General features: G+C 40.5%; 3 protein-coding genes, 2 long non-coding RNA genes, 1 other non-coding gene and 1 pseudogene across 12 annotated transcripts; 3 read left to right on the forward strand and 4 right to left on the reverse strand.

The window, feature by feature from the left end:
* The first annotated feature begins 7,327 nt into the window (after positions 1-7,327).
* LOC131019203 (small nucleolar RNA R71) lies at positions 7,328-7,433 on the forward strand. Its single transcript, XR_009100125.1, has one exon. It is a non-coding gene; the product is annotated as a small nucleolar RNA R71 (small nucleolar RNA).
* An 18,372-nt stretch (positions 7,434-25,805) lies between these two features.
* LOC131014068 (pheophytinase, chloroplastic) lies at positions 25,806-32,161 on the forward strand. Its single transcript, XM_057941990.1, has 6 exons — positions 25,806-26,095; positions 26,637-27,399; positions 28,293-28,519; positions 28,650-28,841; positions 28,933-29,089; positions 31,772-32,161. Exons 2-6 carry the CDS (start codon positions 26,653-26,655, stop codon positions 31,988-31,990), a joined length of 1,542 nt encoding a protein of 513 aa, XP_057797973.1. The 5' UTR covers positions 25,806-26,095; positions 26,637-26,652; the 3' UTR covers positions 31,991-32,161.
* Positions 32,162-35,697: 3,536 nt separating this feature from the next.
* On the reverse strand, positions 35,698-36,824 carry LOC131014079 (uncharacterized). Its single transcript, XM_057942001.1, has one exon. The coding sequence runs from the start codon at positions 36,734-36,736 to the stop codon at positions 35,876-35,878; it is 861 nt and encodes a 286-aa protein (XP_057797984.1). The 5' UTR covers positions 36,737-36,824; the 3' UTR covers positions 35,698-35,875.
* A 415-nt stretch (positions 36,825-37,239) lies between these two features.
* LOC131014072 (uncharacterized) lies at positions 37,240-38,622 on the reverse strand (annotated as a pseudogene).
* A 29,904-nt stretch (positions 38,623-68,526) lies between these two features.
* On the reverse strand, positions 68,527-72,116 carry LOC131018672 (uncharacterized). Its single transcript, XM_057947386.1, has 3 exons — positions 71,989-72,116; positions 69,061-70,009; positions 68,527-68,964 (listed from the first exon to the last, which is right to left on the reverse strand). Exons 1-3 carry the CDS (start codon positions 72,114-72,116, stop codon positions 68,527-68,529), a joined length of 1,515 nt encoding a protein of 504 aa, XP_057803369.1.
* Positions 72,117-132,155: 60,039 nt separating this feature from the next.
* On the forward strand, positions 132,156-133,100 carry LOC131014098 (uncharacterized). Its single transcript, XR_009098042.1, has 2 exons — positions 132,156-132,292; positions 132,370-133,100. It is a non-coding gene; the product is annotated as an uncharacterized LOC131014098 (long non-coding RNA).
* Positions 133,101-139,867: 6,767 nt separating this feature from the next.
* On the reverse strand, positions 139,868-142,844 carry LOC131014089 (uncharacterized). Of its 7 annotated transcripts, none has more exons than XR_009098016.1 (7): positions 142,375-142,844; positions 142,041-142,102; positions 141,816-141,921; positions 141,662-141,745; positions 141,472-141,578; positions 140,269-140,789; positions 139,868-140,185 (listed from the first exon to the last, which is right to left on the reverse strand). It is a non-coding gene; the product is annotated as an uncharacterized LOC131014089 (long non-coding RNA). The 7 variants fall into 7 exon arrangements; XR_009098018.1 differs by lacking the exon at positions 142,041-142,102 and having other exon boundaries at positions 140,269-140,358; positions 140,630-140,789; positions 141,816-141,893; positions 142,375-142,841; XR_009098013.1 differs by lacking the exon at positions 142,041-142,102 and having other exon boundaries at positions 141,816-141,893; positions 142,375-142,515; positions 142,714-142,814.
* Between the last annotated feature and the right edge of the window lie 1,335 nt (positions 142,845-144,179).

Consider the following 144,179-nt stretch of genomic DNA (forward strand, 5'->3'; position numbering starts at 1 on the left):
GGGGTCTTTGAAAACCCATACCCCCAAGAAGAAGAAAGTGAAATTCCGGATTTTTCGGAACAAGAATGAGAAGGAGGCAATGCTTGTGGAGGATGTCCGAGCCAAGAGAAGTGTTTTGGTGGAGAGGACACCCAAGAGTAGAAAAGCTTTCCAATGGTTAGAGTGTTGTTTCCGACCTCCATGAGTTTTTGAGGTATCGTCGAGCTCTAGACGTTAAATTAAGCACTTGTTGGGAGGTAACCCAACCGTTTTTGTTTTGTTTCTCTTTCTTTTAGTTTCGTTTTGTTTATTTTTGTTTTGTTGTTTTGTTTGGAGTTTTTAGTGCAGTGTTGAGCTTGGAAGATGAGGGAACTCGCGCTTTGTTCATACCACCACCATGGAGCATGTTTTTCTGTGAGTAGTGACACACATATCATCATCCCTCCAAACTTATTTTCGAACTTATGTTCTGTAATAAGTTTGGGGGAGGGGGGTGAGAGTAGATATGTGTATCACTTTTATCTTTTTGTTAGCTTTATTGTTTTATCCTGCTTGGTTGGTGGTGTGTGATTTTTTTTTAGTTAATTGTTGCTCCATGAGATTTCTGGTAAGATGCCAATGATGATTTCTGTGGAAAAAAAAAATTAGAATTTGATTTTCTTTGATGATTTGAGCATAATTAGAACTAATTTGCATAATTCTAGAGTGATTTTGACCTTGACTTTTAGACGTTGAATAAACCTGTGAGATTTTGAGCTATAACTGTTTATCATACACAGTTTATTCTTTGTTGTGAGTTTTGTCATGCATGTGGTGATCTTCTAGAACTTGCCATGGTTTCTGTGTCGAGGTTGCTGTTGTGCCCAGGATTATGAGATGATTTTAGGCCATCTTTTGTTAGCCACAATTTTTCCCAAACACTGTCCTTGAAAAAAATTATCCTTTGTTATCCACTTTGAGCCTATTTAGCTTTTATTTTTTAGCCGGATGATAGGGGGTGATGAAGTCTATGGGGATCTTTGTGTGGTGAATATCATAGTAGGTTGTGAAAAAGAAGAGATGATATTGTATTACTATTTACTCTTATAAGCTCTAGAAAGTTGTTGAGAAAAGAAAAAAAAAAGAAAAGAAAAAGAAAGAAAAAAAAAGTATAAAGTCAAGTGTATATTGAGATATTTGTTTGAAAATCGACTTTGTGTGTTGGAAATAAATGGAGAGCATAAAAGAGTATTTAGTTCTGTTTTGTGATGATTAAATCCCTTGAGTTGTGTTGATTATGGTGATATAGTTGGGTGGAAGATGGAATTTATTCCATGCTTGATTAGTGAAGCTATAAGGTTGGTGTTCTTGATCTATTTGAGTCACTTAGCCTATATTTCCCTACCTTAACCAATGTCCCTACATTATAACCCGAATAAAAAGACCTTTTTGATCTTAGTCCTGGCACACTATTAGCGATGGAGATTGTAGACGATTGGCAAGCCTATGGTAAGAGATCTGCATTGTATTGAATTCGATGAGAGCATACACGTCCTATATATTCCATCAAATTTGAGAGTTGAGTGATACACATACCTTGTGAGATTCAATTGTTTGGAATGTCAAGGTTGATTTTGCTATAAGTTGTGTTTATTGGTGATTTTTGTGCTTAATTATTGAGGATTTGAGAATTCTATCATTCTTATTCTTTCGGAGGCATCGATGAGCTAGATTTCTTACCCATTCGTGATATTGATTGTGTTCTTCTCATTATTCGAGGACGAACAATGGCTTAAGTTTGGGGGAGTTGATAACACTCATGTTTCCATGGTTTTTAGTGTTCATATGATGTCAATTTTATAGGAAACTGAGTGTTGGATGATTGTTTTATGCTTAATTTGCTTTATCTTTTGAAACATGTTTCTTACTCAAACTTTGAAGGAAATTTCAGGTTTATTGAGTTCGCATTTGGAAAACTTACCTGAAATAGAAGTTGTAGATATATTTCCTATAAAATTAACATCATAAGAACACTAAAAACCATGGAAACATGAGTGTTATCACGCAGGCTTTTAGCTCTGAACACCAGTTTGCGCCTAAAAACGCCATTCTAACCCAAAATCTCCAAAATAACACTCTTCCATCTATCAAATCAGAATCTCCTGCAAAGCATAAAACAAACCCATAAACGCACCAATTTCCAGGATATTTAACTTAAAATAAACACATGCAAACCCCCAAATTAAGAACAATTAAGCATAAATCAACCCCCACACTTAGCCTTTTGCTTGTCCTCAAGCAAAATCAATATGAATCCTAGGAAGAGAGTGTTTCAACGATATTTCCATTCAAACATGCAACAGTCGATTCAAAATTTCTAATCAATACACATCTCTCGATCATGCAAGTAAGTTAAAGTTTATGAAGCAACACTTAGGTAATGCAAATAATTCGATCAGACCCAATTCTTCGCTAGAAGTGAATTCCCTAATGTGATCGCCTTTATAATCAATATCTCCATTTTTCACACTTTGTGTGCTTAATTCTTTAATTTTTCGACAGTTGAGCCATAATTCATGAAATAAAACCATTTGGATGTTATCCAAAGTCTTTTCACGTGGTTTCCTATGCTCATATTTAAACTAGAGGAGCAGAGACTCAACGCTGTCACTTTCAGAGCTGGCCAAAATCAAAGAAACACAAAAACGGAAAGCAAAGAACAAGAAAAACATAAACTAAAACCAAACCAATAGTGGGTTGCCTCCCACCAAGCGCTAGTTTTAAAGTCGCCAGCCCGACTTCAGCTCTGATCCTTAGCCTGGATTGTGTAGAGCTTGAGACTCAACCACCATCGGCGGGCTCTGGTGCTCATAGTACGGCTTCACTTGATGGCCGTTTACTCTGAAACTCTCATTAGTACTTTCGTTCGCTAATGATAGCTCTGGAAAATCCGAATCTACAAAGAATGTTCTCTGGCACAAACTTAAGCACAACATTAGAATCACATGTCCGCGTGGGAATAGCTTCAACCCATTTGGACACATAATCTACAGCAAGCAAAATATATTGAAACCCATGCGAAGCAGGAAACGGCCCCATGAAATCGATGCCCCATACATAAAAAATTTCGACAATTAGTATGCTCTGGATGGGCATCTCATTCCTTCGACCGAGATTTCCTACTCTCTGGCACATATCGCACGCAAGAGTAAAAATATGAGCATCTTTAAAAATGGAGGGCCAGAACAAACCTGATTGGAGAACTTTGTGCGATTTCTTCTGCCCCCCAAAATGTCCACCGCAATGATCTTCGTGGCACATTTTCAGAACTTGCTGCAGCTCCTCTGTCGGCACACACCGTTGAATGACTTCATCCTTCCCAAGCTTGAAAAGGTGAGGAACCTACCAGTAATAGTGCCTGCACAGAGCTAAAAACCTCTTCCTCTCCTGCGATGTCAGCTCTGGTCTCAATACTCCACATACTAAATAATTAACAATATCCGCATACTAGGGCACAACGCTCGCAGGGCTGGCAGTGCTGGCAACTGACTCAACCCAAAACACCTAAGGGATTGACTCGCAATCGTACGAGGTCGTCCTAGTGTAATAAGCTAACCCAAGTCGTCTCTCAAGGAAGGCTAAACAGGGCTCTGATCATGCTACGCACAGAAAACAGGAAATAAACCTAAACACTCTAATCGGGTAGTTGGGTCTGACACTCTCTCTCCGATTAACTAATGCGTAATTAAAATAAAACATATAAATCTATCTAGACGAAAGATAGGAAGCAGATTAAGAATGCAGGAAAACCAATAAACCTAGGGTTCTAAACTAGCAATCTAGAAAGCAATAGTTAATTCAATCAATCATGAACAACGATTATCTAGGCGAGATAAAAGAACGAACAATTCATCAAATAAACTCGAAGCAACAATAATCTACGCAAAGGAAATAGACTAGCATGCAATCCTATAGAAAACATAAACTGAGTTCTTATAGCGAGTACGATCTAAATCTTCAATCCAATGTAATGAAACTAACGTAATCTTCAATCCACCAAGCCAAAACATGTTTGTTGATATTTTAACTACTCTAAAACTAGGAAAACAAAGGTAAAATCGCCTGGAGGCTGCTGGGGTCGAAAAGTGGGGTGAAAAACCCTAAAAATGGGCTTTTAAAAGGAAAAAATGTAACTGCCGAACTTCTAGGGACGGCGGCCGCCGTGAGTGGCCTTCGCTGAATCTTCCACGGACTTGCACGGCGCGCGCCGTGGGGCGGCGGCGCCGTGGACGGCGGCCGCCGTGAGCTCCACTTCCAAAAGTGCTCCCAAACGATGCCAAACAGCTCGACCACTCCCGATTCCTGCACACAACAGTAACACCACCAAATAACATCGAGCAAGTGAAGGATGGAGCAAAAAGACACGAAGCATGCTCGAATGCACAACAAAAAGGCCCATAAAAACATCACAAAATAGGGCTAAACAACCCCCCCCACACTTAAATCCTTGCTTGTCCTCAACCAACAATCACAACATCGAAGGAAAATCCACAAGCGATTCTTCTCACCAAGCAAAACACCAACCAATCCATGTCTTCCAAGATATCAATGTCCCCAATCAAGTGTTCAAAGTTAAGGTTTAAAAATGCAACAACAAGATGAAACCACTCAATCCGATCAAACCCAATTCTCCGCTAGGGGTGAATTTCCTAATGCAATTTCCTTTACAATCATATCTCGTTCCTTTTTCACATTCTTTCATTTTTTCACATCTCACTTCTCTGTTTTTTTTTTTTGGGTCAAGTTATTTTCGCTCTTAATAGATAGGCCGTAATTCACGAGATTGAACTTTTGGAGGTGATCCAAAATATTCTCCTGTGGTTTCCCATGCTCATAATGATGCCATCAGAGGAGCAGAGACCCAGAGCTATCAAAAACTCAACAACCAACCATACATTTCAACACAGAGAAAGATATTAGGATATTGCAATGAAAACACTCCCCCTAGCCTCTATCGGACAAATCACATCAAGAGTTGCTCATCAGGGTGTTGCATCCAAACATTAAACTACTTACACCACATTGGGAACAAATCAATCACAAAGGACAAGGACAACAAACCACTCGAAACACAAACCAGAATCGCTAGTGAACCACCATCAACATGCGAGGTGCACTTAAAAACAAACAAGAAATCTAGACAAGGGGACCATTCGCCCCAACACAAGAAAGCCCAAGAACACAACAAGAAGACGCCCACAGGATTTACAAATACCAACAAACACCCCCCCCCCCCCCACACTTAAAATCTGGCACTGTCCTCAGTGGAAACAAAAAGAGGGGTGAAAGAGGAAACTTCCCTAAATACCGATCCAGTGGTGAGTCTGTAGTGTCCCACGATGTCTGCCTCTCTCTCATCCATTGAACAAGAAGTCTCCAACGCAACAACCTGCACCAAACAACAGAAGCAACAAAACACAACACAAACAAAACGAAAGAAAAACGAAACAAGAAAAAGCAAGAAAACATGTGTTGCCTCCCATGCAGCGCTAGTTTTTAAGTCGCCAGCCCGACTAAGAGAACCCCTTAACCAAAATCCGATTGAAGCTCCAGCTGCCTTAGCGCCCTTGTAAACACATCTTCTTGAATTGCAGCTGCGGGTCCTCCAAATGAGTCCTCCATGCTCGTATCCTGGGATGGCCCTCTATCCACACATCCAACGAAATTGAGTGACCCAACCTCATCAAGCTTCTCTTCCAATAGCAAAGCACACAGAAGGCCTTGCTCTTTATCATCTTCCTCTTGCAGCTTATCTAGGAATTCTTGCTCAATCTCACTTTCATCTTGCAGGTTAGCATGAAATTCTTCCACGATCTCGTCCTCCTCCTGCAGCTTATTAAGGAATTCCTGCACAATATAGTTCTCATCCAAAGCATCAAATGTTTCAACATAAGAGCAGATTTGAATTAAGGGAGTGGGGGTAGTAGGTTTTTTATCAAAAACTGAGAATGTTACCGCTCTACCTGCCCCTACCATACTTACAGTTCTCGTACCCACATCGATGCGAGTATGGGTGGTAGCCATAAAGGGTCGGCCAAGTAGCACGAGATGCCCATTCTCGCCTCTAATCCCTTTTCCCACATCAAGGACAACAAAATCAGCCAAAACACTAATCCCCCTCACAACCACCTCAACATCCTCAACAAGGCCTCGTGGGCTGCTAATGGAGCCGTCAGCTAGCTCTATCTTAATATTCGTGCATTTTAGCTCTTTATTTCCCAATTTCTCAATAATATCAAGCGGCATCAAATTGACTGCCGCGCCCAAATCAAGCATTCCTAAAGCCTTTTCAACCCCACCTAAGCTAATATCAAAAATAAAGCTACCTGGATCTCCTTGCTTGGGTGGTGGTTGTTCTGGTGCAACAGTGACAGGTGGCAGTGGCTCACTGGGGCATTGGGTAGCCTTGATTGCTTGCACGGTTTTGCTTCTCCATTTCCCCGTGGTTATTGGGGCATTCTCCTTGATTACCGCCACAGCATGAGCTTGATGCGGCTGTTGGTCCTGGTTTGGGAACTTCCCAGTTGGCTGTTCTTGCTGCAGCTGAATCAAGGCTCCTGTTAGTTGCCCAACTGTAGTCTCGAAGCGCTTGATGGTAGCACTCTGAGCCTCCATCGCCTGTTTGCTAGCTTGCATGAAAGCTTGCATCTGATCTTCAAATAAGGGGCCTGGAGGTTGGTGCTGCGGAGGGAATGAAGATTGTGGTTGAGATGGGTAGAACTGCTGCTGGTTCTGATACCCCAGTTGCTGTGGAGGTCGGGGGAACTGATTGCCTTGGTTTGATCCCGACCCTTGGCCCGGAGGTTGGTTCCTCCATCCCAAATTCTGCTCATTTCTCCAACCCGAGTTGGAGCTTTGTTGCCCTTGATTAAAGATGGGCCTCTGTTCAAATTGAGGCCTCCCCGGGTAGCCCTGAGCAGCATAGACCTCTGCTTCTCCTTCAGGTGCGAATTCCCCCATTCGATGGCACGCATTGATTCCATGACCAAATTCGCCACATATGCCACAACCTTCCGCTGATGGTGCGCGAACGGGTGGAGCCTCCACCTGGTTCATCATGAGGTGTTGTACTTGCCTCATCAAGTCCGCTACCTGCTTCTGAAGCTCATTGTTAGGAGCTACTGCATTCGCTTCAACCCTCCTTCCTCTTACCGACTTTTGTTGAGAACTCGCGGCAAGTGTGTCGAAGATCTCCTTGAGCTCATTGGTTGTCTTTCGGGCAATGTTGCCCCCTGCTGTACTGTCCACCATAAACTGTGCCGTCTGTATCAATCCGTCATAGAAGAACTGCATCAACATCACGGGTGCTAATTGGTGTTGTGGGCACTGGCGGAGGAGCTCTTGGAATCTCTCCCAAGCCTCGTGGAGAGGCTCATCAGCTTCTTGCATGAAGTTCATTATCTGGCTCCTAATCTTATGTGTCTTGTGATTAGGGTAGTACTTGAGCATGAACTTCTCACATGCCTCTCCCCATGTAGTGATGGAGTTCGGCGGCAAGGACAATAACCACGTTCTCGCCCGGTCCTTGAGTGCATAAGGTAAGCACTTGAGTCTCAACTGATCCTCGGTGAGTTCCAGCAGTGGAAAGGTCTGCACTTGAGTGCAGAAGTCACAGATGAACTGTAAGGCATCCTCGCTCGGCATCCCATGAAAGAGCGGCAGCAGGTTTGAATCGTTGGGCTTCAGATTGTAATTCCGGACTGCTGTGGGAAGCACTATCGCTGAAGTGCTAGTGTTCCCAATAACCGGCCTGGAGAAATCTCCCATGTATTGTACATTCTGCTCCGCCATGGCTTCTTGGTCAGGATTGGGCCGAGCTTCTTCTTCTCCTTCAGAATGCATTGAATGTGTATCCTCAACGGCTTCCAGAATGGGGTTGGAAGCGATTATCTCTTCACAGTCTTCCTGCCGAGACTGTGATCCCACAAGGTTTCTCGAACTGGACTCGGACCCTGATTTATGCCTAATTGTTCTAATTTTAGGGGCTTTCATGTGCTTTATTTTAAGATAATCTTCAGGAAATTGGTGCATTTTATGGTGTATTTTATGTTTTGCAGGAGATTTAGGATTTCGAGATAAAGAGTGCAAATGTTGGAGAAATTTGGGCTAAGAATTACGTTTTTGTGCATACTCTGGCGCGTCAGAGAAGCGAAGCCCCGCGCTGCAGAGAAATCCAATCGCCAGAGGAATCAATAGTCAGTGCAGAGGAATGAAAGTCTCGCCAGAGGAATCACTTCGCTGTTGAAATCACTCGCCAGAGGAATCGAAAGCGCCAGAGGAATCGAAAATGCCAGAGGAATCGAAAACGCCAGAGGAATCGAAAGTGCTAGAGGAATCGAAAAGACAGAGAAATCGAAGCCAGAGCGGAAGCCGTTTCTCTGGCGAGAGCCGCGATTTCCGCCATAGTGGAGATTATTTCCAGAGCGCGCGTCACAGCTGGACTTACCTTCCTTTGCACGATTCTATTCCTCTTAGAGTCTGGCTTTGCATGGAAACTTCCATGATGATCTAGAGGGATTTGAAGTCTATAAATAGGGCCATACTTTTCATTGTAAAAGAATCATACTTTGCCCTAGTTTTAGACGCCATCTTGGAGATCTGTTGGCATCCGAAGCTTAGGATTTACTTGCTTTCTTAGTGCTTTCATAGTTTCGAGTTTTCATTGTTCTAGTTAGTTTCAATTTAGTTTTGTTTAGTTTTAATTCTTGGATTGTGATTGCGTGACACAATTACACGTTCAAGACGTTTACGGTATTTCGTATTTCAATTTAATTTATTTTGTTTAATCATGTTTACGTTTTTCATTCATGTTTATGCTTTCTTTTTAATTATGCAATTTAAATTATGCACTTTAGTTTCACGCCTAGATTAGTTGGTTTTTAATTTACAAGTATTTAATTTCTTAAGTTAGGTTTAATTTAAGTTCTTTAAAATCTTGCCTAGGGTTTAATAGTTTAATTCGCCTAGTTTAATTTTAAGTTCGGTTTTTACTTAAGTTTTTAATTCTAAGTTTTAGTTTATTAATCAATCTCTTTACTGCTTTCTTTACTGTTTTTCCTGCGATACTACTAAACGCCCTTAAAGACTTTCCTTGAGAGATGACACTGGGTCAACTTACCATCACTAGGATGTCCTTGTTCTATTGCAAGTCAACTTAGAGGTGTTTCTAGTTGAGTCAGACCCCTCCTCCAGGCTTAAAAGGACCTCACGAGGTCGGTAAATGTTGTTGTAGTAAGGTGCAAGCTTTCTCTTCAAGCTTCTGCGTCCTTGCATACATAACACGAACAAACAAATCAAACGCATCGGAGGGAGAAAAATAACCGAGTTAAAAGAAAGAAACAAAATAAACACTGAAAACAAATGCAACACAATCAAATGCCTAAAGCCTTCCCCGGCAACGGCGCCAAAATTTGACTCAACCCAAAACACCTAAGGGATTGACTCGCAATCGTACGAGGTCGTCCTAGTGTAATAAGCTAACCCAAGTCGTCTCTCAAGGAAGGCTAAACAGGGCTCTGATCATGCTACGCACAGAAAACAGGAAATAAACCTAAACACTCTAATCGGGTAGTTGGGTCTGACACTCTCTTTCCGATTAACTAATGCGTAATTAAAATAAAACATATAAATCTATCTAGACGAAAGATAGGAAGCAGATTAAGAACGCAGGAAAACCAATAAACCTAGGGTTCTGAACTAGCAATCTAGAAAGCAATAGTTAATTCAATCAATCATGAACAACGATTATCTAGGCGAGATAAAAGAACAAACAATTCATCAAATAAACTCGAAGCAACAATAATCTACGCAAAGGAAATAGACTAGCATTCAATCCTATAGAAAACATAAACTGAGTTCTTACAGCGAGTACGATCTAAATCTTCAATCCAATGTAATGAAACTAACTTAATCTTCAATCCACCAAGCCAAAAGATGCTTGTTGATATTTTAACTACTCTAAAACTAGGAAAACAAAGGTAAAATCGCCTGGAGGCTGCTGGGGTCGAAAAGTGGGGTGAAAAACCCTAAAAATGGGCTTTTAAAAGGAAAAAACGTAACTGCCGAACTTCCAGGGACGGCGGCGCCGTGGACGGCGGCGCCGTGGACGGCGGCCGCCATGGAACGGCGCCGCCGTGAGTGGCCTTCGCTGAATCTTCCACGGACTTGCACGGCGCGCGCCGTGGGGCGGCGGCACCGTGGACGGCGGCCGCCGTGAGACGGCGGCAGCCGTGAGCTCCACTTCCAAAAGTGCTCCCAAACGATGCCAAACAGCTCGACCACTCCCGATTCCTGCACACAACAGTAACACCACCAAATAACATCGAGCAAGTGAAGGATGGAGCAAAAAGACACGAAGCATGCTCGAATGCACAACAAAAAGGCCCATAAAAACATCACAAAATAGGGCTAAACAGCAATGCTCGCAGAGCTGGCAGGGCTGGGTTCGGCAGCGCTGAACTCGGCAGAGGTCAATTCATATGCTTACTCAAAATGAAAAGACTCAGGGATGAATTTATGACCAGATTCAATCAAATTATTATCCATGCGTGAAAGATGGTCTGCCACATGATTCTCACTCATTTTCTATCCTTTATCTCAACATCGAACTCTTGCAATAGTAACACCCAATGGATTAAACGATGTTTAGCCTGAGTTTTAGTCATCAAGTATCTCAACGCAGCATGGTCACTATGAACAATTACCTTAGACCCAATGATGTAAGCACGAAATTTATCTAAGGCAAAGACCACGGCAAGCATCTCTTTTTCAGTTGTGGTGTAATTTACTTGTGCACTGTTAAGAGTTAAACTAGCATAATAAATCACACGCAACATTTTATCAACACGCTGACCTAACACGGCTCCTACGGCATAATTAGAAGCATCACACATGATTTGAAAGGGCAGCGTCCAATCAAGCGCAATCACAACCAGGGCAGAGCTCAACTACAGTTTCAACATCTCAAAGGCATTCATGCAAGAATCATCAAACTTAAAGGGTACGTCCTGAGCTAGCAGTTTACATAGTGGTTGACTTATTTTAGAAAAATCTTTTATCAAACGCCGGTAAAAACCGGCATGACCTAAAAAACTCCTAATTTCTTTGACATCAATAGGTGGCGGCAACTTTTGAATTACCTCAACCTTAGCTCTGTCGACCTCTAATCCATGCTTAGACACCACATGACCCAAGACAATACCACGTGTAACCATAAAATGACTATTTTCCCAACTCAAGGTTAGGCCACTTTCAATACACCTTTGTAAAACTAAGTCAATCTTAGTTAAACAATCACTGAAGGACTGCCCAAACACCGAAAAATCATCCATAAATACCTCCACGAATTTACCAATCATTTCCAAGAAGATGGACGTCATGCATCGTTGAAACGTCCCGGGTGTATTGCACAACCCAAACGGCATCCTCTTCCATGCAAACGTCCCAAAAGGAGTGGTGAAGGCGGTTTTGATTTGATCTTCTGGCACGATCGCGATTTGGTAGTATCCTGACAAGCCATCAAGAAAATAATAAAATTCATGCCCCACTAAACGATCTAACATTTGATCAACAAAAGGGAGAGGAAAGTGATCTTTTTTTGTGACGGCGTTTAATTTTCGATAGTCAATGCACATCCGCCAACCCGTGACGGGACGAGTCGGCACCAGCTCCCTTTTGTCATTGCGAATGACAGTGATACCTCCTTTCTTTGGCACCACATGCACCGGGCTCACCCACTCGCTATCGGCGACGGGATAGATGATCCCCTCCGCCAATAACTTAAGAAGCTCCTTGCGCACCACCTCCATGAGGACAGGATTCAATCTTCGTTGGCCACCTCACTTTGGCTTAGCTCCATCCTCGAGGTTGATTCTGTGCATGCACATGGCTGGGCTAATACCGCTAATATCCGCCAGACTCCATCCGAACGCTGCCTTATTTCTCTTCAGCACTGCTAGCAGCGCTGCTTCTTGCTCCTGAGACAGCGTTGCCGATATGATCACCGGCTTCTCCTTTCCTTCTTCGAGAAACACATACTTAAGATTGGCTGGGAGTTCCTTCAGTTCCAGCTCTGGCTTCCTGGACTCCATCGGTTCATCCAGAGGCAGCGCTGCCTTTTCCATCTCTTCGGCTTCTCGCGCTAACTCTTCCATATCTGCTGATCCTGCAAAGACTTCTACACACTCCTGCTATTGCACAAATACCTTCTCAACCAAGCCATTAATAACATCTATATATAAGCATTCATTAGTAAAACTTTCCGAAGGCATTGCACGACTTTCATGCACCGAGAAAGACACCGATTCCCCTAACAACGTCATTTTAATAGTTCTATTTTTAACATCAATCAACGTGTTATTGGTTGCCATAAAGGGTCTTCCTAACAACAGAGTGTGATCTCTACCATTCTTGTGAACCTCCCCAATCTCCAACACTACAAAATCAACGGGGACAATCAATCCCCCGACTCTGACCAGAATATCCTCTACTATCCCACGAGGATACCTAACGGACCTATCAGCGAGTTGTAAACACATGCGAGTAGATTTCAAATTACCTAACTCTAATTGTTGAAAAATAGAGTAAGGCATCAAGTTAATTCCCGCACCTAGATCTAACATACCCGTAGCTTCCTTACCATTCCCCAAAGAAATATTAATAACAAAACTACCTGGATCTCGCTGCTTCGGTGGTAATGACTGCTGCATGATCGAGTTCGCCACTTCCAAGACCAGCACTTTCTCATTATCTCTGAACTTTCTTTTGTTGGATGCCAACTCCTTGAAGAACTTCACATAAACAGGGACATTTCTGATCACGTCAAGAAGATGCAAATTCACATTGACCTTAGCAAGCATGTTGTAGAAGTCGGCAAACTGTTTATCCAGCTTTTCATTCCTCAATCTGCTCGGAAAAGGGATCGGTGGTCGATAAGGTGTAGTAGACTTGTGAAGTTTAACCTCCTTTTTCTTTCTCCGTCTCTCCGTCTTTTGGTTGCCTCTGTTGTTCTACCTTCTCTTCTTCGCAAGAACTCGTCAGAGCTGAGCTCGGCAGTGCTGAACTTTGCAGGGCTGAACTTTTCAGGACTGAACTCTACAGAGCTGGATTCTGCAGGGCTGAATTCTGCAGAGCTGAATTCGGCAGAGCTGGCAATCTTGACAGCTCTAGCATTCTTGTCTGCTCTAGTACCCTGGTCTGCTCTGGTGTCCATGTCTGCTCTGGTACCCTGGTCTGCTCTGGCGTCCATGTCTGCTGATTTATGCTTAATTGTTCTAATTTTAGGGGTTTGCATGTGCATATTTTAAGTTAAATCTTTTGGAAATTGGTGCGTTTTATGGTTTGTTTTATGCTTTGCACGAGATTTGGGTTTTATAGATGGAAGAGTGCAATTTTGGAGATTTTGGGTTAAGAATGGCGTTTGTAGGATAGCTCTGTCGCCAGAGCTGAGCTGTGAGGATAGCTCTGTCGCAGAGCTGAGCTGCGAGGATAGCCTTGTAGCATAGCAGAGCTTACTTGCAAAGTTAGAGCCGAAATTTCTAGAGCTGAACTTCCCTATGCATAGCTAAAATCTTCAGAGCAGAGCTGAATTCGCCAGAGCTGACTTCCAGCTCTGACTACCTTTCCAGAGCTGACACACCAGAGTTCGCTTAAGTTCAAGAGCAGAGTTACTCTCTCCAGAGCTAAATTTCCAGAGCTGACTTCCAGCTCTGCCATGACCGCCAGAGCTGACTTCCAGCTCTGTCATGACCGCCAGAGCTGACTTCCAGCTCTGCCATGATCGCCAAAGTAAATTTGACAGAGCAGAGCTAAAGATCGATAGAGTCAACTTATGCAGAGCTGACTTTTTGGCTCTGTACTTTTTCAAAGCTCGCTAATGCAGAGCTGACTTTCAGCTCTGCACTTCCCTTTTAGAACTGAACGTGCAGAGTAGCCAATTTCTCGCCAGAGTTGAAGATAACTTGCAGAGCACGATTTTGTTGGAGTTACCTTTGAAGGCACAATTCTATTTCCTTAAGAGTCTAGCTTTGCAAGGCAAGTTTGAGGATAATTAGGGTTTGAATTGAAGTCTATAAATAGGGCAGCGTGTTTTACTTGTAAAAATTAATCCTTGCGTGCCCTAATCTTTGTGCTGCCTTGCGAGAGTTATTCCAGCGCTGCACCAAGACTTAGGCGTTTATTTGCTTTCTTAGTTTCTTCATAGTTTTCGAATTTCATTGCTTTAAGTTAGGTTACAATTTAATTGTTTTTAGTTTATTCTTGGATTGTGGTTGAGTGACACAATTACACATTCAAGACGTTTACGGTATTTCGTATTTAAATTCAATTTATTTCTGTTTAATCATGTTTATGCTTTTCGTTTATGTTTATGCTTTCTTTTCAATTATGTTATTTAAATTATGCACTTTAGTTTCACGCCTAGACTAGAAAATCTTTAATTTCTTAAGTTAGATTTAATTTAAGTTGTTTAATTATTGCCTAGGGTTTTTATAGTTTTGTGCCTAGATTAATTTTAAGATTAATTTATAAGTTCAAGTTTAAATTCACGTCTAAGTTTAAATTCAAGTTTACTGTTTTTAAATCAATTCTTTATTGTTTTTCCTACGATACAATTAGAAGCCCTTAAATATCTTCCTTGAGAGATGACACTGGGTCAACTTACCATCACTAGGATGTCCTTGTTCTATTGCAAGTCAAACTAGAGGTGTCTAGGTTGAGTCACCTGCTCTGGTACCCTGGTCTACTCTGGTGTCCATGTCTGCTCTGGTACTGTAATCTGCTCTGGTACATTCACTTTATTATCTACCATCTTACCACTACGGAGAACAGTGATAGCTTGAGCCTGGTGAGTCTGCAAGGGCTGGCCATGAAATTTTTCGGGCTGCTGCTGCTACTGCAATTGGTTCAAAGTGCCCGACAGCTGCCCTATGGTAGTCTCAAGTCTTTTGATGGTTGCGGACTGAGATTCCATATTCTGCTTGGTCATCTCCATGTTCTGCTCGCTAATCTCCATTCTGTGGCACTCATTCACTCCATGGCTGAAATCTCCACATATTCCACATGGCTTTACATTTTGCATAGGGACAGGGGGCGGTTCCATCTTGCTCATCTTGAGTTGTTGTACTTCTCTCATAAGTGAGGCCATCTGCTTTTGCCAATCTCCATTCGGTGATACCGCGCTAGCCTCAACCCTTTTTCCGCGGATCAACTTCTGTTGAGAGCTCTCGGCTAAAGTTTGGAAAATTTGGTTGAGCTCCTCCGCTGTCTTTCGGGCTATGTTCCCTCCGGCAGTGCTGTCCACCATGAATTGGGCAGTTTGCACTAGCCCGTCGTAGAAAAATTGCATCACCATCATCTTGGAAAGTTGATGATGCGGGCACTGCCGTAGAAGCTCCTAAAATCTGTCCCAAGCCTCATGAAAAGGCTCATCAGCTCCTTGTATAAAATCCATAATCTTAGCACGAAGTTCCTGCGTCTTATGATTTGGATAAAATTTGAGCATAAACTTCTCGCAAGCTTCATTCCAATTAGTGATCGAATTTGGCTGCAGAGACAACAACCAACTTCGTGCTCTATCCTTTAGCGCATATTGGAAGCACTTCAACTTTAATTGATCCTCTGTGATGTTGAGAAGCGGGAACGTCTGCACTTGGGTACAGAAATCTCTAACAAAGCTCAACGCTTCTTCATGCGGCAGCCCATAGTACAACGGCAGAAGGTTGGCGTCATGGGGCTTCAAAATGTAATTGCGGACTGCAGTGGATAGAACTATGGCAGAGCTGGAGGCTTCAATTATAGGTCGTGAAAAGTCGCCCATGTACTGTAGGTTATTTTGGGCCATCTCCATCTCCTCGTGTACTGGATTCAGCTCTGGACGGTTGGGGTCAGAGTTCGCGGAAACGTCCAGAATGGTGTCAAGACAGTGCTCGTCAGCTCTGTCACTCTCCCTTTCGTCCAAACTAGAGCCAGGGCTCTCCTCTCCTTTCTTTCTCAAAACCCTTGTGCTCGTGCTATCCAACGGAGACACCAGTTGTCCTTTCAAACTACGGAGTCCCTGCATGCACAACACTAAACACACGGATTAAACGCACCGGAGGGAGAGAAAGTAACAAAAACAGGAAAAACTGAAAATTAAATGAAGCGAGTAAAAGCAGAAAGAAAAGTGACACAACTAAAACACCTAAAACCTTCTCCGGCAACAGCGCCAAAATTTGACTCAACCTAAACACTACGCTAGATTAACTCGCAATAGGACGAGATCTATTGTAACGAGTAAGCTAACCCAAGTCTTCTCTCAAGGAAGATCTTTAAGGGCTTTTAATTATATCGCAAGAAAGCAGTAAAGGTTTGATTAAAAATTTGTCAAATAAACTTTAACGTGAAATTAAATTTGTAATTAACTAGGCATGAAAGAACGAAAGCATAAATAAACTATTAAACCTAGACAAGAATTAAACGATTAACGTGAAAGCAACTTAAGAATTTAAATGCTCCTAAACTAATAATTTAAAGACTTGTAAATTAAAGCTTCTAATCTACTAGGCATGAAACTAAAGTGCAGAATTGAAATTGCATAATTGAAATCAAAGCGTAAACATGAAAGTAAAGCATAAACATAACGAAACAAAAGAGATTGAAATAAATACGAAATACCGTAAACGTCTCGAAGGTGCAATCACTGTCACTTGATTACAAAATCGAAAGAAACTTAAAATAAAGCTAAACGTTAAAGTAAACTAGAACAAAAAGAACTCGAAAACTTGAAGAACAAGAAAGCTTGAAAACGCCTAAGTCTTTGGTTGCAGCGCTCGCAGGTTGATTCTCCAAGGTGGAACAAAAGATTAGGGCAAAAGAGTGATTATTACAATGAATAACAAGACCCTATTTATAGACTTCATTCCAACCCTAATTACCATCAAAATCGGCCCAGCAAACTTGGCCTTATGGAAATAGAATCGTAACAGGGAAGAAAAGTCCATCTGGCGCGTGCTCTGCAAGTAACTCGGTAGCTCTGGCGAGAAATCGCCAACTCTGGAAACGTGCTAACTCTGGAAAGGTATGGCAGAGCTGGAAGTCAGCTCTGGAAAGTTCAGCTCTAGCGAGTCATGACAAAGCTGGAAGTCAGCTCTGGAAAAATATGTTGACTCTGCTCTGATAAGTTTGTACTGCTCTGGAGAATTCAGCTCTGATAGTGAAGTTCAGCTCTGGAGATGGTCAGCTCTGACTATGGAAGTCAGCTCTGCTCTGATGCAGACCTATCCGCGCAGCTCTGTTCTAGCGCAGCTTCTCAGCTCTGCTCTGGCGCGGACTTTTAGCTCTACTCTGGCGCAGGTTCTCAGCTCTGCTCTAGCGCGAACTTTTAGCTCTGCTCTGGCGCAAGCTTTTAGCTCTGGACACAGTTTGCGCCTAAAAACGCCATTCTAACCCAAAATCTCCAAAATAACACTATTCCATCTATCAAATCAGAATCTCCTGCAAAGCATAAAACAAACACATAAACGCCCCAATTTCCAGGATATTTAACTTAAAATAAACACATGCAAACCCCCAAATTAAGAACAATTAAGCATAAATCACTCGTCAGCCTGATCGACTGACCGTGGATGTAGGAACGTGTTTCCGAACCACGTAACAATCTTGTGTCATTTATCGCTTTCAGTATTTCATTTTTGTTTCTTGTCTTCAATCACTCTACTGAAACTGATAACTTAAAAGGAGAAACTTTAAAATGCATAACTTGTTGCACTAAAGGCTTTTTCAGTTCCCTTAGCTTCCGCACCTGTGTGAGAATTTCTACTGATATTCCTTCAGTTTCTTGAAAAGTTTTCTCACCTTACTCTGTATTTATCTCTACTTAACTGAACTCTTTTATAAGCAACTGATCATCGTTTTCAGCCTTATCTCTGACACCATCAGTCGAAAAAGTTTTAAAAGTCTACTGGTGTATTTCCCCCCCTCCCCCACCATACACCAGTTCTATAGCATCCCGGGACCCAACATTCATGCATTGCACGGAATGCAAATGCTAGTAATCATGGAAAATGAAGCGTGGTGTAGAAATTAATCAACTTCCAAATATTGTGTCATTTAAATCGTCCAATTCTAAAATATTTCGCCCTTTATTTAATAAAGGATTAATTTCTTGTAAATACATAAATTATATTAAAATTTTAATTATTAATTAAATTTATTTTTTTATATAAAAAAATACATAAGTTTCATTTTTTGTCCTATCGATGGTTAATAACTTAATTGTTTGAAGTTCGATGGACAATTCGAAGGTATCGTTGGAAACCTCTCGATGATAACTCTATAATGATTCCATTATTATTTGATTTTGGTTATTGAAATTGGTAAAAACAAAATCTAGAGTTTAATGACATCAACTTTCATGCCATTTTTTTATCACTTTCGGTGATCAAAATCAAACAATATAAATATATAGAAAGATAACGTCAAGAACTTTCTAACGATACCTTCAAATTGTCAATCGAATTCATGAAAATTAAGTTATTAACCAATGATTTTTGAGATTAAGTTAAATTTAAAAATAAATAAAAGATTATATATTTTGATAAAAAAAAATAGATATAATTCATGTATAGATGCGCGCTCCAGTGAGACCCCCTATTTTTCGTGAAACACTGAGGACAATGAATAAGACATACTCCCTCCGTCCGCCAAGATTATGGCACAATTACTATATCGGGCGTCCGCCAAGATTATGTCACTTTCCTTTTATGGCAATGGTCCCACCATTTACTTTTATATTTTATCCTTACAAACACTCTTTATTTACAAAAAATCCACCCTAAATTCAGTCCCAACCACACATCTCATAAAGTGGTGGGACCCTTCCTCCACTACATCAAAATCATCATCAATTTTATTAAATGCCGTGCCCAAGCAATTTGCCATAATCTTGGCGGACGGAGGGAGTATAATACTAATGAACAAGACGTAAATCTAACGAACAAGATGTATATACTGATGAAAAATAAAATTTAAAAAAGGGTTAAGGTGCAGATAGGCCCCTCAAGTGGAGGCCCTTAGAGCGTTTCAGTCCCCTTACTAACTGTGTGTGCAAATTGGCCCCCGAACTCAAAAAAACGGTGCAGATCGGCCCCTCTGACTTAACACCGTTATGGGCCGTTAGTCAAGGGGGCGATCTGCACCGTTTTTTCGGAGTTCAGGGGCTAATCTGCACCTTTTAACTTTTTAATTAATTCATCTCTCTCGCTCAAAATTTGATCGTCGTTGTCGCTGATTCAAGCTCCGGCGAGGCCGGCGGAGGGCGCCGCCCCTTTCTTTCTCTCTTAGGCCCTAAACCTCGGAGCTCACTCGACTGCACACGCTTAGCGTCAAGGACGAGCCCTAATTCTCCCATTCCGTCGGAAATCGCCGCCGTAATATCCGGTGAACCCGTCGCTTGGCTTTTCTCGATGAGGAGTCGCCTAGCTTTTCTCGATAAGGAGTCGCCTCTTTCTCTCAAATCCGGCGAAAAAGGCCGATGATGCCCGTCGCCATCTACACTATCGGCGTGCTGTTGAAGAAGGACGCCTTCGAATCAGAGACCATGGCCAACATGATCTCGATCTCGATTGGGGTCACGATCACCGCCTACGGCGAGGCGAAGTTCGATTCGTTGGGGGTGATTCTGCAATTGGGGGGGTGATTCGAGTTTTCATTTCGATTATGTGATTTTCGGGAGCAATGACGCCGATTTGGAATTCCCGATTTGGGGCTTGGGAACTTGATTTCGTGATTTTCCTCATCTGACAGCGATTGACGCCGGAAAAGTTGGTCGGAGAAGATGAGATGTGATTTTTTTTAATGAACGGTGTGCAGATTAGCCCCCGAACTCCAAAAAGGGAAAATGTGCAGATTAGCCCCTGAACTCCAAAAAAACGGTGCAGATCGCCCCCTTTGACTAACGGCCCATAACGGTGTTAAGTCAGAGGGGGCGATCTGCACCATTTTTTTGAGTTCGAGGGCCAATCTGCACACACAGTTAGTAAGAGGACTGAAATGCTCTAAGAGCCTTCACTTGAGGGGCCTATCTGCACCTTAACCCTTTAAAAAATTGGTAATGAATAAGACATATATACTGATGAACAAGACAGTATCTACTGATGAACAATGTAGTATCTACTGATGAACAATGCAGTATATACTGATGAATAACAAAATTTAAAATATTCTGCTTTCTCCAGGATTCGAACCCTGCGAAAAAAAATCTCCCTCCAGATACAATATCAGCTAGGGATGCCACGGTTCAACCGGGACCGGCGGGCCGACCCTGAACCGGCCCGAAAGTCAACGGTCCGGGCCCGGACCGTTGACCACGGGCCGGTTCCAGGACCGGCCCGCCAAGGAGCTCGGTCCGGTTACGGTTCAAGGGGAGGGCGGCCCGCGGCCCGCCGGGCCGGCCCTGAACCGCCGGGCCCGGCCAATTTTTTATTTTTTTTAGTTTTATATTCAAATCTTAATAATTTTAACTAAATGTAGTTTCACTATTTATAGTGTACTACACATGGTAGGAAATCCTACATTTTTCAATGTGGGATAATGTAGCTTATAAGTTATATTTTTATAAGTTATAAGTTATATATTACATGAATATAAATTATGTAACTTATAACTTATAAGGTCTAGGGATCAATTAGTTAGTATTAGTTAGTTTACTTATTCAATTTTAAAGATTATGTAATTTGTATCCTTGTAATATTTTTTGGTACATAGAATAAATTTAATAAAGATATCTATTTTTATGAATTCATTTGAAATTTTGGTTCTCAATGTGTTAATTATTTTTCCTTTATTTTATTTCAATTCAATTGTCATTTAAAAAAAAGATGACATAAAAAATATTATTATATTATTAAGATTTTTAAGTTGAGTAAATTTGAAAATTATTTTACTTGGTAACTTGAGTAATTTCAAGCTTTAAAAAACAAAACATATATTTAAAAATATATTTATATGACAATAGTATATAAGTTATTAAGTAATTTAAGACTTTAAGTAGAGTAATTTTAACATTTTAAGTTTTTAACATCATAATTTATAAAACTATATAGTATAAGTTGAGTAATTTTAATATTTTTTTCAACATTTGTAAAGTAAAAACTATTACATGAATATAAGTTATAAGTTACAAGTTATATATTTATAAGTTGTAAGTTATATATTACATGAATATAAGGTCTATATTTATAAGTTAGGTTGAGTGATCCCACATTGAAAAATGTAGTATTCTTTACAATATGTAGTACACTATAGATAGTGAAGCTCCATTAAGTTGAAATTATCCCACATTGAAAAATGTAGGATTCTCTACCATGTGTAGTACACTATAAATAGTAAAGCTATATTTATCCCACATTGAAAAATGTAGGATTTTCTACCATGTGTAGTACACTATAAATAGTGAAGCTACATTTAGTTGAAATTAACACAAATCATTTAATTTCATTAAAAATAAAAATAATACAAAAAAAAGTGAAAAACCGGGAACCGCCGGTTTTTGGCCCTGAACCGCCGGTTTTCGGCCCGGCCCGGAACCCCCGGTTCAGGGTCCGAAAACCGGCCCTTCACATTTCATCCGGGCCGGTTCCGGTCCGCCGGATTCTCGACCCTGAACCGCCGGTTTAGGCCCGGAACCGGCGGTTCCTGAACCGGCGGCAACACTAATATCAGTCATATGATTGATAAAATAAATGCACCAGATCGTGCCCTAGATCTCACTAAAATTAGGGGGGTCTCATTGGAGCGGCCCCCTTCGTGTGTATATATATATATAAATGAAGATATTCTTTTTTTTAAGAAATGAAGATATTCTTTTTTAAATGAGAAGAAAGGTAATTATGTATACCACAATAATATATAATATAAACAATGAATTTGTTAGTGTTGCTTCTTCTGGATCAAAATGTTGTGCTGAATGTTGGAACAACACGCACAACCACACAGAGAAAAATTGCAGCGGAAATAAATAAAAATGGATGGGAAGACACAAGGAGATACAAAAATTCTTCAAGTTATAAAATATAACTTGAAGACGCCTCATGGCAAAATGACTAAATCGAGAATGAACAACTCACGTTCAATACCTTTACAATGACCTAGGTATTGACCATATGACACTCTCACAAAAGAACAAAACTCGGTTCAAGAGTAATACTCCGAAACCTTACAAAATTAAACAACGAGTGTTGACTCGGATGTTATCCCAACATATAGAATCACACTCGTACACAATTGCCCTACATGGCTTGATTTCTCTCTGTAAGCGCTCCATTTGAACTGAGACTTCTCCTTGGTGTTTATAGATCTCTCAATCTTGTTCTCCAAAGCTTGAAGTCGTGGGAATGTAGTTGGATAAGTGGTCGTTGATGGTTTGTTGTATAGGCTCCACTTTGTCAACTTCTTTCCTTGAATGTAGGAGCTACTAACCACCTCCTATTTTCTCTCCCTTTATCTCCACTCTCTCTAGTAATCAACCGACTCATTTGTCCTCTCTTTGATTTAGTCGAATACCTACAAAAAAAAAACAAGTGCAGAAAGGCAGAACAAACTAACCAACAAGTGAGATGTTTATGGAGTTAAAGAAATCAACTCCAACAAACTCCCCCTTTTTGTCTTTCTTCACAAAACCAATCTCCATTAAATCTCCCCCTAAACGGATGTTCTCCCCCTGCATTCGTACTTCTTGAAAGAGCAATTTGCACCATCCAGAATTGGTGGTCGCAGAAATGGCAAAAAGTTGGACTCCATGTTGAAGCAACTGTTCCAATAACAACGAGGATCACACTCAGTATATCGAGTGACCGCTCTGATACCACTCATGGCCCTTGCAAAATCATCTAACAAACGTTGTGAGGTAGCACCAACAATCATATCATCAACATAGATTTGAGTGACCAAAATATCACTACTTTCTCTTTTAATAAACAATGTTCTGTCAGCATAGCCTCTCACAAATCCAAACTCAAGTAAGAAGGATAGGGAATCTTTATCTCGCAAGGAAAGTACGCAAGGGATATGGTGAAAAGATTCAAATTGGAATGAGCAAAGCACATGCGCACGCCGATAGGATCGAGTGACAAGCTGTCAAAAGACAATGCTGGGAAGGCAGTTGATCCAACACTCTACAGATCAATGATTGGGAGCCTCCTATATCTCACCGCGACACGACCTGATATCATGTTCAGCGTGTGTGTTTGTGCCAGGTACCAAGCTGACCCTAAAGAGTCTCATTTAAAAGTAGTAAAACGTGTGATAAGGTATGTGGCTGGTACACTTGATCTTGGCATTTTCTTTTCCAAAGATTCTAACACAAACCTTGTAGCTTTTAGCGACTCAAATTGGGCAGGGGATGTTGATGATAGGAAAAGTACAAGTGGTGGGTGTTTTTATCTAGGAAATAACTTAGTGTCTTGGCATAGTAGAAAGCAAAATTGTGTCTCTATCTACTGTAGAATCTGAGTATGTAGCAGCAGGTTGCTGCTGCTTACAACTCCTTTGGTTGAGACAAATGTAGTCAGATTATGGTGTGACGAGTGATGCGATGGTGATGTGTTGCAACAACATCAGTGCAATAAACATATCAAAGAATCCGGTCCAACACTCACGAACCAAACACATCGATATTCGACACCACTTTATTCGCGATTTAGTAGAACAAGAGGTAATTAAGGTAGAGTATGTTCCAACCGAGAACCAAATTGCGGATATTTTTACTAAACCTTTGGATTTTGAGAGGTTCACCATGTTAAGAAGGTCTCTTGGCCTTTGCCTTCGAAACTAAATGAAAAAGAACGTGTTTGTTGCATAAGGTTCAAAAGAAAAACTCTTATGGATGCAACTGTCTTTGTGTCTGTGTGATGCTCTATGTTATCTTAACATGTTCTTTTACACTAACTCAGATTGTGTGTATAACCTAAGTAAAGCACAGAAAAAGCCAAAGTAGTTTGGGGGGCACGGCGTTCGCTGCGACGATGCTACCTTACAAAATGGCCATCCTCGATTGCTTTCACAAATTTAGACTAGGGGCATGGCGTTCGCTGCGACGATGTCCTCTATGTCACTTAAAATGAGTGAATTTTACTTGGTGCTGTGCTTATAAGTGCGAAAATAAGTTAAACTGAGTTATGTGTTAGGAGATGTTATAGTAACAGAAGGCATCACAATGGACATAAAAAAATTCTGAAAAATCTGGGAAGTTGTTTACTTCCGTTTTTATGGGATTCTCTCTCTATCCGCAGGTTCTGTAATTTTTGACGCATATCTTGTTCTTGATTTGAGCTTATCTCTATCTTAATCTCCTCCAAACCCTAATTTTTGAATTCAATGGTGGAGATATATTTGAAAGATTTGATTTTCTGAGTGATTGGATCTGATTTTTTTTGTATTTATTCATTGCATGCAAATCACATCATCTTCATCACTCTTCATCATCACACCTTGATATACGTGAGAGACTCATTGATTCCACAAGTTTTGTGCTTAATTATTTTTTTTTCTCTTACTATGTCTAACCCTAACACACTTGAGCTCATAAAGCAGATCTTGTTGAGCCCCCAATTTCAGGCAGCCATGGCCACCACCTCCATACCCACGCCGCCGAAAAATCAAGCAGTTCCGGTATTGCCGTCCCTGACTGCACCGACGACACATCCAACGACAGAAAGTGGGCAACCCCTTCCACCAGTTTTTTAGATGCCGGAAGCCATCATCGTCGTGCTCAACCCAACACCCATCTCTTCCATTGTCAAAACTCCAACGACGGAGCAATTCGCCGAATCACCAGATAAGAGTTCGGAGAAGAAAGGGGAACCGGCCAAAACCTCGAAAAAATGCAAGAGGAAGGAGCACGATGTCCCAAAGCCCAAGCCCAAGGCGATTCGAAGGTCCAATCGCATTCCTACCCAACCTAGGGTTACAAAGCCTGGACCACAGAAAATGGTGGTGATCGACGAGTCCGACGAAGATGTGCCACCCGTAAAGCATGCACGCACATCAAAGACTACCAAGCCGAGTAGTCCAGTACTCGAACCCTCCTTCACCGCCGATGAAGAATCCACCGCACCAACAGAGGAGGACGCCGCCACAGAGAAGACGCCCTCGTTCCCGACATCCCTTGATACTCTACTTGATGAGGCCGAAGCAGAGATGACAGCAGAAAATCCGTCCAAAGACAACACACCACTTACAGAGGTGTTGACCAGGCTGAAGCAAAAGGAAATCCGTGAAGGAAAGAAGATTGTCACCACCTCTGCCGCGACCGCATCACCAGCTGCCACAGAATCTGACGAAGAAGACATAGAGGCAGAGGACATTGAACCCGAAGACTCTGACATGGAAGTAGGAAAAGCACACTTCTACACTAATGAGGCATCTTCAAGTTATACTTTATAACTTGAAGAATTTTTATATCTCCTTGTGTCTTCCCATCCATTTTTATTTATTTTCGCTGCTTTATACTCTGTTTTTTTGTGCGTGCTGTTCCAACACTCTGCACAACATTTTGATTCAGACGAAGCAAAGCTAACAGAATTATATAAAATTATTTATTATGTATTAAGTTTCTATTTTGAGTAATGATCTATTAAATTAAAACGTTTAAATAAAAAAAATGTGGCATATTAAATTCAGAGCCACGGAGTAAACTTTAACAAAAAATTCCGAAAAATAAGTCACCTAAAAATCAGGTTTCGTCAGCGACGGTGGTGGACCCTCGACCAAAGGGGTTCACATAATCAGAAATCATACTTCCCTCTCAAGTTCTCAACGTTCTCCACGCCAAAAATGGGAAAACATTTAAAATTTGAAATTAAAATAACAACAATAGTTAGTAAATTAACTATTTTCAAGGAGCAGATTAATTTACAATATTTCATGGTTTACAAAGAAAGCTAAGCTAGACAATTGAAGCAACTATTGCATTACGTGTTTGATTTTCTCTATTCCTGGATTATCGTCGAATATCCCTCAATTCAAAATCAAGAGAAGCAGTTTTATTACTCCTGAATTCGTGGAAGTTTTTCAAATATATGGCATCTGGGGTCTTTACTTAGAGGTATAGATTTCGTCTTCATAATTAGTTTTCCTTGTTTTACTTTTGAAGTAATTCGCCTTAGATGAGTTGCTTTTTTACCCTGTTTCGAAACGATGAGTGACAGAACTGTAATGCTTTTTTGGGTTGTCTCTGTTGTTTGTAAATAAATTAGTTTTGTTAGCTGACGGGAATTCAGTTAATTGGATATTGTCTGAGGAATTCCCAAATATGTGGACATGATTTACATTTTCAATACAACAATGTGTTGAGTGGGATGGAAAGAACTAGACAATTATCTCACAGTTGTAGAATTCGATAATTTATTTGGATCAAAAACGATATAGCTCAGATTTTATTCCTCGATTTACACTTGGAAAGATGAGGGTAGATTGAGCTGTAATGGAACTGCAACATTTGATTTTAACTTGGAAAAAACCAAAGAAGAGAATGAATGGTTGTGAGAGATAATTTCATGCCTAAAAGTAAAGCTTGATCTTTCTCACTCTGCCAGAACAACTTGAATGTGTTGTTGTAATGACTTCCATCTGGTTTACCCTTCCAGATAGTGGCTCCGGACGATGGAGACCATTACTTGCCATGCCACGCGCCACTGTTATATTGTAGACTTTAGAGGGGTAAACGGCTTGAGTACACGGAAATCCAAGATCCCCATACTAAGGGGGAAGAGGTTCCTTTGTTTTTTACTTGAATCAGGGTCTGCGTCTTCAAGATATTCTCGTGTAGATAGTCTAAGGTTGAAGAGACTCCATCAACATCGAAGTTCAGGGAGTGTTTACTCTCGCGAAAAGTATGAACGTGTTGGTTCAAGTGTTGTAACTGAAACTTCTAACTCTTATGTACTTGATGTTGAAGAGGGTGGGAGCAGTGTGACTGATAGTGTTCAGTCAATCCCCAAGGTATCGATTCCTAGTTTGCCAGAAAAAGAAAATGGTGATGGTGTTATCAGCAGCCATTTCTGGGAATGGAAGCCAAAATTAATTGTTCATTATGAAACATCAGGATCTGAGAATACTGATTCCCCACCAGTTCTCTTTCTTCCTGGATTTGGTGTGGGGTCGTTTCATTATGAGAAACAACTCAAAGATCTTGGTCGTGATTATAGAGCATGGGCTTTAGATTTCCTTGGCCAGGGCATGTCATTACCTGTTGAAGATCCAACTTTGCAATCTCAAGATGGAGATAAGGGCTCGTTAGATGGAGAAGCAAATGTTTGGGGATTTGGAGATGAAAGTAAGACTTGGGCCAAAGAACTTGTCTTTTCAGTCGACTTGTGGAGGGATCAAGTACGCTGCTTTATAGAAGAGGTAACGTAGTGTTTCTTGATGTTATCATCATTTCTTGAACAATTTTGTTAGTTAGATCACCAGAAGAATTTTTAGGAATTAAAATTGATGCTTTCTGAAGCTATATGACTACATCTAAAAGTGCAAAGACGGATGATTCAAGAACTGTGCTAGCTTACATGCGTGCTATGATTGTCCTAATAAACTACGAATTTGTCTTTCAAATTAACTATACACCTGCAAAATTTCACAGAAGTCTTTCAGTATTATTTGTAGCTCCATGATTGAGAAATTTTACATTCAACTTTAAAATTTCCTTGGGTTTGAGCTTTAAAATATGGTAAAACTGCACTGCGTTACTTTGCAAACAGTGGAGATGGGAATTTCTTTAGATATGTGAAAATCAAGAGAAAAATCAAAGTGGGAATGGTTTTATACGACTACTTTGTTTTCCTCCGTATTTACCCTTGGTTCTTCACTTGTTAATGTTCTTCTTATGGATCCCTTCCCATTTTGGTTCCTCGACTTGAACTATTTGTTGAAAACAATTAAGCACGCAATTGAAATGACTTTCATATGCTCAAACGGAATCCTGTTAATCATTTTATAACGCCATCAATTTCTATATTAGCTACCCTTCCAAGACACCATTGATCTCTGTACGAACTTATTTGTCATATCACATGTTCTTTGTGGGCTAAATATCTTAAGTTGCATTTCTCTGAGCTGTCATTGCAGTTTTTTCTCTTGCTTTGTAGGAACTCTTTCTATGCTAAATCATTATACCTTGTTCTTTATTATGTAATATGGTGTCTCTGGATCGGTAAACTGATCCTTTGCATAGCTCTTTTACATTAAAATTAAATAGTTGAACCAATTTGCTATACAGTTGAAGTATTGGACCGGTGTTGCAGGTGATTCAAGAACCTGTTTATCTAGTGGGAAATTCTCTTGGAGGGTTTGTGGCTCTGTATTTTGCAGCACGCCACCCTGAGTTGATAAAAGGTGTAACTTTGCTCAATGCAACTCCTTTTTGGGGATTTCTCCCTAATCGTGAAAGATCTCCAAGATTATCGCGATTCTTTCCCTGGGCAGGAACATTCCCACTCCCTTCTAGGCTCAGGAAGTTTATAGAAATACTGTAAGCCCTATGAATCATTTCTCCAACATACTGAGCTTCCCATTTAATCTTGAAAAGTGATGCTGTACGCCTCACCCTGTCCATTTGCATTTCTTCTCTTGATGCATGTAACATTCTATTATCATTCTAGATGGCAGAAAATAAGTGATCCAAGGAGTGTGACCGAGATATTGAAGCAAGTTTACTCTGATCATACAACCGATGTTGATGAAGTGTATTCTCGTATCATTGAGACAACACAACATCCAGCAGCCGCTGCATCTTTTGCTTCCATTATATTTGCTCCTCAGGGACAATTGACCTTCGAGGAAACTTTAGATAGGTCGGTGCAGAATTTGAGATGCAACATGTCTGTGAGTTACATTGTTGTTCTCGTTTCCCTAATTGAGATGCCTTCTTGCTTATGAACATAGGTGCCGGATGAACAACACACCCATCTGTCTCATGTATGGGAAGGACGACCCTTGGGTGAGGCCCATCTGGGGTTTGCAGGTGAAACGCCGAGTTCCAGATGCTCCGTATTACGAGATAAGCCCGGCCGGTCACTGCCCCCATGACGAGGTTCCTGAGGTATGCCACATGGTCCTGATGAATTTAGAACCAAGCTAGTTTTCCATAATTATGTGGCATATTTAGGTACCATTAAAGTGAAACTCACTCACCACGGGCTTCTCTTGTGGTGAGTTTCTTAATAGCACTTGATTAGTGGCGAGTCCGGTGAAAATGCTCTGTTCATTTTCCTTGATAACCTCGTTATAGAAGATGGCATTTGCATATATTTGAAAGAGAAAACATATAATGATTCTTGCTTTCTCCAAATTGTCTTATAAGAAAAAATGATTATTCTTAAATTATTATGAATTTTGACCTCATGGTGACTTTAAATATTACTCTCTCTGTCCATGTAAAATTTGCCACTATTTTATTTCCGGTGCACCCACGAAAAATTTGTTATGCCCATTTATAATAGTAGGGTCCACCGAACTCACTATCTTATTAAACCTTCAATTCCCCATTATTTGCAAAATATGTCATTGATAGGACCCTTACTTCACTTTATAACCATTAAATTTAGGGTTAATTGCCCATAAAATCCTGAACTTTCATCCAATTCTGGTTTTGCACACAAACTTTGAATTGTGGCGTGATAATTACTAAACTTTTGATTTTATCTGATTTTACTACTAATCAAAATTTCAGCCAAATACCAAACTAATATATAATATGGTGCGCCAATTTTGACGTGGCGTATTTATTATTGCTTGACAATTGGTTGGCAAAATAATATTTTTTATTTAATTTCTTAACAATAAAAAAAGAACACAAAGTAAATAACTCAAATTGTCAATAATTTAATATATCAAATCAAGTAATAGTATATTTTTTTAGTTGAATTAATTAATTAAATAAATTCAATAATAGTAAGGGGATTCTTCGAATTTAGGTGTGTCAGCCAAAAAATATTTTAATTATCAATAACTTAATATATATAAAAAAATTATTTAGCTAAGTAATAAACTTTATTAAATTTTCATTATCTAAAGATTAATTTTTTTTTATAAACTATATATATTTATACTATTTGAATGACTTCTATTTTATATATTGGAGTAATGAGTTGTGTAACAGTGAATTAGAAAAAAAATTGATTTAAACTTGAGAATTAAAAAAATACTATTATTTGATTTGATATATTAAGTTATTGACAATTTTGGTTATTTGCTTTGTGTTCTTTTTTTATTAATAAGAAATTAACAATAAATACGTCACGTCAAATATTGACACGTCATATTAGCCTGATATTTGACCGAAATTTGGATTAGTAGCAAAAACAGATAAAATCTAAAGTTTAGTAATTTTCACGCTACAGTTCAAAGTTTGTGTGCAAAACCAGAATTGGACGAAAGTTCAGTATTTTATGGGCAATTAACCCTTAAATTTATAACCACTCAATATAAAATTACATTTGTAGTGGGACTAGGGATGACAATGGGTCAGATCTGGACCGGATTCTACTTGGTCCAGATCCAAATCCGCATTTTCTTACTTAGGTGCGGATCCGGTCCAGATCCGTTGGATCTAAAAAAATAAGATCCAGGTCCATATCCATAGATACACAGGGTCTCGGGTCCAGACCCAGATCCATTTTTTTTTTCTTTTAAAAATATTTATAAATTTTAAATAAACTCAAATTAAAATCGAATTTGATCTAGACTTTCAACAATTATTAAAAATAAATAACTAAATCATAATCTATATAAAAAAATTACTATAAAAATTCATCATAAGTAAGAATATAATAATCAAGTACTAAATAATATATTAGTATTATAATGAGATATACACTTATTGTAATTGTGTATGTAAAAAATGGAGAAAATTAATTATAACATCATTAAAATCAATTTCATCTCTATGTTCACCACAATATTTAGTAACAGTGGAACAATGTGTCTTCTATTTTGACATTGAAAAAAGAAAAATAATAATATCAATAATAATAATAACTAAAATTTAAATTAAGATATAAGTAAAATATTATCTTTAATAGAATTATATATTATTTATGAAAAGAGATGTATAGATTAGTAATAGATTTTAGGGTAGAGTTCAAAAATAATAAAATAAAATTATATATTTTTTATATATCACTGGATCCACGGGCCGGATCTGGACCGGATCTGGGTCTTAAAACTTTTGCTCCAGATCCAGATCCGCAAATCCTAGGAGTGATCCAGATCCAGTCCAGATCCATTGGGTCTATTTTTTACAAGTGGATCCGCGGATCTTAACCGGGTCCAAAATCCATTGTCATCCCTAAGTGGGACCTTACTCCACTTACAACACTATCAATTATTTTATTAAAACTAGTGTCATCCAAATTTTTCATGGATGGAGGGAGCACAATATAGCATATATTTATTTCCGTTGTCAACTTATTGACCTAGTCAAAATTTCTGGCCTCCTTATGTGGACTTGTCTTCAGAGAATCAATGACATGCCTACATACAATCGAAAATATTCTTTTAAATGCTGTAAAATCAACGAAACTCTCTTAAGTTGTCTGGACATTGTGACTCGGGCTATTAAGTGAACAATAAAAATAAGACTATAGTTATAATATTTTTTTAATTTGGACTAAAAAGTCATCATAGGTTGAAAGTTCGAGCTATAATTCAAAAATAATCCAAAGAAAAACATTTTTCAAATTTCCTGCACTCTTATCTCTTCCTATCATCTCATGTTATTCAGGTTGTGAACTTTCTCCTGCGGGGTTGGATCCAGAACCTGGAGTCAGGCGGTTCAGTCGTGCTGCCTTTGCTCGAAGGCGAAGGCAGCGAACATTTTGTCCGCAAGGACTTGGAATTTACGAGAAAAGGTTCCGAAAGAATGGTGAGGGTGCAATTCTACGGCTCCAAGTTCTCTGTCTGGAATTGGTTGAATTCTCAGCTCAAAGCTCTCTTCATCTGATACAGGTAGAAGATAATGCCCTTTTGTATATCCTGTATATTCATGGTTTTTGGTTATTAGTCTGTCTACCGAAGATCTTCTCAAAGCACTATGTAGAAATTGTTGTGAATTTTAGTCACAAAACTAGTCTTCTGTATGTATCCAATTATTAAAATTAATTACTGCTTTTTGAGACATGAGCTTGCCAAAGTGGTGGAGATTGAAATTAGTTATTGCTTTCTTTTTTAATAGGGGAAAAATGAGAGAGAATATGTTAGTAATGTCTGCATGTACAATGTCAGATAGCCACAAAATATCGAACTTTCAGATTATCGGCGGAGCCCCGTGCGCACGGGCTCCCGGGCCCCCCACTACGGGTGCTCTTAGCCTCCGTTGCATATGATCGAAATCAGACACACTACTGATTTTACACAGAGAATGCTATTGCTCATTATCCATGGAAGAGAGAAACATACTAGTAGCATTATCTATTGACGAGAGAATCTGAAATAGCCAAAATGGAATTGAAGACTTATTTTAAATTATAAGCACTTTGAGCTTAGATGTTTTAAGAGCTTATAAGATATAGTTTCTTAAGATCTTATAAATTATCTAAATGTTTGGATAAGTGAGTTTATAAGCTAGAAAGAGAGAAAAAAAATTATTAGAGAGAGAAAATGGAAATGAAATGAAATTAGAATGATATATAATGAAAATAAAAAATCATAGTTCAGTTAGTTTTGTAAAATGAGTGTTGCTTATAAAAAATAAAAAATAAAGTTAGATTAGAAGAACTTATTTTTTGGGGAGCTTATAAGTTTTTAAAACTTAATTTTACAGGTTATAAGCTCTTTAGGAACTTATTTTCCCAAACACTTTGAAGGAGCTTATAAGCTCAGCCAAACTGCAAGAACTTATGAGATGTCTCAAAAGCTTATAAATTATCAAAGTATTCTTTTTTTAATATTTCCTCCATCCACGAAAGAACTTCTTATCTTTCATTTTTGGGATGTCCATAAAAAAACTTCCTATCTATTTTTGGACTATACTTCACCACTTATAATTACTCTTACTTTTCACTTTTTCACAACTCTCAATATTAATTCTAACACATTTTCATCACTCTCAATACACTCAACAATCTTTTTTTTTTTTCTCAATACACTCAATAATTTTTTTTCTTAAAACACGTCTCACTAAATAAAGAAATAATAAGGATTGTATCATGGTGAACTCAAACCCAAAATCTTTAGCCTTCAACATTAACCACACAACCGTTAGGTCAATACTACAATTGTCAAAGTATTTTAGTAATTCAATTATAAGCCAGATAGAGAATTGTAAGTTAGAGAAAGAAAGTTATAGATAGGTGAAATTGAAATGATATATATTGAAAATAATAAATTATACTCCATCCGTCCCGCGAAGTTTGAGCAGTATTCCTTTTCGAGTTGTCCTACGAAGCTTGAGCACTTTCCTTATATGACAATTTTTTTTCCCCTTTATTCACATTTTCATTTTTTCACCTACCACACGGTCCACACTTAATACACAAAATAATATTCTTTAAAATCCGTGCCGAAAAGAAATTGCTCAAGTTTTAGAGGATGAATGGAGTAATAAGTTTATTTTTGTAATTGATTATTACTTATAAAATTAAAAAAAAAAACAATATCATTTTAAATATCAAACTATTATCCCATTAGTGTGAATCTGAGTTTGCCCTTGAGCAGAGGGACCTAACTATCGACATAAACCCCGAAATTTTAACTGTAGGTACACCTGCATGGCTGCATAGTTACTAATGATCTAGAATGTTTCATCGAATTCCAATAAGCATAATCTTGTCTTCCAGAAGCCCAAAGTATGCACCCTAAATTTGTTTACCGAAATAGTTCACAAAGCGATTTTTGAACAAGCTAACTCTAAACCCAATAATAGTCTTTTACAAAATTCGGCTTCAATTGTTGGCAGTTTTCAGTAGAGATGTCAATCGGATCAATTCATCGAATTTCGAGCTAGTTATAACGGATTATCAAGTTATTCAGGTGCGGGCTAATCGAATTGAAAAATTTTCGGATAAAAAATTTTCAACGCTAACCCTAAACATTCAGGCGGACTAGTCCATCGGGCTAATTGAGCTAAAAATTTATTTAAAAAAAATAACTGATATATTTATCTTGATAATATTCTATTTGTAATAAACAAATACACACACAAATAAGTGATATTTCAACATTGACTTAAATAATAACTAATATACAATTCTTAGATATATAAAGATGTAACATTTTTGTTAAGTAATTATCTTTAATTAATTTTTACATCTAAGTATCTTATGTTAAGTATTAGCTTAAAAATACAGAGAAGTGAAATGATAAATATAACTTTTTAATATTGAATTTCTAATATTAAATCAAAATACACTTCACAAACTTTTGAAAAAAATATCTTATCATACAAATTTTCAAAAGCAAAGTAATAAAATTGAAAATCAAATAATGAGAAAATTCTCATATAATTAAGCGAACACATTATTTCCGCGTCAACCCTATAGGGTTTCAGATTAGTTTTAGGTCAACCCTATCAGATGTCGGGCTATTCGGTAATGAGCTATTCAAACTATAATTTTATAGGTTGAAAATTTTAGCCCTAACCCTCTCGAACTGGCGGGCTAATCGGATCAATCCATGAATTTCGGACTGAATTGACATCCCTACTTTCCACAATGGCACATTACATTGTTTTGTGACCTTTATCCTGTTTATTGTCAATTTTCAAAGTGGGTGCCTGTAGATGCCTAGAGCTTGAACTTTGTGTTTGGCTAAGCTTATTATAAAGAGCTTATAAGCTCTTGGAGCTTATAAGATGTAGTTTTTAAGAGCTTATAAGTTGTCAAGGATCGAGGAAGGCCCCAAGGATCCCGAGAGCCACTTAAACAACACAGGAAGTTGAGGCGGGTTACCTAGCCGGGGCAGGGCTAGATGTGGAAGCACATCTGAAGAGATGTTTCATTAGCAATTAATGAAAAACAGCAGAAACAAGAAACAAGAGTGACTCTTGGCTCATATTTCCATAATCAAAACCAACAGCTATAGCAAACAAGAGATGATCAAAACACTATATATGTCCTAATTTTATGCATCTCACCAAATTCAAGGGTCAATAACTTTTAATCAAAGGATTTAATGCATCCGCAAACTTAAGAGGCATAAGAGCTAATGATATATCTAAGGAAACAAAGCTAAAGTGCCTGAAATCTGATACTTATGATTTACTATTTCCCTAATTCTTTTCAACATCAAATTCTCCAACAGCCATATCTACGACCTCCGGGGTACTAGAAGTAGAAACAACACTCCCCTGGCCCTAGCAATCAATGAAATCCTACGGTAACAAATATTACTACAAGGACTCAAATCCTATTCAATGCAACTTATCTTTTACTAATTTTGGTTTCAACAATACAGATACTCCCAAGCTATTTCACCCATTCAATCCACAACATCTGTGCTTCACATTTGTTAAGGTTAAACTAACCAAATATCACGTGTCATTAGCGAATAAATCCCACTGTTTAGAGAGTAAACTTCTAAACAAACGGCACGCTAATCCCAAGTTCCCCACTGCTATGGAAGGAGTGAAAGCTTACAACATATCAAACAGAAAAATCAATGCTTAAACGCAAAATCATGCAAAAGGCTGAATTAAGAATAAGCACATATAAGTGAACATATGCTAAAATTTGCCTCATAGATAAGAAGCAATTATCTCTGTTACCACTTCTTCTTAGTCAGATAAAAATAAGCTAATCCAGTGATAAACGACTAGCATATGTTCCAAAAAACCCAACAAACAATACTAAGCAGAACTTTCCCAATTTCATAGTCTCATCCAAGTAAACAATCATCTACATACCACAGCGTATATCAAACTAATTGATGCACCAGTAATGCATAGATACGTAACGCCACGAACACGCACGAAAAAAGTATTCAAACCTTTGGCAACCTGAAGAGTAAGGGTCAGAATCTGCAGCCTGCCTTGCTCCTCCATCTTCTTGAAGAAGTACATTGGCTTCAACGATCGCCTCAGCATGAAGGCAACCGAAAATGGCAGCCCAAACGCCAGCAAGCTCTGAATCGACACCTCCAGAAGAGGCGATCCCCGCATACTGTACGACATCCAAGCTCCAAAACAGAGGTGTACCAATCCTAAACCGGCTAAGACTTTGCTCAAGCTGTAAACAGTCTTCATCATCGTCTCCAGAACTTCCCGCGTCTCGTTGGCCAGCGCCGATAAATCTCGATCCACAGTCGGACCGGTGATTTCTTGGTGCTTGAATTCTCGATTCTCGCTGGGTTTTTCAGTTGGGGTTTCTGGTTTTCCATTGGTTGGTGGTGATTGATTGGGAGCGGGGGTGGATAGAAATCTGATATTCGTGGTAATTGCATTAGGGTTTTGAAAGGGGTTTAACAGCGATTGATGATGATTGAGTGACCTCGGGCTTGAACGTGCGTATCGATTTACCAAAACTCGGCCGTAATCAGATGAAACGTTATGGGTTTTGGGATTTTCTGGGACTTTTTGAAGAGATCTTAGATGATGAACTTGATCCAGAGACGGAAGGGCGGGTGATTTTTCATGGTTGTGAATGTGATCGGATATGAATAGTGATCTTTGGTGAAGAATTCGGGAAGTGAGAGGAAATGGTTTTGGTGAGAGAGAATGGTGCAGAAGATAACAGGTAAGCTTGCGAGAAGCCATGGTCTTGCAGTTGGGGAGAGAAGAAGGTTTTGTGAATATAAACAACAAACCTTTTTTCAGAGAATCAATTCAAAGGAGCCTTTTTGGCTCTCAGACTACCCACAGTCGTGACACTCACCCAACCCAACCTTACTTCACTTTTTAATAAAATATTCATTTCTCTCTCATCCACCTACACAACCCACAACCTAACATAATTTTTACTCCCAATGGTGACACCAATCCAACCTACATATTCTTTCTTTTCACTTTATTTTTAAATTATCTTAATATCTAAAATAAAATATAAATTAAAATTAAATATTTATTTATTATATTTAATAAATAAAATAAATATTTTTTTAAAATTGTAATTATATTATAATTAAACATTATCATATATTATAATTGATATTTAACTCAATCACAAAGGAAGATAACAAGAATTAAACACACAACTGAAATTAAATATATCAAAGTACAATACGTGAAATTTTAAAATACAAATTACATATTTAATTGTCAGTGCCAAATTTTTCCCATATGTGCTCAATCAAATCACCTTGAAGAGTCCTATGAGCTTCTCTATTGCGAAGTTGATCTCTATTAGTCATATAAGTAGACAAGCTCGCAATACGTTCAGTAGAATAGCGAAAATGTTCGTCATCTTCTGTTTGTACTCTTGTAGGTGTATCCATAAAAAATTATGTTGGATCATAATAATTTTGGTAGGTATCTCGTTCATCCTCGACTATCATATTATGCATGATGATACAAGCATCATAATTTTTCCCATCAAAACTTTATCACAAACAAGACATGAGCGTCGTAAAAATGCAAATCGAGCTTGTAGGACTCCAAATGCTCGCTCAACATCTTTTCGGACAGACTCTTGGTGTTGAGCGAACAACTTGTGTTTGCGGATCTGTGGGGAAGTAATTGACTTGACAAATACAGCCCATGAAGGGTATATACCATCAGTTAAATAATATGCCATATCATAATGACGGCCATTCACTACGTAATTAACCTTTGGTGCTCGACCTTCTAAGACATCATTAAAAACAGAAGATCGATGGAGTACATTAATATCATTACACGAACCTGGTGTTCCAAAGAACGCATGGCATATCCACAAGTCGTATAAGGCAACAGCTTCCAAAATGATCATTGGTTTTCCACTTCTCCCAGTATATTGGCCGGCCCACGCATTAGGACAATTTTTCCACTCCCAATGCATGCAATCAATACTGCCAATCATGCCTGGGAAACCACATTGTTCTCCAACATAGAGCAGCCTTGCCAAATCTTGTTCATTAGGCCTTCTAAGATACATACCACCGAAGCAAGATATAACACCTTCCACAAAATGGACTAAAGCATCTCTTGTAGAAGATGAACTCATTCGCAGATACTCATCGACAACATCGGAAGATGTCCCATACGCCAACACCCTCATGGCTCCAGTACATTTCTGCAATGATGAAAGACCTACTCTGCCGGTGGCATCTCGTCTCTGTTGAAAAAACTCGTCATTAGCAGTAACAGCTTCCACTATTCGAATGAATAGCGATTTCTGCATGCGAAATCTCCGCCGGAAGATTTCTGGAGCATACGTTGGGCTGTCATTGAAGTAGTCGTTGATCAAACGCTCTGCACCAAACTCGCGTTCCCTATCACAATATCTCCTGTTGGCTGTTGGAATTTGATTTCCTACAATCAGATTATGATTGTTTATGATCATATTTTGGATGATGCTATCAAGTTGACGATTTTGTTGATAAACTCGTTCTTCCCATTCATCAAGTTCATTGGAATGGGAAACATCAGAACTTGAGTCTGAATCAACCGAAGAGTTTTCATTCACAGACATATTTGTATGAGAAATGGAAAAATAATAGGGTGGAGGTATACTCGAGCAAAGATTGAGATGTGTTTGTGTTTTATTGAGATGTGTTTCATTTGGCATTTATAGACTAATATTGAAAAGTGGGATGACAAGTGCATGTGACTGCACTTAAAGCTTTGTCAGAATTGGTCTTTGTCATTTGGGAACCTAACGGATCCAATGCTTACATGAAATGACAAGTGCATGTGGATAGGAAAAAATGACAAGTGCATGTGACTGCACTTAAAGCTTTGTCAGATTTGGTCAAATGCTTTGGGAACCTAACGGATCCAATGCTATTCAAGTTTACATGAAATATACTTTTTCATTAATTAAACATAAAACAAGTACATAACACAATTTGCGAAAACTAAAATCAGACAAATAGAAAGCACACAAATAAAAAGTACATAAACTAAAATTACATAGAAAGCACATGATTAAAATACATTCACTCTCCAAACACAATTTTAGTTAATTGACGTTTCATCTCTTCGTCTTCTGGAGATAAGTGATCTTTCGCCAATAATTGAAGCAACATTTTTTCTTTCATCTTCATTGCGTTTCTTTGCAACTTCTCGCGCTCCAGTTCGATTCGAGTCTTTATTAACTCAGCTTCGGCATCTCTAGTGAGTCTCATTGCACGAAGTTCTGCAGCAATAGCAGATTCATGAGTAGATTCAGATTGTGAGACCTTACCTTTTCCTTTCCTTTTTGCCTTATCTCTTCCAATGGGACGAGTCGCAGTTGACTGTTCGGATGTTGGAGTTCTGGATTAGAAGGGATAGAACATCCCCCATCTTCCGAAGTCTTTGATCTTTTCGAACTGCCACCACTTTCCTGGTCATCAGCATCTTCACTTTGACGACGAAAAACATGGGTGGTATCATGAACATTCCACTTGGGATGTTTACTCATAACTTCATTAAATACAACCAAATCTAGAAACTTATTTCCACCTGCTTCGTAAATGGAATGAGCTTCTTTCTCAACATCGTTGTCGCTCATGCCACTCCTTCTTCGAGCATTTGCTTCCCTGCAAGCAGCAACCCATTTGTTTCCATTTTCGTTAAGACGTTTCCAGCGACCTTTCATCGATTCAATGTTTCGTTCGTTGAGCTCATTTGGATTTTCTGCTTGGGTGTTGTGATACAATTTATGAACACGTGCCCAAAGCGATTCCCCTCTTTGATTTTTTCCTCGAATGTTATCTTCGCTAGCATAGATCCAAGATGACATAAGGGCAACATCTTCCTTCACACACCAAGCTACATTTTTTGCCCCTTTATGATTTTTTGTTTAAGCGTTGTTGAACACCCATAAACAAATTACGGGAGACATTTTCTGGTGTGGAAATTCTTTGAGATGTAGGAATCTGACTTAGATTTGGAGAAAATTGAGATTCATAAAATTGAGAATTTGGTTGATTTTCGAAATTTGGAAAAAAAGGAGGAGTCGGATAAGATGAAAAATTTGCAGAATCTTGAGGATTAGGATAATCTTGGGAGTTTTGATGATTTTGAGAATTTGGATAATAATAATTGGGATAATTTGGATCCATAATGAAAATATAGTGAAATGAAGAAAGAGAGAGTTTTTGTTTAGGTGTAAAAATATAGTGAAGTTAGGCTCTATTTATAGAGCAAAAAATAAGAAAAATTTTCATATAATTTTAATATATTTTTTATAAAGATAAACCATTATAAAATTTTGTTTATCCAAATATTTAATCCACTAGTTAAAATTTGACAAGTGGCAAGGAAAGAGAAAAAATAGAGAAGCATGACTTGGGGCGGCAGATCCCCCGGGTCACGCAATTTTTGTGACTTTCCAATTATTTTTTTATCCATCTTGTTTTGTCCTATTAGCATGACTCCCCCACAATGTCACCGCTGGGAGTAGCCTCATATTAGTAGTGATTTCTTTGCAAGTTTCGCTTCACAAAAAATTCTCATTTTCATTAAAAAATAATCCCTCCATCCCACTCCAAATGTCCCATTTTTTATTTTGGGTTGTCCCACTCCAAATGTCTCATTTCCTTTTTTGGCAACACTCTCTCTTTATACTTAATATTTAAATAATTTTCACCTGTTATTTGGTAGTGTAGAAAATAGAATGACGATAAATGGAAAAGATGCAGAACCGAGGCGAGAATAAATTCTCTCTCTGTAAGGCAAAATTACTTCCGCTCTGTGCTTGCGGATCTACAGTAATTGCCCCCAAGATATAACGGTTTAGGGATGATAGACGAGTCCTTAGCACTAGAAGTTCGTTATCCGGTCGAACGGCTTGATACTCGGGACTGAGTATGTAAACTAAACTAATATGACAAATTGATTATCTGAATTCGTTGGTGTGTTTAATCTCATTCTGGAGGGCCCTATTTATAGTAGTCCAGGGGTTTCCTTGAACTGACGTGACTGTTTGGCCAAACAGGAGGCCCGAACGGGCGTGTCTCTTCTGTCTTTGAACCGTCGCCACGTGCCCTGCTTGGGCAAACAGGTGGTCCAAACCATGAATATCTTTGGGCATTAATTACTCATTCAATTCTTTACAGATTTGAACAAGTAAATATATCAAATTAATCTACTCAACATGTAGATTCCAAAAATATCATTTAATTCCATTAATTACCAAAGTAATTATGGTATTAAATAAACTATTTATTCCAACAATCCCCACATGAATGATGATTAATGCAAATGCAAAAAACTATGTCCCGACGACCCATTATTGCATCAGGATAGGTAGTTGTTAGCTTTGAACCTTCCTTAGTGTAATGCCATCGGATTTACTTGTTGCTCGGTGAACGCGATGTCTTGAACCGGTCAACTTTTATGTAAACCAAGTCAACAACATACATACAATAATAGATCTAATATCTTTCGTTCTTACGTTGTGTCCATTTATGGCCTTGGACCATTTCTTGGATTCATAAGTGTTATCGATAATTGAAGCGGCCCCACTTCTTCACTTATATAGGTGATCTCCTAAAAGGAGTATCCTGCCATACTCCACCTATTGAGGCTATATGAATCATTAAAAGCTTTTAAAAGGCTTACCCTTTACCACAAGCTGCAGGTTTTGCACTTGAGCAGCTATGAGAATGGATTTTGAAAGTTTCAAGTGCTCAACTTGAACTTCCATAATTTAGTTGTCTCATTGAACCATGTTCTTGGGATCTCTAGTTATCATGGTTGAGTTACCACTATGAAAGTTCTTAACGTGTGGATTTTAATCCCATTCCCCTTGCTGCGTTATACAATTGATCGCGATTAATACTGAAAGAGTTTAGTGCCCCAAATTACCACAAGTAAAAACTGTGAATTCGTAAGAGTAATGTTAGCAGGAATGTTGATACAGGATGTTAATAACATTCAAGCTAACATGCAGCGGAAATTAAAGAACACACAGGAATACTTTTTCACGGATTATATCACTATAATCCGCGAGTGCCTCAAGGCTAAAAACACTATGATCATCAACAATACAGAGTACAGATTTGAGATCTCTTGGAGATCTATCTTTACAGAATGGCTGCCTAAGATAAATCAACCTATCTACTCATTGCACTAGAATGTCGAATCAACACAGAACCAAAACACCCTGCTACGCTCCAATGGCTTTGTACTTCAATTCTTGCCCTTGACATCCCGTCAATACAATGCGAGACTTTACAGATTAGCTGCCTAAGCCCCCTTTGTCAAAGCAATCCTTGAAGAACCGGTATCACGTTTGCAGCAGGAATGTTGAAACAACACAGCCGAATAACTCGGACAGAACAGTCTGCTACGCTCCAATGTCCTCGATCTTCATCCCTTACCCTTGACCTCCCGTCAATACAGAGTGAGCCTTTACAGATGGGCTGCCTAAGACTCCTCCGTCAAAGCAAGGTTTGAAGAACTGGTGTCATGTTTGCAGCAAGACAAAATGACGAGTTGGTTGTGAGCGAATGTTAGGTCGGTGAAAACGCACTCCCAAAACGTAAGGATGAATGAGGTTTCTTGTTGCTTTTATAGACCTTCATGTCGTGGTTAGTTTCCTCCACTTCCCACTTCCAGAAGCTTCCAATAACCGCTGCAATCCACCTCCGAAAACTGCCAGTCGACCAGTCTGGAATGTTGGTTGAGAGATCATGGGTCCTGAAAAATAGGAACTAACAGCCCACCACTTTGGACCATGATAAACCACCTTTCCACTTATTAAAAACGTGGTCAACAAGCATAAAACCTTTATTCCACAACCAAACAATAATAAAACGTGAAAGGAAGGTAAAGATTAAATATATACAATTACCAATGGAGAGTCAAAGTATGGAGTCAAGGTAGACTCCGAAATGTTGGTTGAATCCAGAAATATTGACACCATGAATGTTATCAACATTCCACCAACATTGAAAACACGTATGTTATCAACATTGGTCCCAATATTATCGGAGTCAACATTGACTCTAACAAATACCTTTAGTAAACGGATCCGCAATATTGTCTTTTGACTTTACGTAGTCAATGCACATTATTCCTGTAGTGATCAATTGTCTAACGGTATTATGTCTTCGACGAATATGTCGAGATTTACCATTATACAAACTATTCTTTGCTCTCCCTATGGCAGCCATGCTATCGGAATGTGTCATAATCAGAGGCAAAAGTTTTTCCCAACAGGGAATATCTTCTAAGAAGTTTCTTAACCATTCAGCTTCTTCGCCGGCTTTGTCTAAAGCAATAAATTTTGATTCCATTGTAGATCGGGCTATACATGTTTGCTTAGAAGATTTCCATGATATTGCTCCTCCACTAATGGTAAATACAAACTCACTTGTGAATTTAGAGTCTTTAGTGTTGGATATCCAATTGACATCACAATACCCTTCCAAAACTGCGTGATATCTCGAATAGTGTATACTATGAGATATTATGTGTTTTAAGTATCTCAACACTCTTATCAATGCAGTCCAATGATCCTTTCCAGGATTACTTGTAAACCAACTCAATTTGCTAATAGAATATGCTATGTCTGGCCTTGTACAATTTGATAAGTACATTAGGCTTCCAATAATTCTAGCATAGTCCGATTGTGATACGGGTTCTCCTCGATTTTTGGCTAAGTGTATACTTAAGTCAACAGGTGTTTTAGCCGGAGGTAGATCGAAAGCTTTGAATTTCTTAAGCACATTCTCAACATAGTGAGATTGTGATAAGACTATTCCTTCGGGTGTTCTAAGGATCTTAATTCCTAGAATCACATCCGCTAATCCCATATCTTTCATGTCAAAGTTCTTCTTTAACATTTGCTTAGTTTCTACGATTATTTTATTATTGCTACCCATAATTAGCATATCATCAACGTAGAGACAAACAATGACAAAGTTGTCGGATGTTCCTTTAATGTACACACATTTATCACATTCGTTGATTTTGAAACCATTTGACATCATTGCTTGGTCAAATTTCTTGTGCCATTGTTTGGGAGCTTATTTAAGTCCATACAAAGACTTGACAAGTTTACAAACTTTGTTTTCTTGGCTGGGAATCACGAACCCTTCGGGTTGTTCCATATATATCTCATCTTCTAAATCTCCATTTAGAAATGCCGTTTTTACATCCATTTGGTGTATCTCAAGATTATATAATGCGGCTATAGCAAGTAGCATTCTAATGGATGTAATTCTAGTGACTGGAGAGTATGTATCAAAGTAATCATACATTTCCTTTTGTTTGTAGCCTTTAACTACCAAACGTGCTTTATACTTATCAATAGATCCATCGGCTTTATATTTCTTCTTAAGAATCCACTTGCAACCCAAAGGTTTATTTCCCAGAGGAAGATCAACAATATGCCAAGTGTGATTGGATAAGATTGACTCGATTTCACTATTGATAGCTTCACGCCATATATCGGCATCAGGATCAGACAATGCTTCCTTGATTGTCTTTGGTTCGTCTTCTAAAGTATAAACTACGAAATCCAAACCAAAGGTTTTTGCAGTCTTTATTCGCTTTTCTCAGTCTTTGTTCGCTTCTCGCGTCTTGGTTGCGGTGTTGGTCCATTATCCTTAAGCGAAATTTCATCATAAGTTCTCTTTTTGGAACTTGTATCATTATTATCTTTCTTAGGGAATCTAGTTTCAAAAAATATGGCATTTCTTGATTCTATAATCATTCCCTCATTTATATCGGGTACTTCCGATTTGTGTACCAAGAATCGGTACGCACTACTATTGTTTGCATATTCTATGAAGATGCAATCAACAGTTTTTGGTCCAATTTTTACTTGTTTGAGTTTTGGTACTTCAACTTTTGCTAAGCACCCCCACACTTTTGTATATTTATAGGACAAATTCCTTCCTTTCCGTAATTCATATGGAGTTTTATCTTGTTTCTTTTGGGGTAATTTATTCAAAAATTTATTAGCCGAAAGAATAGCTTCCCCCCACATGTTATGTGATAGGCCTGAGCTTATCAACATAGCATTCATCATTTCTTTCAATGTTCTATTCTTTCGTTCTGCAACACCATTTGATTGTGGAGAATAAGGCGCAGTTGTTTGATGAATAATGCAATTTTCACGACAAAATTCTTCAAATGGTGGAACATACTCACCACCTCGATCACTTCGAATCATTTTGATCTTGGTGTTAAGTTGATTCACAACTTCATTTTTGTATGTTTTGAAAGCTTCGAATGCTTCGTCTTTGCTTCTCAAAAGATACACATAGCAAAATCTTGTGCAATCGTATATAAATGTTATAAAATAATTTTTTCCACCTCTTGTTTGCACAAGTTTTAAATCACATAGATCAGTGTGAATCAATTCAAGAGGTTGCGTTGATCGTTCCACTGAATGGAAATGAGATTTTGCCATTTTAGCTTCAACATAAATTTTACATTTTTTATGTTGGTTGAAAGTCAATTTTGGCAATAAATCTAAATTCACTAGACGACGTAGTGTGTTTAGATTAGTGAATTTAGATTACCATGTCCTAATCTATCATGCCATAAGTTAGGAGACTCAACCAAGTAAGTAACTTTGTCCTTTATTTCATTAGGAGAAATTACATTTATAGCACTAAGCTTGAAAATGTTGTTATCTATATAGCCTTTTCCTATAAAATGACCATTCTTGGTCAGTACAACCTTGTCGGCTTCAAATACTATTCTAAAACCAGCTTTGCTCAAGGCAGATCCTGATACAAGGTTTTTGCGAATGTTGGGAACATGCAGCACGTTTTGCAGGGTTATCTTGAGTCCCGACATCATCTTGAGCACAATGGTTCCAGATCCGACGATCTTGGATGTGGCAGAATTGCCCATATACAATTTCCTATTTTCGAAGATAGCTTCATAGGAGGAGAACATTGCTTTTGTTGGGAACCCCATGGAATATCAGGTTTTATTTTGATGATACCAAAATCCTTAGGTTTATATTGTAATAGACTAGAACTGTTTTGAACTCAAGTGTTAGAGTTCGCTTCTAGTTTAGTTAGCAGTTCTGAAGACTGAAGACTGAAGACTGAAGACTGAAGGACCGAAGGACTGAAGGACTGAAGACTGAAGATACCAACTAAAGTATCAGTTGAAGAATCAGTTCAGAACTGATTACTTAATGCGTGCTCCGTGGACTCAGAAGACTGATACTAAAGTCAAGTATCAGTTAAACATTCTTCCTCGGACTGAACTTCCAACGTTAAAAGGAAGCCACGTGCTTACATAGTACAGCCGCATTAAATGCAGAGATCTCAGGATCATCCCTCTCTGCAGAGGTCATTCCTATTTGGTGGTTACTTTATCAGAGACGTCACATCTCCTGTTTTTCAAGAGAGCCATTTCCACCAAACAAGGAACCTCAAAGATTGAAGCCTCAGCCCAAATTCGAAATGCTCCCCAATGGAAGAAATCTTGAAGATGTTCTCCGCCAACGGATCTATTCAAGACCTCTCCAATAAATAGTGCTCGAGGATCAACTTCAATCTTCACCGATTCAACGACCTAAGCTGAAGCTCTGCCGAAATTGCTACTCAGCTCAAAGCTTAAACTGCCCAAAGCTTGAATCGAAGAAGAGAATTTCAAAGCCAAAATCAGTCACTGCTGATTACACACATTTTCTTAGACCTTAGGCATATATCTGTTTACCCAGAAGCCCAGGTCAAAACTTGCTCCAAAGAACTTGTTCTTTGAAGTCCAGTTGGTAAGTTTTTCAAACCTCATTTCGTAAGAAAGAAACCGAGTGTTTGAGTGGAAAAGGAGTTCAGGAAGGTACTCTGACTCCGTGAGATCCTAGTGCAAGGTCGTGCTAGGAGTGAGAAATCCGACGCGAGTGAAGTATGGGTACTGAAGAAAGGTCTCTTCAGTGGAACGGTTGTGTGCACCCGGAAAGTACACGGTTCGGTTTGCAGTGCACCAGTTAAGCACTTGTGGAGTGGATTGTTGGTCTGATCAACCGACCGTGGATGTAGGAAAGTGTTTTCCGAACCATGTAAAATTCTCTGTGTTATTTACAGCTTTCAGTCTTTACATACTTATCTGTGTTCTTACTCTTTATAAACTGAATACTGAATAACTGCAAAGAGAAACCTAAGACTAACAACGTGCTTGATTTATGCATAATTGTTCTAATTTTAAGGGTTTGCATGTGCTCATTTTAAGTTAAATCTTCTGGAAATTGGTGCGTTTTATGGTCTATTTTATGCCTTGCAGGAGATTTAGGTTTTCGAGATGAAGAGTGCAAATCTTGGAGAATTTGGGCTAAGAATCGTGTGTTTGTGCACACTCTAGCATGGAAGAGAAGCAAAGCCCCCGTACCAGAACCGAGAAGGTCCGCGCCAGAGCTAAAACCTCACGCGGAAGCCAGAGCAGTGAAATCATACGCCAGAGGAATCGAGGCGAGTGCGGAAGTTCCAGAGGAATCGAAGCGAGTAAGGAAGCGCCAGAGAAATCAATTCGCTACTAGAAACATAAGTGTCAGAGGAATAAGAGAAATCACCAGAGGAGTGAAGAGTCAGAGGAGAGGGGATAGAAGTTAGTACAGCGGGATCACAAAAGTCAGAGAAATCATCATTCCACTGGCAAATGCCAGAGCGGAAGCGATTCCGCTGGCGACCCATTCCGCTGGCGAGAGCCTCGAATTCAGCTGGATCAGAGCGCGTGTTACAGCTGGAGGTTGCCTTACTTTGCACGATTCTATTGCCTTTAGAATTCTTCTTTGCATGGAAACTTCCATGGTGATCTTTAGGAATTTGAAGTCTATAAATAGGGCCATACTTTTCATTGTAATAATCAATCTTTTGCCCTAATTTTAGACGCCACTTTGCGATTTGTTGGCATCCAAAGCTTAGAAATTTCATTGCTTTCTTAGTTCGAGTTTTTAGTGTTCTAAGTTAGATTTCAATTTCGTTCTTAGTTTAGTTTCTTGGATTGTGATTGCGTGACACAATTACACGTTCAAGACAATTACGGTATTTCGTATTTAAATTCAATTTCTTTCGTTTAATCATGTTTATGCTTTTCGTTTATGTTTATGCTTTCTTTTCAATTATGCAATTTAAATTATGCACTTTAGTTTCACGCCTAGATTAGAAGTCTTTAAATTTACAAGTATTTAATTCCTTAAGTTAGGTTTAATTCGAGTTGTTTAAATTATTGCCTAGGTTGAGTTTAAGTTCAATTTACGTTTAAGTTTAAGTTACGTTTTTTAAATCAAAACCTTTACTGCTTTCTTTTATTGCTTTTCCCTACGATATTACTAGAAGCCCTTTAAGACTTTCCTTGTGAGATCGACTTGGGTTAGCTTATCACTGCTAGGATGTCCTTGTTCTATTGCAAGTCAATCTAGAGGTGTTTAGGTTGAGTCAAAATTTGGCGCCGTTGCCGGGGAAAGTTTTAGGCATTTTAGTTGTGTCGTTTTTACTTGCTTTATTTAATTTCCAGTTTTTCTCGTTTTTGTTTTTACATTTCTCCACTCGGTGCATTTAATCCGTTTGTTCAGTGTTGTGCATGCAGGGACGCCGTAGTCTTAAAGGCAAATTGGTGTCTCCCTTGCATAGTACGAGCGAAGGGATTTTCAGGAAGAATAGCTGCAAGGGAGTGTTCGGTGACGACAGAGCAGACGGTTTAAACTCCAGCTCTGACGGAGAAACACGGGACAGAACTGAAGATTTCTTCTCTGACTCTGAACCTGAAGTTCCAGAGCAGACTGTAGAAGAGGAAGAAGCCAGCTCTGCCAAGTCCTATTCTGATTCTGAACTACCCGAGCAGAGCGTAGGAGAGGAGGAAATAGATTCGCCAGCCAGCTCTGACTCTGAACTTTCAGAGCAGCCAACAAAAGAGGATGCCAGCTCTGCCGATACAGAGCACGCGACAGAAACGGCAAAACAAGCTTAGAGGAGGAACATGTGGGGGAAAAGAAACCAGCACTCGAATTGAAGGAACTCCCAACCAATCTCAAGTACGTCTTTTTAGAAGACGGAAATGAGAAGCCAGTCATCATCTCGTCTACTCTGACTCTAGAGCAAGAAGCGGCGCTGCTCGAGGTGTTGAAGAGAAACAAAGCAGCGCTGGGATGGAGCATAGGTGACATACGTGGCATTAGTCCAGCCACATGCATGCACATGATCAACCTAGAGGAAGGAGCTACACCCAGGCGAGATGCCCAGCGACGCTTGAACCCTATGCTGATGGAGGTTGTGCGCAAGGAAATCCTTAAGCTTCTTGCCGAAGGGATTATCTATTCAGTCGCCGATAGTGAGTGGGTGAGCCCGGTGCATGTCGTACCAAAGAAAGGAGGAATGACGGTTGTGCGCAATGACAAGATGGAGTTGGTACCGACGCGTCCTACCACAGGATGGCGGATGTGCGTCGACTACAGGAAACTCAATGCCGTCACCAAAAAGGATCACTTCCCTCTTCCTTTTGTTGATCAAATGTTAGATCGTTTAGCAGGACATGATTTTTATTGTTTTCTAGATGGTTTGTCAGGATACTACCAAATCGCAATCGCACCGAAGGATCAAGTCAAGACTGCCTTCACCACGCCTTTTGGGACATTTGCATGGAAGAGGATGCCGTTCGGATTGTGCAATGCACCCGGGACGTTTCAACGATGCATGATGTCCATATTCTCTGATATGATTGGTAAATTCGTGGAGGTTTTTATGGATGATTTTTCGGTTTTTGGGCAGTCCTTTCATGATTGTTTGACTAAGATTGATGTAGTGTTGAAAAGGTGTATTGAAAGTGGCCTAACCTTGAGTTGGGAAAAGAGTCATTTCATGGTTACTCGCGGAATTGTCTTGGGTCATGTGGTGTCTAACCATGGACTAGAGGTCGACAGAGCTAAGGTGGAGGTAATCCAAAAGTTGCCACCCCCTATTGATGTCAAAGGGATTAGGAGTTTCTTAGGTCACGCCGGTTTTTATCGACGTTTCATTAAAGATTTCTCTAAAATTAGCCAACCTCTATGCAAAACTGCTAGCTCAGGACGTTCCTTTTAATTTTGATGACTCTTGCATGCATGCCTTTGAAACATTAAAACTTAAGTTAAGTTCTGCCCCGGTTGTGATTGCACCTGATTGGTCATTACCCTTTGAGATCATGTGTGATGCGTCTAACTCTGCTGTAGGAGCGGTGCTAGGTCAGCGTGTGGATAGGATGTTACGTGTGATTTACTATGCTAGTTTAACTCTGAATAGCGCACAAGTAAATTACACCACTACTGAAAAAGAGATGCTTGCTGTGGTCTTTGCCTTAGATAAATTTCGAGCATACATCATTGGGTCTAAGGTCATTGTCCATAGTGACCATGCTGCACTTCGATATTTGATGACTAAACCTCAGACTAAAGCTCGTCTCATCCGTTGGGTCTTACTGTTGCAAGAGTTTGATGTAGAGATCAGGGATAGGAAAGGGAGCGAGAATCACGTAGCTGACCACCTTTCCCGATTGGATAAAAATCTGCTAGAGTCGAGTCTCAATTGCATCCCTGAATCTTTTCCTTTTGAGCATACATATGCATTAACCTTTGATAAGAGCAGCACTGCCGAGATCTACTCTGCCCAAGCCAGAACAGAGGAGTCGAATACCAGAGCAGAGGAGTTGAACACCAGAGCAGAGGAGTCGGTACCAGAGCAGAGGAGCCGATATCTCCAGCGCAGAATCGAAGCCAGCTCTGCTCTGGCCAGTTCTGCCGAGATCACCTCTACCAGCCTTGCCGAACTCAGCGCTGCTCAGAGCAGCCCTGCGAGCGCCGAGCCTTGGTATACAGATATTGTCAATTACTTAGTTTGTGGTATTCTACAGCCAGAGCTGACATCGCAGGAAAGAAAGAGATTTTTAGCTCAATGCAGGCACTATTATTGGGAGATTCCTCACCTTTTCAAGCTTGGAAAGGATGATGTCATTCGACGATGTGTGCCGGCAGAGGAGCAACAACAGGTGTTGAAAATGTGCCATGAGGATCATTGTGGTGGACACTTTGGGGGGCAGAAAACAGCACATAAAATTCTTCAATCTGGTTTGTTTTGGCCTTCCATTTTCAAAGATGCACACACCTTCACTCTTGCTTGCAATCGGTGTCAGAGAGTAGGAAATATTGGCCGCAGGAATGAGATGCCCCTCCAAAGCATTTTAATTGTCGAAATTTTTGATGTGTGGGGCATTGATTTCATGGGGCCATTTCCTACTTCGCATGGGTTTCAATATATTTTACTTGCTGTAGATTACGTGTCCAAATGGGTTGAGGCTATCCCCACGCGGACATGTGATGCTAATGTGGTGCTTAAGTTTGTGCAAGAGAACATTCTTTCTAGATTCGGATTTCCTAGAGCTATCATTAGCGATGGAGGCAAGCACTTCTGCAATAAGTTGTTTGCAAAGCTCATGAAGAAGAATGGGATCACGCACAAGGTTGCAACACCATATCATCCACAAACCTCTGGACAAGCCGAGACGAGCAATCGGCAAATCAAGGGGATTTTGGAGAAAACGGTGCAGCCCTCGCGCAAGGACTGGTCCGCAAAATTGAATGATGCTCTCTGGGCGTACCGAACTGCCTTCAAGGGCGTGCTTGGGATGAGTCCATACCATCTAGTATACGGCAAGGCTTGCCATCTGCCGGTAGAGATAGAGCACAAAGCTTATTGGGCGATCAAAGCTGCCAACTATGACTTGGACTCTGCCGTGAAGCAGCGCACACTGCAAATGGAGGAGTTAGATGAGCTACGCAATGAGGCGTATGAGAATGTGAGGATTTACAAGGACAAAGTGAAGCGATTACATGACCGCCGCATTTTCCACAAGAAGCTTTGCCCTGGAATGAAGGTGCTCTTGTTCAATTCTCGACTTAAGCTATTCCCGGGAAAGCTGAAATCTAGATGGAGTGGTCCGTTTTTACTTAAGGAGGTGTTTGAGCATGGTGCTGTTGAGCTACTCAATGAAAACACGAAGGGGAGTTTCAGAGTGAATGGCCATCGAGTGAAACCATACTACGAGCATCAGAGTCAGACTATGGAAGTGGAGTCTCAAGCTCTGCACAACCCTTGCTGAAGTTCAAATCTGAAGTCGGGCTGGAGACTCTAACTCTAGCGCTTGGTGGGAGGCAACCCACCGTTGGTTTGTTTTTAGTTTTTGTTTTTCTTTGTTTTTAGTTGGGTGTTTCGTGTCTTTCCTAAGTTTTGGTTGCTTTGCGGATATTATGATGCTTGGTGAGCATGTCTTATTTTCAGCGCTGAAATTCTCATACAGCCGCCAGCGCTGCTGCCACCACCGCTGCCCTTTTCCGCGCTGCTCTGCCAGCGCTGACCTGCTTCAGCGTAGCCACTCTCTACTCTGCCACAGCCAGCGAATTCCCCTCTTCACCACCTCGCACGATGCTTCAGTTTCTCAATGCCGATAATCAGGGACATTTTTCTTAACTCTTCTTATTTCTTTTTGTGCTCTGAGGACATGGCATGCTTTAAGTGTGTGGGGGGGGTGTTTTATTGTGATTATTCTTTCAATTGGGCAAGATTAGTCTTTCTATGCTTAGTTTTTGTCTCGAATCTTGCTAATTTTTATGAATTTGTGGAAGAGTAGATGGTTTTCGATGCGAATTTCGGGTTTGTGAATGAATGGTGGTTATTCTTGTTTTACTGTTGATATGTGTTTCTTGTTTATGCAAAGAATTTGAGTTTTGTTGCAACATGATTGTAAGTTAGTAAAACGTGATTTGTCCGGTAGATGCTAGAAGGAGTGTTGTCATTGTGATTACTTACGATCGTATCTTATTTGTGAAAATATTGGACGAATTGCCAACTTCAAAATTGCCAGCTCTGAAACATCTGGCCTGTTCTGAAATGTGATAGCTTTGAGTCTCTGCTCCTCTAGTCTAACTATGAGCATGGGAAACCACGTGAAAAGACTTTGGATTACATCCAAATGGTTTTTATTTCACGAATTATGGCTCAACTGTCGAAAATTTTAAGCACACAAAGTGTGAAATTGGTGATATAGATTATAAAGGCGATCACATTAGGGAATTCACTTCTAGCGGAGAATTGGGTCTGATCGAATTACTTACATTACTCTTTTGTTGCTTTTTAAACTTTGAGTTACTTGCATGATCGAGAGATGTGTTTTGATTGTAAAACTTTGAATTGACTTTGAGAATGTTTGGATGGAAATTAGCATTGTTGAAATCAATCTCTTCCTAGGATTCATATGGATTTTGCTTGAGGACAAGCAAAAGGCTAAGTGTGGGGGGGTTGATTTATGCCTAATTGTTCTAATTTTAGGGGTTTGCATGTGCTCATTTTAAGTTAAATCTTCTGGAAATTGGTGCATTTTATGGTCTATTTTATGCCTTGCAGGAGATTTAGGTTTTCGAGATGAAGAGTGCAAATCTTGGAGAATTTGGGCTAAGAATCGTGTGTTTGTGCACACTCTAGCATGGAAGAGAAGCAAAGCCCCCGTACCAGAACCGAGAAGGTCCGCGCCAGAGCTAAAACCTCGCGCGGAAGCCAGAGCAGTGAAATCATACGCCAGAGGAATCGAGGCGAGTGCGGAAGTTCCAGAGGAATCGAAGCGAGTAAGGAAGCGCCAGAGAAATCAATTCGCTACTGGAAACATAAGTGTCAGAGGAATCAGAGAAATCACCAGAGGAGTGAAGAGTCAGAGGAGAGGGGATAGAAGTTAGTACAGCGGGATCGCAAAAGTCAGAGAAATCATCATTCCACTGGCAAATGCCAGAGCGGACGCGATTTCGCTGGCGACCCATTCCGCTGGCGAGAGCCTCGAATTCAGCCGGATCAGAGCGCGCGTTACAGCTGGAGGTTGCCTTACTTTGCATGATTCTATTGCCTTTAGAATTCTTCTTTGCATGGCAACTTCCATGGTGATCTTTAGGAATTTGAAGTCTATAAATAGGGCCATACTTTTCATTGTAATAATCAATCTTCTGCCCTAGTTTTAGACGCCACCTTACGATTTGTTGGCATCCAAAGCTTAGGAATTTCATTGCTTTCTTAGTTCGAGTTTTTAGTGTTCTAAGTTAGATTTCAATTTCGTTCTTAGTTTAGTTTCTTGGATTGTGATTGTGTGACACAATTACACGTTCAAGACAATTACGGTATTTCGTATTTAAATTCAATTTCTTTCGTTTAATCATGTTTATGCTTTTCGTTTATGTTTATACTTTCTTTTCAATTATGCAATTTAAATTATGCACTTTAGTTTCACGCCTAGATTAGAAGTCTTTAAATTTACAAGTATTTAATTCCTTAAGTTAGGTTTAATTCGAGTTGTTTAAATTATTGCCTAGGTTGAGTTTAAGTTCAATTCACGTTTAAGTTTAAGTTACGTTTTTTAAATCAAAACCTTTACTGCTTCTTTTATTGCTTTTCCCTACGATATTACTAGAAGCCCTTTAAGACTTTCCTTGTGAGATCGACTTGGGTTAGCTTATCACTGCTAGGATGTCCTTGTTCTATTGCAAGTCAATCTAGAGGTGTTTAGGTTGAGTCAGTGCTCAACCGAAGCTATTACGACACAAGTTTATTTCCGCTGCGTGTGATATCAGTCTGATCCTGATCTATCCTCTGATTGTCAAGAAGACTTATATCAACTCTGTTTCAGCAAACTCGACTGAAGCCCTTACGTGGATCAGTTAAGTTCCAGTAACTTAACTGATAACTCATTACTGAAGAGTTTTCGGTATCAGTCGTCTACCCTGTTTGGTCAAAACTGTTTTCAGTCAACAGACGTCATTGTTTGCGTGTAAAGTTTCATTTTGATCTCAATCTTGAGATCCCTCTGTTTTAGAGGAGAAAGTCAAAAATAGCCCATAGTTGTATTCCCCCCCATACACCTATTCGAGACCCTCCGGACCTAACAATTGGTATCAGAGCAGGTTGTTCGGAAGAACAGTCTGTTTCTGACTAGGTTATAATTGAACTAGATTCTACTAAGGGTTATTTGTCCTTAATCAAAATCTTCTCTCAAGATTCATCTTGAGACTGCATGCTCGGTGTTTTCTTCTTGTTTCCTGTGTGCTTCTCCTTTTCTTTCCAATGAACAGGATCAAGAAAGACTCCTCCAGCGATTATGTCCACACATACTTTCGAGGAGTCAACGGACTTGAGATTGGTACATTGGATTCTGACCACGACGACAGATTCATCTTCCTTGAAGAAAATCAGTGTCCAACCCACTCACAGTCAGAAGAAACGAGCAGATATGATCAAATTCGACAAGAGTATCAAGACCTAAGATTGAGATTTGAAAGTCTCCTTAGGGAGCACAGACAGATCATCAAAGAGATCGATCATGTGCGAGATGCTCGAAGGATCATCATGAGCCACTACATTTCAGATGAAGACGAAGCTGATAAAAGGGATGTACAAGAGCGCAGACTGGTCAATAGTCTGAAAATGCTTCAGTCTCAGAAACAAGAACTTCTGGCACGTCTTGAGGAAACAGAGACAGAATTCAAAAGGACGTCTGAAGTATTTGAAGAAGTGATTCATGAAGAAACACTTCAGTTCAGAAGGATGATGAAACGAGAAAAGAACGTGCAACAACAGTCGACAGATCAGTAACGAAAGAAGAACTAGTCATCACTTAAGGGGGAACTTACACTACAGTCAACAACTAATCTAAGTGCTAGTCACTGTGTAAGCTTCTCTCAACAAACTCACTTGTTTATATGACTGAACTTTTTTATTTACTTCGACTGAAATTTACTTTTAGGCTGATGTGTCATTAGAATTACTTTCCCCTTCTTTTTAAATGACACGTATAAATTTCGTTCTAAAATGGATGACACACGATCACACGATCCCGTCCTTTTTACTAACAAGCGGATTGCTCCATGTGCCACGTCTTCATTTGCACGGATTTCAAAAGTTTATTGAAACCGCCTTGTGCACGATCTTTTTCATTCTCTTCAAAAATCGCTTCATCTTCTGAAAAAGATTTACTCAAACTCAGAGAAATCATTCACTTCATTTCTCACTTGTGTTTCCTCTCGATTTCTCATCACCTTATCCACAGTTCAATCTCTGTAAGATTCTCTTCAAGATTTTTGCAGAAACCTTTCTCTAAAATCTTCAAATGGCGAAAACCGCAAAATCCGTATCTCAACAAACAGTATATTACGAGTCTGTAGTAACATCTGAAGCGCTACAGAATCTTGCTGAGTTTGACAAGATTAATGAAATCTTGAAACGCCATGGATGGACGAAGTTCCTTCAGTGCTCACCAGAATTCCTTCTCGACAAGTCGACCATCAGAGAATTCTATGACAACATCAAGACTGATGAGTCAACTGGTGATCTCACAACAGAAATCACTGTCTTGACCGACGAAAACTTCTCAGAATCGACAAAGGTCTACATCAACGTCTCTCAAGCGGGAAGAGAAATGTTCAGTCTTCCCACTGAAGGACCAACACCATTCTTTACGAATGATGAAGCCACAAATCTCATTAGAGATACACTGATGAGTAATGCACCTACAGATCTCAACATCACAAATGTCTTGAGCATGTCAAGACTGCATTCCCATCTCAGACCAATCGCCAAAATGATCAAGAAATGTTGATTTGGAATTCTTGGATCTCCTGGACATCTCTCAAGACCACACAAGCTGGTGCTGATTGCCTTGCTGCAAGAAGGCCCATTCAACTGGGAAAGGGCCTATCTTCAAATTCTCGCTGAAGAAAAGAAGGAATCACATTCCACCAAGCATCTTCGTCAAGGGACGAGAGTTTCATCTCTAATCCTTCACAACGTGAAAGGAATTCGATGCTTCTGGAAGAACACTACTCAAGTGTCTTCTACCATCTGTCTTTTTGAAGGACAGAAGAGCTCAACCAAAGGGACCACCAGTCTGATGAGTGAAAGCCCTTTCTCCACTGCTGAGCGACACTACAGAACTCGAGGGTCAATCAAAAAGAACATTGACAGTTATTCATCTCCAGTCACGATCTTACTTGACACTCCTAAAAAATCTCTCAACAAGGATCCTAAAGAAACTGCAGAAAAAGCCTCAGAGGAAGTGCAGATTCCAGACGCAGAAACTCCTCAACAACGGCCATCTTCTGTTCCTCCACATCGTCTAGAGGAACGACAATCAAGAGAGTCCCAAGCAGCCAACAAGAATAAAGATCACTCAGAGGAAAATGCTCCTCCACTCAGAGGATTCTTCCAATACTGTCTTGAAGGGCTTAACAAGAAAGTGAATCTTGCAGAGACTGCTGATATCAAGGCTGCATCCTCATCCTCTGTAACTCCAATTGCTCTTCTCAAAAACTACGTGACACTGCTGGCTCAACATTGTGTCACATCCACTTTTCCCGCACTCATGGCTACCCAGAATCCTGAAGAGTTTCAAGACCTCACCAATTACTTCTTCTTCATCTTTGTCAAGACGATGCCCAAGTCTCAATTTCAGGAGATTGACAAAGTCCTCACAAATGAGGAAATGGATACTCTAGAAAGCGATGTCTTTGAGAAATTCAAAGTCACTAATCTCTGGGATGCTATCCATGACTGGGCACCTAACTTCAAACAGTACCTGATTTCCAAAGGTCTTCTGAAAGAAGATGATGCTGAGGGCACAGAAGACCATCCTGAGTCTCCATTGCGTCAGACTGCTCATTCCAACACAAGAAATGAAGACTCAGCTCGTGAAGATCAAAGATCAGCAAAACCTCTCACTGATGAAGAAATACAAATGCTTTACGAGAGACTGATCATTCAAGAAGAAGGAACTTACGAGCTCCAAGTTAAAATGGCTTTTCTTGAATCCACAGTCATACATCTTCAACAGCAACTGGAAATCCAGACCAAGTCCAGCACTGATCCTGAGTCTCTTTACAAAGACAAACAAGAAGAAGACAGGAAGGGAAAAGGGAAGCAAGTTGAAGGACCAACAAAAAGTCCTCCGAAGAGACAAAGCAAGAAGCTCCGCATCAACTAAGGACTAAGGAAGGTCAAGGAATGTCATCTGATTTAAAATTCTTATCTGTAAAAGATGTCCCTAGATTGTTTTGACAAAATTCCTTCAACTGTTGATGTTTTCTTCTGCTCTGTATTTCCTTGCATTTTGCAACTGTTGATGGTTCCTAAACTGCTTTATTCTTGCTTACACTCAATTATGTTCCCTGAGATCTACTGTTTTGTTGATAATGGATTATAACATTTAGGGGGAACTCTGTTTGAAAAATTGTCAGTTGCTGACTGTTCTTAATTGATTGTTGGGAACCTGCATAAATTAGATTTTACCTAGACTAATAAAGAGAATAAGGTCTTTGCGTAATAATGATTGACTGATGACTGAATCCCTCTGAAAACCCCTTTTGGACTTTTTCATTTCTAATCACAGCATCTCCGGGGTACGCCGCCTATTCTCAGTAAGAGATTACATCAAATATTCTTCATCATTTTGAATCTCTTACTTTAAGGTTCTTCTCTGACGAGCATTAATTTATTACGGACGTCAAATTTTATTGAAAACAACTTGGCGCGTAGAATTCAAACCGCCCATGTCTTTTCAGTTGCCCTAGTGTCAGTGCATCATCCACGATCACACTACATTACGTTCTGCACACGGCCTCCACTACTCACATTTCCACCACTCACGTTCTCATTCTCTCCTTAATCACAATCACCATATCTGCTACATTCTTCTAACTCCTGAATCCACAGCATCCTACTGTGAGATTGCTCTGCACAAACTTTTCTTCCTTTCAGATCACACATCAGAAATGGCGAGAACCAACATAAAGAAGAACGACAACAAGCAGGGAGCCAACACAAAGAAGAACGACAGCAAGGAGGAAGCCCCAATCAAGAAAGAGATTAGATATGAACAATCGGTGGACATCGAATCATTCAAAAGGAAGCCGAAATACGCCAAAGTTTCAAAAATCCTTGATCGACATCAATGGACAACATTCGTCACCAAGAAGGCGCAATATCTTCTTTCAGATGCAGTCAGAGAATTCTACGAAAATCTCAAATTGAACAGTAGAACTTATCTTCAAAATCAGAGTGTTCAACACACCAGACTTCTCCACAGAACAGAAAGAGACTCTCAATGTCTCCGAAATCGTCAGAAAACTGTTCAAGCTACGGAACAGTGGGATTCCATTTTCAAGTCTGGCTAATGAAGAAGCCAACAAGACTCTTAAATTCTCTTTGAAAGAGTGACGGAGCTGTCGTTTGAGCTTCGTGCAAATAAAATAATCCTGTGCCCACAACTAGACTAGCTAGCGGTAAGTCCAGAGTCGAATCCACAGGGAACTGAATAGTAATTTCTCCTGTAAAGGGTGTCACTAAAAAGGTTTTGTTTTCTGCAGTGTTCTGACCAAAACGTGGTTATGGGCAGAACGGGTATCAAATCTAAACTGAAATAACAAAGTAGATAAATCAAATAACAAAACAATTCTGACTTGGGTTCGAATCACTAAACATGAATTGACACTCGATCATTGGTGCAAAGATTAATCACTATATTCACATACCAGTGGTTATAGGCATAAGAATTGTTGTGCCCCTATTGTCACTCGTCACGCACACAACAAACCCCTGCCCAATCTATCCTTTCAGTTTATGATTCCTTAGAAGGGTCAACTAATGGAAATCAACTACCCCGGACAACATCCACGCTCTCTGCGATGGCCTATCGCTAGTTGTGCTTTGCCCAGAATGCTTTAAGAACTAGATAGACCCACTTGACTCTTACGCCGATATTTTACAGCAGTCACGGCTCCAACACCAGTTGTACTATTTTGGAGGTCGATGGCAACTCGCCTTTTGCCCAAAGTATTACTTGTGGTCAGAACTTCCTAGTTAACTAGTGATCAATTAATTAACCAAGTTGTTACAACCTTTTTGGAATCAAACCTAGTGTATCGGGAGTATGCTCATATAGTTGTTATGCCCAAATTAGACCTCTCGAGTTTATTCATCCATGCTTAGATCATCTTACCCCAAATCAGAATATAAACTTAGCCAACCATAACGTAAATAACACAAGCAAAAGATTTGAAAGGAAACATAACTGGAATTGAAATGACTTAAATGAAAATCAAAGTACCTACGGCCGAAAATGCCATGCAAAACATAAAACGGTAAAGTACTAGGAAATTTCCCACAGCCTGGGCTAAGTGTCTAACTCTCAAATAATGCTCAACTAGACGGAAAATCAGCACACTTAGCTTGTGAAGCGCTTCGGGTATTTATAGGAGTCATTAGGGTTTTGAAGGCCCAGCCCATGACTTGCGGCCGGATCCATGCAATCATGGAGATGCGTATCCTTTTTCAGACCTAATCTTCATGAAGATATGTTTCCTTCTGGATAAGGCTGTGGTTTGGTCTTATCGGTCTCTTTTGGATAGCTACCACCTTCTGCCTTTCTCGGACTCCCACTTGCACTTCTTCATCGCCCGTCTGTTGCACCTCTGTCTTCTCTTTCCTTCCTTCTTTTTCTCGCCTGCCAGCTCTCGTGCGGTACTTATTGACATAAGGGAAAATCCTGCTTCCACAATCCCTTTGCTTCTGGCGCATACCTCTTTCACGAGAGGTGGCAGCGCTTCCGACCCCTGGAGTGTTCTGAGGATTCTTCTGCTTGGCTGACTTGGCTGCTCTGGCGTCCAGAGGAATCGCTTCCCCGCTGGCGGTCAGAGGAATGATCTCCGCTCTGGCTTCCAGAGGAATCGTTTCCCCGCTGGCGGTCAGAGGAATGATCTCCGCTCTGGCTTCCAGAGGAATCGTTTCCCCGCTGGCTTCCAGAGGAATCGTCTCCGCTCTGGCTTGGCAGACTCTTCTGCCCTGGCAGACTCCTCTTGCATGGCGGACTTCTCTGGCAGAGCCGACTCCGCTGGTGGCTATGATTCCTCTGCCTTTTTCGAATCCTCTGATACTCCATTTCTCTGCATTTTGGCTTCTTTCCCGCAAGTTGGTTCCTGTCATTGAACTATGCCCTCCTCGGCGACCAAACCACACAAACACACGGAAAAAGACTCGATCTAGACTAAAAACAAACACAAAAACAGAGCACAAACCTGGGCTCATCACACGCACACACTTTAAACACGATTGTCCTCAAGCGTGCACGCATGAATTTGCCCAGGAAACAGACACGAATGAAAAAGACACACAAAACTTAAAAAAAAACGAAAACACACAGCATGCTAAAACTCTCTCAGTCCAATAGTAAAATGAAGATCAAAAGAAACAACAAGTAGCTGGATCAAACAATCAAAACTGCCATCAGTTGAGTCAAGATCGAGTTGTGGGCATAAGGATGTTCCTCCCATTTCACTCTTTCTCTCAAGTGTTTAGGCTCGTGTTTACACTCCAGACATCTTGATTGGGTTCTGACCATAAGCTTGCCTATCTTCTAATATCTTCCCCTTTTGTCAAAGTCCTAGATGCATCTCTTTAGGTCTTTCATGGGTTGTAATGTGGCTTAAGGCATAAGGTGAGGATTTTTGGTACGAGGCTAAGGTCATACTGAACTTCATTCTGGGCAACTTACTTCCCAAATTCTTTTGATCCTTGCCTATTCTTACGGGCCTAAGCACATTCTTTCCCTTTATTCTTCCTCTCTTTTTTTTTTTCTTTTTCTCTTTCTTTTTCTTTTCATTTCTTTTTCTCTTTCTGGACTTTTCTTTGTTTTGGGATTTAGATTTCCCATATTTCATTTTCTTTGCACTAGTCCTGCCCATAGGATCCACTACACTATCTTCCCTTCTTTTGCCCTTAAGTTCAGTTTGACCGGGACGGCTCAAATCCAGGCAAATTTATAAGTGAATTCAAATGAATTATTAAGCTCAAAAGGGTTCACAAGTGATAGATGTAGGGTTGGTCAGTTTGGCTTTGTGGGCTAAAGAAAGAAAAATGCCTAAATCATTTAATACACCTAGACTGTGTACACAGGGTTCGATCAAGAATCAAGGTAAGTTCTAGCATTCCCCTTAATCAAGATGTCAAAATTCACACAATGAAAGAAAGAATTGTTTTGGCATAAAGTAACAATTTAAAATCTCAAATCCTCACAAGGTGTGCCCAATTCTCTATCCATCGTCCTCAACTACATACGGCATAGAGTTTGCTTAATCTCACTCACAAAATTGCACTTTCAAAGCATCACAAACTAAGAAACCTCGAATGTACAGCATGCTAGACACAAACTTTGAAACAAAAAGGATACCAGGTCTTCCCTCCCACTCACACACTTTGCCTTAAGGCAAAGGGTGTGAGAACAAGGATTACCTGGTAAAACCACAACAGACGTCTTGGCCCCCCACACACACACACTTTGCTTTGAGCAAAGTGGGTGTGTAGAAGGGGTCAAGGAAAACACAAACTAAAAACAAACGAACAAAAACAGAAACACCAACACAAACAATCAAACGCAAAACAAGAAGACGCAACAAAACAAAACAAAACAAACTAAAAACTAAACATCCTAGGGAGGGTAGAATTCAAGGAGCAGGTGCAGGTGGATACCTGAACCCCTGATGCTTGAAAAAGGCCAGGAGGGCCTTCTGGGTTGCCGCCAGTGCTATCTGGGTCTCGATTATCCTATTCTCAATCCTATCCAGCCTATCTCCTTCCTCCTCCGATTCTGGCTCCTCCACCTTTTCTTTCCCTTTTTCCTCAACTGGTCCTTGGGCTTCAGCTGCTGAAGATTCCCTCTCATCTGGATTGATAAATCTGGGAATACCCCGATCCATTCTGACGTCCTTCATGCGGATCAGGGCTTCGATGTTCAACTTCTCAGGCTCAATTCTGGTGTTCCCCTCCTCAATCTCAATCTCATTCATCTCGGCGAAAGCGGTGGTGAATTGAATGCAGGAAAGCCTCTGACTTGGCTTGCTGATTATGGAATCGATGTGCTCAATCAGAAAGGCCCCAAAGTTGAGCCTCACCCCGCTGTGCATAGCCCACAGGATGTAGAGATCCTTCTTGGACAAAGCATTTCCGCTGTCGAGCTTTCCGAAGAGGGAGTACGAGAGAATGCGATGGCAAACCCTCAGGGCTGAATCGCGAATCCTGTGCCCCTTAACCTTCTGAGTTCTGAACTGGCCTCCATCTCCTATTTTTGCCCTCATTTCATCCAATTCCTGTGCAGTGAATGTGGGGATTCCTCTCTTCGCCTCTTTGTAGTCCTTCTTCTGCAGATCCTTAAGCCTAATCATCCCAAGATTTTGGTTGAGCTCATTCACGGACATGTCTTTGATCTCCCCATTCATGGAGAAACTCATGCCCAAAGGACCACAGGCTTGGTTGATGTCCACCTGCACTGATTCAAATACTTCTCTCACCACCTCCTCGTAAGCGTGCCCTGGCCAATCCAAGAATTCCTTCCATCCGATGTTGTTGAAATACTCCTTTACCTTGTCCACTATGCCCAGGGGTTTTAGTGCGTCCATATCCGGAATCTTGGGCACATCAATCCCTCTCTCCGCCATTTTCTTGCTCCTTGGTGTAGATGCCGGTTCTTCCTTTATCATTCGGATTGGGTTTGGGTCTAACACCTTCTTCCTCCTTTTTGCCGGAGTTTCTTCTTGCTCCTCGCCGGAATCTCCCTGTTCTTCGCTCTCTGCAGCCGAACCAGATGGTTCGTTTCCTTCAGTGGATGATTCTTTGGCTGGCGTGGCCGATTTCTTGGCTGCCGGCTTCTTCCTCTTCTGGACAGCTGTGGTGCGCCTTTTCTTGGACGGCTCTCCCTTGCTTTCCTTCGCCTTGTTCGGTGTCGCTTTGCTCTCTCCTTCAACTACATGCTGGTCTCCGTCGCCGAGAGTAGGGACATCGATTTTCGCCGTGAGTTGCTCGATTGCATGTTCGTCTACCGACGAGGGGCTCTCGGTTAGCGCTGGGGTTTTGGATGAGGGAGTAGGTGTGGTTTCCATCGGAAATGGTTCTTTATGTGGGGTTTTCTTCAGTGCTTTTGGTTTTGACGGTGAGGGGTTTTCTCCGGTAAGGTCGATTTCTGTTCCGTCGGGTATTCCTCTAAGTTTGTTTTTGGGTCTGGTGGATACCATGGTGGCTGATGGTGGTTTTGGTATTCGAAAGGTCGGGAAAGTGGTGGTGATTATGGGAAGTTGGCTAATTAGGGGAATGACGTCGTGGTAGGGGTTTTTAGGGTTTTTGGGGGATGTAAAGGGCTGACAACTGTCACTTGATGTGACGTGCGTCTGGTGGTTTCAGCCGCGTTCTGCCCGAGAGCCCCCTTTTGCCCTGGAATCATTGCTTCTTCCGTCGACTGTCCTTTTGCCCATAACTCCTTCCCTGTTTCTGCAAGACAACTTCATACTTCCGCGAAGGCGGGAACTAAAACTCGCCCACAGCTGTGGGCATAACCGGGTTCCTAGGTAAACAAAAAAAACGAAAAACGAAACAAACTAAAAGTAAAGAAAAACTAAACGGAAATACCAGGTTACCTCCTGGCCAGTGCCCTATTTATCGTCCTGGGCATGACGTAGTACCTTTCAATTAATCCGAGGTGCTTGTGGCTGGGTCGAGATCCACTTCTTCCCCAGCATCGGGCTTATGCCCATAATAGGCCTTCAATCTTTGTCCATTCACCTTGAACACTTTCCCAGATTTTGGATTTTCGATCTCGACGGCTCCATTTGGGAATTGGGTCTTCAACATGAATGGGCCGGTCCACTTTGTACTCAGCTTGCCTTTTGTGAATTTGAACCGTGTCTGGTACAGGAGGACCTCTTGCCCATAGCTGAATTGCTTGCTTGTGATCAAGGCATCATGGCTCTTTTTCATTCTTTCCTTGTAGAGTACAGCATTGTCATATGCCTCCCTCCTGATTTCTTCGAGCTCTTGAATCTCTAGCTTCCTTGCTTGCCCTGCTTTGTCCCAATCATAGTTTACTTTCTTCATTGCCCAGAACGCCTTGTGCTCCAATTCCACCAGTAAATGACACCTCTTGCCATACACCATTCGATATGGTGACATCCCGAATGGAGTCTTATATGCAGTCCGATATGCCCATAAGGCATCTTCCAACTTGAGACTCCAGTCCTTCCCTGTTGGGCCAACGGTCTTTCGCAGAATCGTTTTGATTATGCGATTTGAAAGCTCGGCCTGTCCATTGGCTTGTGGGTGATAGGCTGTCGAAACTCGATGTTGGACTCCATACTTTTTGCACAAGTTTTCGACCGAGAAATTGCAAAAGTGGGATCCTTGGTCGCTGATGATTGCTCTGGGTACACCAAACCTGCAAAAAATGTTAGTCTTCAAGAAATTCACCACTACCTTTGAATCACTCGTTGGTGATGCTTTTGCCTCCACCCATTTGGAGACATAATCCACCAACAGTAGGATGTACAAATTTCCTCTCGAGCTGGGAAGAGGTCCCATGAAATCCATTCCCCAAATGTCAAAGATCTCTACGGGCATAATGGGCATCATGGGAATTTCATTCCTCCTGGTTATGTTCCCTTCTCGCTGGCATTGTGGGCAATTCTTGCAGATGGTGTAGCTGTCCTTAAAGATTGTTGGCCAATAAAAACCACACTCCAAAACCTTAGCTGCAGTCCTCTTATGCCCCAAGTGTCCCCCACACTCCTTCGAATGGCAGAATTCTAGGATGCTTCCTTGCTCCTCTTGTGGAATACATCTCCGAAGCATTTGATCTCCGCATTGCTTCCACATGTATGGGTCGTCCCATATGTATTCTCTGCTATCTTTGGCCAATTTCTTCTTCTGGGCATAAGTATACCCAGGGGGTACATATCCAGAGCAGAGATAATTGCTCAAATCAGCGTACCACGAATCTTCTCTTCTTCCCTGGGTATAGAACAATTGTTCATCCGGGAACGTCTCCTTGATTGGTTCCCCTTCTTCCTTCCTCACGATCCTACTGAGATGATCAGCCACTTGGTTCTGTGCTCCAGCTTTGTCCTTTATCTCCACGTCGAACTCTTGTAGTAGCAGGACCCATCGAATCAGCCTGGGCTTAGATTCCTTCTTGGCCAGAAGGTACTTCAGAGCCGCATGATCGGTGTAGACTGTGGTCTTTCCTTCAAGCAGATAAGATCTGAATTTTTCAAAGGCGAACACCACTGCCAACATCTCCTTCTCTGTCGTGGAATAATTGATTTGAGCTCCATTGAATGTCTTCGAGGCATAATAGATGACGTGACTCTCCTTTCTCCGCTTCTGCCCAAGCACTGCCCCTATGGCATATCCACTGGCGTCGCACATAATCTCAAAAGGCATTCCCCAGTCAGGGGGCTGTATTATGGGTGCGGAGATTAGATTGTTCTTCAAGATCTGGAACGCCTCCTTGCAATCCTCATCAAAATTCCACTCCACTTCATTTTGTAGCAGCCTTGTCATAGGTTGGGCAATTTTTGCAAAGTCCTTCACGAACCTTCTGTAGAAACCAGCATGCCCAAGGAATCCTCGTAGCTGTTTAATGTTAGTTGGATATGGTAGCTTGGCAATGATTTCAATTTTTGCTTTGTCCACCTCTATTCCTCTGCCTGATATTACATGTCCGAGCACAATTCCTTCTCTGACCATGAAGTGGCACTTCTCATAGTTCAACACCAAGCTCTTGTCCACACACCTTTGCAGCACCTTCTCCAGATTTGCTAAGCATGAGTCGAAGGTTTGCCCATACACCGTGAAATCATCCATGAAGACTTCGATGCATTTCTCAAGGAGATCTGAGAATATGCTCATCATGCATCTTTGGAATGTGCCTGGGGCGTTGCAAAGCCCAAAAGGCATCCTCCGGTAGGCAAACGTCCCAAAAGGGCAAGTGAACGTCATTTTGCCTTGGTCCTCTTCTGCGACCCAAATCTGCATGTAGCCTGAGTATCCATCTAGAAAGCAAAAATACTGATTCCCCGCAAGTCTTTCCAGCATCTCATCGATGAAGGGCAAAGGAAAGTGATCCTTCCTCGTCTTCTGGTTGAGCTTGCGGTAATCAATACACACCCTCCAACCGGTTTGCAACCTTGTAGCAATCAATTCTCGGAATTCATTCTCCACCACTTGTATGCCCGACTTCTTGGGTACAACGTGTATTGGGCTTACCCACCTGCTATCGGATACTGGGTATATTATGCCCAAATCCAATAGCTTGAGTATTTCTTTCATCACTACTTCCTTCATAGCTGGATTCAGTTTCCTCTGGGGATCTCTGACTGGAATTGAATCTTCCTCTAACAATATGTGGTGCATGCATACGGTGGGGCTTATTCCCTTTATATCGGCTAGAGTCCATCCAATTGCTTCCTTGTATTTTCCCAAAGTCATCTTAACTCTGTTTTCGTCTTCAAGTGTCAACTTTGAGTTGATGATCACGGGCAAAGTGTCATCCTCGCCCAAAAATATATATTTGAGGTGTTTGGGCAGAGACTTCAGCTCGAGCTTGGGTGCCCTTTGGATCGAAGGTACCAGTCGGTCTTCCTCCTTCAAGGTTGGGATTTTCAGTGCCTCAGTGTAGTTGACTTCTGTGCTCCACGTATTTAGTTCCTTCACCGCTTCCTGCAAATGCTCCTCTTGCAAGTCCTCCTCTGTTATGGCATTCTGGATTATTATGTCATATAGCTCCTTGAATGCTGCTATAGGCAAAACCTCCTCAACAACTTTCTCGATCATGTCGACACTTCTCACCATCTCTGTATCAGCTGGATGCTTCATGGCATTGTATATGTCGAAGGTTACCGTTTCCCCTTCAAACTGACATGTTAGCTTCCCCGTATCACAATCTATGCGAGTCCTGGCAGTCTTTAGAAATGGTCTGCCCAAAAGCATTACAGGATCTCGTGCTTTTGACTTCCCCATGTCGAGAATGTAAAAATCCGCTGGAAAGATGAGTTCCTCCACTTTGACCAGCACGTCTTCCAATATCCCCTCTGGGTAGACACTTGATCGATCTGCCAGTTGGATTACCACTCGGGTGGGCTTCAGCGGTCCTATCTCCAGATCCTGGTACAAGGATAAGGGCATAACGTTGATGGATGCCCCCAAATCGAGCATCGCTTTCTCCACTTTCATTGTTCCTATCACACAAGGAATGTAGAACATCCCAGGATCTCCACACTTTATCGGCATATCTCTTTGTAAGACCGCGGATACAGATTCTCCCACTTGAAATTTCGCATCATCAGTGTATTTGACTTTCCTAGTGCAGAGTTCTTTGAGAAATTTCGCACATCTGGGCATAGAGCGTAATGCGACCAAAAGGGGCATATTGCCTTCCACCTTCTTGAAGATTTTGACCAGCTCGGTTAATTCTTCTTTTTCTTGTTCCTTGGCTGCTCTGCCTGGGAAAGGGAGTATGGGCTCGGTCTGGTTTGCTTTCTCTTTTCCTTTCCCTATCGCCTTCCGCTTTGCCTCTTTCTCTCTGGCCAATTCTTCCTCATCTGCTGATCCCATTCCGACTTGCTCGTTAATCTCTGATTCTTCTCATTTTTTCTCTGTCACCACTTCGGGTAGTTCCTTTCCTCCTCTGAGCGTCATGGCATTCACCTTCTTCACCTCCACTTGGGACGGGAGTGTCCCTTGTTTGCTTTCAAGTCTGGCAACTGCTTGGGCAAGATGTGATAGTTGGGAGTTCACATTCTGCATTCCTCCTCTTGTCTCCATTATGAATTTTTCGGTCTCACTCTGGAACTTCACTTGTTGCTGAGCCATTTGATGCACTAGCTCTGATAAGGAGGATCCTCTTGCCTGTTGAGGTTGTTGCGAGTATTGTGGTAGGTTACTCGTTTGCCCTTGGTTTGGCCCCAAATAGTGGTTGTTGCCGTACCTAAGGTTCTCATGCTGCCTCCATCCTTGATTGTTACACTGCTGTCTGTAGGGCTCAAAAGGTTTCTGGTTCTGCCCTCCATTGTTTCCTCCTAGCTGTTGCCCAATGGCATTAAGCTCTTCATCTTCGAAAAGTTATGGACATTCATCGGTTGCATGTGAAGTTGCCATGCAGAGTTGGCATGCCCTCACAGGCTTCCGAATGTTGGGATTTCCCTGATTGGGTGCTCCTTGGTTCGTCATAAACTTCTCGAACATGTTGCATAGCTTATCCAACTTTTCGTCTTGGGCAGAGGTGGCTGGCGTCAGAGGGTTCCTGACTATAGTTCCTTCCTCATCTCTCGATTCCTCTGCCATGTCAGCTATGAGTTTGAAAGCCTCCGCTGCGGATTTGTTTAAGATCGATCCTCCACATGCAGCGTGTAACCATTGCCTATCTTGCCTCCGGAGTCCTCCCACGAAATACCTAATAAGATCATGATCCGGTATTTGGTGTTGTGGGCATTTGGCCAGCATCTGCTTGAACCTTCCCCAGTACTCATATAAAACTTCTGCTGATCCCATCTTTATATTGCTTATTCGAGTCCTCAGATTCTGGATCCGGGCAGCTGGAAAGTATCGCTCCAAAAACTTGCTTTGTAGCTCCTGCCATGTTCGGATACTTCCTTCGGGTAAATCATACAACCACTCCCTCGCTCCTTCTAACAGAGAGAACGGAGAAGTGAGGAGTCGGATGTATTCGCCAAGTGCTTGGCTAGCGGTGCGCACCGTTCCACATGCCATCTCAAAATCTTGTAAATGCCTTCGAGGGTCCTCTCCGGGCATATCACTGTATTTGGGTAGGATCTGGATAAGAGTATGCTTCAGCTCCCAATTTCCAGTGATCTCCGGCAGTACTATGGCTGAGGGCCGGAGGTTCAGGTTGCTTGGAAACATCATGTCTCGAAGAGTTTTGTTGGCGTTATCATTCTGCCCTTCTGGATTTTCCGCCATCTCTCTCTCCGCTGCTCTCTGTCTCTCTGCTTCTAACTGTCTCTCTCTGGCTTGTGCCTCTTGTTCTGCCCTGCGTCTGGCAGCGTTGTTCTCTCGAGCAATTCTTTCGATATCCTCGTGGAACAAAAGATCTTCGTTACCTGCACTCCTGGTACGACGCATGCACAAACGTGAAGGTAAAACTCACACAAAAAAAATCACAAAAGAGATTACTAGCGCTTTCAGTTCCCCGGCAACGGCGCCAATTTGACGGAGCTGTCGTTTGAGCTTCGTGCAAATAAAATAATCCTGTGCCCACAACTAGACTAGCTAGCGGTAAGTCCAGAGTCGAATCCACAGGAAATTGAACAGTAATTTCTCCTGTAAAGGGTGTCACTAAAAAGGTTTTGTTTTCTGCAGTGTTCTGACCAAAACGTGGTTATGGGCAGAACGGGTATCAAATCTAAACTGAAATAACAAAGTAGATAAATCAAATAACAAAACAATTCTGACTTGGGTTCGAATCACTAAACATGAATTGACACTCGATCATTGGTGCAAAGATTAATCACTATATTCACATACCAGTGGTTATAGGCATAAGAATTGTTGTGCCCCTATTGTCACTCGTCACGCACACAACAAACCCCTGCCCAATCTATCCTTTCAGTTTATGATTCCTTAGAAGGGTCAGCTAATGGAAATCAACTACCCCGGACAACATCCACGCTCTCTGCGATGACCTATCGCTAGTTGTGCTTTGCCCAGAATGCTTTAAGAACTAGATAGACCCACTTGACTCTTACGCCGATATTTCACAGCAGTCACGGCTCCAACACCAGTTGTACTATTTTGGAGGTCGATGGCAACTCGCCTTTTGCCCAAAGTATTACTTGTGGTCAGAACTTCCTAGTTAACTAGTGATCAATTAATTAACCAAGTTGTTACAACCTTTTTGGAATCAAACCAAGTGTATCGGGAGTATGCTCATATAGTTGTTATGCCCAAATTAGACCTCTCGAGTTTATTCATCCATGCTTAGATCATCTTACCCCAAATCAGAATATAAACTTAGCCAACCATAACGTAAATAACACAAGCAAAAGATATGAAAGGAAACATAACTGGAATTGAAATGACTTAAATGAAAATCAAAGTACCTACGGCCGAAAATGCCGTGCAAAACATAAAACGGTAAAGTACTAGGAAATTGCCCACAGCCTGGGTTAAGTGTCTAACTCTCAAATAATGCTCAACTAGACGGAAAATCAGCACACTTAACTTGTGAAGCTCTTCGGGTATTTATAGGAGTCATTAGGGTTTTGAAGGCCCAGCCCATGACTTGCGGCCGGATCCATGCAATCATGGAGATGCGTATCCTTTTTCAGACCTAATCTTCATAAAGATATGTTTCCTTTTGGATAAGGCTGTGGTTTGGCCTTATCGGTCTCTTTTGGATAGCTACTGCCTTCTGCCTTTCTCGGACTCCCACTTGCACTTCTTCCTCGCCCGTCTGTTGCACCTCTGTCTTCTCTTTCCTTCCTTCTTTTTCTCGCCTGCCAGCTCTCGTGCGGTACTTATTGACATAAGGGAAAATCCTGCTTCCACAATCCCTTTGCTTCTGGCGCATACCTCTTTCACGAGAGGTGGCAGCGCTTCCGACCCCTGGAGTGTTCTGAGGATTCTTCTGCTTGGCTGACTTGGCTGCTCTGGCGTCCAGAGGAATTGCTTCCCCGCTGGCGGTCAGATGAATGATCTCCGCTCTGGCTTCCAGAGGAATCGTTTCCCCGCTGGCTTCCAGAGGAATCGTCTCCGCTCTGGCTTGGCAGACTCTTCTGCCCTAGCGGACTCCTTTGCCCTGGCAGACTCCTCTTGCATGGCGGACTTCTCTGGCAGAGCCGACTCCGCTGGTGGCCATGATTCCTCTGCCTTTTTCGAATCCTCTGATACTCTATTTCTCTGGCATTTTGGCTTCTTTCCCGCAAGTTGGTTCCTGTCATTGAACTATGCCCTCCCAGGCGACCAAACCACACAAACACACGGAAAGAGACTCGATCTAGACTAAAAACAAACATAAAAACAGAGCACAAACCTGGGCTCATCAAAGAGCAAACTGAATCAACGGAGAGCACTGTTACTCTTTCTCACCTCCTGCCTGAATACACGATGCTAAGCAAAATCATCCAGAAATGCTGGATAGGGGCAACAGGCACCCTTGACAAAGCTTCGCAACCGTAGAAGAATGTGATGGCAGCCCTTCTGAAGGATAAAGCCATCAATTGAGAAGAAGCTTATCTGAAACTGCTCTACAACGAAGCGCACAACACAAGACCTGCAACAATGGTTCGACAAGGGAACAGGGTGTCCCAGATCATCATTTGTGGAATGCGACATCACCGCAATTTGTACTGGCCAGAGATGATTCAGTTCTCGAACAGCCTTCGACTTTTCAAAACTGCAAAAGGAGGACCCAAATTTTCTCCTAACATGAAGGTAATCAATATCTCTTCGCCCCAGTCCTCTGCATCAGATGTCTCTGAATCTCCCACTCCAAATCCCACTACTCACATAAATGTGCCTCGTCGTTCTCGTTCCACCCTACCCCAAAAGACATCCCAGAATATCTCCAAGCCAATCCCAAAAACTACCTCCAGAAAGCCTATTTCTCCGAAATCCAAAGGCAAAGCAGTTATGGAGCTGATCCCTAAACCAGCTCCTACTGGTTTGACTGAGAAAACTCAAGCAGTCACTGAACTGCAGTCAGAAGTTCAACGTGATGCAACAAATCACCTCCAACGCCTCTTTGGTGATTTCGATACATCACTTGAAGTCTATCAAAACCTTCATAGACTTCTCACTTACATTTTCCTGAAGACGGCACCCTGCCCTCAGGTCAACAGTCTTCACAGTACTCAAGCCAAAGACTCGTTTGAAATGGAAGAGGCGTCCTTGGTCAGCCTTTTTCAAATCAAGAAAGTTTGGGATATAATCTATGGTTTTGATAGATTCGCCATGGATTATCTGGATTCCTTCAATCAGTCCAGGCATCCCACTCCATTCAATGACGATGCTGGCACTTCTAAAGTTTCTGAAGAGCCTTCCATCTCTGAATGTGTAGCTGATTTACCCAGTAAATCGCCACATCGCCAGGATCCCCAAGAAGCACCTGCATGTGACACTCCTCCACCAGAGGAATCTGCAGCTGACTTTGTTTCTTCTGGACGACTGATGACTGATCCGATCAGTCAGTTGAATTCTGAGCCTTCAACTTTTCTACCAACCTCAGTTGGAGACAACCAAGCCGGTGTCATTGAAGTGGATGCACCTTTCTGCTCATCGCCTGCAGCAGAAATGAAATCAGCCAGCAATGCTGATCCTTCATGTGACAACCCGCTCTTTTATCAGTATTTAATTCCAGTATTGCGTGTTTATTTATCTATTTGCCAGTAAATGAAGCACCTTATGTTTTCAGCTATGTTTCTGAATTACGTATTTTGGAGGCAGAGTCACTACACTAGCAGTATGCATTTTTATTTATCTTCGCGTGTTTAAGATCGCGACGAGAATCTTTGAGTCGATGAATAATTATTATTCAAAGTTATAACCAACTTAGCAAAGTTGTGTTATTTATCAAGATGGAGTTTATTTCATGTAGTTACTTAAGTCGTGAATTATTTCTGACTTTGAAGCTAATTAAATCTACAGATTTAATTTAAGAATTAGAATGACGAACGAATTAAATCTACGGATTTAATTTAGCATTTACCGACTTTAGCAGAAACGCGAAACCAGTATTTCAAATACAGGGAAACCAACACTGAAGGATTTTACTTAGATCACATCACCATCCACGCCACCCTACCCTGCCAACGTCATAATTGGGGAAAAGAAGGAAAAAGAGAGAATAGAAAAGGTGGATAAGGTGCTGCAGCAACAGCCATTGGCTGGGCAGCCGAAAGGCCTCCCACGCAAGACTGCAGCAACAGCTCTCCTCCCATTGGCTGGGCAGCCGAAAGGCCTCACGTCAAGACTGCAGCAGCAGCCCTTCCCATAGGCTGGGCAGCCGAACGGCCTCACGTCAAGACTGCAGCAGCAGCTCTTCCCATTGGCTGGGCAATCGAAAGGCCTCACGCCATGCAGTACCAACCAATGCCCTTCTTTCGGCACTCAAGTGCACATCAGCCGAGCTCCAACTATAAATTCACCCTTCAAATCCTTGAGCCACCCCTTTTTCCTTTCAACACTTAGAATTTTCAGCAGCAACAGCAAGAAGTTTCATCTCTCTCGACGCCTTGCACGAAGAGGAGTAGAGCGAGATTCTTGCTACTGCCTTTAACAAGGTAAAAACTCGACTTAATTTTCCACCCTTCGCCATGTTTCTTTCCACCTGTTTTCGGCCTAAGAACAGCAGCCATTCATTTTCAGTTTGCACCTCGACGCTCGAAAAAGCGAGAGAGAAACCATCGTTCTTTACCCAACCAAAGCACGCGAGATATCAAGGTAACCTTCGACCTCTGTTGCTACTCCAATCAGCATGAATCACACTCACGGAAATCATGTTTTATGGGATGCAAACGAATGAACAAAAAGCATGTTAAGTCACGTTTTAGTGGAACCTACAACTTGAACCTTGATGAACGACGAGAACTTTAGCTTTAAACGTAGACGAACGTGAATAATCACAGCATGCTCACATTGGTAGAGATTTAGGTCTGTATACGAGTGAGAATCGAGGCGAGATAAGGACGGAGAATTCTGGTTTTGGAAACTGGAGTCCCCGTCGCTTTTCCCAGAGTAGAAGAATAGCCAGAGGAATGGCCAGAGCAGCGGGGACAAGTCCAGCGGGGACAAGCCCAGCGGGGACTGATCACTATTTTATTAGCAACAAAAATACCGCAACTACACGGTGTAATCGTAGCACATAAATAGCAAGCAGAGTATCGTATCCACAGAGACTGTAAAACGAAATTACTTTATCTATCTCCTAAACAGACTCTAACAGTAAACAGGCAAAACAAGGATGAATATGATTTACGAACTGAAATTAATAAAATAAAATCTAAAGAGCATATAACGATAACTAACTCAAACGTGAAGAAATTCCGACCCTAGGGATGTACTTTCACTAATCAACTACATGCATTCAACCTATTGATTCAATTACCAATTTTAATCCAACCCTGATGAAAGATCACTATATTATTCACAAGCGTCTCTAACGACCACCTATAAACGTAGATTAATAAATCCCTTTTCGCATTCAAGACTCCAAGGAATAAATTAACTCCAAATAGCACATAAAGAATAGCTTCCTATAGCTTCACCTATCGCATTCAAGACTCAAGGCTAACACTATATCATGCATTCCTGAATCGGCTGAACAATTATCACATTCAAGACTCAAACTGAACAGCTAGACATGTAAATCATTGATCAGATAATTCACAATAGAATAAGCACCAAGAATCATGAATCATAAGTTGGAAGGCAAATTGATATCAATAAATTAAAAACACATAATTAATTAGCTATGTACAAACCCTAGGTTCAGAATAAAAGAACTAGCTAGACATATTGAAATAAAACATAAACATAATTAAAGAGAAAGCAATTGTAAAAACTGAATTGTATAAAAACCGAATAAAAACTGAAGTAGCGACTTGAATCTTCAATCTTGATCCAAGCCTTGAAAACTAGAAAGCAATGAAATTCTAACGCTAAAAAAAAAAACTGAAATATGAATGCTAAGGTTCTGGGGTGTGAGGTGTGTCTCGAATAGGTCAAAGGAAGGCCTATTTATAAGCTTCAGATTTCCTTCGGATCACCATGAAAGTTGCCATGCAAAGTAGAATTCTAATGGTAACAGAATCGTGTGAATTAAGACAACTCTCCAGCTAGATGCGCGCTCCGGAAAAACTCTATCATTCGCGCTGAAATCGCAGCTCTCGCCAGAGGAATGGATGTCACTGTAGTGACCCGCTCTTTTATCAGTATTTAATTTCAGTTTTGCATCTAACTGCCAGTACGTGAAGCACTTTATATTTTCAACTATGTTCTAAATTTCGTATTTTGGAGACAGAGTCACTACACTAGCAAGTATGCATTTATTTATCTTCGCGTGTTCAAGACCGCGATGAGAATCTTTGAGTTGATGAATGATTATTTTTCCGAGTTATAACCAACTTAGCTAAGTTGGGGAGTTTATTTCACATTGTTACTTAAGTCGTGAATTATTTCCGACTTTGAAGCTAATTAAATCTACGGATTTAATTTAAGTATTTGAATGACGAACGAATTAAATCTACGGATTTAATTTAGCATTATCGATGTTAGCAAGCACGAAACCAGTATTTCTAATACTGAGAGTGACCGACACTGAAGGATTTTATTTAGATCTTCTCTTAGATCACCTCACCACTCACGCCACCCAATCCTAACACTTGCCAACGCTACAAGTAAAGAAAAGAAGGAAAAATGGAGAAAAGGAAAAGTGGAAAAGGTGCGGCAGCAGCCCCCATTGGCTGGGCAGCCGAAGGGCCGCCTGCTGCACCCCTCTCCCACGCCACACTCCACCTCCACGCCAGACCAGAGCAGCCACGGCAGCAGCCTCCATTGGACGAGCAGCCGAAAGGCCACACTCCATCTCCACGCCGGCAGAGCAGCAGCAGCCCTCCCCACGCAACACCACAGCAGAGCTCAGCACGCCTGCTGCACCCCTTTTCCACGCTGTGCAGAGCTACAGCCGAAGCTCTCCCCCTTAGGCACTCAAGTGCACCTACCAAGCTCCTATATAAACTCCCCTTCAACCCCCTTGTGCCACTCCTTTCCCCTTTCGGCACACTGAATATTCAGCAGCAACAGCAAGAGCTTCACCTCTCTCGATGCCTTGCACCTCGACGATCGAAAATGCGGAAGGGAAACCATCGTTTTTACCCGACCAAAGCACGCGACATCAAGGTAACTCTCGACCTCTTTTGCCACTCCTTTCAAGCATGAATCACACGCTCGTAAAGCATGTTTTAGGCTCGAGATACGCACGAACACAAGAAGCATGTTAAGTCACTTTGCCGGTAGAACCCACGGCTTAAAACCTTGATTAAACGACGAGAACGTTAGCTTTAAGCGTAGATGAACTTGACCAAGCACAGCATGCTCACCTAGGTATAGATTTAGGCCGGTGTACGAGTGAGAATCGAGGCAAGAAAGGGCGAAGAACTCTGGTTTTGGATACTGGAAGTCCTCGTCGTTCTACCCAGAAATACCAGAGCAGAGCTGGAAATTCCAGAGCAAAGCTGGAAATACCAGAGCAGAGCTGGAATACCAGAGCAGAGCTGGGAATACCAGACCAGAACTGGAAATTCCAGAGCAGAGCTGGAAATACCAGAGCAGAGCTGGGAATACCAGAGCAGAGCTGGAATCCCAGAGCAGAGCTGGAAATACCAGAGCAGAGCTAGGGAATTCCAGAGCAAAGCTGGAAACCCAGAGCAGAGCTGGAATACCAGAGCAGAGCTGGAAAACGCCAGAGCAGAGCTGACCAGAACAGAGCCGAACATCCAGAGCTGACTTTCGGAGGACAGAGCTGACTTTCCAGAGCTAAGTCGCCAGAGCTGACTTTCGGAGGCCAGAGCTGACTTTCCAGAGCTAAGTCGCCAGAGCTGACTTTCGGAGGCCAGAGCTGACTTTTCAGATCTAACTCAGCCAGAGCTGACTTAGAAGCCAGAGCTGATTTCCAGAGCAGAGAACGAAGAGACAGAGCAGATCGAGAGAGAGAGAGAGAGAGATAAGAACTTAAGGTGTTTGAGTTTTTTTTTTTTTTCCCTTTGCCTATACGAAGGGGGAATTATGTTTAAGTGGCAGTTAGAACACCCTAATGAGAACGAATCAATATAGTTAATTACTTGACTTCATGAGACGAAACCTAGTTGGTTTAAATCGTTTTGATAACAAGGACTAGTGATAAAGTTTCCCTAAGTATTATCTCAGTAATAAAAAGGGAATATGAGTCATGCATATTCATTATACGCATTCTCATTTATTTGAGAATTTTCATCGAGCTAAGGTTTGACCTTATGTTCTCGCATTAAAGGTTAAGAGCAAGAGTAAGAGCTAGTCAGGAGTCACTAAGTTATGACGAAGGTTTGCTTATCAGGTGGGTATTACTTTCATATATATCAAATGAGTTTAAATGTTACGTTCAAAGCAAGTTATTTCATGATAAAATCTTTGAATGAAAGTTATTTCAAGTATTGTCTTGCCATAAAGTGTTTCAGTTTTAGTATGATATCTATCTGCTTTGGCTTTGCCAATGATGTAATCGAATTCGGGTCTTGAGCAGTTGATAGCTATCCTGCCTTGACTAGTGTACACGAGGGACCGTGAGCCATCTAGCGGGTTGGCCGGTCCGGTGTCCGTTGAGAGGTGGCCACCTCTCCGGCACGAAGTTCCAGATATGATAGATGATGAGAGAACTTAGTCTGCGCAGACGAACTTTAAGTATCACGAAAGAATTTAGTAAGCTTGGGCCTATTTAGCTAAAACTCCCTTGCTGTACTGTTTATGATGGCATGACAATTTACAGTTTTATGAAGCATGTATTTTTATACTTAGGCATACGTGCCCACTGAGTACTCTAGTACTCAGCCCTGCATATATTTCTAAATGTGCAGGTTGAGCAGTGGCTGATGAAGATGAAGTGACGAGTGGAGCTTTTGTCATAAGTTTATTGAATGAACTCTTGGATACATGTCTTCATACATGTAGTTCAGATTTGTTAATCCGCTGCGTACTCCCAAGTTTTATGCCTTTTAAGTCAAGTCGGATTCATCCGAGTGTACAAGTTATTCGAGCCCTTATGATTAAACAACAATTCTTTATAAATTTCCGCTGCGTATTCTTCAGTAATCAGCCCTTTTGATTTAAGTCGGATCCCTCCGAACTTACTAGTTATTTGAATCGTCGTGGCTAAACATAAGTTATATTATAAATGTTTCCCCTTCACTGTCAATGATTGAGTCCGACCCCCCATTATATTTTCACGCCCCTTTCTATCCCCGCTTCAAATCTCCCTCCCTTGGTCACGGTTTCCCGGCTTAGTTATCCTTAATTAAGATAGTGACACGGGCCGTGACAGAGTGGTATCAGAGCAGTTCGTTTGCTCTGAATCCAAGAGTTACCCAGTTAGTCCTGAATTTATATTAGTTTGGAAGAGTCAATCGACAAGAGCTCAGCACTTCATCACATCGTCATGCTCAACGAGAAAGAAAATGGTAATGATTTTCAAACGTTGAAAAGTTCACGTTTCATGCGAATGTACTGATGCTTACATTCGAGATGTATGCTTTATTAATTGATTTGATATCTCAATGAACTTAGATGCGTTAAGAATGCATGATCACTGTTACGAGAAGAACAGTAGAAACTAGAAACTCAGTTATCTTTCACTATAGCCATAGAAAAGAGCCAAGAAAGAGGAGGAAAATCAAATGTCACTTGAAGAGACACGAGAATCCAATGAGAAGGTATGCAATAAGATGAAAAGAAGAGTGTCACACACGAGTAAGTGACACAGGCATAGTTCATTATTCGGGCTGTTCACACGTGACAGAATACCGAACCAACTATTGCTTTACCCGACCAGAACTTAGTTGAGACATTGCTCATAGCGATGAGAGTGACTTATGCAACTAGCTAGCGGTGGTGTGATGAGTTAATACTCATTTCAAACCCCTCAATTATCACCAGTTATGACATGAAGAGAACCTTCATGATTTATGTTCTAATTTCAGAGCTAGGCTCACAAGGGGTTATAACGCTTTGTGTATGATGACATAATATTGCGATTAGAACTATTAGCTTACAGTTTTAGATACTCGAAACCTTTCTGATTAAAGTTACCTATTACGTTACACGTGAGCTTGTTTTAGAACCCATGTTGATTACGATCACCTACTACGAATCGAAGGACGAGATGCGAGGGGAATGAGTTCCCGAAGATGGTTAAGAGTTCAATAAGAGTTAGAAGCATCGACAACGGATCGATATTGAAGTTAAGGAATTGGGATTCTAATGAGACACTGCGAGTATACTCAAGTTAAGTATACACACCTTAGACTATCAGAGATATCGCCCTTGTTAGAACGTATTGGATTAGACATTTAGTTTAGTAAGAAGAATGAAAGTATTGACTAAGATCATTACATGCCTTAGCATTTCGTATGGTGACACATACCCTGTAAAGATGCTCAGAGAAACAAAATCCACTCCTGATGGAAGGTATGATGATTAAGAAGGCCTTTAGCAAAGGCATGGGAGAGCGCTTCAAATTATATGGTTGCATTTCAAGCGCTATGAGAAGGAACACAAAGTACTAGAAGTACTACATTAAGATCATGTAGAGGAAGATTGTCGAGTAAGGTTGAGCCTACCTTATTTCGCCTATAGAAAATGTTTATGGATTGCATTAAATTAGGAGGCAGACTCCAAGTTTGAGAAGCTCTAGAATATTCTAAAGGACATGTTCAAGATGTTAAGGAGAAGTGGTGATTTTAGACCAAATATATCTTTTGCAGCCAATGATCAAGACCTACCAAGTTTGGAAAAGTATTTCCATGTGACTGAGAAGTAATTGTGTTGGACCTGGCCAGTCCACATGACCAAAATCTCAGTAGTCGTCATATATGGGTCTCTACACCTATATATGTAAAACCTTCATCTGAAAAGCCAAACGAGTTCAGACTATTAGGTCATTTCGTTTCGACCTTTTAGTCAATTCATTTCTACCCTATGGTTATTCAATTCAATTGTTTGGCAAATTATTGGAACACTTTGCCCAATTGTCATTTGTGATTTGAATCATTGCGATCTACTAACTGTTGGTAGATTTCCTGTGACCCAAAGACAAGCAAGTATTCACTAGATTAAATCAGTCAGACACGAATGCCTCGACCCAAGGGTCAAGCACGTGATGCTTTTAGACCATCCCGTATGTTTTTAGTAGGATGTTATTCGTGTTTTTCGGAAACGATGATTGATCCGATGCTTATGTATGCCCCTATGTTGGCTTAGTTGTTTTGACTGGTACTAAAACACTGGTCTACCGGACGTAACGTGACTAAATTCTTTTGTGATGATTTTGTTAGACCGCCCATCCATCACGTGTAGTACCTGGATAGACCAATAGATCTAGATTCGAATGTTGATGTAAAAGTCCTCATCAAGGCAATTTTCCATAACTATTTAGTGACATTACCGATCTTTTGCGGCAAGCCACTTCCGCCACGTTTTACTCATATGTTAGCAGGAGAGAAAAGTTTTAGGACCAGACATGGTCGATGAAATGGTTGAGATAGTCCGCTAGATCAAAGGACGAATAAAGAAAGCACAGAATAGACAGAGATCTTACGCCGTTTCACGCCAAACCGAGTTACATTTTGAAATGGGAGACAAGGTCTTCCTAAAGGTATCTCCCACCAAGGGAAAACTACGTTTGATGTCAAGGGAAAGCTTAGATTCCGATTTATAAGATCGTATGAGATTCTAGAGAAGATAGGTCCAGTGGCCTATAAGTTGGCGTTACCGCCAAGTTTTGGAAACGTTTACAACGTTTTTCCACGTATCACCACTCAGGAAGTACGTTCACGATCCAAAGCATGTGATCCACTAAGAAGAGATGATCCTTAGCCCAGACTTGAACTATGAAGAAAAACCCTAAGTTTTTTTTAGCAGAGATATGCAAATTTCGGGACAAAATTTTTGTTAAGAGGGGTAGGATGTAGTGACCCGCTCTTTTATCAGTATTTAATTTCAGTTTTGCATCTAACTGCCAGTACGTGAAGCACTTTATATTTTCAACTATGTTCTAAATTTCGTATTTTGGAGACAGAGTCACTACACTAGCAAGTATGCATTTATTTATCTTCGCGTGTTCAAGACCGCGATGAGAATCTTTGAGTTGATGAATGATTATTTTTCCGAGTTATAACCAACTTAGCTAAGTTGGGGAGTTTATTTCACATTGTTACTTAAGTCGTGAATTATTTCCGACTTTGAAGCTAATTAAATCTACGGATTTAATTTAAGTATTTGAATGACGAACGAATTAAATCTACGGATTTAATTTAGCATTATCGATGTTAGCAAGCACGAAACCAGTATTTCTAATACTGAGAGTGACCGACACTGAAGGATTTTATTTAGATCTTCTCTTAGATCACCTCACCACTCACGCCACCCAATCCTAACACTTGCCAACGCTACAAGTAAAGAAAAGAAGGAAAAATGGAGAAAAGGAAAAGTGGAAAAGGTGCGGCAGCAGCCCCCATTGGCTGGGCAGCCGAAGGGCCGCCTGCTGCACCCCTCTCCCACGCCACACTCCACCTCCACGCCAGACCAGAGCAGCCACGGCAGCAGCCTCCATTGGACGAGCAGCCGAAAGGCCACAATCCATCTCCACGCCGGCAGAGCAGCAGCAGCCCTCCCCACGCAACACCACAGCAGAGCTCAGCACGCCTGCTGCACCCCTTTTCCACGCTGTGCAGAGCTACAGCCGAAGCTCTCCCCCTTAGGCACTCAAGTGCACCTACCAAGCTCCTATATAAACTCCCCTTCAACCCCCTTGTGCCACTCCTTTCCCCTTTCGGCACACTGAATATTCAGCAGCAACAGCAAGAGCTTCACCTCTCTCGATGCCTTGCACCTCGACGATCGAAAATGCGGAAGGGAAACCATCGTTTTTACCCGACCAAAGCACGCGACATCAAGGTAACTCTCGACCTCTTTTGCCACTCCTTTCAAGCATGAATCACATGCTTGTAGAGCATGTTTTAGGCTCGAGATATGCACGAACACAAGAAGCATGTTAAGTCACTTTGCCGGTAGAACCCACGGCTTAAAACCTTGATTAAACGACGAGAACGTTAGCTTTAAGCGTAGATGAACTTGAACAAGCACAGCATGCTCACCTAGGTATAGATTTAGGCCGGTGTACGAGTGAGAATCGAGGCAAGAATGGGCGAAGAACTCTGGTTTTGGATACTGGAAGTCCTCGTCGTTCTACCCAGAAATACCAGAGCAGAGCTGGAAATTCCAGAGCAGAGCTGGAAATACCAGAGCAGAGCTGGAATACCAGAGCAGAGCTGGGAATACCAGACCAGAACTGGAAATTCCAGAGCAGAGCTGGAAATACCAGAGCAGAGCTGGGAATACCAGAGCAGAGCTGGAATCCCAGAGCAGAGCTGGAAATACCAGAGCAGAGCTGGGGAATTCCAGAGCAGAGCTGGAATCCCAGAGCAGAGCTGGAATACCAGAGCAGAGCTGGAAAACGCCAGAGCAGAGCTGACCAGAACAGAGCCGAACATCCAGAGCTGACTTTCGGAGGACAGAGCTGACTTTCCAGAGCTAAGTCGCCAGAGCTGACTTTCGGAGGCCAGAGCTGACTTTCCAGAGCTAAGTCGCCAGAGCTGACTTTCGGAGGCCAGAGCTGACTTTTCAGATCTAACTCAGCCAGAGCTGACATAGAAGCCAGAGCTGATTTCCAGAGCAGAGAACGAAGAGACAGAGCAGATCGAGAGAGAGAGAGAGAGATAAGAACTTAAGGTGTTTGAGTTTTTTTTTTTTTTTTCCCTTTGCCTATACGAAGGGGGAATTATGTTTAAGTGGCAGTTAGAACACCCTAATGAGAACGAATCAATATAGTTAATTACTTGACTTCATGAGACGAAACCTAGTTGGTTTAAATCGTTTTGATAACAAGGACTAGTGATAAAGTTTCCCTAAGTATTATCTCAGTAATAAAAAGGGAATATGAGTCATGCATATTCATTATACGCATTCTCATTTATTTGAGAATTTTCATCGAGCTAAGGTTTGACCTTATGTTCTCGCATTAAAGGTTAAGAGCAAGAGTAAGAGCTAGTCAGGAGTCACTAAGTTATGACGAAGGTTTGCTTATCAGGTGGGCATTACTTTCATATATATCAAATGAGTTTAAATGTTACGTTCAAAGCAAGTTATTTCATGATAAAATCTTTGAATGAAAGTTATTTCAAGTATTGTCTTGCCATAAAGTGTTTCAGTTTTAGTATGATATCTATCTGCTTTGGCTTTGCCAATGATGTAATCGAATTCGGGTCTTGAGCAGTTGATAGCTATCCTGCCTTGACTAGTGTACACGAGGGACCGTGAGCCATCTAGCGGGTTGGCCGGTCCGGTGTCCGTTGAGAGGTGGCCACCTCTCCGGCACGAAGTTCCAGATATGATAGATGACGAGAGAACTTAGTCTGCGCAGACGAACTTTAAGTATCACGAAAGAATTTAGTAAGCTTGGGCCTATTTAGCTAAAACTCCCTTGCTGTACTGTTTATGATGGCATGACAATTTACAGTTTTATGAAGCATGTATTTTTATACTTAGGCATACGTGCCCACTGAGTACTCTAGTACTCAGCCCTGCATATATTTCTAAATGTGCAGGTTGAGCAGTGGCTGATGAAGATGAAGTGACGAGTGGAGCTTTTGTCATAAGTTTATTGAATGAACTCTTGGATACATGTCTTCATACATGTAGTTCAGATTTGTTAATCCGCTGCGTACTCCCAAGTTTTATGCCTTTTAAGTCAAGTCGGATTCATCCGAGTGTACAAGTTATTCGAGCCCTTATGATTAAACAACAATTCTTTATAAATTTCCGCTGCGTATTCTTCAGTAATCAGCCCTTTTGATTTAAGTCGGATCCCTCCGAACTTACTAGTTATTTGAATCGTCGTGGCTAAACATAAGTTATATTATAAATGTTTCCCCTTCACTGTCAATGATTGAGTCCGACCCTCCATTATATTTTCACGCCCCTTTCTATCCCCGCTTCAAATCTCCCTCCCTTGGTCACGGTTTCCCGGCTTAGTTATCCTTAATTAAGATAGTGACACGGGCCGTGACAGTCACCCGGGAAACGGATCACGCCAGAGGAATGGGTGATTTCTCTGACCTCGCCAGCGGGATCGTCGCTAGCGGAATGAATTGCCAGCGGAATGATGATCTCTCTGCTATCGCCAGAGGAACGGTGAATTCTCTGGCTTCTCGATTCCGCTGTAATGGACTTTTGACTTGGCTACTCTGACTATTGACTCCTCTGGTGGTGACTTCGCTACACTGGCTTCTTGATTTCGCTGACTCCAGAGAAATGGTGATTTCTCTGGCATTTACGCGCTTGCTTCGATTCCTCTGCACTGTCGGTTCCTCTGCACTGGATACTTGATTTCTCTGACTCCAGTGGAATAGTGATTTCTCTGCTCTGGAGATGTCGGTTCCTCTGGAAAATGCTAGATTCATCCAAATTCATCCAAAACTGCATTCTTCCATCTCGAAAGCCTAAATCTCCTGCAAAGCATAAAATACACCATAAACGCACCAAATTCCAGAAAATTATCTTAAAACACGCACATTCAAACCCTTAAAAATAGAGTAAATTAAGCATAAATCAACTCCCCCACACTTAGCCTTTTGCTTGTCCTCAAGCAAAATCTATATGAATCCTAGGAAGAGATTGGTTTCAACAATGTTCATTCCCATTCAAACATTCACAAAGTCAATTCAAAACTTTACCATCAACACACATCTCTCGATCATGCAAGTAACTCAAAGTTTAAGAAGCAACAAAAGAGTAATGCGAGTAATTCGATCAGACCCAATTCTCCGCTAGAAGTGAATTCCCTAATGTGACCGCCTTTATAATCAATATCACCAATTTTCACACTTTGTGTGCTTTAGATTTCGACAGTTGAGCCATAATTCATGAAATAAAACCATTTGGATGTAATCCCAAGTCTTTTCACGTGGTTTCCCATGCTCATAGTTAGACTAGAGGAGCAGAGACTCAGAGCTATCACGTTTTCAGAACATGCCAGATGTTTCAGAGCTGGCAATTTTAGAGTTGGCAATTCGTCCAACATTTTCACAGATAGGATACGATCGTAGGTAATCACAATGACAACACTACTTCTAGCATCTACCGGACAAATCACGTTTTACTAACTTACAAAAGTGTTGCAACAAAACTCATAATTCTTTGCACAATCAAGAAACATATATCAAAAGTAAAACAAGAATATCCTCCATTCATTCACAAACCCAAAATGCACATTGAAAACCATCTTCTCTTCCACAAATTCATAAAAATTAGCCAGATTCGAGACTCAAAACTAAGCATAGAAAAATAAATTTCGCCCAATTTTTGAAAAATAAAAGCAACAAAACACCACTCCCCCACACTTAAAACATGCCATGTCCTCAGGGCGTAAAAGAAATAAGAAGAGTGTAGAAAACATCCCTGATTATCGGCAATGAAAAACTGAATCCTTCGTGAGAGGCGGCGAAATGAGGTTTGTGTTTTTGCAGCCTCGGCAGAGTAAAGAGTGGCTGCGCTGAACAGAGCAGCGAAGTGAGTGTATCGCTGGCAGAGCAGCGCAGATAAGTATATCGCTGGCAGAGCAGCGCTTAACGGGGCAGCGAAGTGAGTGGCTCCGCTGGACATGTGCAGCGTGGAAAAGTGCAGCGAGGAAAATTGCCGCGCTGGAACATGAAGACCACCAGAAATCTGGCATAGAAACACCTGCCCCAAACTAAACAAAGAAACAAAAGAAACAAAAAGAAACAAAACTACACTAACAGAAAGAAAAACAAAACAACTAAAAAAAAAACAGTTGGGTTACCTCCCAACAAGTGCTTAATTTAACGTCTAGGGCTCGATGATACCTTAAATCACGGATCAACGAAGTTGACCACTTCCACGTCGCGGTCCAACTCTGCTGCTGAAATAGAAATTTTATTGAAGAAAACAAAACCCTTGAGAGCACAGGCGCAAACAAGGAGAGTCCGAAAAAACAAAACAAAAGAAAACAAAAAACCCAAGCGTAAGGAGAAGGAAAACAACAAAAACGAACAAAAACGGGACCGCAGGCGCCAGATGAAGCGAAGCGCCAGAGGAGAAGAGGCGCCAGAGGAGTCAAGGTGCCAGAAGAGACGAGGCGCCATAGGAGACGAGGCGCCAGAGGAGTCATTTCGTCAGAGGAGTCAAGGCGCCAGAATAGTCGAGGCGCCAGAGGAGTCGAGGTGCCAGAGGAGGCGAGACGCCAGCGGAATCAAGGCGCCAGAGGAGTCAAGGCTCCAGAGAGGGCGAGGCGCCAGAGGGGTCAAGTCGCCAGAGGGATCAAGGCGCCAGAGGAGTCGAGGCGCCAGAGGAGTCGAGGCGCCAGAGGAGACGAGGCGCCAGAGGAATCAAGGTGTCAGAGGAGTCCAGGCGCCAGAGGAGTCAAGGCTCCAGTGGAGTCAAGGTGCCAGAGGAGTCAAGGCGCCAGAGGAGACGAGGCGCCAGAGGAGTCGAGGCGCCAAAGGAGTCAAGGCGCCAGTGGAGTCTAGGCACCAGAGGAATCGAGTCGCCAGGGGGATCGAGGTGCCAGAGTTGGCAAGGCGCCAGAGGAGGCGAGGCGCCAGAGGAGTTGAGGCGCCAGAGGAGTCGAGGCGCCAGAGGGGACGAGACGACAGAGGATTCAAGGCGCCAGAGGAGACAAGGCGCCAGAGGAGACAAAGCGCCAGAAGCGTGCCCGAGCCAACCTGCCAAACAAGAAGCAAAAAAGCAGCAGACCAAACGAACTAATCACAACAGAGCAACGAAGAAAAAGAAGAACGACAAAGCGAAAACCAACCCTTCCCCCCAGGGACAAAGGTCAAGGGTGGATCAGCACCTCAAACGTTCCATCAAACCACCAAACCGGCCCCGGAAAGCAAAGGCTTCACGAGGCTCCCCCACCAAAACAAGCCCGAAACAGACCTGCCTCAAGCACTGCAGATCGAGGATGAGAGCGAAGTAAAGTTTGGGGAGGCAACATCAAGAGAAGCGACCAATCCTGTCAGACCCGATTCCTCTTGTGAAAGTAGACCCATTCGACGCAAGCAACTCATAGGTCCCGTTCCAATTGCTCTTGTGAACCACGTAAGGACCTCTCCATCTAGACTGCAGCTTGCCAGGAAATAGTCGAAGCTTAGAATCATACAAGAGTACCTCATGTCCCGGCTTGAATTCCTTTGTGCGAATGTTCAAATCATGGAACTTCTTCGCCCTTTCCTTGTAGATCCGGGACCTCTCGTAAGCTTCATTCCTCCACTCATCTAACTCCGTCAGCATATCTCGCCTTGTATGACCGGCCTCCTTGAACTCCAAATTGATTCTCCTCGTCGCCCAATATGCCTTGTGCTCTATCTCAACAGGTAAATGACATGACTTGCCAAAGACAAGTTGGTAGGGAGACATACCAATCGGAGTTTTGTAGGCAGTGCGATATGCCCAAAGAGCATCATCTAAGTGCTTCGCCCAATCCTTCTTGTTGGCGATGCTCTTCTCCAGAATTTGCTTGATCTCTCGATTCGCCAACTCTGCTTGTCCATTAGCTTGAGGATGATATGGAGTCGTCACCTTATGCTTGTTGGATTTGTATACTGAAAGCAAGAACGTTTTATGCTTGTATACAATGTTTCTTAAGTTCACTATCTAATCTCCTATCTGATTGTGTTCATGATTGCATATGTATGTTCTTTATCTCTATATAAGTAGATTATATGGTGTGTTGTAGATCACAGAAGACCATATAATTGGAATAACCTTAAGAGATATAATATGATCACAGCCGAAATAACTCTAGGACAAGTTATTGGTTTAGGCTGCAGTATAGATGGAAGTAGTTTGTCTTGGCTACTTGTCTATACTGGTACGTCATTACGTATTGATAGGACCACAGTTGAGATGTATTCTTCTATCTGACTTAAGTGAAGAATCAAGATCTCGGTAACTTATAAGATCTTAATACTAATAAGTATTCAGATATATATGTTAATTCGTATATCACTTTGACTTACTATGGGTGAAAGTTATATACTAACTCGAGTACTCTGTATCTTGGGTGATAGCGGTTAATATATGATATTTGATTATCTGTATTAGTACCCGTATCCGGTATAGGATAATGACATCCCCTTAAGGAGCTCAATAAGGTTTATTGCGCTAAACCCTGCAGGTTGATTAAGTTCAGGCGCAATAATAAAGTTTGAGTGGTACTGCTTAAGGATTTATAAAGAGATTAATTAATTTAAGCTGTCAGAGCTCTAATTAATTAATGGATGTCGGATATTTTAAATACGGAGATTTAATAAGTCTAAATACAAGCCCCGACTCATCACCGGCAATAAAGGGGTAAGTCAGTATCGGTTCTCTAGTGGAATGAACTGATATTTATAAATTAATTATGGTCTGGGCTGACCATAGATAAATTAATTTATTTGAGGCCCATCTTTATTCCTTGTATCTGGTCCCTGGACTGGCCCAAAGACTCCTAGCCCTAGTATAGAGAGAACACGCCTCCTACATTATTTCTGGCACCTCCTACGTATTTAAATTCTATTAAATACAGCTGTCAGCTCTCAGGAAAACAGACTGATAAAATATTAGGGTTTTTTGAGAGAGCTGTGGGGCGCAGAAAAAATGTGTGAAGCATTCTCTCTTGGGACTTTCATAGATCGTTGTCCATCCAACGGTGAAAGCTGAGCGGGATACAGTCGAGAAGATCAGAGCTGGAGTCAGATTTTCGCAGGAAACCAAGTTCTGGCAGTCTCCGTAAAACGGCCATAACTTCCTCCAAAGAACTCCGATTCAGACGAATCAGGCGGCCACGGAAAGCTCTTTCAAAGATGAAGGAGTCGTATTTCTGCACAAAATACGATTGGAGGTCGTTTGAGGGGTCAAACGGAGCGTTGAAGTTGGCTGACCTGTTCAGCGACAGATTGACGAATTCTTCTGAATTCTTCAGGTATTTCTGAACTCCAACGTGCAGCTGTTAAATTAATAGGAGCATGTTAGGATTTAATCGTTGTATGGTAAATTAATAATAACCAAGAAACGATCATCGGGCAAAGCGGAACGTTAATACAGTTTAATATTCCTTCAATTGGTATCAGAGCCCAGGATTAATTTCTTGGCTCTATTATTAATTTATGTACGATTAATAATATGCGTTGTTTTTACTGCTGCTGTTCTTCGTGGTCTGTTGATTCGTGGGATACGTCGTTTTGACGTTGTAATCATTTTTCACCACGAGAAAATCCGTGGTTAGATTAGAATTTCAATTGTTTTTGTTTTTCCGTTGTAATCTGTAAAATTGAAAATTGAGACGAAGACGACGACGAATCAACATCGAATGAACGGAGGTTGGAGAGCCGGAGGCAAGGCGGGCTGCGCGCCGGGCGATTGCTGTGCGCGCCGGGCGTTTGCTGTGAGCGCCGGGCTGCTGCTGCTGCACGCCGGGCAGCGCGCCGGGAGGCTGCTGCTCTGCACGCCGGGCAGCGCGCCGGGAGGCTGCTGCTGCTGCACGCCGGGCAGTGCGCCGGGAGGCTGCTGCTCCTGCACGCCGGGCAGCGCGCCGGGAGGGCTGCTGCTGCTGCACGCCGGGCAGCGCGCCGGGAGGCTGCTGCTGCTGCACGCCGGGCAGCGCGCTGGGAGGCTGCTGCTACTGCACGCCGGGCTGCACGCCGGGAGGCTGCTGCTGCACGCCGGGGCTGCACGCCGGGAGGCTGCTGCTGCACGCCGGGAGGGTGCTGCTGTGCGCCGGGGCTGCCACGCCGGGCTGCTGTTGTGCAGCGCGCTGGGAGCTGTGGCGGCGGCGCCTAGGGAACTCCAAACCCTAGGTGGCCGAATTTTTCAAACCCTAGGGGGCCCAAATCCTAGCTTTTCAAAGACGGGCCGGATGAACGTTTCGGGCCGAGTTTACGTTTTTTTGAGTTTTATTTTATTTCTTTTCTGTTCTTTGTAATAGATTAGAAATATGGGGTTCCACGAATGGGTCACGAAGAACTTTATTGTTTTTAATTTTGTTCTTTGCATGTCGTGGTGTTAATCCTTTATGCTCTTTACCTGCTGTCTTTGTCTTTGCTTGTTGATATGTGTTTATTAACTGCGCTTAGACAAGTATGCTAGGTTTATCATTTTCTTAAGCATGTTTTAGAATTCTGTAAGCATGTTTTACATGTTGCGTTCTAGATGAGCATGTTTAGGATTATGTGCTTGAGCATGAACAAACCTTTTGAAAGAAAAAGACTAAGCTGTATTAATAATTTTATAGATGATTAAAAATTATTTGGATTTCCACAAACGGTCTCAAGACAAAGTGATTGAGAATATAAGTAAACGTCCACACAGCGTGGCTTACTTCATATTTGATTTCACAAGTTTGTTAAGTTGAGATTTCTATTAAAAAATATTTAAATCCATTTAAGTAGTGGGAGTTATGCGGTAAACGTCCACCCCTCGTGGCTTACTCGTATAATTTCCATAAGTACTTTAGAGGATGGATTTTAAATAAGATAACTAAGAAATTAAATTGAATGCGGCATGGTCCGAGTGAGTATGTCAATTTCGAGAATTTAATTTTCAAGGTTAAATTGTGGTTATTACTTAATAATTTTTATTCTTAAAATTATTTAGACCTCCACATGCGGTCTCTAGACAAAGTGATTAGCAATGTGAGTAAACGTCCACCCCTCGTGGCTTACTTCACATTTGTTTTTCATAAGTTTGTCAGAAGAGGTTTCTATAAAAAATATTTAAACCATTAAAGTAGTGGGAGTTATGCAGTAAACGTCCACCCCTCGTGGCTTACTTGTATAGTTTTCACAAGTACTTTGGAGAATGGAATTAAATAAGATAACCAAGAAAGTTAAATTGAAAGCGACATGGTCCGCGTGAGTATGTTAATTTCAAGAATTTAATTTTCAAGGTTAAAATGTGGTCATTGCTTAGATATCATTTCAAGTACAATGTACAACTCCCTCTCGGAGTCCCTTCTTGATAATGATATGGTCTAGTTAAAGGAGCCAATTATTAATTTCCTTTGTCAAAAGGTTAAGTTGACATGGATGGAAATTAAACGACTAGGTTAATAGTCTGGTTGAGGAGTTTATGTGTAAACGTCCACCCCTCGTGGCTTGCACATAGAATTCTTTGAGCAATTGGAGGTTTCATTAATATTGTTTTATCAAAAGGTTACAATATTATTGTTACGAATTATGTGCTTTATGTTCGTTACTTTCAGATATGTCTATGACTCCTGTTTTCTTTATTCTTGCACAAAGTCTTTTAACCGGTCCACATATATAAAATGGAAACGCAGTTTTGGATTTTTATCTTTATCACAAATTAACACAAGTTTTCTTTGTGTTGCTTACTACTCCACGTTCTTATGGTCCGAACAATGAGTCAACTGATGAGAAAAATGAATTACATAAAAGGTGGCATAAGACGAATAATGTGGCTATATGCTATATTATGAGTATAATGACACAAACCTTGTAGCTTCAACATCAGGGCATGGACGATGCTATTAGCATCATGCTGAATCTCAAGAAAGTGTTCGGAGAGTTGGACTGAGCTGCTCATTTAAATTTGATGAGAGTAATCTCATTATTTTTATGAGTGAGCACAGCTCAGTGCACGAGCATGTCATGCAAATTTTGACGGACTTGACTTGCTCAGTGGAAGTATCGACGGTGAGACAAAAGTCGATGTTATCCTGAACTCTCTTCCCAAATCTTTTAATTAAGAACTTCCGCCTCAATGCTGTTATGAGCAAGAAAGATAATACTTCTTTTGAGTTGTTGAATGCTCTAGTTACGGCTAAGGAAGTTGTGGGAAAGAGATGTGCAAGCACTTGTTATTGCCAAAGGAGAGCCATCTTCTTCGTCGAATGATGGAAAGAAGAAGGGTCCAAGGGGCAAGAAAGACAAGGGAAATAGTGGGAGTAGTGGTGTGATAAGATTGAGTATTGGAAATTTCTTCTTTCAATACTCAAGGCAAAGGGTTAAGGTACTTCACTTGCTATAGTAACTGAGACATGTCAGCTCGTTTTCTACTCAGTTGTGAGTAGTGGATAACGAGAGAAACTGATAATGATTGTTGCACCTTGCATGGCTTTTAGGCTGACAAGGAAGCTGAGAAGTGATGAGATGATTGTCTTCATAGGCAACGTGACTAGAGTCGCAGTTGTTGCAATTGGAGACTTGTCTTTAAGTACTAAAGACATAGTTTAGTTTTTGAGAGTTCCTTATCATGTTCCAAAAATTTTAAATAGATGGATCTTATGTCATTTTTGATAGTGGTATTTCAATCATAAGAAATGACAAAGTTGTCTATTCTGGTATTTTTGAACATCTCTCTTCATACTATAACTTGTCTACAAAATACTTTTATATTGCATTTACATCATCGAACAAAAGAAAGAGAGAAGTTAAGGCTAATCTCTCATGAGGATCTTACACATATATTGACACCCTAGATTAGGTCACATCTATCTTAACAGGATCCAAAGGCTCGTGTCTAAATAGTACATTGGATTCAATTCAAGTTGTACCTTTTGGAACCTGCGAATCCTGTATAGAGGAAAAGATGGAGACCGGGTCATTCATGGCAAAGGGGATAAAGGGCCAATAATGTGTTAGGAATGATCTTTTCTGATTCATTGTCAGTGTTTGGGATTCCAACCCAGTTTACTACACCGTGTAATCCCTATATAAGATGGAGTGGTGGAGAGAAGAAATAGGTCACTCTTGGAAAAATATGTTCGATGATGAGTTATGTATCTTTGCAATTAGCCCTAAAGAATCAGAAGGTGGTTATTAGCAATGACACACGATTCTTAGAAGTGGACTATGAGAATAATCACTAATCCAAGTCAGATAGTGTGCTTCAAGAAATTGAAGACATTAGACAGGCAATTCCATCACCCAAGCCAAGTGTGCAAGAGTTTTGTACCACAAGACACTGCACGCACTGTTGACACACATGTGCCACCACAGATCCATTGTAGTGGGAGGGTTGTGGGACAACCCGATCGATTTATGTTCTTGGGAGGATCTTTGGATTCAGTCCCTGGTAGTGAATATAAGAGAATCGACCCAGATATCTACTTGGAATTAGTGGAAGACGAGAATGTAGATTCCTGGCACGCCTCAATGGAGCAATCCATTAAGAATATGGGTGTATACTAGAAAATCTTGCTACCAGGAGGCAGTAAAGCCTTAGGTTGTAAGTGAGTATACAAGATAATGACAGGCCTGAATGAGCAAGGTCGTAGCTTCCGAAGCTAGACTGGTGGCGAAAAGTTATGCCCAATATAAGGGTATAGGTTATGATGATATTTTCGCCAGTGCCATGCTCAGAACATTCGGATCATTTTACCCATAGCAGCTCACTTAAACCATCGAGGTTATGTGAGGGAGGGAGAGAAGCATCTCGTGTCAATCGCTCTCGTGTCATCGGTGATGTGGTTTATCTTGCATTTTATGTAGATAATATCCTCCTAATTGGCGACAATATGGAGCTATTGTCAAGACATAAAGTAATGGTTATCCGAACAGTCTCAAATGAAAGACTAAGGAGGTACAGTGTACATCCTTGTGATCAATGTTATAATGGATCACTAGAAAAAGATGTTGGGCTTATCTCGAGTGTCTTACATTAATACTGAGAATACTCGTTTTAGTTAGCATACCGCCAAGAAAGGTTTGCAACCTTTGAGCTATGGCGTTCCTTTATCTAAAGACATATGTCTTAAGATGCCTATTAAGGTTGAGGAAATGAAGGCAGTATTCTACGTTTCCGCAGTAGATAGCTTCATGTATGGATTACTATGTACGAGATCTTATATTTGCTATGTAGTTAGCATGATTGTAAGATACCTGTATAGTCCTAGTTAAGGATACTGAACTGTGGTAAATTATATTCTCAAGTCCATGACTAGAGAATAAGGATAGTTTACTAGTTAGACAGTTTAGTTCCTTTTTTGGGTTATATGATTTCGGATTTCCAGGCTGACCGGAACAAAGAATAATTACCTCGAGCTATGTGTTTTCCTTGGGAGGTAAAACCTTTTGGTTTGACCACTACCTCCAGGATCTAAGGGTGATTCATAGTTTGCGTGAGAGCATCACCTTCATGGTACCTCAAGTGCAGTTGCAAACTCTAAGGAATCCTAGAACCACAAGGGGTCAAACACATGGAGAGTAAGTACCAAGTTATACGATTATTCGTAAATCGAGGTTATGTGCTCAAAGAATAAATTCTCACATATTGGAGAAACCTACTGATCTTTTCACAAAAGGCTTATCGCAAATGGTCATTGAAAGATGGGAATGCGATTGATGCCAGATTGATGCCACTCACTTAGGAAACTTTAAGTATAAGTGGGAGAAGTGTTAGGTGATTGGTAAATAGACGCATTGTATACTAAAAGTTTGCTTTAGTATAAGTGGGAGATTGTTGGATTTGTATACTGAAAGCAAGAACGTTTTATGCTTGTATACAATGTTTCCTAAGTTCACTATCTAATCTCCTATCTGATTGTGTTCATGATTGCATATGTATGTTCTTTATCTCTATATAAGTAGATTATATGGTGTGTTGTAGATCACAGAAGACCATATAATTGGAATAACCTTAAGAGATATAATATAATCACAGCCGAAATAACTCTAGGACAAGTTATTGGTTTAGGCTGCAGTATAGATGGAAGTAGTTTGTCTTGGCTACTTGTCTATACTGGTACGTCATTACGTATTGATAGGACCACAGTTGAGATGTATTCTTCTATCTGACTTAAGTGAAGAATCAAGATCTCGGTAACTTATAAGATCTTAATACTAATAAGTATTCAGATATATATGTTAATTCGTATATCACTTTGACTTACTATGGGTGAAAGTTATATACTAACTCGAGTACTCTGTATCTTGGGTGATAGCGGTTAATATATGATATTTGATTATCTGTATTAGTACCCGTATCTGGTATAGGATAATGACATCCCCTTAAGGAGCTCAATAAGGTTTATTGCGCTAAACCCTGCAGGTTGATTAAGTTCAGGCGCAATAATAAAGTTTGAGTGGTACTGCTTAAGGATTTATAAAGAGATTAATTAATTTAAGCTGTCAGAGCTCTAATTAATTAATGGATGTCGGATATTTTAAATACGGAGATTTAATAAGTCTAAATACAAGCCCCGACTCATCACCGGCAATAAAGGGGTAAGTCAGTATCGGTTCTCTAGTGGAATGAACTGATATTTATAAATTAATTATGGTCTGGGCTGACCATAGATAAATTAATTTATTTGAGGCCCATCTTTATTCCTTGTATCTGGTCCCTGGACTGGCCCAAAGACTCCTAGCCCTAGTATAGAGAGAACACGCCTCCTACATTATTTCTGGCGCCTCCTACGTATTTAAATTCTATTAAATACAGCTGTCAGCTCTCAGGAAAACAGACTGATAAAATATTAGGGTTTTTTGAGAGAGCTGTGGGGCGCAGAAAAAATGTGTGAAGCATTCTCTCTTGGGACTTTCATAGATCGTTGTCCATCCAACGGTGAAAGCTGAGCGGGATACAGTCGAGAAGATCAGAGCTGGAGTCAGATTTTCGCAGGAAACCAAGTTCTGGCAGTCTTTGTAAAACGGCCATAACTTCCTCCACAGAACTCCGATTCAGACGAATCAGGCGGCCACGGAAAGCTCTTTCGAAGATGAAGGAGTCGTATTTCTGCACAAAATACGATTGGAGGTCGTTTGAGGGGTCAAACGGAGCGTTGAAGTTGGCTGACCTGTTCAGCGACAGATTGACGAATTCTTCTGAATTCTTCAGGTATTTCTGAACTCCAACGTGCAGCTGTTAAATTCATAGGAGCATGTTAGGATTTAATCGTTGTATGGTAAATTAATAATAACCAAGAAACGATCATCGGGCAAAGCGGAACGTTAATACAGTTTAATATTCCTTCAATGCTTTACTCCATATTTTGCCAATACACTTGCTAGTAACTTGTTATTGAAGTGCGACCCCCCATCGCTAAGCAACGCTCTCGGTGCTCTGAACCGAGTCAAAATATTCTTTTGCAAGAATTTAATGACTACCTTGGAATCATTGGTGGTAGTTGGGATCGCCTCCACCCATCGAGACACATACTCCACAGCAAGCAATATGTAGGAAAAACCGCAAGAAGCAGGGAAAGGGCCCATGAAGTCAATTCCCCAAACATCAAACAGCTCCACCTCAACAATGATATTCTGCGGCATCTCATCCTTCTTGGTGATATTGCCCATGCGTTGACATCGATCACAAGACTTTACAAAAGCATGGCAATCTGCAAAAATTGAAGGCCAATAGAATCCACTATGATTTACCGTCATGGCAGTGTGGTTGGCAGCAAAGTGGCCTCCACTAGGTGAGCTATGGCACTCTTCAATGATCTTTGGCCATTCATGCTCTCTAACGCATCGCCGAATAAATCCATCGGCGCACCTCCGGTATAGGTAAGGATCCTCCCAATAATAAAACTTGACATCATGGAGGAAATTCTTCTTTTGATAGTGCGACAACCCCTCGGGAAGAGCTCCAATAACCAAGTAATTACTATACTTTGCATACCAAGGATCCTTAAATAGCATCGCCCAAATCTGCTCATCGGGGAAAGACTCATTGATGGCCATCTTCTGATCATCTCCTTCGATCGGATTCTCCAATCTAGACAAGTGGTCGGCTACCACATTCTCACACCCCTTTCGATCACGGATCTCCATATCAAATTCTTGAAGCAACAAGATCTATCGAATTAATCGGGGCTTGGAGTCCTTCTTTGTGAACAAGTAGCGGATGGCGGCATGATCAGTGTAGACAATTGAATGAGTTCCAATCAAATAAGAACGGAACTTATCAAATGCATACACCACAGCTAGCAGCTCCTTCTCCGTGGTTGTGTAATTCCTCTGAGCAGAATCCAAAGTTTTACTAGTGTAGTAAATTACCTTGAATAACTTATCTCTCTTTTGCCCCAACACAGCTCCCACGGCCCAATCGCTAGCATCGCACATCAACTCAAATGGAGCACTCCAATCCGGCGTGATCAACACTGGCGTAGAGATCAGCGCAGCTTTCAACTTCTCAAAGGAGGCGCGGCATTCATCGGTGAAGTTAAACTTCACATCCTTCTCTAGTAAAGCATAGAGTGGCTTGGACAGTTTGGAGAAGTCTTTGATGAAGCGCCTATAAAATCCTGCATGCCCAAGAAAGCTTCGCACTGATTTCATAGAAGTAGGCGGCGGCAACTTTTCAATGGTCACGATCTTAGCACGATCCACCTCCAATCCTTGGGCAGAGACCCTATGCCCCAAAACAATGCCCTCACGAACCATGAAGTGGCACTTCTCCAAATTTAGCACGAGTGCCGTCTCCTCACAACGCTGCAACACTTGAGTAAGATTGTCCAAGCAATTATCAAAGGAGGATCCAAAGACAGAGAAATCGTCCATAAATACCTGCATGATATTTTCAATCAATCCATGGAAAATCGCCATCATGCAGCGCTGGAAAGTGGCAGGAGCATTGCAAAGACCAAAAGAAATTCTCCTAAAAGCAAAAATGCCATAGGGACAAGTAAACGCGGTCTTATGTTGATCCTCCGGAGCTATCATGATTTGATTGTAGCCCGAGTACCCATCCAGAAAACAGTAATACTCGTATCCTGCCAATCGGTCAAGCATCTGATCAATAAACGGCAAAAGAAAGTGATCCTTACGTGTGGCTGCATTCAAAGCTCGGTAATCAATGCACACGCGCCATCCTGTGACCAGCCTCGTTGCTATGAGCTCGTCTCTCTCATCCTTAATCACAGTCATGCCTCCCTTCTTAGAGACAACTTGCGTCGGGCTCACCCACTCGCTATCAGAGATGGCATAAATAATGCCGGCATCCAACCACTTGAGCACCTCCTTCCTCACAACTTCTTGCATCGCCGGATTTAGTCGTCGCTGGGGCTGCACCTTTGGCTTGTATTCTTGCTCCAATAGGATACGATGCATGCAAATAGAAGGACTAATTCATTTGATATCAGAAATAGACCATCCTATAGCCGACTTGTATTTCCTTAAAACTCGCATCAACTTCTCCAACTCCAACGGAGATAGATAGGCAGATACAATAATCGGAAAAGTTTCATTCTCACCCAAGAATTGGTATCTCAAGTGCTCGGAAAGCGGCTTCAGCTCAATTTTGGGTGCAGCCGCTGGCCTGGCTGATTCCGCTGGTCTACTTGATTCCGCTGGCCCGGATGATTCCACTGGCCCGGATGATTCCTCTGGCCTGGCTGATTCGTCTGGCCTGGCTGATTCCTCTGGCCTGGCTGATTCCTCTTGCGCAGGGAATTCTTTTTCCGCCGACTTCCTTCCCCCATCAACAGGTTTGTGAATATCCATGTAAGGCACAGGATCGATGGGATGTTTCTCTACAGCCTCCAGCTCAGCAATGTACTCCAAAATCTCATCACATGCATCATCAAGCTCAGAGTATGGATATAAGGACCGTGTGATGTACTCCTCCAAGGGATCGTCTACAGCTGCAGGAAAATCTACCATATATTCAATCATGTTGCACTCATCCGGCTGCGGCTCGGCTGGTTTTGTCATAGCGTCATAGATAGATAAAGTCAATTTTTCATCATTGACTCTTAATGTGAGATCTCCATCCTGAACATCAATAAGAGCACGACCGGTAGCTAGGAATGGACGCCCCAAAATCAATGGAGTATTCTTGTCTTCCGGCATGTCCAAGACCACAAAATCTGCAGGGAAAATAAACTGCTCCACCTGCACTAGAACATCCTCCACCACTCCCTTGGGATATGTGATGGAACGATCTGCCATTTGCAATGCAATTGAGGTAGGTTTGATATCTCCAATCTCCAACCGGTTGAAAATAGAGAGAGGCATCAAATTGATGCTTGCCCCTAAGTCACAAAGCATGCGGGAGAAGTTCTGCCCTCCAATCACACAAGCGATAGTAAAGCTACCAGGATCCTTTTGCTTCAATGGTAGCTTCCTTTGTAGCACTGCACTGCATTCCTCGGAAAGATTGATCGTCTCATATTTCCCCAACTTTCTTTTGTTGGAGACTGCATCCTTGAGGAACTTGGCGTAGCCTGGCATATCTCTCAAAGCATCAAGTAAATGAATGTTGATGTGAAGCTTTGAAAACATCTCCATAAACTTGGCTAACTTCTGATCCATCTTTGGCTTTGCCAAACTATTCGGGAAGGGTGCTACAGGCTTATACTCTGGCCTGGGAAACGTAGGAGTAGGAATAGGCTTCTTAACAGCAGAGGTGTTCGACGATACCTTAGAAGTAGGCGGTGAATCGCACATAATCGTCTCCAGGTCATCCTCCTCAACAATCTCGATACCTTTTTCCTTTCCATCCCGCTGCTCTGTACAATCTCGCTGTTCAGAGGAATGGTGATTCCTCTGCTCTGTATGATCTCGCTGCTCTGCAGAGGTATGGTGATTCCTCTGCTCTGTATGATCTCGCTGCTCTGTATGATTTTGATATTGAGTCCCGCTCCTTAGATGAATCGCATTACATTGATATCTAGGATTGATCTCAGTGTTGCTAGGAAACTTTCCTGGTGTGTGTTGCGCGGCTGCTTGGTTGGCAATCTGACCAACTTGATTTTCTAACATCTGCACATGTTTGGAAAGTGCTGAGAAATTATTTTCTATGTTAGAAATTTTATTTCCCACATTTGTTTCCATTCCAGTCATCTTCATGAGCATCTGCTTCATCATGTCCTCCATTGAATCTTTCTTTGGCTCATTGATGACTCATCCGCTAGATACAGAGAATTCAGGTGGAGGCTGCAAAGCATTGCTCGGATTACCGTAAGAAAGGTTAGGATGTGGGCGTGCTCCTGGCTGGAACTGCTGTTGACCTTGCTGAAATTGTGGACCTCTGCCATACATTCCTGGCTGTTCTCGCTGGAAATTCCCATAATTTCTTTCATTCACGTAATTGACATCCTCCATACCTGAAGGGTCTATCACAGCTTGTTCAGAACGTCCAACATTCAACTCACCAATCTTTGTAGTCAGCTCTGCCAGCTGTGTAGCTATAGCTGCCTGTTGAGTAACCATTGCTGCCATAGGATCAGAACTGGATGCGGCTGCAACCTTCTTCAATTGTACTTGCTCAGATGGCCATTGGTAGCTCTTAGAAGCTATACTATCTATAATGCTCCATGCTTCAGAACTACTTTTCTGGAGTAGGGAGCCACCTGCAGCTGTATCCATGTGCATCCTTGTGCGCTCCCCGCAGGCATTGTAGAACATTATCACAAGCGTGCCTTCATCAAAACCATGGCTTGGGCATTTTCTGAGCTTCTCCTGATACCGCTCCCAAGTCTCCGCTAGCTTTTCTCCATCGTACTGCTGAAACTGTACGATGTCCATCTTCAATTTCAACGTAAGGCCAGGCAGATGAAACTTGCGTAGGAATGCATGAGCCAAATCCTCCCACACGATATTCTCTCCCAGCTGCAGCGTATGATACCACGACTTCGCCTTATCCCGCAGTGAGAAAGGAAAAAGACGAAGACGGATAATGTCATCAGGGACACCATTCATCTTTACCGTGCTACACAGCTCCAGGAAATGCGCCAGATGCGCATTAGGGTCTTCAATCGCTTGTCCACCATATTGGCTCTGTTGGACCATTGTGATCAAACCCGTTTTCAGCTCAAAGTTGTTAACGTTCACTCGTGGAGGCTCCTGGTAAATATATTGCGGAATGAATGCCTCATTAATTGGAGGCTTCTGAGCCTCTGTAGCCGCCTTTTCATCAAGTAGCTTCTTCACTTGCTCTTGCAGAGCTCGCATTTGAATGTTGATTTGTTCAGGAGTGGCCATCGTATCCTGCTCAGCTTGATTCTTTTGCTTGGTGATATTGCGCAAAGTAGCGTTGATTTCAGGATCAAACTTAAAAAGAGGACTACCGTGAGATCTTCTGTTCACACTTTAAAAAAATTAGAACAGAAAAAAAATAAAAACAAATAAAACCTGTAGTACTATAAAGTCCTATCGAAAATATTAAAGCAACTTCTTAACAGTCCCCGGCAACGGCGCCAAAAAGTTGATCACTATTTTATTACCAACAAAAATACCGCAACTACACGGTGTAATCGTAGCACAGAAATAGCAAGCAGAGTATCGTATCCACAGAGACTGTAAAACGAAATTACTTTATCTATCTCCTAAACAGACTCTAACAGTAAACAGGCAAAACAAGGATGAATATGATTTACGAACTAAAATTAATAAAATAAAATCTAAAGAGTATATAACGATAACTAACTCAAACGTGAAGAAATTCCGACCCTAGGGATGTACTTTCACTAATCAACTACATGCATTCAACCTATTGATTCAATTACCAATTTTAATCCAACTCTGATGAAAGATCACTATATTATTCACAAGCGTCTCTAACGACCACCTATAAACGTAGATTAATAAATCCCTTTTCGCATTCAAGACTCCAAGGAATAAATTAACTCCAAATAGCACATAAAGAATAGCTTCCTATAGCTTCACCTATCGCATTCAAGACTCAAGGCTAACACTATATCATGCATTCCTGAATCGGCTGAACAATTATCACATTCAAGACTCAAACTGAACAGCTAGACATGTAAATCATTGATCAGATAATTCACAATAGAATAAGCACCAAGAATCATGAATCATAAGTTGGAAGGCAAATTGATATCAATAAATCAAAAACACATAATTAATTAGCTATGTACAAATCCTAGGTTCAGAATAAAAGAACTAGCTAGACATATTGAAATAAAACATAAACATAATTAAAGAGAAAGCAATTGTAAAAACTGAATTGTATAAAAACCGAATAAAAACTAAAGTAGCGACTTGAATCTTCAATCTTGATCCAAGCCTTGAAAACTAGAAAGCAATGAAATTCTAACGCTAAAAAAAACTGAAATATGAATGCTAAGGTTCTGGGGTGTGAGGTGTGTCTCGAATAGGTCAAAGGAAGGCCTATTTATAAGCTTCAGATTTCCTTCGGATCACCATGAAAGTTGCCATGCAAAGTAGAATTCTAATGGTAATAGAATCGTGTGAATTAAGACAACTCTCCAGCTAGATGCGCGCTCCGGAAAAACTCTATCACTCGCGCCGAAATTGCAGCTCTCGCCAGAGGAATGGATGTCACCCGGGAAACGGATCACGCCAGAGGAATGGGTGATTTCTCTGACCTCGCCAGCGGGATCGTCGCTAGCGGAATGAATTGCCAGCGGAATGATGATCTCTCTGCTATCGCCAGAGGAACGGTGAATTCTCTGGCTTCTCGATTCCGCTGTAATGGACTTTTGACTTGGCTGCTCTAACTATTGACTCCTCTGGTGGTGACTTCACTACATTGGCTTCTTGATTTCGCTGACTCCAGAGAAATGGTGATTTCTCTGGCATTTCCGCGCTTGCTTCGATTCCTCTGCACTGTCGGTTCCTCTGCACTGGATACTTGATTTCTCAGACTCCAATGGAATAGTGATTTCTCTGCTCTGGAGATGTCGGTTCCTCTGGAAAATGCTAGATTCATCCAAATTCATCCAAAACTACATTCTTCCATCTCGAAAGCCTAAATCTCCTGCAAAGCATAAAATACACCATAAACGCACCAAATTCCAGAAAATTATCTTAAAACACGCACATTCAAACCCTTAAAAATAGAGTAAATTAAGCATAAATCAGGGACGAGGCCAGCGGGGACAAGTCCAGTGGGGACAAGCCCAACGGGGATGAGGCCAGCGGGGACAAGTCCAGCGGGGACGAGGCCAGCGGGGACAAGTCCAGCGGGGACGAGGCCAGCAGGGACAAGTCCAGCAGGGACAAGTCCAACGGGGATGAGGCCAGCGGGGCCGAGGCCAGCGGGGCCGAGTCGCCTAGCCAGAGGAATCGCCTCGCCAGAGGAATGGCCAGAGGAATCACCTCGCCAGAGGAATCACCTCACCAGAGGAATGGCCAGAGGAATTACCTCGCCAGAGGAATCACTTCGCCAGAGGAATCACTTCGCCACAAAGCTAACTCAACCAGAGCTGACCTCCAGAGCAGAAAGCGAAGAAGTAGAGCAGACCGCGAGAGAGAGAAGAGAACATAGGGTGTTTAAATCTTTATTATTTCTTTTCCCTTGCTCACGAAGGGAGATTATTATGTTTACTGACAGTTTAGAACACCCTAATGAGAACGAATCAATGTATTTAATTACTTGACTTCATGGGACGGAACCTAGTTGGGTTAATTGGTTAATAAAAAGGAATATGAGCCATGCATAATTAAATTACGCATCCTCATTTATTTTAGAATTTTCGCGGACTAAGACCTTACATTATTTCTTTTCCGAATCAAGGTTGCACGCAAGAGTTTAAGGCTTAGTCGTGAGTCTCCACTGCCGGGTGGGCATTACTTTCATATATATCAAATGAGTTTAAATGATACGTTCAAGCAAGTTATTTCATGACAAAATCTTTGAGTTAAAGTTTTTCAAGTATTGTCTTGCCATAAAATGTTTCAATTTCAGTATGATATCTATCTGCCTTGGCTTTGCCAATGATGCAATCGAATTCGGGTTCTGAGCAGTTGATAGCTATCCTGCCAGGACTAGTGTACACCAGTGGCCGTGAGTCATCTAGCGGGTTGGCCGGTCAAGTGTTCGTGAGAGGTGGCCACCTCTCCGGCACAAAATTCCAGATATGATAGATTACAAGAGAACTTAGTCTGCAGACGAACTTTAAGAATCACCAATGAACTTAGTAAGCTTGGGCCTTTTTAGCGAAAAACTCCCTTGCTGTACTGTTTATGATGGCATGACAATTTACAATTTTGAAGCATGTATTTTTATATTTAGGCATACGTGCCCACTGAGTACTCTCGTACTCAGCCCTGCATATATTTCTAAATGTGCAGGTTGAGCAGTGGCTGATGAAGATGAAGTGAAGAGCGGAGCTTTTGTCATAAGTTAAATGAATGAACTATTGAATACATGTCTTCATACATGTAATCAGATTATGTTATTCCGCTGCGTACTCTTAGGTTTTATGTCCTTTTAGTTAAGTCGGATTTCTCTGAACTTACAAGTCTGTTTGAGTCTTTGTGACTAAACCTCAGTTATATTATAAATTTTCCCTTCTTTAACAATTATTTTAGTTCGATCCTCTATTATTTGTTCACTCCCTTTCTATCACCGTCGATAACTGTGTCCTCAGTTACGATTTCCTGGCTTAATTATCCTTAATTAAGTTCGGTCGTGACAAAAACTCCCTTTCTATCGCCGTTGATAACTGTGTCCTTAGTTACGATTTCCTGGCTTAATTATCCTTAATTAAGTCCGGTCGTGACAGAATGGTATCAGAGCAGTTCGTTTACTCTGAATCCAAGAGTTACCCAGTTAGTCCTAAATTTTATATTAGTTTGAAAGAGTCAGTCGACAAAAGCTCAGCACTTCATCGCATCGTCACGCTCAACAAGAAAGAAAGAGGTAATAATTTTCAAACATTGAAAGTTCACGTTTCATGCGAATGTGCTGATGCTTACTTTTCAAGTTTTATGCTTTATTAATTGATTTGATATCTCAATGAACTTAGATGCGTTAAGAATGCATGATCATTGTTACAAGAAGAACAATAGAATCTAGAAACTCAGTTATCTTTCACTATAGCCATAGTGAAGAGCCAAGAAAGAGGAAGAAAATCAAATGTCACTTGAAGAGACACGAGAATCCAATGAGAAGATATGCAATAAGATAAAAAGAAGAGTGTCACACACGAGTAAGTGACACGGGCATAGTTCCTTATTCGGGCTGTTCACACGTGACAGAATACCGAACCAACTATTGCCTTACCCGACAAGAACATACTTGAGACATTGCTCATAGCGATAAGTGTGACTTATATAATTAGCTAGCAGTTGTGTAATGAGCTAAGCCTAATTTCAAACCCCTAAATTATCACCAGTTACGACATGAAGAGAACCTTCATGATTTATGTTCGAATTTCAGAGATAGGCTCACATGGGGTTATAATGCTTTGTATATGATTCTTTAATATTACGATTAGAACTATCAACTTACAATTTTAGATATTCGGAAGCTTTTTATTAGAGTTACCTATTACATTACACGTGAGCATAATTTAGAACCCCTATTAATTACGATCACCTACTACGAATCGGAAAGATGAGATGTGACATGGGTAACTAGAAGTTACCAACCTTTATCATCGACTAGAAAATCTACGCAAGTGCATAAGATGGGAGGAGTTCCCAAAAATGATTCAGAGGTAAATAGAGCCAGGAGCATCGATAGCAGTTTGACGCATACATTAAGGAATTGAGACCCTAATGAGACTCTAAGGGTATACTCAGGAAAAGTATACATACTTTAGCCTATCAAAGACATCGCCCGGGTTAGAACGTCTTGGATTAGACAATCAGTTTAGTAACCATAATGAAAGTATTAACTTAAGTCGTCCCATGCCTTAGTACTATGTGAGGTGACCCATATCCTATAAGATGCTCAGAGAAGCAAAATCCATTTTTATGGAAGATTGATGATTCGAAAGGTCCCTCGCAAGGGCACGAGTATACTTCAAATTATACGGTTACATACAAGCGCTATGTGAATGAATGCTAAGTACTAGAAGTCCCACATTAAGATCATTTAGAGGAAGTTTGTTAAGTAAGCTTGATTACAGTTGAGAAGTCTTACTTTGCTTATAGAAGATTTTAAGGAAGGATGTTGATTTAGAAACCAGACTTCAAGCTTGAGAATCTCCCAAACATTCTCAAGGATAGGTTTTAGATGTTAAGGAGAAAGTAGAGACTTTATACCAGAAGTACCTTTTGCAGCCCAATAAACAAAGAGTTACCAAGTTTGGAAAAGTAATTCCGTATGACTGAGAAGTAATTGTGTTGGACCTGGCCAGTGCACATGACCAAAATTTCAGTAGTCGTCATATATGGGTCTCTAAACCTATATATTTTAAACCTTCATCTGAAAAGCCAAACGGGTTCGGACTATTAGGTCATTTCATTTCGACCTTTTAGTCAATTCATTTCTACCCTATGGTTATTCTTTTTCAATTGTTTGGCAAATTATTGGAACACTTTGCCCAATTGCCATTTGTGATTTGAATCATTGCGATCTACTAGCTGTTGGTAGATTTTCTGTGACCCAAGGATAAACAGGTACTCACCAGATTAAATCAATCAGACACGTATGCCTCGACCCAAGGGTCAAGCACGTGACGCAACTAGACCATCTCTTATGATTTTGGTAGGACATTACTTGTGTAATTTGGAAATGATGATTGTTCCGATATTTTTGTATACCCCTATGTTGGCTTGGTTATTTTGACTAATATTAGCACGGAAACACTAGTCCATAGGGCATTCCGTGACTCAGTTATTTTGTGATGGCTTTGCTAGACAACCAGTCCATCACATGTAGTACCTGGATAGATCAGTATACCTAGATTCAGAAGTTGATGAAAAAGCCCTCATTAAGGCAATTTCCCATGTCTACTTAGCGACCTTATGGTATTTTGCGGCGAGTCACTTCCGCCATGTTTTACTTATATGCTTGCATGAGAAAGAGTGCGAGCAAGATTTGAGAATCAAGAAACAGTTTACAGAAGTGATGATATGCATAGGTATGTATTGATGACTATATGTCAATTCATCAGTATGCCACCAAAATAAGGGCGTCCGAGAAGAGGAGGACGAATCCCGCAAGATAATGAAAGAGGCCCAGTACCATGGCTAGAACAATATAGTGCCACTAACCATACAAAAAAAATGTAGAATAGAAGAACTATTTCGATGAGAAAAACCCACCTGTCTTCGATAGGATAGGAGATCCAACGAAGGCTGAGACTCAGGTACAAGCTAGTGAGCGCATCTTCAATTTCTTGCGCTGCACAGATCAGAAACGTCTTACTTGCGTATCCTTTCAGCTGACTTATGGTGGGAAGCAAGGAGGAAGATAATGACAACTGAGCAATTAGGAATTTGACGTGGGAATAGTTTAAGATGGGAATATATGACAAGTATGCAGCCAAAAGCTATTGCAAAAAGAAAGAAATGGAATTTTACAATCCTAAGCAGGGAAGAGCAACAATTACTCCATACGACATGATGTTCTGTAATATGTCAAGATATGCAAGTAGACATATATGAAAAGATGGTTAAAAGAATTATGTGTCGTACTGAGGCACGAGATTAGAATGCCTTTGGCAAGCCATGGTGGATCGTCTTACATTGAGTCGCTTAGCAAAGCGTTAGGCATTGAGGCAGCAATGCTGGGAGAGAGACCAGCAACTGCGCCTACGTCTGCACCTCCACAGACTCAGGCTCAGAACTTTAGAGAAAAAAAAAAAGGTAGGATATAGTAACCCTGGCCAAGCTAAGAAAAGGCCATGGCAGGGGCAGACATCCCAACAACGTGGCTATGACACGTCAAAACAGATGGGAGATAACAAGTATGGGACTCCACCCTGCCCAAAGTGTAATAAGAACCATGGAAAACACTCCAGGACTGGTAATGAAGGTTGTTGCACAGCAACTGGAATGAGCATTATGCAAATCGTTACCCGAATAAGCAACGAGAGGCGGGTCTCAGGCTAAACTCGCCTGTTCAGACTCCGCATTTGAGCAATCCAAGCTTTGCCCAACCATACCAAGAGCAGTAACCACGCCAGCGGCAGCAACAACAACAATAATAGCACATGTGTGATTGAATTTAGAGCTGAGCATAAATTTCTCAAAGTTATAATGAATAACTCGTATGGTATGCCGATGAGAGACGTATACATAATTTTAGGAATGGAATGGCTAGTTGAGAACTATGCCACCATCATTTGCAATGAAAGTCAAATTTCTTTTTTTGACCCCGGGGAAGGAACCGACACGTTTTCATGGGATCAGCATAGGTAGGGGAAAGACGATCATCTCCGCCCCTCAAGCAACAAAGATGATGAGAAAAGGGTGTCCAACCTACCTTGTGTAGTTGCACAGAAAACCAAAAACCGAGAAAGTATAGGAGACGTGTCAATCGTACGTGAATTTCCAAATGTTTCCCGGAGATTTCACCGGGGTGCACCCATTCTTTTTGTAAAGAATAAAGATGGCACATTGAGAATGTGTATTCTCTACCGAGGATACACATCAACTTATAGAGAGTTGAACAAGATGACACTCAAGGACAGGTATCCTCTACCGAGGATAGACGACCTTTTTAAGCAGCTCAGATGAGTGAGTGTGTTCTCAAAGCTAGATTTGAGGTCTAGGTACCATCAACTATAGCTTCAATAAGAAGATGTACCCAAGACGGTCTTTCGAACCAGATATAGGCACTATGAGTTGTAGTGGTGTCATTTGGATTGACCAATGCACCCGCCGTGTTCGTGGACCTCATGAACCGAGTGTTCCACCCAAACTTAGGCAAGTTGTCTTAGTTTTCGTAGATGATGTCTTGATCTACTCGAGGAACGAGAAGGACCATGAGAAACACCTAAGGATAGTCCTAAAAACATTGAAAACAAAGCATCTTTATGCTAAGTTCTGCAATTGCGAATTTTGGCTCAACAAAGTCACGTTTTCGGGACATATTATTTCATTAGAAAGGATCAAAGTGCATCCTAAGGAAGTACGAACTATACATGAGTAGAGATCGCCTACTAGCCCCAATGAGATTAAAAGTTTCTTGGAATTAGCAGGTTGCTATCAGAGGAGGATTTTCCGAAATAGCAAGACCAATGACCCAATTACTCAGGAAGGGAATTAAATTTCCTTGGACAGAAGTATGTGAAAAAAGATTTCAAGAAGCTCAAGGAGAAGTTAACCATAGTTGTTCCAACAACCGACAGAGAATATGTGATTCATACAGACGTGTCCAAGGAGAGTACTTAGTTGCATGTTAACACAAGAAGAAAGAGTGACAATATACGCATCACGATAGCATTGACCACATGAATTGAACTATCCTACTCATGATCTACAATTAGCTGCAGTAGAGACACTACCTATGTGGATTTAGGTGCGAGATATTCACAGACTATAAAAAGTCTGAATTACTTTTAGCAAATGGGTCTTAACATGAGACAGTAGAGATGGCTCGAACTAGCGAAGGACTATGACTATAGTATTAACTACCACCCAGGCAAGGCTAACAAGGTAGACGATTCCTTGAGTCGTAAGACTCAACTTAAGTTGGGATCTCCCCTCACTCAGGAAGAGGAACCCATGAAAGATTTTCGTAGAATGAATTTAGAAGTGGTTCAACCACTAGAATCTGTAGAAGGGATTACTGCCACGATGGTAATAACACCCAACTTTATAGGAAAGTTGATAATGCACAAAGAAGGAATGAGACCTTGGAGAAAATACGTTTAGCAATAAGATCAGGCAAGCCTAGACGTACCATGAGACGTGGATAATATGTTAATGTTGATGAAAGATTGTATATTCCCCACGATGACAAACTCAAATATGAGATAATGAGTGAGGCTTATGACCCGCCATATACTGCCTACCCGAAAAGCACAAAATGTATCAGGACTTGAAAGGAAATTTTGGCGAAAAGGTTTGAAGAAAGATATAGCTTCATTTGTTGAGAGATGCCTAGCATGCCAACAAGCGAAGCTTTGCACTAAAGACCATGTAGAAGCAACAACCATTACACCAACATATTCTTTTTCAAAAAGGAAATGGGAGCACCTTACAATGGATTCCGTAACTAGTTTACAAGTCGAAAAAAGGAAACATTGCCATTCGCGTAATAATGGAGCGACTCACGAAATGCGCTCGTTTTATAACAATACCGATTAGTTACAGATCGAACAAGCTAGCCCATCTGTATATCCGAGAAATTGTGCATTGAACGGTGTGCCCATGTCAATCGCTTCAGACCGGGATTCAAACTTCACACCCAGACTATAGATGAACTTACAGAAGGAATTGGGCACAAGGTTTAATTTCAATGCTACCTTCCACCCACAAACAATTCGACAGTTTGAAAGAGCAATTCAGATTCTCGAAAACATGTTAAGAGTAGTAGTACTAGACAGAGGTGGAAGTTGAGAATTAGTGCACTCATTCATTCATTGAGTTACCTATAATAATAGTTATCAGGCGATCATTGATATGGCACCTTATGAGACTTTATACGAAAAAAAAGGAGAGCTACGCGAGAATTCGAAAGCAAGACGAGAGAAATACCTAGAACTTTTGCGAAGTTATGCAAATTTCGGGATGAAATTTTTGGTAAGAGGGGTAGTATGTGACAACCCGCTCTTTTATCAGTATTTAATTCCAGTATTGCGTGTTTATTTATCTATTTGCCAGTAAATGAAGCACCTTATGTTTTCAGCTATGTTTCTGAATTACGTATTTTGGAGACAGAGTCACTACACTAGCAGTGTGCATTTTTATTTATCTTCGCGTGTTTAAGACCACGATGAGAATCTTTGAGTCGATGAATAATTATTATTCAAAGTTATAACCAACTTAGCAAAGTTGTGTTATTTATCAAGATGGAGTTTATTTCATGTTGTTACTTAAGTCGTGAATTATTTCCGACTTTGAAGCTAATTAAATCTACAGATTTAATTTAAGAATTAGAATGACGAACGAATTAAATCTACGAATTTAATTTAGCATTTACCGACTTTAGTAGAAACGCGAAACCAGTATTTCAAATACAGAGAAACCAACACTGAAGGATTTTACTTAGATCACATCACCATCCACGCCACCCTACCCTGCCAACGTCATAATTGGGGAAAAGAAGGAAAAAGGGAGAAAAGAAAAGGTGGATAAGGTGCTGCAGCAACAGCCATTGGCTGGGCAGCCGAAAGGCCTCCCACGCAAGACTGCAGCAACAGCTCTCCTCCCATTGGCTGGGCAGCCGGAAGGCCTCACGACAAGACTGCAGCAGCAGCCCTTCCCATAGGCTGGGCAGCCGAACGGCCTCACGTCAAGACTGCAGCAGCAGCAGCTCTTCCCATTGGCTGGGCAATCGAAAGGCCTCACGCCATGCAGTACCAACCAATGCCCTTCCTTCGGCACTCAAGTGCACATCAGCCGAGCTCCAACTATAAATTTACCCTTCAAATCCTTGAGCCACCCCTTTCTCCTTTCAACACTTAGAATTTTCAGCAGCAACAGCAAGAAGTTTCATCTCTCTCGACGCCTTGCACGAAGGGGAGTAGAGCGAGATTCTTGCTACCGCCTTTAACAAGTTAAAAACTCAGCTTAATTTTCCACCCTTCGCCATGTTTCTTTCCACCTGTTTTCGGCCTAAGAACAGCAGCCATTTATTTTCAGTTTGCACCTCGACGCTCGAAAAAGCGAGAGAGAAACCATCGTTCTTTACCCGACCAAAGCACGCGAGATATCAAGGTAACCTTCGACCTCTGTTGCTACTCCAATCAGCATGAATCATACTCACAGAAATCATGTTTTATGGGATGTAAACGAATGAACAAAAAACATGTTAAGTCACGTTTTAGTGGAACCTACAACTTGAACCTTGATGAACGACGAGAACTTTAGCTTTAAACGTAGACGAACGTGAATAATCACAGCATGCTCACATAGGTAGAGATTTAGGTCTGTATACGAGTGAGAATCGAGGCGAGATAAGGACGGAGAATTCTGGTTTTGGAAACTGGAGTCCCCGTCTCTCTTCCCAGAGCAGAAGAATGGCCAGAGCAGCGGGGACAAGTCCAGCGGGGACAAGCCCAGCGAGGACGAGGCCAGCGGGGACAAGCCCAGCGGGGATGAGGCCAGCGGGGACAAGTCCAGCGGGGACGAGGCCAGCGGGGATAAGTCCAGCGGGGACGAGGCCAGCAGGGACAAGTCCAGCAAAGACAAGTCCAGCGGGGCCGAGTCGGCTCGCCAGAGGAATCGCCTCGCCAGAGGAATCACCTCGCCAGAGGAATCGCCTCGCCAGAGGAATCACCTCGCCAGAGGAATGGCCAGAGGAATTACCTCGCCAGAGGAATGGCCAGAGGAATCACATCGCCAGAGGAATCACCTCGCCAGAGGAATGGCCAGAGGAATCACCTCGCCAGAGGAATCACTTCGCCACAAAGCTAACTCAGCCAGAGCTGACTTAGAGGCCAGAGCTGACCTCCAGAGCAGAAAGCGAAGAAGTAGAGCAGACCGCGAGAGAGAGAAGAGAACATAGGGTGTTTAAATCTTTATTATTTCTTTTCCCTTGCTCACGAAGGGAGATTATTATGTTTACTGACAGTTTAGAACACCCTAATGAGAACGAATCAATGTATTTAATTACTTGACTTCATGGGACGGAACCTAGTTGGGTTAATTGGTTAATAAAAAGGAATATGAGCCATGCATAATTAAATTACGCATCCTCATTTATTTTAGAATTTTCGCGGACTAAGACCTTACATTATTTCTTTTCCGAATCAAGGTTGCACGCAAGAGTTTAAGGCTTAGTCGTGAGTCTCCACTGCCAGGTGGGCATTACTTTCATATATATCAAATGAGTTTAAATGATACGTTCAAGCAAGTTATTTCATGACAAAATCTTTGAGTTAAAGTTTTTCAAGTATTGTCTTGCCATAAAATGTTTCAATTTCAGTATGATATCTATCTGCCTTGGCTTTGCCAATGATGCAATCGAATTCGGGTTCTGAGCAGTTGATAGCTATCCTGCCAGGACTAGTGTACACCAGTGGCCGTGAGTCATCTAGCGGGTTGGCCGGTCAAGTGTTCGTGAGAGGTGGCCACCTCTCCGGCACAAAATTCCAGATATGATAGATTACAAGAGAACTTAGTCTGCAGACGAACTTTAAGAATCACCAATGAACTTAGTAAGCTTGGGCCTTTTTAGCGAAAAACTCCCTTGCTGTACTGTTTATGATGGCATGACAATTTACAGTTTTGAAGCATGTATTTTTATATTTAGGCATACGTGCCCACTGAGTACTCTCGTACTCAGTCCTGCATATATTTCTAAATGTGCAGGTTGAGCAGTGGCTGATGAAGATGAAGTGAAGAGCGGAGCTTTTGTCATAAGTTAAATGAATGAACTCTTGGATACATGTCTTCATACATGTAATCAGATTATGTTATTCGGCTACGTACTCTTAGGTTTTATGTCCTTTTAGTTAAGTCGGATTTCTTTGAACTTACAAGTCTGTTTGAGTCTTTGTGACTAAACCTAAGTTATATTATAAATTTTCCCTTCTTTAACAATTATTTTAGTTCGATCCTCTATTATTTGTTCACTCCCTTTCTATCGCCGTCGATAACTGTGTCCTTAGTTACGATTTCCTGGCTTAATTATCCTTAATTAAGTCCGGTCGTGACAGAAACTCCCTTTCTATCGCCGTCGATAACTGTGTCCTTAGTTACGATTTCCTGGCTTAATTATCCTTAATTAAGTCCGGTCGTGACACTTCATCCCCTGAAGGACAAGTCGAGGACATCACAGAGACTCCTCTACCTTCATCACCACCCCTCTTCTTCACTGATGAGCCTACTTCTTTCGAAGACATCACCATCAGTCAAGAACGGACGAGTACTCAACTACCTGCTGAAGAAGAAGCTCAATGCCCTGCTCCTCCGAGCAACACCGAGGCATCCACCTCAAAAGCTTCCTTTGCCGATCAGCAACCGAAGGCGACAGAAGACGAAGAAACTGACGAGCTCCTTACTGTCTGGAAAGCAGAAGATCGCACAAGAATCAGTTTCTAATTCCTGAAGGAACGGAAGATCCGATTGCTGTCCTGCTCGAGCACATCTCCAACCAGCAGCATGAAATCGAGTCACTCCAGTATGAACTCGATCGCCAGAATATCTACGGAGCCAAATTTGTGAAGAAACTCCAAGAAGTTCAAAAACAAGCGACTGATGACATGATTCATCATGCCGTATTGATCAATCAGCTTAAGATTGACTTTAAGAATGATGAAATTGATCTTATCAATTTCAAGAAGGAAATGATTGATCCGGCAAAAGGCCTTCCCAAAATCAGGAAGGATCACAATGACCTGCATACATATTTGCTTGAAACAGAGATCAAGACAAAGGTGCAACTTCATGCGCTCAAAACTCAGTTCGACAAGTTGTGAATTGAGTTCATGAAGGAATTCATGCTTCCTTCCGATGCCAGATTGCTCGTTGCAGAAGAAATGCGCCTTATTCTGGATCGCCTTGCAGCAGTTGAACAGCAACTTCAACGTCCCCGAGAGTCCCCTGACTCTGCCCTTCTTTAGAAGATGCTTAACGATCTTCAAGAACTCAAAAGCTGACTCCCTCTTAATGATGCCAAAAAGGGAGAAGAGGATATGAAGAAGCGCGAACGAGAGCTAAGCTTTGACATACCTGCATCCTTGAAAAAGAACTTTGCCAAGGCTGAAGCCCTTATCTCAAAGTTTGCCAAGTCCTCTGTTCAGGCTCCTCCCCTTGCCTCAGAGTAATTCAACAGAAAAAGGACCAGAGAAGAAAGTTCCTCAAAAGAAGCAGAGCCAAAGGCCAAGAAGGCTCTCCATCAGGTTGAAGACAAGAAACTCAATTTCTTATCAAACCTTCTGGAAGGTCAAAGGCTCCAGCACTACTTCAGCGAAGGTCTGATGGTATCATACTTGGACAAGATTGAGCATCAAGATAAATGGATACCGTCTGACTTAAACGACTGGTGGGAAAGATTGAAGGAATGCTACACCAAGTAGATGGTTTTTGCCAACATCCAAGGAGACAGAGATTTCCAGAATGAAGCCTGGAAATACCTCCTGAGGCGAACAAAGACGGGGCCGCCCTCATGGGTTTCGTAGCTATAGTTCATTCCGTTCTTACTTCCTTCACTAAACATGCTCAACTACATGCTAGGAACAACATATTAAATATTTACGATGATCCGACATCGTCTCAAAATAAAGTCGAGAAATCGACGTTTCTCGACGTCGACTAAACTCGAAAAATCTAACCATCAAAACGTAGGTAGAGATAACACCTACCTAGATATGTGTTCAAAAAGATGATCGGGGCTCGTCTCCTCGCTCAAAACGGAGCTCAAAAGCTCCAACACCATAGAAATGGTGTTATGCGTGAGTGTTATGTGTTTGATTTGAGTGATAAGTGAAAGTGAAAAAGTGTTTGGCTGACTTAAAGGCTGATAACAGCCGAGATATTAAGTAAGTGGGGGCTTTGGGCGGTTGGGTGGGGTGGTTAAGGGTAAGGTAGGTTAGATATTTAGGATATTATCCAATTAGTCATTAAATATCTCGTTTCGTCTCGTTTTAACGACTAACTACCCATACTCTTGGTTACTCGCCCTCTCAACCTCTACTCACTTTCATTACACTCGTAATTCTATATAAATATAGAAAACTCAAGCTCGTTCTCGAAAATCTAATAAACGAGCTCTATTCGTTTATCGAAAAATTCTGGTTTACTATTCACTCGTCGTCCAAAAATAAAAACTTTCATCATTGGAATTGTATTGAAAAACTAAGAATATTTCTCGACGACGCGCACATAAGATTTTGAAAGCCAACAAAAAGACGAAATAGCAATTATTACTATTCATCGTCAAAATGTTAAAATTTCAAAAACGTCTTAATGGACTCAGATCTCACTTTCGAGTTCATCGTTCTCATTCAAATAATTATCTCAAATTATTCAAATACTCACTCAAATACGGATATAAAATCCCACATCATCCGGATATAAAAATACTGATTTCTCAAAAACTGTAAATCAAAGTAGTTCTAAATAAATTCTCATGTCTCTATAAAATTAAAAGAGTGAGCTAAAACCTTAATTACTCAAACTTAAGCAATTAAACAAGTCATTAAAAGCCCGGGTATTATAGCTCTGCTCTGGCGCAGCTTCTCAGCTCTGCTCTCGCGCGGACTTTTAGCTCTGGACACCAGTTTGCGCCTAAGTACACAATTCTGACCCAAAATCTCCAACATAACACTCTTCCATCTATAAAATCAGAATCTCCTGCAAAGCATAAAACAAACCCATAAACGCACCAATTTCCAGGATATTTAACTCAAAATAAGCACATGCAAACCCCAAAATTAAGAACAATTAAGCATAAATCACCAAAGCAGACCAGGGTACCAGAGCCGACATGGATGCCAGAGCTGATAAGGGTAACAGAGCAGACTACGGTACCAGAGCAGAAGAGGGTACCAGAGCAGAAGAAGGTACCAGAGCAAACTACGGTACCAGAGCAGAAGACGGTACCAGAGCAGACTAAGGTACCAGAGCAGAGGCAGCCAAAAGACGGAGAGACGGAGAAAGGAAAGAAGGTTCAACTTCACAAGTCTACTACACCTTATAGACCACCGATCCCTTTTCCGAGAAGATTGAGGAATGAAAAGCTGGATAAAGAGTTTGTCGACTGATTTATGCCTAATTATTCTAAATTTGAGGGTTTGCATGTGCTTATTTTAAGTTAAATATTCTGGAAATTGGTGCGTTTATGGTTTGTTTTATACTTTGCAGGAGATTTAGGTTTTATAGATGGAAGAGTGTAATTTTGGAGATTTTGGTTAGAATGGCATTTTTAGGCGCACTCTGGTGTCCAGAGCTAAAAAGCCCGCGCCAGAGCTGAAAAGCCCGTGTTCAGAGCTAAAAGCCCGCGCGTAGAGCAGAGCTGCACGGATAGCCCTGTATCAGAGCAGAGCTGACTTCATAGTCAGAGCTGAAATCTCCAGAGCTGAACTTCACTATCAGAGCTGAAATCTCCAGAGCACAACAAACTTGTCAGAGCAGAGCTAAACTCGACAGAGCAGAGCTAAATCATCAGAGCTGACTTACGCGCCAGAGTAAACTTGACAGAGCAAGGCTAAAGATCGGCAGAGCTGAACTATGCAGAGCTTAACTTTTCTTCCAGCTCTACCATACGCGCCAGAGCTCGCTAATTGCAGAGCTGACTTCCAGCTCTGCCTTACCTTTCCAGAGCCGAATTTCCAGAGTTAGCCAATTCTCGCCAGAGCTAAGATAACTTGCAGAGCACGATACAGCTGGACTTACCTTTGAATGCACGATTCTATTTCCTTAAGAGTCCAGTTTTGCAAGGCGAGTTTGATGATGATTAGGATTGGATTGAAGTCTATAAAAGGGGGCTTGAACGTGAAGGAAGAAATATCCTTTTGCCTCCGGCACTTAGTTAGATTAATCTTTGCCCTAATCTTTAGTTTCCGCCTAGGTAGCAAAGTTTAGGTTTTTATTGCGTTCATAGTTCTTAGTTTCGATTTCTGTTCTTAGTTAGTTTATTATAGTTCTTTTAATTCAAGTTTTAGTTAGTTCTCCGTTTAGAGTTGTAATCACGTGACAGGTTGCTTCTCGAGACGATTTATGGTATTTCGTATTTACATTTATTTACTTGCTTTGTTTAAATTATGTTTTTCTTTAAATTCTGCAATTTCAATTCTGCACTTTAAATTATGCAATTTCGTTTCTGCCTAATAGATTAGATTAGAAGCTTTTAATTAAAGTTATTTAAATTCAACTTGCCTAGTTAATTCTTTTACTTTTATGCATTTAATTTTGCCTAGGGTTTTATATTTTCTTGCCTAGTTAATTTTAAGATTAAGTTTTAGTTAAGTTTAATTTACAAGCTTTAGTTAATTCCTTTTCGCCTAGTTAATTCTTAAGTTTAAATTCACGTAAGTTTACTTTTCAAGTTTTAGTTAATAATCCTAAGTTTACCGCTTTCGTGTGACATAGTTAAAAGCGCTTAAAGATCTTCCTTGAGAGACGACATTGGGTTAGCTTACCACTGCTAGAGTGTCCTTGTCCTATTGCAAGTCAATCTAGAGGTGTTCTAGTTGAGTCACCAACTTCTACAACATGCTTGCTAAGGTCAATGTGAATTTTCCTCTTCTTGACGTGATCAGAAATGTCCCTGCTTATGTGAAGTTCTTCAAGGAGTTGGCATCCAACAAAAGAAAGTTCGGAGACAATGAGAAAGTGCTGGTCTCGGAAGTTGCGAATTCGATCATGCAGCAGTCCTTACCACCGAAGTAAAGCGATCTAGGTAGTTTTGTGATTAATATTGCTTTGGGGAATGGTAAGGAAGCTACGGGAATGTTAGATCTAGGTGCGGGAATTAACTTGATGCCTTACTCTATTTTTCAACAATTAGAGTTAGGTAATTTGAAATCTACTCGTATATATCTACAACTCGCTGATAGGTCCGTTAGGTATCCTCGTGGGATAGTAGAGGATATTCTGGTCAAAGTCAGGGGATTGATTGTCCCCGTTGATTTCGTAGTTTTGGTGATTGGGGAGGTACATGAGAATGGTAGAGACCACACTCTGTTGTTAGGAAGACCTTTTATGGCAACCACTAACACGTTGATTGATGTTAAAAATGGCACTATTAAAATGACGGTGTTAGGGGAGTCGGTGTCTTTCTCTGTGCATGGTAGTCGCGCAATGCCTTTGGCAAGTTTTACTAATGAATGCTTATATATAGATGCTACTGATGGCTTGGTTGAGAAGGTATTTGTGCAGGAGCACGAGTGTGTGGAAGTCTTTGCAGGATCGGCTGATATGGAAGAGCTAGCGCGAGAAGCCGAAGAGATGGAAAAGGCCACGCTGCCTATTGATGAACCGGTGGGGTCTAGGAAGCCAGAGGTGGAACTGAAGGAACTCCCTGCCAATCTTAAGTATGTGTTTCTAGAAGAAGGAGAAGAGAAGCCAGTGATCATATCTTCTACTCTGTCTCTGGAGCAAGAAGCAGCGCTGCATGAGGTGCTGAAAAGAAACAAGGCAGCGCTGGGTTGGAGTTTGGCGGATATTCTTGGTATTAGCCCAGCCACGTGCATGCACAGAATCAACCTCGGGGAGGGAGATACGCCAAAGAGAGATGGCAAACGAAGACTAAACCATGTTCTTATGGAGGTGGTGCGCAAGGAGCTTCTCAAGCTATTGGCGGAGAGGATCATCTATCCCGTCGCCGACAGTGAGTGGGTGAGCCTGGTGCATGTGGTACCAAAGAAATGAGGTATCACGGTCATTTGCAATGACAAAAGGGAGTTGGTGCCGACTCGTCCCGTCATAGGTTGGCGGATGTGCATTGATTATCGAAAACTGAACGATGTCACTAAAAAGGACCACTTTCCTCTCCCTTTTGTCGATCAAATGTTAGACCGCTTGGCGAGACATGAATTTTATTGTTTTCTTGATGGTTTGTCAGAATACTACCAGATCGCGATCGAGCCGGAAGATCAAATCAAAACAGCTTTCACCACTCTATTTGGGACGTTTGCATGGAAGAGGATGCCGTTTAGGCTGTGCAATGCACCAGGGACGTTCCAACGATGTATGATGTCCATCTTCTCGAAAATGATTGGTAAATTCGTGGAGGTATTTATGGATGATTTTTCGGTGTTTGGGCAGTCTTTCAATGATTGTCTCCATAAGATTGATTTAGTCCTACAAAGGTGTATTGGAAGTGCATGGCCTAACCTTGAGTTGGGAAAAGAGTCATTTCATGGTAACAAGTGGTATTGTCTTGGGTCATGTAGTGTCTAAGCATGGACTGGAGGTCGACAAAGCTAAGGTGGAGGTAATTTAAAAATTGCCGCCTCCTATTGATGTGAAAGGAATTAGGAGTTTTTTAGGTCACGCTGGATTTTATCGGCGTTTCATCAAAGATTTTTCTAAAATAAGTCAACCACTTTGTAAACTACTAGCCCAAGACGTGCCTTTTAATTTTGATGAGTCTTGCATGTCTGCCTTTGAGTTATTAAAACTGAAGTTGAGCTCTGCCCCCGTGGTGGTTGCGCCAGATTAGTCCCTTCCCTTTGAGATTATATGTGATGCGTCTAACTCTGCTGTAGGAGTTGTGCTAGGTCAGCGTGTGGACAAGATGTTGCGTGTGATTTATTATGCAAGTTTAACTCTAAACCGTGCTTAAATAAATTACACCATAACTGAAAAAGAGATGCTCTCTGTGGTTTTTGCTTTAGATAAATTTTGTGCTTACATAATTGGATCTAAGGTAATTGTTCACAGTGATCATGCCGCTTTAAGATATTTGATGACTAAAACACAAGCTAAGCCACGTCTGATTCGTTGGATCTTATTATTGCAAGATTTTGATGTAGAAATAAAGGATAGAAAAGGGAGTGAGAATTCTGTGGCAGACCATCTTTCACGTTTGGATAACACCTTAATTGAATCTGGTCACAATGCTATTCCTGATTCTTTTCCTTTTGAGTTTTGTTGGGAAATTGTTGAAATATCCTAATCCTTCTTTTGATGATACCAAAATCCATAGGCCTCAATTGTAACAGACTAGAACTGTTCGAACTCAAGTGTTAGAGTTCTTTTCTAGTTTAGTTTGTTGTTCTGAAAAGTGAAGACTGAAGGACGAAGGACTGAAGACTGAAGACTGAAGTTACCAACTGAAGTATCAGTTGAAGAATCAGTCCGGAACTGATTACTTAATGCGTGCCACGTGGATTCAGCAGACTGATACTAAAGTCAAGTATCAGTTAAACATTCTTCCTCGGACTGAACCTCCAACGTTCAAAGGAAGCCACGTACTCCAAAAGTACAGCCGCATTAAATGCAGACATCTCAGAATCATCCCTCTCTGCAGAGGTCATTCCTATTTGGTGGCTACTTTATCAGAGATGTCAAATCTCCTGCTCTTCAACATAGCCGTTCTCACCAAACAAGGAACCTCGAAGATTGAAGCCTCAGCCCAAGTTCAAAAAGCTCTCCAACAGAAGAAATCTTGAAGACGTTCTTCGCCAATGGATCTATTGAAGACTTCTCCTATAAATAGCGCTCGAGGATCACTTCAATCTTCACCGATTCAACGACATAAGTTGAAACTCTGCCAAAATTGTTTCTCAGCCAAAGCTTAACCTCTCCAAAGCTTGAATCAAAGAAGAGAATACCAAAGTCAAAAATCAGTCACTGCTGATTACATGGAGAACAGTCGACTGGAATAAAAGCTCAGAATCTCCAACTCAGAATGTGACAGAGCATCTCGTGAAATCAAGAGGCTCAATCACAAACTGGAGGAAACAGTCAAGGACTGCATGATGAAGTCTCCCATGATGAGCAACTTTCCATCAAAAGGCCTCGTTGAAAGCTATGATGTACGGATTCTTCACAAATTAGCATGTACGGCGAATCAGATTCTTTTAGGGTGCGATTCTCTCGGATTCTCGTCGGATTCGCACCCGATTCTCCACGTGGCGTATCTTTTAAAACAATTTATAAAAATAAACAGGATTTGCAAATTCCATAGGCGAAATTCACGTATTTCGTACACGAAAGGCCTACACAAAGTTATTTTAATAATTTTATTTCCAGTTATGACTTATATATTGGACTAATAATATTTGAATCGTTATATTGTTGCTCAATTAACTTATATAATTGAAAATATTTAACTTTTGGGTAAAATAAAATGTAAATTACATATAATTAATTTAAGAAAATTTAAATTGTATATATTTTATAAGCATTATATATCATAAAATTTTAATAATTAGATGTATCCTTGCCGAATCGCACCCTATAATTTTTAAAAACCCGTATCCCCGTACTCGTATCGTATCGCCCCCGCATCCGCACCCCTGTACCTATGCAACATAGGTTGAAAGCATTGGAGGAAAGGTTGCTGCAACTAATAAAGGAAAGAATGTCATGATCAACGTAGTGGACGATACTTCTGAAAACAACACATTAGAAGAATCAAGAGATCATGATATGGATGAAGTTCGGAAACGCAAACTGATGGCAAGAACAAATGTTCCTCCTCCACAAAGCTACAGAAGAGCAAAGGAGGCCCCCAACCAGATCATTCTACTGAGAAGACTGGAAAGCATATTTCAGTCAAAAGATTGGGCAAGGAACATCTGGAATCAAGAAGAATCTTCCTCATCAGTCCAGGGGGAAGAACAACAACATCAGTCAGAAACTGAAACCAGTTCAGTTCCAAAAAGAAGAACATCCATAGAGACAAAGCAATGATAGGTCCAGACGAGCCAAATGCCAACCACGACGACAAGTGACTGGACATCATGTGACTCATGTTCCACGACATCAGTCAAGTCTCCATCAGTCTAGAATGACTCAAGTATCTCAAGGAAGATACTTTGTAGAGCAAAGAAGACCTCAACAACTCATCAGACAAAGCTTCTACAAGAGTGAGGTTTTCAAACGGAAAGCTCAACAGAAGATTACTCATGTGCCGACTGAAGCGTCAACCAGACAACCAACAAAGCGCAAGAGATCATCACCAAGATCTGTTCTGAAGCAGATATGGGTTCCAAAAGGAACACGAGCTAATGTTGAAGGACCCAAACATTGATTGGGTACCTAAAATTAACTCTTCCTTGTAGGTCAAAAACAGGAAACATAAAAAGAAGGAAGAAGTTAAAGCTTCAATCAGAACATGGTATCTGGATAGCGGCTGTTCGAAGCACATGACGGGCTACAAAGAATATCTTACTCAATATGTTGAGAAAGTTTGATCAAAAGTTGCATTCGGAGATAACTCAATCGGAGAAACAAAAGGCTATGGTGTGGTCGACATGGGTAACGCCAGTATCAGTAATGTTAGCTTTGTTTCTGGTCTTAAACATAATTTGTTGTATGTGAGTCAATTTTGTGATAGCGGTTTCGCAGTGAAGATAAAAAAGGATGAATTCACTGTTAGAAACAACCAAAGAAAGGTGGTTCTGAGAGGAATCAGACAAGGAAGTCTCTACGTCGTCTCATGGGAAGACAGCCCTTCAGAAACATGTCTCATCAGCAAAAACAGCTCGGAGCTCAACTGTTGCGGCCCGCTTTCTAGCCAGTGATAGCGTAGAACGAGTATCACGCGACTAAATGATTTACAGGATCGACTCACCCACATAATCAATTATAATTCACAATTTAGGGCACAAATGACCACAAGTACGAGTGTTTGAATGAAAATGACTTTCATAATGGACTTATATGCAAACAATTACTAGGCATAAGTTGTCGAGCGTTAGATTAATCCAGTCATATCAAAGGGTTATAATTTATAATACAAATGAAAATAAAGATTTAATGGTTTATCAGGTCTCATAGAGTTGCACAACAGAATCATGGTCAAGTTACACGTATGAAGACAGGTAACTCGTGAGGTATCAACAAGAAAAGATACTAATGTTATTTCAAATCAATTATGACAAATTTACTCCGATTAAGAAAGCAAAGATGGGAAATTCGTATAAGTCATCGAATATGTTTCAAATGTTATGACCACCTTGAGTGTAAAGCCTCCTCTTTCTCCTCCTCTCCCGTCCAACCTAACCTGCACATTTATAAATATATGCAGGGCTAAGTAACATAGTTATTACTCAGTGGACATATGCCGAAAATAATTTAAATCTTGCTACTTAGAGCTATAGGTTGAACTTGCCCATTTTGAACATACACAAGGTAATATTTGATTTAGAAAATACCTGTGTATGCTATATCACATAACAATTTTTGCAATCATCATCATAATAATATCATCATATCTCGTATCATAAGCCGGCAACAATATAATGTATGGACCACATCTACCCATCATCATCATCATGACATCTCAACAATATCATCAACATGGGCGAAGAGAAGGAGGCCTCCTTCTCAACCCCGTGACCGGCCGATGCATGACAACGGCTCACGATCACCACTGTGCACATACCTTAACTAGTAGCCCGTCGGCTCACATAGTTTAAGGCCGATCGTTACCTCATGGTAGCAGGTCAACATACATCTCATCATTACTCAACGAAAACATGGCAAGTCAACGATTTATAAAGCACATTTGCAAATATATATATATATCTTTCATAAGTTCGAAATCACCGTAAGAGTTTAACCCGCACATTAGGGATAGCTAGGCCCACATATTAGGGTTAGAAAATGCCCACCTGTCGTCCTCGCTTCCTCTTTTCTTTTGTGTGGTTAGATTCTAGTGCTTCCGTTCCTCAAACCTTTGATATAACGAAAGTACGTGTTCTATAAATAATAGATAAAGGAAGATAGACAATGTCTACGTAATAATGGACTATACATTTATTAACTAATTAATCGTGTTTCTCCAACTTAACATATGTCTTATTCTATTAATCCATGAGATATTAAACTCCAAATATGGCTAACTTGTCTCGTGACAATCATATCCCATCTCATCTTAATCATAATTTAATAATTTCTTTGTACTGGAATCATGCATGTTTCTCCCATATACTTCTTAATTATTAAAGGACGTAGGAAATCCCATTCTATATTCATTATCTATTATTCTATTTCACATAACCATTAATCCTATCTCATAAACAATTCTTCCATATATATATATATATATATATATATATATATATATATATATATATACACACACATATACACTTACATATGTATATTTATAAACCTTCAAATAAAACATGATTTTATTCTACACTACTTTAATAAGAAACAAGCTTCTTTAATAAATATATATTTATGTGTTAGATTAAGAAATGGATTTTATTATGAAAGGAGTTTCCAAAAATAATTATAAAATTTTGATTAAACCAATTCAAATGAATTATAATCAATATTAATAATTAAATATTAAAAATAAATCAATGAATTAAATGTTTACTCGATTAAACCATTTTAACCAAATTTTATTTAAGCAATCGTTATTGAAAACTTAGAAATCAATAATTCTTAAATGACTTAACAATTATAATTTAAAATAACTTATTACGTTTTCCAAATCACCATTAATCGACTGACTAACAAAATAATTTAAAAATGAATATAGCTTCATCAATAACTTGGAAAATCATCTCATCACGAGTTTAAGAATTTTAATAATTATTATATGCATATAAATATCATATATAACCATTTCTCTACTCCCATGCAAAGTTTACTATGCAAATAACTTTGTAAAATAAAATAAAATAAAAGAAATATTTCATTTCCATGCTTACCTAGCCTCGTAAGCAAACGACGAATTTCGATCGTCCACAACTCGTATGAGTCCACGAGCCTCGCCTAATCGCTCAATATCTATAATTATAAATCATCGAATATCCCGTCACGTTTTTCTCTTCATAACACTTTGATTCTTATTGTCTATACTTAGGTATATATATATATATATATATATATATATATATATATAGGGAAGGGCTAAAATAAGAGCATTTCTTAAGATATAAAATAAGAATCATTTTCAGCCCTTAGATCATCAAGATCTACGGTTGATTCATAATCTTGTTGGATGGATTTATGGTCCTGAGTTCGAATCCCAAAGGTAGCAAAAATTTATTTTTCACAATTCATACCTATATACAGCGAATTCATACGTGTTCTACATAAAATTCATACATTAAAAATTGCTCTTATTTCTTATTTTAAGATGTGCTCTCACGGTAGCCCTCCCCTATATATATATATATATGTTTTTAAGAGAAGAGGAAAAGAAAATTTTAGAAAGAAAAGAAGGCTACCCGGCGTTTAACTTGGCGAACGAGACTTCGCTAAAGCCTTTAAACGAAGGAAAAGAGGGTTGTTACCTTGAATTCTCGACTGTGAGGGCCGAAGAAAAAGAGTGAACGGTGTCCAGCGGCAAAGGGCCTGCTCTCTGGCCGTTGCAGGAGACGAGGCAGTCGGAGAGAGACCAAGAACGAGAAGAAACGTTCTTGAGATCGTTCACTAACGTCGTTTCACCGGAGGATATTGCGGCTATTGGTTTGGGAGATGTAGAGAGTGTTTGAGCTTTTCGATTGTTGGTGGTGGTAGCCTGTAGATAGGTGAACGGCTACGCGTCCTCGGTTTGCGGCTTCGTGGTCGGTCGGCGACGAACTAAACCGGCAAAGAGGGCCCACTCGTGCTTTTGCTCAAGTTTCCGCGAAAGATCAGAGAGCTTTAATCGGCATTTCCCTTGCTGTTCCACGGCTTTCTCGGCTGATCTTACGAGAGTGGTGGTGCAGGAAGGTCGTGTCAGTGACGACGGTGGCCGGCGTAGCTCCGGTGGCGAGTCCGGAGAGGCGGCGTGAGCTGAGGCAGAGTGGCTGCTGTGCCGCTGCTACCGTTGCTCGAAAAGGGAGTTTCCAATCTGGGAAACGGAGGGAGGGTGGTGTTTCACGGTGGTGGCGCGGCAAGCGAGGCGGCGACGCGACGGGGTAGCGCGGCCGAGCTTGCTCGCTGCTGCTGCTCTCGGCGGCTGCTGCAGCTTCTGTTCGGCTGCAGTTTCTGCTGTAGCTTCCGGTTGCTGGTGCTCTCAGTTGCTGCCGCTGCTGTGGTGCCGTGGAGGAGCTGCGGTGGTGATGGAGGCGGTGGAAAGTGGCGGCAGCTGGTGTTGATGATGGCGGCAGGAGCTTTAAGCGAGAGAGAGAGAGTTGAGCGTTGTGTGCTGTGCGTGTGAGAGTGAGAGATAGAATAGATGAGAGAGAGAGAGCTTATATACCTATATATATGTATATGAGGCGTGTGGGAGTGAAACTTGAGGGGGATGGAGCTGCGAGGGAGGGGGGGTGTGCTGCATGGGGTGAGTGCGTGATGGAGTGGGTAAGCCGAGGGGGTGTGCTGCATGGGGTGAGTGCGTGATGGAGAGGGTAAGCCGAGGGGGGGTGGGGGTGGTGCTAGGTAGAGGGGTTACTTGGAGACCTCTCGTTGTTACACCTCATTAGCGTATCTCAGACATATATTCCCCATATTTCTATCTTTAATAAACACCTATACATGTATCATCAAAAATATAATCCCCTCATTTAATCTCGGCAAAATCGATTTCATATGCAAATAGCTCGGCTTCTTGGGCGTATCGCTTGTCAACTCATTTGCTAAACAATTCTAGTTGGCGCGATACGTCGCAACTCAAACTAAACGAAATTCTAATAAGATAATATTATTTATATAGTTGCAAAAGAAATGCTAGTAAATACCAGCTATCCAACATAATATTATATATATATATATATATATATATTAGGAAGTCATAATAAATCTCTCCCATATATATATATATATATATATATTATATATAATCGCCTATATATATTAAGTAATAAATAATTATTAATATTCAAAATAATTAAATCAACAATATAGAAAATAATATATATTCATATATATATGGTCGCTTAATTATTAGCGACAAAACTTCTCACATCCGAAAATTATTAAATCGTCGGTACGATCAATAATATGCTTATGCAAGAGATTCTTGCAAAAATTTCACTTCTCACGCCAATTCAATAATCACAACCGCTTCATAAAATGAGCGAGTATATACCCATACAATTAATAACCTTTTCCAAAGACTCATCTCATGAAATCATAGGCAGAGAATTCTTTTCTCATCGACGGATGAAAAACTGCATGATATCTCGATATATAAATACATGCACATATATCATCAACTATTTACACAATAGCCTCAATGATAATTCATCTCCTTATAATAATAATAATAATCTCACATATCGCATGAAAACATATATATATATATATATATATATATATATATTTATATATATATACGCGAGAAATCTTGACAAATGTTTCTATTGAAACGTTACATGAAATTTGAAAAACTAATTCGCTCTCCGCTTATGAACCGTCATGATTTATATTTAATGAAAAATAATAATATACATAAAAACTTTATCATTGAAATAAGTACAATCCTCCTTTTATAACGGTTTATAAAAAAAATAGCTCTCTATACAATCTATATATAATGTATGTATTATACAGATATATACTAGGGATAAGAATGACGGATATTACATCCTCACCCCCTTAAATGAATTTCGTCCCGAAATTTAATCGTTTCCTGAGGGTAATTTCTAAATGTCCTCTTTTCTGGTCAAAATTTTGCGGATCTCAATTCAAGATGGTAAAAATACAATAGTGTCTACATGTACCATTGCCTTAATAGAGCATTTCTGTAAAGCGTCATATTGACATAGTCAGGTAACTATGGTTATACAAACTCAATTAATGATAGGAATGTGTTTGCATTCCACCTTCTATCTAGTGTCACGAAAATATCACTTATGCTATAGTCCTATAGCTGAGTACACTTAAGGCGTTGTTTATCACTTCTTGATATTCCTTCTTCAATCAGTTCTTACCTTCTTCCTTATTCCATTTCAACTGATTATTGTGCCTTTGAGTGCCGATGATGCAAACTCGCAAGTCGGGGGTTACTCGTATAACAAGTACTAAAAATAATTGGTTGTCCCTATGTTTAGGGCATCATTTCCGCTTCGGTCTCACTTGCACGGTATTTAATCTCCTGGTCTTAGGGTCTTCGCGCGTACGAGTTATCTTCATTGGCTTACGTGATTATCTCTTTGTTCGAACAAACGTATAGATCTCGTAATATAACATCCTCGTATCTTTGATGTCGTTTCACTGCTACTAATCCTATATCGTCTATCGGATTATTGCGTTCGTGTAGTTGTATCATCGCAATATAAACTATTCATTCTTTATCTCGTTCAATTACGAGTTATAGCTCATTTTGAGGCGTCGTTGTAGCTAACAAACTTCTGTTTAGTATTTAGCGTTGCAAATACATGGCACTGTTTAGTCTTGCTCCAATATCTGGAATATCATTTGCACTTTAGCAAGGTCGATCTTACTCTTCACCGTTGAGATACTATCCATTGGTAAGTTTACATCTTCAAGTTAGAACGTATATTGTCAAACTTCTGTGCAAAGTTTCTTGGATTGCGTCCTTTCCAATATCGACAGCGAGGGTTGTTCTTTTCCTATTTAATTCGAAGTAACTAGTATATCGTTGTTATATATACACTACAAAGATTAATCTAGGTGCTTTTAAAACATTGGATCATGTATTTAAGACGTTGGATCCTATATTCCTGTATACAACTAGTACACTTGTCGATCCAAGTGATTTCCTAATGGATTTATAACGCCAGTGTTCGATTCTGAGCGCTGCTCTGGGTGAATCCATCTTTCGATCCTTGTGATGCGACTCTAGTCTTCATTTATTCTTGATGTCGCTCGCGTTCCCTTCCATCGCCTGAATGCGTCGTTGGTCCTGAATAAGGGCATTCTCTTTTCATGTCTCTTTCTTGATTCGTGATAATCTACTCACAACCTATGGCTACCATTTTTCTCTTTTTACACTAAGGCTTGATGTTTATCCTACCGATACACAAGGTCATATGAACTTCAAAGTTCTAAATTCTTGGAGCTACACTATAAATCTAGAAATTTGACTCATCATTATTCAACATAGCACGTTCGAGGTAGGCGCGGTTCTCGAGTGCAAGCCTGATAATAAATCTCATCTCATTATTAACTAGCAACTTAAGGAGAGTGTGAAAATAGGTGTTCTCGTGTAGTAGGTCATCCAACTCTATTCTTGTCATTTCATCTTGATTCAAAACAAATTACGTAGATGCCTACATACTTTATTCGTTCCAGCCTTGTTTGTTCAAGAGTTTTGTCTTTCCTTTTTGTTACCATTTTTTTTTCTCTCGATCAATCCATGTCTCGGATGTTGTGAGCGGTCTATACGGTCATATCACTCAACGTTCTTGCTATCTACTATACGGGTCTTAATTTAACTTGTAAGTCATGACCTATTTGAATTATACCACTCTGTCGCTCTGTCATAATTATTAACCTCTCAATTAGGTTAATCACCTACTTCAATTATAGAACAGATCCACTTATGGTTCTACACTTTCTCACATAATCGTAAGAAAAATAAACAAGTGCAATATACTAATGTCCTAAAGAATACTACTAGGTTTTTCCTTAGATCTTCCGTACTTATTCAGTTTCCTTGGCTCTTGTTCGGTGCCTAGCTTTCAATCTCGTACACCCTTGGGTATCTTGGGTTTGGTCGTTGTGAGAGACAGACGATAGTCAATGTGATTCAGTTGGCGAGGTCGAAATGGTCGTCGTGTCGAGGGGTCATTGGGATTTCTTCCACTGTACATAGTCGTGATTGAGGGCATGAAGTCTGTTCCTTCCCAATATCCTGGCGGTTGGGGCATTGTGAAAAGTTGTGACCCATTTTCCCGTAGGTATAACAGACATTTCCCACTGTCTTACATATTTCATGATGACACGTTCAATATTTTGAGCAAAATGAAACTCGTTAAGCATTCTGAGGTGGCACATTCGTTCCACTAATAGGTCGTTTATCTCCCCCTGGTAATTGAGAAGGTCTGGGTTCTTCATGTCATGGTCGTATTGGCGATGGTCTACGTTGTTCCCATTTTCTCTGCCTTTGTTCACTTGATAATTTGGTGGTTTGCTTACAATTTGTGAGTCTTGCGTTATTGGTGGTTAAGTGGTCGTTACCGATCTTTCACTACAAGAATTCAGCTCATAGACAACATAATATAGACAACAAGCTTCTAAACCTGTTGTCTATGATAATTATAGACAACGGTTTTGGAAAAAACGTTGTCTATTTAGGGCGGCCATAGACAACGGGTTTGAAACACGTTGTCTATGATAACTATAGACAACGGTTTTTCCAAAACCGTTGTCTATTTAGGGCGGTCATAGACAACGGGTCTGAAACTCGTTGTCTATTATAACTATAGACAACGGTTTTGAAAAACCGTTGTCTATTTAGGGCGGTCATAGACAACGGGTTTGAAAACCGTTGTATATTATAACTATAGACAACGTTTTGAAAAACTGTTGTCTATTTAGGGCGGTCATAGACAACGGTTTTTCAAAAAATATTAATTTTTTTTTTACTATTTTTTTCTTTAATTTTTTTTAAGAACATCATCAAATTTAATTCATAAAAAAATACTTAATACTACATCTTAAATTTAAGTTAATGAAAAAATATTTAATATGGTATAAAAATCATAAAAAATAAATAAATTATGAAAAAACAAAATTAAAAATATTTTATTTTTTTTCTCTTCATTAACATTTTATACCCATATTAAACATTTAAACCCAACACAAACCCAACTCCAACCCCATTCCCCTTATCTCTCCTGCGCCCCCTCCCATCTCACTATCTCTCTCTCAGAATTTCATCCCTCTCTCTCAGCCCTAGGTCCCGCCGCCACAGCCACTTTGCGCCATCGTCGGAGCCCGGCAGCTCCATCGCGACGTGGGTGCCGCCGCTCTTCTCACACCCAACGCACACACCCAGATCCGCACTCAAATCAGCGGCGTGGGTGCCGCCGCTCGTCCTTCCCGGCAAAGCAACGGCGATAAGCCGCTGACACGCCAGGCTCTCCCTTCTCTCTCTCGGCGGCATAACCGCCTCATCTCCTTTACCCCTCTGACTTAGATCGGCGACGGTGAGAGCCTCCGCCGTCTGAGCCCTACTAGCCCCAATCACGGCTCCCACAGAATCCTCCGGCCGCCGCCACCGCTCGTTCTCCCCTTCAAATCTTCAACCGACAGCAGCAGAGTCGCGGCCGCCGCCGTCCGTCTGCCTTGGTACAGCCTCATCGGCGATGCTGTCACTCAAGGTAAGCTTCAATCTACGATTCCACTCTTCCGAGTTGCGAGTATGTTAACTCAGTTCTCGGTCTTTTTGTTTGCGTAGGGAAAGAGAGCAGCACAGATCTGGTGGCCTTGGGGTGGTTGAAGTGGAGGAAGCCGCGCGGAGAGGTGGAGGTGCCGAGGTACTGCGATAAGGCGCCGGAGACTACTATTATAAAAGGGTGTTAAAGCTCATATTTTCCTTTCAAACTCAGACGAAAATCTGCATCCTAATCATTCTTCTCCTGATTTTCTTCTGCTGGTAGCTTTTGGTGTTATATTCTTGGCGATTCATCTTCTTTATAGCTTTGAGAAATCGCTTGTGTAGTTTGCCCGCTAGATGTTCGACAGAATGCTTGATAGAGTGTGCTCTTTTCTTCAATCCTTTTTTCTTATTTTCTGCTGCATTTTTTTTAATACCAAGCTTACAAAGCTGTTCTTGTTAATGCAGCGGCTGCTAGAAGTGATCGAGTCGCGGATGGTGGAGCAATCGGAGGAGAGACCGGAATACATGAAGGTGTCCTTGGATATGTTCTCGTTGATCTCCTGCGTTAGAGGGACGTTCTTCACCATATTCTAGTTTGATGAATAATAAGTTCAAATGTTGGATGAAATTTGTGATGTTGGATTAAATTTGTTTGAATGTAATATTGGATTAATAATGTTTGAATGAAGATTCAAATGTTCGATGAAATTTGTGATGTTGGATGAAATTTGTTTGAATGTAATATTGGATTAATAATGTTTGAATGAATGTATGGATTTTTATTATTAATATATGCATTTTTAGTTTTCTATTATGAGTTTTTAGTATTGGTAAATATATATTTAAAAAAATCAGAAAATAAAAATAAATTATAAAAAAAATATTTTAAAAACCATTGTCTATATTAGAATAGACAACGGTTTTTTGAACGTTGTCTATCAGAGAATAGACAACGGGTTTCCGATCCGTTGTCTATTAGAGAATAGACAACGGTCAGAAAACCGTTGTCTATGACCGCCCTCCAATAGACAATACTCTCATTTACAACAGTTGATTTTCTAATAGACAACGGGTTTTGTCCGTTGTCTATTGGCGTTTTTCTTGTAAATTTCTGGCTGCATAGCCAACTCTATATCTAAAGCTCTATTTAATGCTTATGCGTAGGTTAGCGCGTTTTGACTGGCCAATATCACTCGGATTTCTTGTCAGAGTCCAATGCAGAACAGCTTGGACATCGTCTCATTTGTATCACCCGATAAGGGGCATACCTAGCTAAATCACAAAATTTTCGATCATATTCGGCTAGTGACTTCTTTGCCTTGGCGAAGATTGACGAATTCCATTTCTTTTCTCCTACGATAGTTTCGAAGGATATACTTCTTGCAAAATGTTGTCTTACATTCCTCCCAAGTAAGGTTTTCTAGTTGCTTGGGGGTCATGGTCTTTTGTCTAGCTTCCGGCCAAAATCTGCTAATCCTTGTATAATGTTCGCTCTTGATCGTTGCATCGTAAGAATCTAAAAATTTCTTTTTATCGAAAAGATTCATTCTTCTATCACTGCTGGATTTTTTTTTTTTTTTTCCATAAAACACTGGTGGGTTTTGTCGTAGAAGGAGTTCTTTGATTCTTCTTTCCTGGAGAAGGTGGCGGTGGTGTGCTCTCACACTCTTCCTCTTCCTGGACCAAGTTTCTTCTTCTCGGATTTATACTACTCTCGAGTAGCATTATCTATGCTATACTAAGAATAAAATGATGATGTCAAGGTTGTATCATCCTCAACTACTTAACATAATACTATTAAGATAATAATAGTATCTACTTTCTATTAGTAAGATCGCAACATATAGGGGTGTTGGCATCCTCTTTATAAGCAGCATGCATGGAGCTCTTCTATTCGTAATAATAATATCCTTCCATCCCATAACCAATGCGTGATTAACACTATTCCTTGCCCATTTCTTATAGGATTATCCCTTCCTTAGAGGTGACGTACTATCGTGGTCCTAGTTAACGATTCTATAAAAGAGCACATATATATATATATATATACATATATATATAATTGGCAGCATCAAATAATAATGGTGTCCACTTGGCCACAACGTACCTTCACGAAAAATTGTTTCGGTTAAGACAAACCGTTATAATCAAAACTCGGAGAATTAGAAAATTCCATGTCTTTCTTTCCTGAAGTTCATCACTATCTATTGGAAATACTTACCCGATTATCTATTATACCAATGCGTCTAGGGTTCCAACAGTCATACAGAATAATAATAATAATAATAATAATAATAATAATAATAATAATAATAATAATAATAATAATAATATAATAATAATAATAATAATAATAATAATAATAATAATAATAATAATAATAATAATAATAATAAAGTATTGTTCATAAATCCATCACATCGAAATAAAATTGATTTCTTCTTGCAACGTGGTGTTCAACTTCAGTACTATCCCAGGCTAAGGCGCTTTATCCCTTTTCCCATTTCCTTCTTCTTCTTTTTCGTCCCGGTGCCGCTTTCTTAGTCCTCAGAAATGTTAGCTTCTTCAATTGGTGGGTATTTGTACGCCATCCAGTGCCAACCTGTCATGCTAGTGCCGTAGTAAGCATCATCAATAGTCTAAGCCCGCAGGTATTTATCGTAATACTCTTTGGGATCCTCTTCTTCCTTAGTGTCACTCGCATAGTTCGGCAGTCTAGAGGGTCCAGCTTCGTGATCATGCGAAGCTGCGAGTGGATTTGAATATGGATAGGTGGGATTATGTTTCCCTAGTTGAGATAACTCAACATTATGAGAAGCAGGTTGAGCTAGTGGATTGTTGTGTCCACTCTCGAGGAAAAAGGAGTCTCATGTACGGCAGTGAAGCTCGATTTTCAAGGATTCCAAAATTATCGTAAGCTACCCCGATACCGTATGGCGATGTGGGGTACACTTTCGGTACAAGTGGAGTGTAAGAAAGATTGGCTGCGTGTCGCAGCCCGACATCTAGCCAGTGATAGCGTAGATTGGGTATCGATACGACTTAATAAAATGATAGAGTAGAACAAGGGAATTTGAAAGACTTGTCAAGCGGAAGCTACTAATAAATCAAGCTCAAGCAAATAAAATGTCATCAAAATTTAATAGAAACATTATCGGCTTCATTCATTCAAAGGTATCAAGGTTCTAGTCAACGAAAACAAAGGAGCATAGCTAAATTGTTTACAATGATTCAAATTGTTCAGAGTAACACAGCAAACGCGATTAAACTATATGTATGAAGACATATAGCTGGGAGTGACATTCCTATTAAGTTCAAAAGAACATAGTCTTCAACTATTCGTACAACCGTATAGAAGTAAAATACGGTACTCAAAAGGATCGTCTATGAACAACAGCCCTCCAGCAATTCCCCAATCTCTCTCCTTGCTCATCCTGCACATTTAGAAATACATGCAGGGCTGAGTATAAAATACTCAGTGGACATAAGCCGAAAATAAACAATCTCGCTCTTAGAGCTATACATTTAACTTGCCATTTATACATCACACAGGGGTTTTACTTAAAAGAACCTGTGTAAGCAATTGATAAATTATAAGCATCATAAAGTAATGAAAAATAGACTGCAGTCATAAATACTTAGCATGTAGTACCACTTCTACAACTTATCATCATCATGGTACTGAGAAGTAGGCCTCCTTCTCAAGCACCGTAACCGGCCGACCTGACAGTCGGCTCACGGTCATTTCTGACCGGCCAACCCGGTATACAGCTCACAGTTACCTCCGTGTACACAATCCCGCCTTTGGCAGGACCCGAAATTGTTTCATCCGTAGCGGGTAACATACAGGCTCGTCGTCATCAAAATTCGGCAAGTTAATTAGTTCAAACGTCAATTTATCATCTTAAAACTTATAGACATCATCAAAATCATCATTTAGAAAGCTTGTAATAGAGGTATTAGAAAGTAATGCCCACCTGGAAATCTTAGCTTTGGTACTTGTACTTCGGAGAAATCCTACTTATGCCCTTGACTCGCGTCTTCAGATATCATCGTTGGCATAGACGATCATGTAATAAAATAAACGTCAATCAGACAAAACCTCACTAGGTTTACTATTCTTATCTAAGTACTAGTCTTCCTTTCTCATTGTTTCCTTGTAACTAATCACTCCTTGTAACAAAACACTCTTATAATAATACTTCCTAATTATTCATTATTTCCATTATCAACCATATACCAAGGTTTTAAGTTATATCAGTTCCTTAAAGAACGACTCCTAAATACTCAAACCCATATAACAATCACATACCAAAGTTATGAGGGTATAACACATTCTTTAACATATATCAGATAACTCACATAATGCTTAATGACATTACTATGTGGTTTAATATCTCAAGTGAACCAATTTCGGTTAAGTACATTTATCTCGGAAAAGTATTACATCTATATACATATATAAACATACATATATACTCCATTAGCCTTTTTATGAATTACTAAGGTGTATAGTTATCACCATTAACACATGCAATTTACTAGATCAAGGTAGGTGTAATTAGTGAAAGACCATACTTGACTTCATATACTCTGTCCCAACTTCAAGTAATAAACTGCTTTACCTCGGAACTCTCCTGGGTTTGGGACTCATATCATTTGAAACCTCTTAACGTCTAGTTTCATTTAAAAAAAAGTAGGTTGCAAAACTCTATGTGGTTTAGGAGATATGATCATTTTCCTACAGTCTACCATATTCGACAGTTTTGTGCAACTGAAAGTTTTGATTTTAGAAAAACTAGTGTATAACCCGTCGAAATTCGACGGGTCATTATTTTATAGCATAGTTTATAATAAATTTTAATGTTAATTATATTGACGATATATATATTATTATTTTAATTTGATATTATCTGTATAAGTTTTTGTGTGACGTATTTTTTTATATCTTTGTTCTATTTTAGAATTAATATTTAAACAATTATTAGTGTTATATACGACATATAAGGAAGCTAAATCGTACAACATTAGGCAATAACTTAGTTACGAAAAGTAAAGTTATCGGTACTCAACACAACAATTCATTAAACAGGCAATTGACCACATCTTCAAAAGCAAGCAATACAACAGTAATTTTCAATTCCTCACTTCAAACCTGAATCTACAATAACCTTCATAAGCTTTTGCTTGAAGATGAAGTTTCCAAATCTAAAATTGTAGATCCGCATATAGCCTCTGCAAGTAAAAGATACGATATACATAAGCAATTTTCATACATAGAAATCTAACACTCATTCTCATCCATCTAGAATAGCAATGTTAAGTAAATAGCATTATAAATGTTTAATAAATGCTATTGGTCTATAAAGATATGAATAAGATGATCAAGGTTATATCGTTCTTACCTTTCAATCTATCAAAAATTTCATTGTATACCACGTTAGTAGTTGTGTTGCTTGTCTGACCATTTTCATCATAAATCAAAACTTTGAGACCTTTTTTGCTAGTGACTCGTGAGATCGCCACATACAGCTGGCCATGACTGAATACGGGTTTTGGTAGGTAAAGTCCTACGTTTGAAAGAGATTGTCATTGGCTTTTGTTTATAGTCATAGCAAAACAAACGTTTGTACAAAATTCAACGGGGCTTTAAATTTTGATTTAAATTATTTATATTATTTTTAATTAATTTAACTTGATGTAATAGAGTTTACGTTATATTAATTTCAACTATATTCGTCAATTAAATGTTCATTTTTTGCTAGAATAATAAAAATACTCTTTTATATAAATTTTGTACAATTTTTTTATATTGACGGATAAAAATTAATTTAAGATCTCATATGCCATATAAGCATCATCTCATCTCAACTCTATAAGACCAGATGATCATCAAGAACTCGAAAGACAATATTTAACTTTTGCACGCCAAACTTTTGAGGATTATCTCGTCTGGACCCTAAAACAATATATATGACTTTTATACGTCAATCGTTTGAACATCACTATTTGATACTTTAAATACCATAACTTACTTCTAAACATTATTTTCATTAGGAGCTTGAAAGACCATTTGTGAGATTATACAATCTGAAGCTTATAAGATCATAACTACCTTTAAAAAATCATCTTGTATGGAGCTTGGAAAACCATAACATGATTATGTGCATCATCTCATTTGGAGTTTAAAATACCATAACTAACTTCTAAACATCATCTTGTATGGAGCTTGAAAAACCATAACATAGTTAGTGCATCATCTAACTTGAAACGTGACATTTCATTTATGAGTATCACCATCTGAAGCTTGAAAAAATATAACTAACTTTTGAATATAATCTCATATGCAACTTGAAAAATAAGAACTGACTTGTGAGCAATATCTAATTTGGTTTGGAGCTCGTAAGACTAAACTGACTTGTGAGAGTCATCTCATGTGGAGCTTGAAAGACCATAATCGACTTGTGAGCATCATCCAGTCCATAGTTTTTATAGAACGGTGCTGAGTTCTAAGCATCAGTCATTTAGAGCTTGAAAAATCGGAGTTGAGTGCTAAGCATCACTCATTTTGAGGTTAAAAGGTCGAAATTAAATTATGAGCATCATCTCGTTTGAAGCTTGACAAACTACTTCTAACTTGTGAGCATCATATTGTTTGGAACCAAAACTGAGTTCTGAGTACGTCTCGTGGAACTTGATAGACCACCTCTAACTTTTTAAGATTATCTCGGTATGAAGTTTGAAATACCATAAATGAATTTTGAGAATCATCTCGTCTAGAGCTATAAATAAGCATATACCTAGCTCAAATGCTTATCAATTGATTAGTCAATTTTGTATTGTTCTTAATTTAATACAAAAAAATAACTTTGTCATGTTGAACCAATAAAAAACTTATGCTGACATGTCAATGCGAATTAGTTTTAAATATATTAAGCCGATTTTATCATATTTTAATTTATTTTATATGTAAATATTATGTTTAGAAAATCATCTTATATTAAGCACTCTCATGTAATATCTAATAATAATCCACAAAAGGATAATAATGGATTAGTATGAATTGAATATTATAAAGAGGATTTAATATTTTATAAAAAAATAATTTATATAGTTTATGGTAATCCATATACATATAAATCAAAAGAACTTTTAAGTCAAGGTAAACAATGTTTATAATGAGTTATCGTGATGAATTAGTCATACAAATTGATTTAAAATACTAATGATTATCTTAATGTTTATATATTTTCTAAAAAACATTTTAAATGATTTACGGTACACTTCTAGTTTATAATCTTTATTTGTCATTTTAAAAATATATATACTTAAAGCAAGTTATATGTATGACTAATTCATCATCACATAACTGAGACAAAGACATGTGAATAATCATTTTGTAAGATTGATTTTTTGTTTTCAATAAAACAAAATTAAAATTGAACGAAAATAATATGTTAAACAAAATTTAATATCTAATTGGCTATTTTTAAGGTTTGATATTTGGTGGCATTGGCCATCTTGACAAGAAATAATAAATGAAAGTGAATTAATTTTAAAAAATTTAAGACCAATCTCGAGGCAAATTAAAACAGTATGCTAGCAAATATCAGCATTTCATGATCAACTTCCAGGTAAATGTACATTCTCTGTGCTTGTATTGGCAAGGAAACAGAGAGATGCTATACACTCTCAGTTTTCTAAAACTACTCTTATGAAATTGCATTGTTACCTTTGTATGGCACAAAGTATATAACTCCCCTTGGACCAAGTAAAACTCCTTTTCAACATCAGGTGTTGCTAATCCATCTTCATAGTTAGAAGCAGTTGCACCGATTAACGCCAAGCAAGCTGTGATTATCCAGACTTCACGCATACAAAATGGCAACATACTCTGAGAGAACCCAACACATAAAAGGTGAAAAATTCAACACAATGCAATTAAGATAAGAATCCATCAGAACTCAATGCTAATACCTCATGCAAAGCTAATGCCCCTGAGAAGCTGATTATGAACGAATAACCCATTGATGCAACCTCAAATGGACGTTTTAATTTAAAGAGAAGCTGAAGTCACAGAAACCCTTTTTGGAGCATGCGTGAAGGTTAAAGCAAAGGATAATGAAAGCAACAATAATTTTTTTCAGAAAAACAGAGAGAATATGTCACATAGAACAACCAATTCATTGAAATATCCACAACATAATTCTTAATGTAAAAATATTGTAGTAGAAAAACATAATAATAGAAGGGAAACCTGTATTATAATAGAGCATCATGGCATACATGACACATATTACGAAACAAACCTAAGCATGTTTATGATTAACTTTCATACCTTAGCTTGACAGGCAAATAAATACTGCTTGAACTCAAACTCCCTAAAAGAGTCATCTTGAAAAATCTGAGCTAATGTTTTTTTCCAGGATCAAGCCGTGTAGCCTGATCATCTCCCTTCTCCACTCCTCCAAAGTCCCTCTGTTTTCCTGCCATATTAACTGGAATTGTATTCCAGGACAAATTGCAATGAGGTTAGGTTGTACATTTGGACCCCTAAAAATAAAAATCTAGTGAGGTCCGAAAATTAGAGAAAGCAGCAGCATCTTTTCCTCCACCCTAAAAAAATTAAAGGCAGAGAAATCATGCAAAATGTGAATACAACTACAAGAAAATTCAAACAAACAAAGAAAAGAGAGATATCTATTTTAGTAAAAATAAATAAATCTGCACCGAACAATCCTAGAGCAATCATTGAAGAAAAATAAACCTCAATCGAATAGAACTTCCACAATCTAGCACGGGTGAAAGAAATTCCCGAGACACACACAATAAACCCCAAAACATCTCATTAATAGTTCAGCTCTATCGTTTCTAATTCCAAAGTTAACAAATTCCCAACTCAATTTCCACCGGAATTGAAAATACAGTCCCATCAAATAAGCTTCTAAACAGAGCATACATAGCTTCACATAACCAAAAAAACAAATTCTTAATTTTCACAAACAAAATCATCCTATTACAAACAAAGTGCCATCACCATTCTCACATATTCCTTTTGCATAAACAAATTGGAAACCACTTCCCCCCAAATGCAGCTCGCAACAACTCCAACAAAATCAACTCAAAGTATTTCAACAATTAAGGTGTTATAATAAAAATAATAAAATAAAAAAAGTATACCAAATATCTTCAGGAAATTCGTATTTGATGAGCTCCTCGTTCTCGTACTTGTCGAGGCCCATGAATATGGTGAAATCCCCAGCCTCCGGCAGCGCCTTGAATTCTTCCTATCAATCAATCAAATTCATCTTCGAATCAAAACTACGCAGATAATCAAATCACATTAAAAGAGTATGATATTTCTGATTACCGGAAGATAATCGAAAGGCAGTTCCCTCGCCCTAGGCAGCCCACGACCCTAGCATTATTCCATCATTTGCTTACATGTTTCCTACTGAATTAGCCAGAGAACACAGACGGCATTATGTATAGAATTTCCTTATAATAAAGCAAGCATTATTTACCTTGACTTTTAAGGTTCTTCGGGTCATTCGCGCCACCATTATCCAGGTTAACACCCCCGATCCACCCAGCACTTGTATCTGAAAATACAAGATTCAACAAATAAATCTAAAAAATGCACCGATCAAATGATCAACCACTCAAAATATCCTAAGATTCCAAGTCTATATGAGCAGCAAATCAGCCAAAATAATTTGAATCAATGGAAAAATACCATGAACCATTACCAGGAGTGATCAAACATCGATTTCAGCCTACTCTGAATACAATACCAATAATTCGTTTCCTACTATTATCAGAACAAAAATTATCAGAAATCTCAAAACTTGCATAGAACAAAAATTATCAGAAATCTCAAAACTTGCATCAGCTTTTGCTCTATATGAATACTCTTGCGTTTACAAATCACACTCAATTAACTAAGGAATTTATAGCTAAAAATCTAGGTTATAAGTTTCCATTGTTAAAATTCTTTCCAAAATTTGTTCTTTCTAAAATAATAATCATTCTATATCTAAAATAGGACGCGTTATTAAATTAGGAAACTAATTTAATACTTACCATGGCTGTGTAGGAAGAATCACGGCGGATCCGGAAATGGAGGTATCAAAATAGAGAAGTCGTCGGTGGTGGTCGACGGCGCGGTGGACGAACTTCAGGGCTCAGCGGTGACTCGAGGCCGGACGAGCAGCAAGCACATCCCTAATTTGTGAAAGATTGATTGAATAACAGAGAAACTTGAGAAAAGAAACGGTTGATTGCTTGATATTGTGAGAGAAATCTGAGAAAAGAAACGGCTGAATAATAGAGAAATCGACACCAAGAAGCTTTTAATATCGGCTAAATATAATTTGTGAGGAAGAACCGCTAATTTGTAAGAGTCAAGGGTCGAACTCATACCTTGTGAGGAAGAACCGAATTTGGCTTTGAAAAATTGTGAGAAAAAAGGCTTTCAAATAGTACAAAATAAAGCCCTGTGAGTGTGCCATGTAGGAGAGAGAAAGAATATGGGAGCTTCAACATGTATTGCTTTATAGAATTGATAGATTTAATCTAATTTTCCTCTTGAAAATAATCGATCGGTAAGTTAGGCCTCCGTCAATAAATTATAAGTATTATAAGTCGGACATATCAAATCAAATTAATGGATCCAACTTGCCTATTGTGTGAAGCAATATTTGTTCAAACAAATAAGGTTTGTGTTGATTTAATTTTTCTGAACATAATTTGGAAAGAATGTCAAACGCTTGATTAGTCTCAATAGTATATACACATTTTATCTATGTAATTTAAAACTAAGGGGAGATTTCCATAAACTTTAAAAAGTCCATGGAATTTAAATTCCATGGAATTCACATAGATTCCAGACGACTTTCAAAATTCGTGGTTGGATTTCACCCCGATTTTCACTGATTTCCGAAGACTTTACGGGATAATTTTGGAATTGAATTCCATGAAACCAACGCCCGCGGAGTCCTAGCACCGCTGGAAACCCAGCGAGCGCTGGAAACCCAGCGACCGCTGGGTTCCAGCGAGCGCTGGGAATAAGTGGGTTCCAGCGAGTGCTGAGTTCCGGCGCTCGCTGGCTTCTTGGCCGGGGGCGCTGGAACTCAGCGCTCGCTTAAAACTTCATAGATTTCAATTCTCGTGGTTCTTGATCGGGTTTCGTCGTGTGTATTTTTTGGATGAAATCCATGAAAGTCATTCCGAATTTTAAGTCAATGGAATAACGAATACACCTAGATTTGTATGGATTTTAAAAAGTCTTGAACGAATACACCCAGATTTATATGGACTTTTAAAAGTCTTGAACGAATACACCCAGATTTCTGCAGACTTTTAAAAGTCTTGAACGAATACACCCAGACTTTTAAAATCCATAGAAATCCATCAAATTCCACAACGAATACACCCCCCTAAAATTATATTGCAGTTTCTATCAAATTTCCCTGTTCTCCCTATTTAATTTAGTTTATGGTTTTGTTATCGATCGGATCAAGCACGGGGCCGAGTTTCAAATTATACTCAGCGGAAATAATAAAATTGTTAGGCTGCGTTTATTTTGACGGATAAATTTATTTATGAAAAGTATAGATAATAAAAATTTATGTTTTTTGAATGTTCCCTTTTTTTTCCAATTATTTGACACAAAAGCATTTTTCCTTCCTTATTTTTTACTTCAATGATGGATATTATTATCCTCTATTTTTGAGTGGATGATATTATACATCCTTGAAATGAAAATAAGGAAGGAAAAATGTTTTTGTGTCAAATGTTTGGAAAAGAAAGAAAACATTTAAAGGCATAAATTTTTGTTATTCATCATTTTCCATGGATAAATTTATCCATCAAAGTAAATGCAACCT

The sequence above is a fragment of the Salvia miltiorrhiza genome, chromosome 3 (assembly GCF_028751815.1).
Source record: "Salvia miltiorrhiza cultivar Shanhuang (shh) chromosome 3, IMPLAD_Smil_shh, whole genome shotgun sequence".
NCBI classification, from domain to species: Eukaryota; Viridiplantae; Streptophyta; class Magnoliopsida; order Lamiales; family Lamiaceae; genus Salvia; species Salvia miltiorrhiza.

Bases quoted from the DNA above. Each gene is read 5' to 3' on its own strand.
- LOC131014079 (XM_057942001.1), bottom strand. From the start codon at position 36,736: ATGGCTTCTCGCAAGCTTACCTGTTATCTTCTGCACCATTCTCTCTCA.
- LOC131018672 (XM_057947386.1), bottom strand. From the start codon at position 72,116: ATGGCTTTATCCTTCAGAAGGGCTGCCATCACATTCTTCTACGGTTGC. The intron at 70,010-71,988 runs GTGAGAAAGAGT...GCGTCGTACCAG, and splicing joins ATCGTGTATTCAGGCAGGAG to GAGTGCAGGTAACGAAGATC. The intron at 68,965-69,060 runs GTGAGGGCATGC...ATTGGGCAACAG, and splicing joins ATCCCAACATTCGGAAGCCT to CTAGGAGGAAACAATGGAGG.
- LOC131014068 (XM_057941990.1), top strand. From the start codon at position 26,653: ATGGAGACCATTACTTGCCATGCCACGCGCCACTGTTATATTGTAGAC. The intron at 27,400-28,292 runs GTAACGTAGTGT...CCGGTGTTGCAG, and splicing joins TACGCTGCTTTATAGAAGAG to GTGATTCAAGAACCTGTTTA. The intron at 28,842-28,932 runs GTCGGTGCAGAA...TTATGAACATAG, and splicing joins TTCGAGGAAACTTTAGATAG to GTGCCGGATGAACAACACAC.